This window comes from Callorhinus ursinus, unplaced genomic scaffold, assembly GCF_003265705.2.
Source record: "Callorhinus ursinus isolate GAN/ISIS: 27379988/994484 unplaced genomic scaffold, GSC_fseal_2.0 scaffold18, whole genome shotgun sequence".
NCBI lineage: Eukaryota > Metazoa > Chordata > Mammalia > Carnivora > Otariidae > Callorhinus > Callorhinus ursinus.
In genome coordinates this window covers 16,242,718-16,384,940 of record NW_027397080.1, presented here as the reverse complement: position 1 = coordinate 16,384,940, position 142,223 = coordinate 16,242,718, and the positions used below count along the sequence as shown (strand labels likewise).

At 43.9% G+C, this 142,223-nt stretch overlaps 6 protein-coding genes and 2 non-coding genes across 16 annotated transcripts in view; 6 read left to right on the top strand and 2 right to left on the bottom strand.

Moving 5' to 3' along the window:
• Positions 1-1,208, bottom strand: part of FGR (FGR proto-oncogene, Src family tyrosine kinase) — a 19,280-nt gene extending 18,072 nt beyond the window's left edge. For 2 of the 6 annotated variants that reach the window (XM_025855943.2, XM_025855948.2), the window contains exon 1: positions 489-642. The gene's annotated coding sequence lies outside the window, so the exon portion shown is untranslated. Of the gene's footprint in view, positions 1-488; positions 643-1,047 lie in introns of those variants that run through there. The other 4 variants (XM_025855949.2, XM_025855944.2, XM_025855947.2 and 1 more) reach the window with 4 other exon arrangements.
• An 18,494-nt stretch (positions 1,209-19,702) lies between these two features.
• Positions 19,703-28,558, bottom strand: IFI6 (interferon alpha inducible protein 6). Of its 2 annotated transcripts, none has more exons than XM_025856794.2 (6): positions 28,449-28,558; positions 27,387-27,482; positions 26,956-27,039; positions 26,718-26,867; positions 22,337-25,598; positions 19,703-19,937 (listed from the first exon to the last, which is right to left on the bottom strand). In XM_025856794.2, the coding sequence occupies exons 2-5, from the start codon at positions 27,454-27,456 to the stop codon at positions 25,492-25,494; spliced, it is 411 nt and encodes a 136-aa protein (XP_025712579.1). In that variant the 5' UTR covers positions 27,457-27,482; positions 28,449-28,558; the 3' UTR covers positions 19,703-19,937; positions 22,337-25,491. The 2 variants fall into 2 exon arrangements, with proteins under 2 accessions (XP_025712579.1, XP_073759215.1); XM_073903114.1 differs by having other exon boundaries at positions 19,703-19,910.
• A 19,266-nt stretch (positions 28,559-47,824) lies between these two features.
• On the top strand, positions 47,825-74,139 carry FAM76A (family with sequence similarity 76 member A). Its single transcript, XM_025856610.2, has 9 exons — positions 47,825-48,258; positions 49,485-49,549; positions 52,421-52,475; positions 53,207-53,359; positions 56,397-56,554; positions 62,895-62,981; positions 68,115-68,250; positions 71,202-71,303; positions 71,822-74,139. The coding sequence occupies exons 1-9, from the start codon at positions 48,178-48,180 to the stop codon at positions 71,906-71,908; spliced, it is 924 nt and encodes a 307-aa protein (XP_025712395.1). The 5' UTR covers positions 47,825-48,177; the 3' UTR covers positions 71,909-74,139.
• On the top strand, positions 58,775-61,096 carry LOC112812044 (G2/mitotic-specific cyclin-B2-like). The gene is given in 1 exon segment (XM_025856609.2): positions 58,775-61,096. A coding segment is annotated over 1 exon segment (1,191 nt). The 5' UTR covers positions 58,775-59,798; the 3' UTR covers positions 60,990-61,096.
• Positions 74,140-81,111: 6,972 nt separating the features above from the next.
• Positions 81,112-116,899, top strand: STX12 (syntaxin 12). Of its 3 annotated transcripts, XM_073903113.1 has the most exons (10): positions 81,196-81,336; positions 87,557-87,667; positions 96,233-96,302; positions 98,046-98,145; positions 102,835-102,972; positions 106,525-106,568; positions 108,483-108,588; positions 112,458-112,530; positions 113,505-113,587; positions 114,895-116,899. In XM_073903113.1, the coding sequence occupies exons 3-10, from the start codon at positions 96,253-96,255 to the stop codon at positions 114,985-114,987; spliced, it is 687 nt and encodes a 228-aa protein (XP_073759214.1). In that variant the 5' UTR covers positions 81,196-81,336; positions 87,557-87,667; positions 96,233-96,252; the 3' UTR covers positions 114,988-116,899. The 3 variants fall into 3 exon arrangements, with proteins under 3 accessions (XP_073759213.1, XP_025712514.1, XP_073759214.1); XM_025856729.2 differs by lacking the exon at positions 87,557-87,667 and having other exon boundaries at positions 81,113-81,336; XM_073903112.1 differs by lacking the exons at positions 87,557-87,667; positions 113,505-113,587 and having other exon boundaries at positions 81,112-81,336.
• On the top strand, positions 103,182-103,254 carry TRNAE-CUC (transfer RNA glutamic acid (anticodon CUC)). The gene has a single exon. It is a non-coding gene; the product is annotated as a tRNA-Glu (tRNA).
• A 5,768-nt stretch (positions 116,900-122,667) lies between the features above and the next one.
• Positions 122,668-141,966, top strand: PPP1R8 (protein phosphatase 1 regulatory subunit 8). Its single transcript, XM_025856389.2, has 7 exons — positions 122,668-122,813; positions 124,708-124,768; positions 130,609-130,762; positions 132,086-132,306; positions 134,312-134,456; positions 138,325-138,389; positions 140,507-141,966. The coding sequence occupies exons 1-7, from the start codon at positions 122,758-122,760 to the stop codon at positions 140,858-140,860; spliced, it is 1,056 nt and encodes a 351-aa protein (XP_025712174.1). The 5' UTR covers positions 122,668-122,757; the 3' UTR covers positions 140,861-141,966.
• On the top strand, positions 126,476-126,641 carry LOC112812450 (small Cajal body-specific RNA 1). The gene has a single exon (XR_003205300.1).
• Positions 141,967-142,223: the final 257 nt, after the last annotated feature.

The window sequence follows — 142,223 nt, the reverse complement described above, 5'->3', positions numbered from 1 at the left end:
ATGGTTCTCCTTGACCTCCTCCAGCCAACTCCCTCACCTGGTCCTCTCACCCCCCCCCCACACCTAGTTCCCCTCTTCCAGAACGCTCAGCTTCTCCCCAGACCCTCACTTTCAAGGTCCCCTCAGTTTATTCCCCAGCCCCTTTGGGAGGGTCTCTTTAGTCCCTCTTCCCTGACTCAGCCCCCTTCCCAAATTCTATTAATTTCCCTCTACAGGTTCCCTCCGTTTTTTTCCTACCAGACCTTTTTAGGGGGTCCCTTTAATCTGCTTTCCTCATATTCCTTCAGCCCCCCTCCCCAGATTTTATCCGTCTCCTTCTCCAGGTCTCCTCACTTCTCCTCTTGAGGTCCTTTTCGGGGGTGAGGTCCCTCCTCCTCCAGTTCAGCCTCCCTCCCCTCGCCCCCCGCCCCAGCCGTCCCACCGGGGCGCGGGCGGACCGGAGGCGGGGCGCCACGCGGCCGGTCCAGCCCCACTTGACGGCCGCCTACCTGGTCCCCGGGGAGGCCGCCTCGGATGGACCCCAGGCGAGCCGGCCGGGCTCCCAGCAGCCGCCGAGTGCAGACGTTGTGGGGGACCGGGGCGGGGGGCGGGGGGGAGCTGGGGAGCTGCCGGCCTCTGACCGCCGCCCGCTCTGGGCCCGGAGGAGGAAGCCGCCTCGGACTTCTCTTATTGAAGCCCTGCGGCGGCGGCGGCGGCGGGGAGAGCTCACAGTCACGCCCCAGCCCCAAGCCCGAGGCGGGGAGGGGCCCCTCAGATCCCGGGCCCGCCCGCTCCCACTTCCAGCCTCCCCCGGGTGACGGGGGGGGGGGGGTTGGGCTCTCCCAGCCCTCTCCCTGCACCCCAGCGCTTGCCCCCAGACCTGAGCCCCCAGCGCAACCTTCCCAAAGGTCCCCTCCAAAGGGGCAGGTTCCTCAACCCCAGGAGCACCTGCCGTTTTAGACTGGGTGGGTTTCAGGTTAAGAAGCAACTTTTCTCTGTCATTGAAGCGCATCCCCACCCCCTTTTCGCAGCTGGGAAAACTGAGGACCAGATGCCGGCAGGCCTTACCCAAGTTCTCCACAGCCCGTGGACTTCAGATTGCTGTCACCAGAGCCACTGCGCGGAGCCAATCACCTTGCCTTGCCTCCCTCAGGAGCCCCACAAGTGGGGGCACAGGGATGTAGGACGAAGCGGAGCAGGCCGGGGCCCTTCTCTCAGGAGATTGCTTTTCAGAGGAAGCAGGCCTCAGGCCACACTGAGGAAGGGGAAGCATGATAGCCAGCCCCCGCCACACACACACCCAAGATTTAGAGAAACTGAGTGTCATTCTCTAGCACAACCAGCCTATGTGACTAGGAGGGCTCCCTGACCGCCCCCCCCCCGACATACCTGGGGTTCAATCCTACCTCCCACCACTGTTACTTCTTCAGCTTTAAACCAAGGACCAGGAGAATCCCTCCTCCTCTGGGGAGGAGGAGATGTGTGTGTGGGAGGGCTGTTTGGTGGAGAAGTATGTGTATTGGGATATGATGGGAAGGCAGGGAGGGTGTGTGAGCACAGGTGTGTGTGTGTGTGTGTGTGTGCGCGCGCGCGTGCGTGTGATTTTAGGCAATGAAATCGATGACTGCAATTTTGTAATCAACAATTGGGACACATTTTGCAGGCACATGTGTTTCTATGTATGAGCAGGGATGTGTGTGAATGTGTGTGTGTGTGCACGCACGCGTGTGCATGCATGCTCAGGTATGTCCCAATGTGGTTGTGGGATGTAGGTAAGAATGTTTTCTCTTAGAAAGATGGAAGGAGGGACAGGGAGGAAGACGCAGGGGAGGAGGTAGAGGTGCAGGGACTTGGGAATGGTGGCCTCACCTTAGCTGGGTGACATCACAACCACCAGCAAGCACTCCTTATTGGCTACTGGTCCACAGGTTCAATGAACAAACAAATATTTATCATTGCCTGTCAGGTGCCAGGCTTAGGGGACACAGAGATTAATGAGACTGGTCCCTGTCCCTAAGGGCTCCCCCAATCTACCAGTCTCTCTCTGTCATCCTTTAAGTTCTGGCTCCTCAGGAGGCCTTCCCTGACTGCCACCCCCCCATCCCCAGCACAGTACTCAGCACCTTCTACCTGGTGACCCCTGGTTCCTGGGTTTTCCTCCAGGGCAAGGACTGACTAGGACTCTTGCCAATGCTCCCAGCACCCAGAGTACCACTAGCACAGATTCTCTGGTCATAAGAATGCATGAATCAATCAAGGAACAAAGGAACTAACGGGTGAACAAATGAAAGCCCAATGAATAAATAATTGAAGGTAAGACGTAAAGAATGAATGAAAAAAATTCAAGAATAAATGACCGAATGAACAAATGAATTGAAGAACAAAACTGCTTATGCTTTTATTTATTTTTTTAAAGAGATTTTATTTATTTATTTATTTATTTATTTATTTGAAAGAATGAGTGAGAGAGAGAGAGAGCATGCGGGGGAAGGTTAGGAAGGGGGAGCAGCTGGTTCCCTGCTGAGCAGGGAGCACGATGGGATGGGGGGGACTTGGTCCCAGGACCCTGAAATCATGGTCTGAGCCAAAGGCAGCCCGCTTAACTGACCGAGCCACCCAGGCGCCCCGCTTATGCTTTTAAAATACAAATTGGGGGGCGCCTCGGTGGCTCAGTTGTTAAGCATCTGCCTTCGGCTCCGGTCATGGTCCCAGGATCCTGGGATCGAGCCCCGCATCGGGCTCTCTGCTCAGCAGGAAGCCTGCTTCTCCCTCTCCCACTCCCCCTGCTTGTGTTCCCTCTCTCTCTGTGTCTCTCTCTCTGTCAAATAAATAAATAAATAAATCTTTAGATTTTATTTATTTATTTATTTGAGAGAGAGAGAATGAGAGAGAGAGAAAGCACATGAGATAGGGGGAGGGTCAGAGGGAGAAGCAGACTCCCTGCCGAGCAGGGAGCCCGATGGGGAGCCCGATGTGGGACTCGATCCCGGGACTCCAGCATCATGACCTGAGCCAAAGGCAGTCGCTTAACCAACTGGGCCACCCAGGCGCCCTAAATAAAAAATCTTTAAAAAACATACAAATTGGACCACATAAGTTCCTCACTTAAAATTCTCCTATGGCTTACCCTCCAGTTTGCTTGGAATAATAAACATAAAATAAAAGGCAATCAGAATAAAGAATAATAAAATTCAAGTGCCTTGTCATGGCCTCCTGGGCCTTGTGTGCCTTGTCCCTGTCTCCCCCTCTGGTCCCACTTGGGCCGTCTTCCTCCTCAGCTACACTGGAATCCTTCTCAGTTCCCAGAAAACATTGAATTTTGCCTCAGGGCCTTCACACATGCTGTTCCTTCTTCCTAGGACACACTTCTTGCTTTTCACAGTACTGGCTCCTGTGTATCTTTGACCTGAAGTGCTACGTCCTCAGAGAAGTCTTCCTTGACCACCCCATCTAAAGAGGTCCCCTCATTCTTGCTCTGGGCACCTAGTTTGTCTCCTTCATGGCAGTTGTTACAATCTAAAATGGTATATTTCTCAGCTCATTGCTCATTGTCTATGAATCTCTTGATCAGGTCAGGGCTCTGGCCTCAAGAGATGCCCGGCATCACTCAGGGCAGACAGGCAGAGTCTAGGACCCTCGCTCATCCATTCAGAATAACCTGGTGGTTAGGGACACAGACTCTGGGCCCGGACTGCCTGGTTTGTAGACCAGGTTTGGCTCTTCCTACCTCCATGACCTTGGACAAATTATTTTACCTTTCTGTGCTTCAGTATCTCTATCCGTAAACTGGAGATACTAGTAGACCCCATTTTATAGGAGTCCTGGGGAAAATCAAGGAGCTGTGAGACGAGTGCTTGGCACATAGCAAGCGCCATAGAAGTGTTTGCTATCATCCATTCAAACATTCAATCAAATCTCAGACCTTTCCTGTGACTTGCCTGTGCCAGGCTGGGGGCTGGGGTCTCAAATAGGAATCAGGCTCCAGTGCTTGCCTTCTTTGTGGCACAGGAGACTGGTGGGCACGGGACGAAGAGGCCACAGGAGGGGCCTGTTGAAATCCCCCACTATCCTTCTAGCTCCCTCACTCACATTTTCCCTCCAAACAATTCTGAAAATTCATACCAAAACCAAATACCAAAGTCCAGCAAGCCTGCTGAGCGCTGCCATCCATTTCCCATGTAAGCCATCACTCTCCTCCCGTTCTGGCTTCTGTTTTCAAGCAGCCTAGATTCTGTTGTCAGTCCTTATATCCTCCCTGGCAAAGACTGTGCACTGCTCTGCCACCCTCCCCTTCCAGAATACTTGCCTGGAAATCCCCAGGCCTACAGCAAGCCAACCACCCACCTTCTCTGGGGATGGAGGAGAAAAGCACCTACCAGGCAGACAGGGTCACAACTCCCAGCCTCAAAAGGACATGAACCAGACTCAGCAATCCTCCAGCGCATTTCCTAGTAAGCTGGCCCTATTTGTCTGCCCAGAGGACCAGTTCTTGTCCTTTCTTCTGTCTTCTGCCTTTCCTCCACCTCCCTCCCCACTGGTGCTCATAAATGCCCTCACCTTTTGAGTACTTCCCACCCTCTGAAACCCCCTCTCAAGCATCATCCATCTCTCCCTCTCCACAGAATTATCCTTGCAGCATGCAAATAGGTTCTAGAATTTCCCATTTAAAAAGAAAACAAAAAACAAAAACCTTCCCTTAGAGAATTAAGCATTTATCCTGCCTTCTTAGGAGGAACTGCAGTTCATTCCTAGTTGATGAGGGAAAGCTTTTCTTTGCAGAAAAATGCCAACCAATACACGAGAAGGAATGTGAGAACTAGAAAACCCCATTTGCAGCCCCAGTTAGATAATCAATTTAGGCAAGAATCATCAATGATGTGTGAGTGAGCTTGGGCAGCCATGACAAAATACCATAGACTGGGTGGCTCACACAACAATTTATTTCTCCCAGTTCTGGAGGCTGGAAGTCCCACATCTAGGTCTGGTGGGACTGGTTTCTGGTGAAAGCTTCCTTCCTGGCTCGTGGACAGCCACCCCCCGACGCATTCTTACATGGCAGAGAGAAGGTGAACTATTTTTTTTTTTTGTAAAGAAAAACAGTTTATTTTATTTTTTTAAAAGATTTTATTCATTTGAGAGAGAGAGAGCACGTGTGTACGAGCCTGAGGGGCAGCCGGGGAGGGAGAGGGACAAACAGACTCCACGGGCTCGATCTCATGACCCTGAGACCACGACCCTGAGCGTGGGACCTGAGCAGAAACCAAGAGTCTGTCACTCCACCGACTGGCCAGCCAGGCGCCCTGGAAGGTGGACTCTTTGGTGTCTCTTCTCAGAAGGACCCTAGTCCCATAGGATTAGAGTCCCACCCTTATTACCTCATTTAAGTTTAATTACTTCCATAAGTGCCCTATCTTCAAATGCAGTCAACACTGGGAATTAAGGCTTCAACGTATGAATTTGGCGGGAACACAATTCAGGGCACAGTAGGTGCCAAAAACCCCAGGTGAAAGGTTTTAAAGAACAGAACACAGTGCCGAAGGAGTCCCGCACAGCTGATCTGTACTTGCAAAAGGGACCTTTCCTTTTTAGTGGGGCGATCCGGTAGACACCTCGTAACTGGAGTAGGCTGGCACTATGTGCCTCCTCATGTGATGACGACTAAGTATACATCATCACTGAGAAGAAGAATTGCTACAGATGCTTAATCTAAAAGCAATCAAGGGGTCAGCAAACTAGGGGTCATATGTGACCCTCTGCCTGTTTTTGTGCATCCCCTGAGCTAAGAATGGCTTTTACATTTTTAAGTGGTTCCAAGAAATTAAAGGAAGGGGGGTGCCTGGGTGGCTCAATCGATTAAGTGTCGGACTCTTAATTTCAGCTCCGGTCATGATCTCAGGGACCTGGGATCAAGCTCCACATTGGGCTCTGTGCTCAGCTCGGAGTCGGCCGGTCCCTCTCCCTCTGCTCCTCCCCTACCCCCCACCCCGTACTCACTTGTTCTCTCTCTTTCTCAAATAAATAAATAAAATATATTATTTTTTTTTTAAGATTTTATTTGTTTATTCGACAGAGAGAGACACAGTGAGAGAGGGAACACAAGCAGGGGGAGTGGGGGAGGGAGAAGCAGGCTTCCCGCTGAGCAGGGAGCCCAATGTGGGGCTCGATCCCAGGACCCTGGGACCATGACCTGAGCCAAAGCAGATGCTTAACCGACTCAGCCACCCAGGCGCCCCTACAGTATGGAATAGTCTATGAGACAACTGGCCTGGTCACTTTAAAAAGTTGCTGTCATTAAAAAAAAAAAAAAGGGCGCCTGGGTGGCTCAGTTGGTTAAGCGACTGCCTTCGGCTCAGGTTATGGTCCTGGAGTCCCGGGATCGAGTCCCGCATCGGGCTCCCTGCTCGGCGGGGAGGCTGCTTCTCCCTCTGACCCTCTCCCCTTTCATGCTGTTTCTCTCTCTCTCTCTCTCTCAAATAAATAAATAAATAAAATCTTTAAAAAAAAAAAGGGCAGGATGGGGGTAACCATTCTAAACTAAAAGAGACCAAAGAAGCATCACCACCAAACACAGCATGTGAACCTTGGTTAGATATTTTTGGAGAAAAACCTGCTATCGCAGATAGTGGTCAATGTGTTTTTCTCTCTCTGTCTCCTAGATTTTCAGCTCCACTCAGGCAGGGGTTTTATCTCTAAGTCTACCCAGCAGCTTGCAAGGGCCTGACACCTAGTAAGTGCTTGATAGACACTGGTTGAAAACAGGAATGAAAGAAGGAATCAATTTTGCTTGAGGGACAGGGATGACCTCCCAGAGGAGAGAGCGTCTGAGTGGGTTCTGAAGGATAAACAGGAGACTGCCCACAGGGGAAACTTCTGATAGAGCCCCGCTGCTCAGTGGCCAGGGATGACATTCATTCCCGGGGGCCCCAGACAGCAAGCAGAACTCTGACTCGTGGGGGGACCTCAGGCAGGCAGAGTTTCAGCTCAAGAGCAGGAAGAACAACAGTGGTCAGAACAGCTCAGGAGCAGAATGGTTGGTCTCAGGTGGGGCCAGAATGTGAGCAAGCAGAGGAGATCCACATGTGGGCAAGGGGTGGGCCTCCATGATGATGCACACCACCACCAAGCCTTTGCACTGAGGTGCCCCCCATCTGGGGGCCTCTCTCCTCTTGTTTTGCCCAGGCTCCACGTTCTAGGCGGGTGGGATTTTCTCCCTACTCTGAACCTTGGGCACTTCCTGTCTGCACCAGCAGGGGGCGTTCTGCACGCTTGGCCTTTTATGGGCAAGCAAGTCTTCACCTGGTGAAGAGGCAGGGCCTCTCACAGGCTGTATGACCTTCAGAAAGCCTCTGCCTGTCTCTGGGCTTCTGTTTCCTGATCTGTACAAGGACAGACGTCCAATGAGGGCTCTTCAATGTCCAGGAGTCTCTGCTTGAAGCCTGTCTTGTCGTCTTGGCCTGTATGTGACCGGGGACTCCCGGAGGTCAAAGAGAGTACTGGCTGAAGCCCCTCTGCCAGACCCCCAGGAAGAGAACTGGCTCATGTCCACACAGCACAGGAGCAAGGGGGTGGGTGGGGGTGGGTGGTGCTGGGGGTGCTGGGGGTGGTGGCTGTTGGGCAGGTGCGTGCTGATGCTCTGACCTCCTTCCTTGTCAAAGGCTGCGAGTTTCATTCAGGCCCCACAAGTTACTAGCTGTGTTATGTTAGGCAAGTGACTTAACAATTCTCAGCTTTAGCTTCTGCATCAATAAAACTAGAACAGTAATAGCTATCTCCCAGGTTGAGGAATAAAAGAAATGATGACTTTAAAAGCACCTTTACCCAATGTACAAACAGTAGTCAGAAACCAGCCAGCGAGTTTGTTTGGTTTATTTATTTGTTTGTTTGTTTATTTATTTTAGAGTTTATTTATTTGAGAGAGAGACCAAGAGAGTGAGAGAGAGAGAGAGAGAACACGAGCAGGGTGAGGGGCAGAGGGAGAAGCAGACTCCCTGCTGAGCAGGGGACCCGATGCAGGGCTCCACCCTGGGCTCAGTCCTGGCGATCCTGGGACCCCGGGATCATGACCTGAGCCGAAGGCAGACACTTAACCAACTGAGCCACCCAGGCGCCCTTGATCAGGAGTTTTAGAATCTCTCCCCCAACCGCTCCTTACCCTAGTCCCTCCATCCTCATAAGCTGATTGATACAGGGAGAAATCATAAATACTTTCTATGTCTAAAGCATATCCGGCACATAGTAGGCACTAAAATATTGGTTAAATGAAAGATTCATTCCATAACCACTATCTCACTTGAGCCTTGAAGCAAACTGGGGAGGGGCAAGATAATGCTTTTCTCTGTTGCTAGGGTGAAGCCACTGCTGCTCAGAGAGGGAAAGTGGTTTGCCTAAGGTCACACAGAAGAGCTGGGTTTGGAACCTGGTTCCTTCGGCCTGCAGAACCCAGAATTGAGATCCCCTGCCATGCAGCCCCCTGGGGTCAGGCACTTGCCAGGCTCTGCCTGTATTCACCCTCACAGAAGGGCGACCCGGTGGGTGACACTTGGACAAGTCCAGGGGCTCGGCTCTGCTCCTTGATGGCCCAGAGGCTCTGCTCCTCGGACAGAGAGGCAGCTTGGCCTTGGCTTAGCTGCCCGTTTATCAACAGACCCATGGAGCCACAGGGCAGGTGTCCCAGAGCAGGACAAGGGGAAAACCGGCAGAGTACAGGGCCTGACTGAGCCTGTGGGACTGGCTCTGGCCGACTGACCCAGCCAGGGGGCTCATGACAAGTTGACCTGGCAGGTCAGGGGTATGCCCCCCCAGGGCCTAGGTGCTCCCAACCTTTCGGGACTACTACTGTGTTTCTGGTTAGTGGGGCTCTTATCCTGGGGGTTGGGGGGAGGTTTCTAGAGGAGGGCAGCGCTTGGCTGGAAGCACCATGAGGCAGGCAGTGGGATCATCTCCCAGATTTCTCCTACCAGAGGTGTTGACACTCCCCTACCCTGATGCCCAGGAGCCGTTTGAGGCTCAGGAGGACATGAGAACCAGTAGGAGCCGGATCAAGTACTTGCTGTGCCCTGGGCAGGCCTTGGAATTCCTTTTTCCCTGGGGGACAGGACAGAACATTATAGAGATGCTGGGTATCAGAGTGGGGCTGGAGTTTTCCTGAAGGGGCAGCAAGATTTTCACGGGGGGTGGAGAACTCTAATGTGAGGGAGGGCTAGAGTATTAAAGTGGGTGCAGAATATTATATGTGTTGGTATGTTTCGGGGGGATTGGGGTATGAAGGTTGGAGTGCACGTTTTAAAGTTGAGCTGGAGGGCAGTCCTCTCGGGTCCCCTCCCTCTTCAGGAGCTCTGCACTATTGCTCAGTAAACTTGCCACCCCCCCCACACACACACACAAACGTTGAGCTGGAGCCTCACAGCAGGGTCTGGAGTACATCAGAGATAACGGGGTATCGTACAGTGGGGCTTACAGAACGTCACTGAGGGCTGGGTTATTTCACAAGGTGTTAGAATATTGTGGGCAGTGAGGAAGACCGAAAGTATCTCAGAGGGAGGCTGGGATATTATAGAGAAAGCCAAAGTCTCCTGGGAGAAGCTGGATTATTTGAGGGGGTAGGAGTACTTCAGAGGGGGTGGAGTCCTTTGCGGGCGGGGGTGGGATATCTCAGAGGTGAGTGAGAGTGGTGGTGGGGATGGCGTGGGGCCCTGAGGTGCCCAGGGGGCCCCCTTAGCCCTGGGTCTGCAGTCCAAGGATTCTAGGGACATCCCTGGGAGTCCGGTCTCATGCTCTCTCCTGTCTCCTCCCAGGGCAGGTCATCGCTTCCAGTTCAGTCATAAGCAGTCCTTAGCTATGGGCCACAACGAGATGCTGGTGTCCATGGCCTTGAGAGCCAACATCCGCTGTTGCCTCCAAGTCAATGACACCAAGGAGAAGCCAGTCCCAGGGCAGAATCCTGCCTGAGCTCTGGGACTTCCAGATAAGGGTCAGGCCAACTTAACCATTCCTCAGCCTCTGGGCAAGACTCCCTTCCCCTTTTCAGCAGCCCTCTCCTAAAAGTGGGGTTCCCCGTTGAAGTAGGAGCAGTGATGGGCACAGACCCCTCTGGTTCCAGGGATCTCTTTGCAGTCTACCCACAGTCCCTTCTGCACTGATGCGGGCTGTGGGGGGGCTTGCTGATTTCCTCAGTATGGGAGCCCTGTTGGGGTGGGGGAGCCCTACTGTGTCTCAAGGCTCCAGCAGCCTGTGAGATCTGAGGCCCTTGGGTGCCAGGAGGGCTCAGTGCTGGAGAGGGCGTCTGCAGGCAGTGGGTGGAAGAGCGTGTGCCAACCCTGGGTGGCCTCCGGCCCTCGGGGGACAATTCCTGTTTGTTCTGCCATGCACGGCTTTAGCAACCTATTGGGCTGTCATTTCACCAAGTATCAGCTGGACTATGCCAACTTCTCCAACTGCTGTACACACGACACGTTCCACCTTGCAAAGGGTGAGTGGCCCCGGCTCACTTAACATAGGACAGGGCCCCAGACACCCTCCCTGCCAGAGCGTCAACATTTCTACCTTCCGTGTCCTCACCCCGGCCACACACGCTGTGCAAGGAGGTGGCACAATGCTGTGGTTTCCCACCCAGTGTCAGGCCTGGGGCTGGTATCTCCCCTCTCTGAGTGTGCTATGTCTCCATCAAACTGAAGACTCTCCTCTCATCCCCCAGCAGACTGAGGCTCCCTGGGAGGGAGAGATCCTGGGGTGGGGGTGGGGGGCTTCCTGCAGTCCTTCAGGCCTTATCAGTGTGGGAAGAAAGAACATAAATATTATCTCTGAGACAGCTAGGTCAGCCTGGCCTGGCATATGCCCAGGCCTGGAGTCCCTGCCAGAGGAAGGAAAGAAGAAAGGAAGAGGAATCACCTTTTATTGAGCACCTATTATGTAATCAGGCCGCATTCTAGACATTCTACATGCATTATCTCCCTGTGAAGTAGAGTTGCTCTTCCTTTTATAGGGATAGGGAAACCAAGGCCAGAGAGCTCTGGAGACTTGCCCAAGGTCACACAGCTAGTGAATGAATTAAAAAAAAAAAAAAAGCTGGGTTTTTGTTCAGGGTCTATCTGAACTGACAAACACTGCCCTCTCTCCATAACCCTGACGTGGGCCACTGGACAAATCCTCATTTCTCCAACTATTGGCTGAGTGACCTTGAATAAATTGCTTAAACTCCTGAAGCCTCGGTCTCCTGGTCTGTAAAATGGATATATTAATAAAAATCTATGTTACACAATGAACTAAGATGATGCATGTGAAGTGCCTGTTGTCCTGTATTAGTGTGCAGAGTAAATGTTAGGTAATGCCAACATTTGAAATGTATGGAAGAAACATAATCTTGCCCCCAGTTTCAAGAAAGAGACGAAGCTCTGCCCTGAGATCCCCTAGTCTGAAGGAGAGACAAAGCAAAATGGCAGAAATCACTCTACTTAGGAGTTTATCAGGTTCAGGGAAGGGAGAAGGCATTAAGGAATGGACCACAAATTCCCAGCCCCAATTTGCCCCCAAGTACTATACCCTCTTGCTTGGGGTTTATTTTATAAATATTGTTTCTATGTCAGCCTTGAAAGCCTGACCCAGAGCCGGCATCTCTCAGTGCTGATTATGTTGAAAACAACATGTTTTTTGAGTATTTGCAATGAACCAAGTTTTATGCTAAAGTTTTTTGTACATTTGTACATTTGCTCATTTGATTTTCACTATGACCACATGAGCTCCTTCTCTCAGAGGCCCCCTCTCCCCCAACTCTCCCCTCTCCTCTCCAACGGCCCCACACTTGACTATCGACCTGGGGGTGTGATGTGTCTCCTCCATTAGACAATGGTCCCCCTGTGCAGGAACTGTGGGGACTATGGTTCAGCCTCATTCTGGCTCCCTCCTTTCCCAGGGCTCGGCCTGTGGAGCCACCCACAGGGACCACTGTGTCATTTCCTAACTCTAGTAAGGAACTCCAGGCTTGTTCCCCGATCTGTCAGTAAGTCCCTTCTGCAGTCTAACTGAAATATTTCTTGCTACAATAAAGAATGAATTTCCTCTTAGTTCCCTAGGACCTCCGAGAGAGCCGCTGGGCAGTGCTTTCCTATATTCTTTGTTGGCCAAGTAGTCCCCATAAGAGGGGGCTACTATTCCCATTTTACAGACAGGGAGAGCGAGGTTAGAGAAGGTAAGAGGTGGGTGTCTGGCACGTAGTTGGTACTCCTTTTACTCTGACAGGCTGAATGAATGGATGGATACATGAAGAAGGGGGAGGTGGAAGCAAGGTCAAGGTCACAGGTATCAATCTCTCCCCTCATCCATCTTTATTTATTTATTTTTTAAGATTTTATTTATTTGTTTGACAGAGAGAGAGAGAGAGAGAGAGAGAGAGCAGGAACACAAGCAGGGGGAGTGGGAGAGGGAGAAGCAGGCTCCCCGCGGAGCAGGGAGCCCGACGTGGGGCTCGATCCCAGGACCCTGGGATCATGACCTGAGCAAAAGGCAGACGCGTAACGACGGAGCCACCCAGGCGCCCCTCATCCATCTTTATTAACAACCACAACTGTGCCCATCCCACCTTGTGCCTGGCCCCCAACCACCTGATGGACACGGTCCTAGAGAGCTGGCAGCTCTGTGGGGCCTGATGACATCCTTGGAGCTGAATAAAGGAGAAATCTTTCCTGCCAAGCATCTGGCCGGTGTGGCTCTGCTTGAGAACCTGACCTGGAAATTCCATGGTGAGGACCCATCTCCAAGTCTCTGACAGCCAACAAAGAATATAGGAAAGCACTGCCCAGCGGCTCTCTCGGAGGTCCTAGGGAACTAAGAGGAAATTCATTCTTTATTGTAGCAAGAAATATTTCAGTTAGACTGCAGAAGGGACTTACTGACAGATCGGGGAACAAGCCTGGAGTTCCTTACTAGAGTTAGGAAATGACACAGTGGTCCCTGTGGGTGGCTCCACAGGCCGAGCCCTGGGAAAGGAGGGAGCCAGAATGAGGCTGAACCATAGTCCCCACAGTTCCTGCACAGGGGGACCATTGTCTAATGGAGGAGACACATCACACCCCCAGGTCGATAGTCAAGTGTGGGGCCGTTGGAGAGGAGAGGGGAGAGTTGGGGGAGAGGGGGCCTCTGAGAGAAGGAGCTCATGTGGTCACATGGGAGGTACTCCTGGGGTGCGGCGTGGGTAACAAGAACGTGAAGATGTCCAAGGCAAGTGAGGGGAGTAAAAGGGAACCCTCTGCTGAATGCCAGGCCCCATGCTCAGCATTTTACATGTGGCGTGTCATTTCACCCATCCATCCAACAAATATTTATTGAATGGGCCCGGGACTAAGGCTACAGCTATGAACAAAGCCGACACAGTCCCTCCCCTCCTAAAATCTTGATTACTTAAAATATTAAAATCTTGACCCCAAGATCAAGCGTCTCACACCCCACTGACTGAGCCAGCCAGGCACCCCTTAATTTAATTTTTAAATAGATGATATATTCATATGGTTCAAAAAGAAAAATCTATTAAAAGCCCCCCAAATGCAAAGGCCCTAAAAGGAATGCAAAGGCTCTGCAAAATCGAGTTCCCCTCCATCCCCTTATTCCCTCTTGCACCAATCACACGCATTAGTTTCTTGGTTGTCCTTCTAGGATTTCTTTATACAAATGCAAGCATATATTTAATTAACATTTATATAGCACTTACTATGTGTCAGACCTTATTCTAAATTCTTTAAAAGATTAACTCATTTAATCCTCATAACTCAACGCTGTGAGGTAAATACTATTAGCCTCACTTTACAGAGGAAGAAAGTAGGGCACAGAGAGGCTGAATTATTGCCCAAGATTGCACAGCTTTCTAAGTAGCCATATTAGTTTTCTAGGGTTGTCATAACAAATTACCACAAACCGGATGTCTTCAAACAACAGACATTTGTTCTCTCATAGTTCTGGAGGCTAGAAGTCCAAAACTGAGGTGTCGACCGGGTTCATTCTTTTTTTTTGAGATTTTATTTATTTATTTGAGAGAGAGAGTGAGAGAGAGAGCACAAGCAGAGGGAGGGGCAGAGGGAGAGGGAGAAGCAGGCTCCCCGCTGAGCAGGGGCTCCATCCCAGGACCCTGGGATCATGACTTGAGCCAAAGGCAGACGCTTAACCGACTGCCATCCAGGTGCCCCAGGGTTCACTCTTCTTAGGGGCTCGAGGGAGAATTTGTCCCACGCGTCTCTCCCAGCCTCAGGTGGTTGCCGGCAATCCTTGGTGTTCCTTGGCCTGTAGATGCATCTCTCCAATCTCTGCCTCTGTCTTCATATGGCATTTTCTTTTCTTTTCTTTCTTTTTTTATATAGGGAACTCGCATCAGTACTTTTAATTTTGATTCATATGGCATTTTCTACTGCGTGTCTGTCTCTGTGTCCAAATACTCCTCTTCTTATAAGGACACCAGTCGTGTTGGATTTAGGGCCTGCCCTAATCAGGTATGACCTTAACTTGATCTACAAAGACCCTATTTCCAAACAAGGTCACTTTCATAGGTTCCAGGTGGACATGAATTTTGGTGGGACATTACTCAACCCAGTATCATTCTAGAATGTGTATTTGGAACTAAGGCAGTCAGTCTGGCTTCTGAGTTTGTGCTCTTAATCACTGGTTATGCTGTCACTCAGTAAGATTATAAATACATATAAACAAAAAATCTTCAAATCCCCTTTATCTACAAACAGTGGAATATCATATGCTTCTCTGTACCTTGCTTTTTATTATTTATCTATTTTTTTAAAGATTTTTTTTTTTTTTTTATTTGACAGAGACACAGCGAGAGAGGGAACACAAGCAGGGGGAGCGGGAGAGGGAGAAGCGGGCTTCCCGCGGAGCAGGGAGCCCGATGCAGGACTCGATCATGACCTGAGCCGAAGGCAGCCGCTTAACCATCTGAGCCACCCAGGCGCCTGAGAGATGACCCTTTGTGATCTGAGTTGCAAACATGTTCCTCTAGTTTGTCATTTGTCTTATGACTCGATTTATAGTGTTTTACTTGCAAAAGTTTTTGATTTGTACGTAGTTGACTCTAATCAAACTTTTTAAAAAGATATTTATTTATTTATTTGCGAGAGAGAGAAAGAGAGAGAGAGAGAGAGAGAGAGCGAGCGCGCACAAGCAGGGGGAGGGGGAGGGGCAGAGGCTGAGGGAGAAGCAGGCTCCCCACTGAGCAGGGAGCCCAAGGCAGGACTTGATCCCAGGTCTCTGAGATCATGACCTGAGCCGAAGGCAGACGCTTAACCGACTGAGCCAGCCAAGTGCCCTAATCAAACTTTTATTGACAGCTTTTTGGGTTTGAGTCATGGTTAGACTTTTCTCAGTCTGAGATTATAGATTCTCCGATGTCTTTCTCTAGTGTTTTATGATTTTGTTTTGATTTTTTTTAATATAAATATTTGATCCCTTTGGAGCTTATCCTCAGTGAAGTACTCGATATGATGTACAGGTCTAATTTTTTTTCCCAGTTGGCTACCTGTCTTTTTTTTTTTTTTAAAGATTTTATTTATTTATTTGACAGAGCGAGAGAGGGAACACAAGCAGGGGGAGTGGGAGAGGGAGAAGCAGGCTTCCCGCGGAGCAGGGAGCCCGATGCGGGGCTCGATCCCAGGACCCTGGGATCATGACCTGAGCCGAAGGCAGACACTTAACGACTGAGCCACCCAGGCGCCCCTTGACACTTTAAATATTATCTATAGTAGTGAAGTTAGTCTTGTCCTCTCCCCCCCCCCACTCATACAGTTTCCTGGTATTCTTTTCCATTTTTTTTTTTTTTCTGAGGGTGGTGAACCTCAGGAGATCTCGTGGGACTTATACTCTGTAAGAGAACAGACAATAAACAATAATTACATGTCACTTGGTAGTGGCAAGAAAAACAACAGAACAGATAAAAGGACAGAGGGCAGCCAGGGACGTCCCCTGGATGAGGTGGTTACACCTGAGTGAAGAGATGGAGGCCACACGGATACCTGGCGGAAGACACTCCTAGCAGGACCAAGGACAGATGCAAATGCCTGAGCCAGGAGCATGCTTGGCATGTTGAAAACAACAAGGCAGCCAATGCAGCTGGAATGGAGTGTTCAGATGGGAGAGTGGGAGGCGATGAGGTAGATCATGCCGGCCTTGCAGGTCATAGCAAGGACGCTGGCTTTTCCTTGGAGATGGGGAGCCACGGGAGGGGACAGAGCAGCATAGTAACAGGTTCTGACCTCCCTTTTTACAGGCTGCAGTGTGGAGAACAGACTGTACAGGTGAGGGCAGCAGCAGGGAGGGCCATAGGATTTGGGATGGGTGAGTGGATTGTAACTCAGTTTCCTTGTCCGTCTCCCCCACTGAACTGTGAGCTTTACAAGGACGGGCAGTGATCTATGCACAGAGTAGGCATGGATAAACATTGGTGGGAGGAGGAAGGGAGGGAGGTTAGACTGGAGGAGGCAGGGGAGGCAGAGTCCCCTGGGGAATGGCTCTGCAAAGGCCACAGACAGTGGAGGAGCAGATGTGATGAGAGCCGGCTCCCCAGCAGGGATGAAGGCTGAAAGGGGCTGAAGCTGGGGAAGCTAGTCTTCCCAACCTGGTGCCCACCCAACCCAGGATCTGTGACCCCCACGGAGGACAGGCTATGTGCAGTTGAGGCTGGAGTTTTGCTACCACAGGGATCCCGGAGAGGGGCTCTGTTCCCCAAGGACAGAGGGTTCAAGGGTGAGGTAGCTGGGAGAGAGAGCAGCTTTCCTGAATTCTGGCACTCTGAGGCCCTGGGAAGGGATAATTTGTCCTCTTTACGGATGGTAAATTGAGGCTCCAAGAAGGAATGGAACTCACCCAAGGTCACATAGCAAATAAATGGCCCAGCCCAGTCTCAGAGACTTGGTGTCTATAAGACAGCTCCGTGGCCACTGCCTAATTTTGGTCTGGGTCCCTCTGCAGTTTTGGGGAGTGACCAGGTACAGAAGGAAAAGATGACTCCTAGCATTCAGCCAGCCCTTAGCTGCTGCCCAGGCACCGCTGCTGATGCCCCAGTGGGGACAGGACCCAGCTATGGGGAATAGGAGAATGGGACCCTTCAGGACTTCATGATGCTTTGAGCAGAATGGGCCTGGGAGCAGGGCAGGTAGATAAGAGGCACCAAGCTAAGGGACAGAGGAAAGAGGTTGGGCTTTGAAGTACAGCATGGCTTTGCCACTATCTCACTGCCTGACTTTAGGTAAATAGCATCTATCCAGAAACCTCAGTTTATGCATCTGTAAAATGGGAATATCATATCTTCCTTACAGGGCTGGCATGGGGTTGAATGAGGCAACAGGAGTCCAGTGCTAGTCCAGTGGCTTTCCCCCACCTAGACTAGGGTGCTGGCATCCCTGTCCCCTGTGGTGAAAGGCTCCTAGGTGAAAGGGAACATGAGTTGTGTCTCAAGTCCCACGAGTTGTGTCTCAAGTCCCAGGCCTACAAGTGGATCCAGGCTATGGGGGATCTGGCCAGTGCTGATGCCTATTAGGGTCAGGTGAGCTGCACAAGCCCCCAGGACAGGTGGGTGGACCCTGATCTGCACCAAGTACCTCAAAGTACTTGCTCACTCTGGGCCTCAGTTCCAGGGAATCTCTTGGGCACTGGTTGGAGGTGGGCAGGAATTGGAGCCTTCTAATGGGCAGATGGAGTAGGCTGCTTCAATAGTAGTGAGCTCCCTGTCTCTGAGGTATATAAACAGAGACTGGACAAGCCCTGGGCAAGGATTCACTCAGCAGACATTAAATAGTGGCAAGAAAGAGGGTACATGATATGGGAGGGACTGGTCGAGGACTTCTAAACTGAGCTCTGAAGGACCAGTATGAGTTAAAGTAGGGAAGAGAAGAGTGTTTAGGTTTGAGAGAACAGGTGGTGCAATGCCTAGAGGCAAGAGAGAACCCTGCATTTTCAAGGAGCTGAAAGTTTAGCATGTCGGAAGAGTAGAAAGCAAAGGGCAGTGACTGAGTTGGGTGAGGTCAGAAGTCACCAGTCCTCATCTAAATTAAAGGGATCCATCCTAGGGGTCAGGATCCACCCTGTCCTGTGATGGTCGAGGATGAGGAGCGAGCCAGGTCTCTGCGAGAGGATGGGGCAGGGAGAGAACCATCTGTGCAAATACCTGGAGGACAGGAAAGAGAGTTGAGAGCAGCTCCGTCTGTCTAGAGCCTGGCTGGGAGAGAGCGGAGGGGGTGTGGCTGAGAGTAGAGACCTAGGTAGGGACTTGTGGGTCTTGCTGAGTAGCCTGAGGCCATTGGGAGTCACCAAAGGGTTTTACATGGTGGTGGAAGCGTGTGTGTGGGTGGGGGGTAGTGATCCAACCCCAGTAAAAACACTGAGGAAGGATGTCTGGGATGTCCTTTAAAGTCCCTGCAGGCCCTAAGACCGCGCAGAAACTCAGGGGAGTGCCGCTCTCTTAGGCACAACCTCATTAGAGGCATCTCAGGGAGGATGAGGAAGTTCATGGGTCAGAGGAACCTCAGAGAAGTCAAGTGACACCTGGAGGTGGGGTCTGGTCTCAGCTCATCACTGATTCAATGAGTCGGTTAAGTCTTAGCCCTCAGAACGTAGGGGCTGGAAGGACAATTCTGTCGTCAGAAGATAGGGAAGTGAGGCCCCCGACAGAGGTTAAATGAAATTGCTCCAGGCCACAGAGCAAATCAGTGGCAGGGTCAGGGTCAGGGAGCAGAAAACTAGTATCTACTGAGGACCCAGTATGTGCCAGTCCAGTATTAGGCACTTGACACATCACATCATTTAATGCAGTACGGCTCCATTCTGCAGATGAGCAGACTGAGGTGCAGATGGCGGGACTCTTGTTCCGGGTCATATAGAGATAGGGCTGGAAACCAGGTTTGCAGACTCCTTGTCCTACAGCACTTTCGGGTCTACATTTAAGGTGGGGGGTAAGGAGGCGGGGCGTGTCCAGGAGAGTGAGGGGGAGGGTGGGGCTGTGCTTCCGGGACTTTCCTCTCTGAGGTCAGAGGCCCGAAATAGTTGCGCTCCAGTGGGCGCCCCGAAGCTTCGCCACACTTTATCTGCCCTGCCCGCAGCGGGGAGCGGTCTAGACACAGCGCGCGTCCCCTCCTCTGTCCCCTCTCCCCGCAGAGCGGCGTGAAACTAGCCAAACGCTCGGCGCGCCGCGAACGTGCCCCAGGGCGCCCCGGCGCGCTGAAGCTGGCGCAGCTGCTGCAGCGGCTACGGCGACACATCGCCGCACGCTTCCGCCTCTCGCCTCCCAGCGCCGCTACCCTCCGACGGCAGCGGCGCTGAGCGTGCCTGCCGCCGCCCCGCGCCCGCCAATTAGGAAGCAGAGGCAGCCTCCGGTCACGCCTCCCTTGTGACGTCACGCGGCCGTCCAGGAAGCCCCGCCCAGTGGCCTCGCTTGGGAAAAGCCTGGTGCGGGGGGGGGGGCGGGGTGCGGGCAGTGGATTCCCATGTGAATCGCACACATACCTGCCCTGAGAAATAGAGGCAGGGTGAATAGTCTTCTAATTTTAAAATGTATTTATTCACTCAGTTGCTCTTCATCCACCTTCATCTGTCTGTCCATCCATCTGGACCATCCACTCAACCATAGCTCTTGGGCGCTGTGTGCCAGGAGCTGAGCTGGGTGCTAGCGATAAATAACAATGAACCCAGTGCTTGTGTTCAGGGAGCTCGGAGTCTAGTGAGGAAGTCTGACAGTAACAAATGCTTACACCAATCATGCTTTTATTACAATCGTGATCCATTCTAGGAACATAAGGTACAGGCTGCTGGGATAACGGAGTGTTTAATTTAGACTGGGGGCTTGGGTCTCTGAAGAAGTTATATTCGAGCTGACTCCTGAAGCAACAAAAGTGTTCCAGGCAGAGGGAAGAGCTTATGGAAAGGCATTGAGGTTGGCACACACTTGGAGGGTTCTGGAAAGGAAAAAGAGGCCAGTATGGCTGGAAAAGAGTTGGGGGAGGGGAAGCAAGTTGAGGTAAGACTCTGGAGCTTTGAAGGAGCAGATTATTTAAGACCTTGAAGACAAGAGTAAAGGAGTAGAATTTTAAGTGTGATAGGCAGCTGGGGGAGGGCTTTAAGCGGGAAGGAGGGGGTCACTTTGTTTTGCTTTATTTTAAGATCTTTGAGGCTCTGTGTGGAGAATAGACAAGAGTGGACACAGGGAGACCCATTAGGAAGACATTGTAGGTGACCTCCAGGACTGAGGGTAGTGAGCTAGATGATGAGAGGGGGCCATGTGGGTGGAGAGCCGTGAGGAGACTCAAGAAATAATTAGAAGATAGGATCTACAGGCTGGCTGGTTGCTGGATTGAGTGTGGGGGATGGGTGGGATCAAGGGAGATTAATATTAAGTACTTTTATTGGACAATTATTTATAGAGTCCTCGCGGGGTGCCAAGTACTGTTCTAGAGCACCTGTCAAGTTTCAAATCCTGGTCCTGCCACTTGCTAGTTGTTTACCTTAGAGAAGTCATTTCACCTCTCTCTGCCGTGATCTCTTCTTTTAAAAAAGCAAGGATCCTTAATAACATCCAAGAGGATTGTTGTCAGGATTAAATGAGTTAATATATGTAAAACCTTGGATCTGGAGGTCTGGGACTGGGCTCTGAGGCTTGGTACTTGGACTTGGTTACTTGGGAGTGAGTGCTTGGGCCTGCTTCTTGGAGTAACCAAGGCTCCATTTCTTGAGCCTGCCCCTAACCTGATTCCTTTCTCTGGGGCTTCATAGCACATGAGAAGGGTGTGACCCTACCTGTCTGCACTGTTTCCTCCACAGAAACCTCAGATGGAAGGGAAATAGAAGGTTGCTCTGGACTTCTCCATGGGGCCTTGCTGGGGCCCCTTTCTTTTCCCCCTAAGCCAGGCAGCCCATACTCCCTACTCTTCTGCCCCTCCCCCACAGCCATCTGCTTAAAGGAAGTGGCTCTTTAGCTCTTCACAGGAAGCCACAGGCCTCCTCTGCCTCAACTCCCTCCAGCCACTGCTGACCCAGGCCCCCTGCTGGCCCAGGCCCCCTTCAAGCCCGAATCCAGGGATACCCTGTACCTGGCATCACTCTCTGCTGCCCAGCCAGGAAGTGTAGGGGGGTGTTCGTCTCCTTTTCATTTAGATCCCTGTGGCTCTGGTTTGGAAGAACAGGCTGTAGGCCTGGGGGTGAGACCTGATTGCAGAGGGTCCTGAATGCCCTGCTGGGGAGTTTGGAGATCTCAGCATTGCAGGACTGAGGGCCGGCAATGCAAGGGAGAGGAGGGGCAGGGATCCTCAGGAGTGACCACTTCCGTGAGCTTCAGGAGCTCGTGCTGTAGAGCAGGGGCAGGGTCTGATTCATTTTGGTCTTCAGCATCCCTTGTGGTGTATGCCCCAGGGAGGGCTGGTGGTAATTGTGAAGCTGCTAAAGGATGATGCAGGCTGAGGGAGATTCAGAGCGGGATTGTACTGCCACCTGGTGGCCATAACAGCACATAGCGCCATGGGATGCTGGGAAGTCGGCCCTGAGAGGGAGTGAGCTTACTTTCAAGGGTCTTGGGGGCCAGGGAGGCCCTTAAAGAATGAAAGAAATCCCTATGTGAAGGGATTTTATTAAAGAGAAAGACACTTCTCACTTGAGTACTTGGGAAAGACATTCTAGGTCTAGATGAGGGTTCAACTCCTCCCCTCTTCCATTTCATAGACTAGGACACTGAGGTCCAGAGAGAAATGATGAGGACAGAGGACCTCAGTGTTGTTTTCCATCAAGTCAGTCACACAGATGGGATCTATTTTTGGACTTGTCTTAGGGTGTGGTCTCAGAATGAGGAACTGCCCTGCTGGTCTCTAGTCACCCTCATTTGTGACCAAACATGGCATCTCTCGGCGCCATCACCCACCTTAGTCACCAAAGTTGGCATCACAAGGTGGCTTTTGGCAGCTTCTAAAAATAAAATCCACTCTCAGAGGGCCAGGGTCAGACATGACTGAGAGGATTCCGAAGCATGTACTTCAGGCTCAGCAGTTTTAGAGCAGGGGATACCTCCGAGACCATAATATCCAAGCCCCCTTGTTTTAAAAATGAGGAAGCTACGGCTCGCAGAAGGCAGGTAACCTGCTGGAGGCACCACCCTGTTGCTGAGCCAGGACTCAGCTTTTTGTCTCTCTGAAGGCCATTGCCAAGGAGGAGGCTAAAAGTGCATTAGCATCTCCTGACTTGTTGCATAAGTGAATTCTGGTTTGTGTTCATTGTTCTGCCTCACACTTTGTAGAAGGATGATTGTGGCCCATGATGGCTCACAAGGGCCAGGATGGGTAAAGGGAGATGGGGGCAAGGAGGGGGTGACAGGGAGGGAGAAGGGGGTCATAGATACTTTGTGGGGGCTCCTAGTTTGTGCACTGTGGGCTCCAAGGAGGTGGGAACCAGGTCTCTTCCACCACGGTGTTCTCAGCAACTGGCACAGTGCCAGACACAGACTGAGTGCCCAGGAAATGCCTGCAGAATGAACACAAGGAGTTATCCTGCAGAGACCCAAGGGATCCTGTGGGAAGAAGAGTGTCTCCTCAAAGACGGGTCATTTTCAGTGTCATTCAGCCTGAGAAGTGCTGAGGCCTCAAATCTGAAATCCTGGGGGCTGAGCTGTCTGTCTGTCTCTGGCCTTGAAGCTGTTCAAGGGAATAAGATACCAAGGGAAGGGGCGCCTGGGTGGCTCACTGGGTTAAAGCGTCCAACTCATGGTTTCAGCTCAGGTCATGATCTCAGCGTCCTGGGATCAGGCCCCGAGTCGGGCTCCACGCTCAGCAAGGAGTCTGCTTAAGGATTCCCTGCCCCTCCTCTCTCTCTCTCTCTCTCTCTCTCTCTCGTGCGCGCGCTCTGATTTTATTTATTTGCGAGAGAGAGAGAGAGCACAAGCAGGGGAAGTGGAAGGCAGAGGGAGAGGGAGAAGCAGACTCCTCGATGAGCAGGGAGCCCGACTCCAGAAATGATCCTAGGACCCTGGGACCATGACCTGAGCCGAAGGCAGACACTTAACCGGCTGAGTCACCCAGGCGTTCCAAATAAATAAATCAATCTTAAAAAAAAAAAAAAATGCCAGGGCACCTGAGTGGCTCAGTTGGTTAAGTGTCTACTTTTGGCTCAGGTCATGACCAGGGGTCCTGGGATCAAGATCCGCATCCACATCCGTTCTCCCTGCTCAGCAGGGAGCCTGCTTCTCCTGCTCCTTCTGCCACTCCCTCTGCTTGTGCTCTCTCTCACTCTTGCTCTTTCTCAAATAAATAAATGAAATCTTAAAAAAAAAGACACCAAGGGAATAAGTGGGGGGTTTATGCTCCTGGGGGCAGGGTGCCCATCCTAAGGAGAAAGGAAGAACAGGGTCTGTGAGCTCCAGAAAGTAAACCCTGACTCCAAAGTCACATGATCTAGTTCCTGGTTGTTATTTGGCTTTTTTCTCTCTGCTTTATCCTTTAATCTTACAAAGGAGGAAACTGAGTCACATGAAGTGAAGGGACTTGTGTTAGGTCTATAGGACTCCAGAGGAAATTCCTAACTACTATGCTCCACTGTCTTATTGGAAAACCTCAGCCTCATCTATGCTGGAGAATGCTGAGTAAGAGGTTAAAGGCCTGTGTTTACTCAGACCAGTGTTAAAGGGGGTTCAGCTCCCCCATTCTCAGGCCTACATGGTAGTGACAGTGGGTATTACTAAGGGTCCCCGAGAGAAAGAACAAGAGATCCAGTCATTCTTCCCATGACTATTGGGGAAGGTGAAGGGGTAGATGAGAGGAGACTGACCTCAGGTTCAATTCTACCCACATATATTAGCACCTACTGTGTGCCAGGCCTGTGCCAGGCATTGGAGAGGAGAGAGAAATTAGAAACAATGCCTTCCCTGAAGGTGTTGAGGGATATACACTATGTCTCTGGGATGTCAACCCTATAGACAAACTGGGGTGCAGGCCTCAGTAGAGTGTGATGCTTGAGACTCCGCCTCCCTCTGGAGGCAGAAGTCCACTCTCTGCCCCTCTGTGGACGGCCCCAGCCAAGACAGGACTCAGCTGAGGCCCCTGTGGTGCGTATTGGCTCAGGGGACTCAGCCCAGCTTTTGCTCCTGGACACAAGCCATGAAGAGAGTGTGAGGAGCAGGTGGTGTCTCTCCCACCTATGAACCTCTTCCACGAGCAGTGTTTCTCTGGGGCCTGGGGCAAGCCAGCTGAGGCACACGATTGCCAGCCACAGAGATGGCGTGAGATCTGGGGGCAGGAGCGGGCAGGATGGGACCTCTTACCCACCCTCCCACACACATTGGTAACTGGAGAAGAATGTCTGGATTATAAGTGGGGTGGGGCAGGGGAGGCCTGAGCACAGCTGCAATGGCCCTTTTGTGACCAGCTTTTGTGGTTCACACATGACCACTTCCCAGGGATGCAGATCTCCACAGGAGGCTGGTCTGGCGTGGAGGCTGGTGTGCCCACTCAGAGACCGGAACCCTGGTGCTGGCACCAGCCCTGTCTTCACTGCCATTTGATTTCTGGGACCCCTATGCAACCCCACCCCACCTAGGTCCAGGCACCCTGGTTCACCTGGCTAGGCCTTGCTAACTTTGGATCTCCCCAAAGGTTTGGGTTGGCCTTTCCTTTCCATTCCGAAGGTGTAAAGGCTCCATACGCGAACTGTCCATTTGATTCCCCAGAGTTCTTGGAGGGAAGGAGACCTGGCCCGAGCCATGCCCTCAAAAAGCTGGTGTTACACACTTTCCCCAAGGAAAAGGTCTGGCCTTATATTCTCCATCTAAGGGAGACCACTCTGTGCTTCTTCAGAGAATGGAGATCAGGCTTCTCCATCTCTGCCTAATCAGAAAAGTAGCTGGAAGCTTCTCCCACTGAGAACAGACTGAGCTCTGCCTCCCCAGGCACCCTGTGAAATCGAGCCTGAGTGTTCACGCTGTGGCAGGAGGCTCTGCTGGGAAGGAATCCCAGAGGAGGGGATGTCTCAGCTGGGTTATGAGCTTCAGAAGGACATTTGAGGCAGAGAGAACAGCACGTGCTGAGGCCCAGAGACAAAACCACCTGGTTGTGCTCCAGGAGCTGCGGTTGGCTCCAGGAGAGAAGGGGTCGGAGGTGTGTGGAGAAGGCAAATCGGAGCCATATCTTGTTGGGCTTCTCACAGTAAGGGTGACTCACAGAAAGCAAAGCATTTTCTTTCTTTCTTTTCTCTTTTTAAGATTTTATTTATTTATTTATTTGAGAGATAGAGCAAGAGAGCACAAGCAGGGGGAGCGGCAGGCAGTGGGAGAGGGAGAAGCAGACTTCCCGTGAGCAGGGAGCCCGATGCGGGGGCTCGATCCCAGGACCCTGGGATCATGACCTGAGCCAAAGGCAGACGCTTAACCGGCTGAGCCACCCAGGTGCCCCAGGGCAAAGTGTTTTCTGATTGAATTTTATTCTGTTTTCACTTAGGTCACTGATGAGTGTGACAGAGAAAGCCCCGGGCTACAGTTGGAAGGAGTGGGTTCCCGGCTGCTGCTGGCTACTCCTCATCGTCCACCTCCTCCTTGCCGTTTCCGAGGAATTTGTGGACAGTGTAGCCTAGAAAGGCACCAACCTTGCCCATGAGGGCACTGCCACCACTGGTCCCTGTAAAGCAAATAGAGCCAGGTCACTTCGGGCCCAGGCGCCAGACCCGAGAATCCAAATGCCTGGAAACCATTAGTGAAGTCCAACTTCTTTTCCAGTTAGAGAAACAGGGGCCTTAAGAGGGGACAGGACTTTTGCAAAGTGAATCCTAGTTCCCCCTTGACTTGCCATCTCCAATCAGAGATGTGTTTCAAGATGGAAAGTACACCAATAACAGCTCATTCTCTTCACATCTGCGGTGAACACACCGTGTTATTAATAATGCTCCCAACAGCCACCTCAGTGGTGACCTCCCTGTGGGGCCTGGGGGCTTACAAGTAAGGGATTTCATCCTCCTCACAAGCGTGTGACATGCACAAGCATCTTACAGTGCAGGCCTGTTCCTAGCCTTGCCCACACCCTTCACCTCCCACTGCTGGGGTGTGGACTGATCTGTGTCTTCTCTTCTGCCCCCTCTGAGAAAGACTATATTCTTTTGGGCTGGTTCTTTGAGCTTTTGTCATCCAGAATTGAGAGCAGATGGAAGATTCAGGAAGGCAGAGAGGAGTCTGCCAGGGGCAACTTTTCTCTAGGATTTTGGAGGCCTCAGAGAGAGAGGGAGGGAAAGAAAAAGAAAGGGGTGGAAGAGAGAGAGAGAGAGAGAAGTGAATGCGTTTCTTTTAATTAAAAAAATTTAAAAAAATTTTAAGTATAATCTTTACACCCAACATGGGGCTCGAGCTCACAACCGGGAGATCAAAAGTCACATGCTTTACCAACTGAACCAGCCAGGCACCCCTCTCCACCACCTTTCTTTGCCAATCTGGTTCTCTGGGATTGAGCAGATTCATAAAATGTTATATTGAGGATGGCCATCCCTGTTAAAAGATGAGGAAACTGAGGCTTGTCGTGACCTGGCCAAAGCATCAGTGAGGCACCTGGCCTTGGTGGTTAAAAGCGAGGCATAAGACCAGGTTCGAATCCTGACCCTGGTGCTAATTAACTGGGAGAACTCGAGTAAATTACTTAGTCCCTCGGTGCCTCAGTTTCCCCACTGCAGGATGGAGATTGTAAGAACACCCGACTCATAGAGTCACCTGACCCTGGCGTCCCCGCCCGAGGGCCCGGCCGCCCACTCACCGAGGCTCTGCAGCGTGGCCACCAGCCCCCCGGCGGGCACCCCGCCCCCGTTCGCCACGGCCGACCAGCTCATCAGCGAGGCGGCCACCGAGTTGGCGGCAATGCCGGTGCTCATGAAGCCCAGCGCGGGCAGCCCGGCGGCCAGGAGCCCTGGAGGAAGAGGAGGTGATGAGCAAGCGCCCGCAGCAGGGCCCCGAGCCGCGCCCCCCTTCCCGAGCTTTGCGCTCTCCCGACGCACCTCCTCCGACCGCCATGTAGGTCAGCGCGCCCCAGAACCCGGAGCCTCCGCCTTCCGAGCCTTCTTTTCCCTCTTGTCGTTTGCCTATCGGGAGGGGACAAAGTGGAGCGGGGAGCAGGGCTCCCTACTCTGTGCCTGATGCTCAGGACCACCCCCATCCTTCCATTTCGGGGAGCCTCCCTGAAGGGAAGAGACTTCACCCAAGGCGCCGTGTCTGGCGCCTACCTGGCACAGAATACCCTTCGGTGGAACGGAGGAATTGGCAGGTGGGGAATCGAATCTGGGACCCTGGCTACAGCGACCCGGAGCTGGCCATCGTAATAGGCCTCCTCGTCTTGGAACCAGGGACCCTGAGACTCTCCGCCGGGATCCTGAAACTCTCCCACTTCTGAAAATTATCCCACAGGCCTCCCTGGTGCGGGGATCCTCACCTGCCTGCGCCCCGCGGCCGGCGAAGAGTAGCAGGTAGCACAGGAAGAGCGACACCGCCACCTGCCGCATGGTGGCGCCGCGCGCGGACTTTGTCACTGGCCCAGAGGAGAGGGAGAGGGAGAAGGTCTGCAGAGCCCTTTTGCACCCGCTCGGTGGTTTTCCCCTCCTGTTCCGGAAGGAGTCCATAAAAAAAAGCGAGGTGCTCTGAGTTGAACCCAGGACCCTCCTAAGGAGCCGCGGGCATTCAATTTCCTCGTGACAACAACACTCACACAGCAAATTGTGCAGCCTAGACACACGCTCAAGCCTGTTGGAATTCAAACCTTACGCTCTTTCCACTATAGCACAGAATAGGAAAATACATATGCCCCCAAACTCACCTCTAATGTGATCTTTGTCAGCTCAAGGAATTTTCCTTGAATTAAAAACGACAACCTCCCATATATTGAGGACTTAGCACTTTATGACACAAGGTCATTTATACCCATAACAACCCCATGGGGTAGGTACCATTGTTCTCAACCATGTGTTATAGATAAGAAAGCTGAAACGGGGAGAGGTTAAGTAATATTCCTAAGACTGCCCAGCTAGGAAGTGGCAGTCAGGATTTAAACCCACAGTCGACTGATGCTCAAACCCACACTTCCAGATCCAGATAACTTCATCTATCCTCAAAGATGAACTCACTGTCACCTTAGATCCTACATTAAAGGGGTTTCAGAAATCGTCCAGTCCTTTGGGCAAGTAAGGTAGCTTGATCTCCATTTTACAGATGACAAACTAAAGCCCAAAGACGTGAAGTGCCAGGGTTAAGGCCACATATTGCTGAGTTGGTACCTATAATCCAAGTCTCATGTCTCTTGGGGTTTGGTACCCCAAGCCCCTAAAAGCCCCCAACCCATCTCCTGGGACCAGTCCTAGTCCAGGGCACTACAAGGGACCCAGGGGTATAACCTCCCTGAGGAATGGGTATCCTGGCTCTCGGGGCATGAGGCTCACAGGCAGGCAGCCTGGCAGAGGTTAGCAGCTTGATATTCATACTTTCTAGCTTCTGGGTTTACCTTGGAGGAGGGGAGAAGAGGAATCTTCCTTTCCTTCCCGGAGCCTGATGTTAGATGGGAACAGCAGTGAGGTAACAGCTCTCCGGCTGGAGGCTGGCTTTTTGTAATCACATTTGGACAGCCTCCTCTCCCCCAGGCAACCAACCAATCCTCATCTGAGTTTCCATTTCCTGGACTCACCCTGGGTTTTCTTTCCCCTTTCCTCCAGCTCTGCTTGGCGCTGGCATCTCTGCTATATCCACTGGCAGAAACATGTAATTGAAGCCAGGGACTTTCTGAACAGCTAAGAGTATTCAAAGCAGATCATGCTAGAGTGGGATCCACGACCCTGCTGGGCTTCTTGAAGCCCAACCACCAGCTCCTCTCAGGATGCAGAGGCCTTTCACAATTCAATTCATAATAATGCCTACCATTTATCAAGCACTTTCTGCACAGCAGGACCTATGTAAAATACCCTATATACATGATCTCTTTCCTATCCCACAACAGTCCTGCAAAGTATCATCTATTGTTTATAATCCTCATTCTGCAGAGGAGGAGATTTAAGCTTGTGGAAATAAAGTCATTCGATTCCATGTTTTCTCAGGCTGGCTGCTTCTGAGTGACGGCATATGGTAAGACCAGTGAAGGCCATGTACGTGAGGCCATTAGCACACATCCTTTGCCATAAAATGGGTCCTCTGGTCCTGGTAAATGGATTGAGCATTCTTTAAACCTTTGGATAGTTATGCTTGAGAAGCACTATGGGTAAGAAACGCAACGCATGTTTGGAGTACATAAACAATTCTAGGGGCATCTGGGTGGCTTAGTTGGTTGAGCGACTGCCTTCAGGCTCAGGTCATGGTCCCAGAGTCCTGGCATCGAGTCCCACGTCGGGTTCCCAGCTCAGCGGGGAGCCTGCTTCTCCTTCTGACCCTCTCATGCTGTTTCTCACTCTCTCTCTCTCTCTCTCTCTCAAATAAATAAATAAATAAATAAATAAATAAATAAATAAATAAAATCTTTAAGGAAAAAAAAAAACAACAATTCTAGTAAGAATGAATCATTGCCTTCTCCAAAGTGGAAAGGGGCTGATATAACTGACCTGCCACCAGGTGGCTGGCGGTTCTCCCTGATACACTGCAGCCTACTGTTGGCTGCTTGGCTATTTGTTGGCGGTTGTTAGATTAACTTTGGAGAAGGAGTCCAAGTTTCGGGGTCCATTCATAGCCTCCATCTTTGCCACCATGACCATTTTTTTTTATGGATTTTTTCCCCCAAAGCGATAGAGTTGCTAAGTTCAGAGCCTGGTTGACATTCACAATATGGGACATATGACTATCTGGCTGGACAGCCTCCAGCCACGTTGTACCTTCAGGATCATGTGATCCACTGGATTTAGGTTAAACTCCATCTATCACCTGGCCTCTGTTAGTCTCCACTCTAACCAGAAATCTATGTTGGTATTTTGTGTCTCTTAGTTTCTGTGTCAGCTCAGACTCCATGTCTTTAATAATCTTTGAAAATTGTGAATATTCTTCTTTTTCCAAAGCACAGTTACCTTAGTAAATGGCAGCAGATCCCTTTGTGGAAGGATTGGAGGGACATTTACTCTATGTAACTATGTATCATTCACTGCAGAGTTGTTCCTTAATGGAGCATAACCTGTCCTGCAGTCACAGTGTTCTGGTTATATGAACTCAGATCTAGGGTCTGGATGAGGGACTGTGATTTTCCATTGTGGCAGCTAATGTCAGTCTTCCACCTATCAGCTCTTGATTTTTTTTTAAAGATTTTATTTATTTATTTGACAGAGAGAGAGAGAAAGCACAAGCAGGTGGAGTTTCAGGCAGAAGGAGAGGGAGAGGGAGAAGCAGGCTCCCCACTGAGCAGAGAGCCTGATGCAGGACTCAATCCCAGGACCCTGGGATCATGACCTAAGCCAAAGGCAGACGCTTAACCGACTGAGCCACCCAGGCACCCCTTGATTTTTTTTTTAATATAAAAGTCGAGGGGAGGGGGGTGGGGGGATGGGTTAGCCCGGTGATGGGTATTAAGGAGGGCATGTATTGAATGGAGCACTGGGTGTTATACGCAAACAATGAATCATGGAACACTACATCAAAAACTAATGATGTAATGTATGATGACTAACATAAGATAATAAAATAAAATTAAAACAAGCAACAACAACAACAACAACAAAAAGGTGAGAGGGGGCACCTAGCTGGCTCAGTCAGTAGAACGTGTGACTCTTGGTCTCGGGGTTATAAGTTCAAGCCCCATGATGGGTATAGATATTCCTTAAAAATAAAATCTTTTAAGCTATTTTTTAAAAAGATTTTGTTTATTTGAGAGAGCGTGCACTCGTGAGAGTGGGGGAGGGGCAGAGGGAGAGAATCTCAAGCAGACTCCACGCTGAGCATAGAGCCCAATATAGGGCTTGATCTCATGACCCTGAGATCATGACCTGAGCCACAACCAAGAGTCGATGCTTAACCAACTGAGCAACGCAGGTGCCCCAAAATAAAATTATTTAAATAAATAAATAAATAAATAATAAAAATTGAGGATTACCCAGTCAGCTGTCCATCCATCCCATCCCCATAGTCAACTTGCCACAGATCCCTGCAGATCAAGGCACCCTCATTGTCACTTTGGCCTTGCTGCCCATGACACTAATCATACTCACCAGGCCTTGGATGCTACCTCTGCCATTCTGGAATCCCAACATTACTATTGATATTAGGGATGCCAGTTCCATGGCCGCATCTCTTACTCTTCATCTCAGCCTACCAAAGACAGATACCACTGAGCTACTCAGAGATGCTGATATCCATTTCTCAGTGAACACCTCATTGCTTCAGTAAAGAGAGTGTCCTCTGGGCCCTCCTAGAGAACATAGTCAGGTGCTGAGTTTTTGGATTTTCCATTCCCCCCTCTTTGAACTTTTCAACCTCTTCTTAAGTACTCTACCGTGGAAGTTCTAGCATCTTGACCTCATTTATTGTAGGCCACCATCCTGCTTTAAAGAACCATCCTTGCAAAGTTTTAAGACCATATTTCAATTATTTATTGCTAACAACCCCCCCAAACTTAAAGGCTTAAAACAACCGCAATTTATTATTTCTCACAATTCTGTAATCTGGGTTAGGCTTAGTTTGTTGTGCATATGCTTCATGTGGTATTTACAGGTGTTTGTAGGAGAAGAGATGCCCAAGATGTCCTTTTCACTTACATAAATGGCACTTCAGCTGGGATGGATGGAACACCTGTGGACTGGTCAGTCATCTCCTTTTTTTTTTTTAAAGATTTTATTTATTTATTTGAGAGAGAGAATGAGAGATAGAGAGCACGAGAGGGAAGAGAGTCAGAGGGAGAAGCAGACTCCCTGCTGAGCAGGGAGCCCAATGTGGGACTCGATCCTGGGACTCCAGGATCATGACCTGAGCTGAAGGCAGTCGCTTAACCAACTGAGCCACCTAGGCACCCAGTCATCTCCTTTTTTAAAAGATTTATTTATTTGAGAGAAATAGAGAGCACATGCACAAGGGAGCAGGGGCAGAGGGAGAGGGAGAGAGAATCCCAAGCAGACTCCATGCTGAGCATGGAGCCCGATGTGGGGCTTGATCTCATGACCTGAGCTGAAATCAAGAGTTGGATGTGGATGCTTAACTGACTGTGCCATGCAGGTTCCCCAGTCATCTCTCTTAATATGGTGTTTCTGCATGGCTAACTTGTACTTCCTCACAGTGTGAGGGTCTCAGTGTGCATCTTACATGGTGGCTCGCTTCCAAGAGGGAGGAAATGGAAGCTGCCAGTCTTCGTGAAGTTTAGGTCTGGAACTGGAACAGTGTCCTTCTACCATATTCTGTTAGTTAAGGCAAATCACAAGACCAGTCTAGATTCAAGGAGAAGAGGAAAACAGTCTCCATCTCTTGATGTGAGGGGTGGCACGTATATAGAGGGAAGGAAGAAATCGATTGTGACCATCTTTGGAAACCATCTACCGGAGACAAGGTCTAGCTATCCTTTTTTTAAAAAAAAAGAAACAGGGCGCCTGGGTGGCTCAGTTGGTTAAGCGACTGCCTTCGGCTCAGGTCACGATCCTGGAGTCCCGGGATCGGGTCCCGCATCGGGCTCCCTGCTCGGCAGGGAGTCTGCTTCTCCCTCTGACCCTCTCCCCTCTCATGCTCTCTCTCTATCTCATTCTCTCTCTCAAATAAATAAATAAAAATCTTTAAAAAAAAAATAAAAAAATAAAAAAATAAACATTTTTTTTTGTTTAAAGATATTATTTATTTATTTGAGAGAGAGAGAGGGGAAGAGAGAGCACAAGTGGGCTGAGGGGCAGAGGGAGAAGCAGACTCCCCACTGAGCAAGGAGCCTGTTGTGGGACTTGATCCCAGGACTCTGGGATCATGAGCTGAGCCAAAGGCAGACGCTTAATCAACTGAGCCACCCAGGTGCCCCTGAGATCTAGCTATCTTTGCAAGAATATTGAAGACTGTGATGCCTGTCTGGCTCAGTGGGGCATGCACTCTTGAACTTGGGGTTGTGGGTTTGAGTCCCACATTGAGTATAGAGATTACTCAAAAATAAAATCTTAAAAAAAAAAAAAGAATACTGAAGCCTGAAGTATGGGACAGTGGTCCATGACGATGAGATCCCTATTAGCCAGTCTTACATTCTGCCTTGCCTGCCCCCTCACTGCCATGTCTAAAACTCCCAAGATCTCTCCCACATATATTAACTAGATTTTTTGATTCCTTTGATGTGTAGCTTATTTTTCCCAGGTCAGGACTTAAATTTCCCCACTCAGGATTTGCTGGGAACTGACCCTGTTTATTTGAGGAGGTGATGGGAGCAGGTCTTGAGGAGAATAAATGTCATCTTATGATGTGCCTGCTTCCTGTGAGATTAGTGCATAGTCTCAAGGAAAAGGGAAATTGTTCTTCCTTGGCAAGAGGTCAGGGGCTGCTCTACCCCCCAGGAAAACTCAGGAGAATTTATGAGATAAAGATTCTTAGGTTTGTCTGCCCTAATGTCCCTATACCAGGTCTCAGGGTCCTACTCTTTCCCTGTCAGGACCTTGACTCTGACATAGGAGATCTACTAAAGTTGTACAATTAGAGTCCTTTGCAACTGCCACTTATAACCTGCCTGATCCTGGATGTGGTTTTTTGTTTTTTGTTTTAGTCTTCCCTTCACCACAAGAGAAAGCTTTCATCATTGTTGCCAACTGAAGGCCAAGGTAATCACTCCACTTGCTACCAGCAATGAGATCCCTATTGCCTTCACATAAGTCAGAAGAACAACCACAGAATCATATGCTGAAGGTTTGTTTTCTGGGACCTCTTCTGGTACTAATTGTCAGCCTCTGTTCCCTAGAAAACAGAGTCCAAATCGAAGGTTGTATGCTAATGGTTTCTTGGGAGTTGCAATCCCCACAGCCAGGGGGAAAGAGAAATGAAACAGAGAAGGAAGGAAAGAAATACAAGCTAGTGCATTACTTTGCTGGCCAGTCCCACAAAAATCAAAGCCAGTTGCTCAGTCACATGGGATCTCTTCAAAGAGGTGACATAGAGCCACTATGTCTCAGAATAGTCCATAAGAAGGAAGAAGAGTGAGGAATTTATCTCTCAGCAATTTTTCACTTTCTGGTCTCCTGGTCACCAACAGGAGTTTGGAATTATGTGAATTCATTCCACTGGGCTGTTTCTGGGCAAGTGAGAGCCTTCATGGGTCCAGTTGGGTCAGACATGAGTGCCAAAGCTTCTGTGCTTTCCACTACAGCAGCCTTCATTGAGTTCATGCCAAGGACTAGCATTTGCCTCCCCACGATGCTGAGGAATCCAGTAACATTTGGTGATGAGGCAAGGATATGGACTGCTGGAAGACATCTAAAGTGAGTCTGGGACAGTGAGAATAAAGACTGGCATTTACTTAGAGAGAGGTGGGAAGCTACTGGAAGGATCTGAGCAGAGTGACATGTCTGACAAATTTTAGCAGGATGACTCTGGCTGCCCAGGAGTCGATTGCAAAAGTCCAGGTGTATCCATCAGGGTTCTATCAGAGAAGCAGAACCATCAGGAGTGATATAAAACGAGGGACTTATTATAGGTATTTAACCTGATACAATTATGAGGGCTGGTTAAACGGATGACAGAAGTTGTTGCTTGTGTATCTGGTGTTGGGCTAGAAGTCAACAAGGCAGTTCTGAGAGGATGGGTATTCTGAAAGATGGACATGAAGTGGTGGATGTCAAGGTCAAACAGGACTTCCGAAGATGAGCTGGAACCCACGAGGACAAAGTAGATCTCCCGTTGGTCTCTCCACACCTTCAAGCCTCCAGTTTTGACACCCAGCAATAGAAGCTGCCCTTCATTGACACACACACTTCAACCTGGAGTTGGAGAAGCAGAAGGCAGAGAACCAGGGGGTTGGGAGGAGCTGTGGGCCCAGTTGCTGCCTTACAAGGACAAGGGGAGCCAGCAGGTCAGGGAAAACATGCATGAGCTATGGCAGCATCTGACCCTGTATCAACCTTCCAAGAGTAGGCATGGCTACAGCCTCACTTCTGCCTCCAAATCCTGCCTAAATCTTCCTCTGTGGCAAATTCTCACCCAAAACTACACAAGATGGAATTCTGGGAAACATAGTTCTAGGTTAGCTAAATTGACAGAATACAAATTCCAGCACACCAGGTAAGAAATTAGGGTGGCTTGACCCAGAGTATTGGCAACAGGGGTGAGAGAAGTGCTTGAACTCTGGAGGTATCCTGAATATCGCTCACTATCTGAATTTGTTTGCTTTCTAAGCTTGGGTGGTGAGTTCTGATGCAAAAGTCGCATGTGTTGAGTGAAAAGCAAATGCCCACCACTCACATCTATAGAGCCTAGGACAAAGATATAAATAGAGGTGCACCTATTACATCTAAATATTTAAAAACTCCAAATGAAGACACACCTATCATTTAAAATATATTCTAGCTTAGGGTGCCTGGGTGGCTCAGTTGGTTGGGTGTTTGGGTCTTGATCTCAGGTTGTGGGTTCAAGCCCCATGTTGGGCTCCATGCTGGGCGTGACGCCTACTTAAAACTAACTAAATAAATAATAAAATAAAATATAGTCTATCTTTATACCTTAAGTTTACCTTCATAATGACAAAATAAAAAATATGTGTAGATCTATAACTTCTATGTGACTGAAATCTATCAAAATGAATGGATTTCATTATCATACTACATATCTGGGTGTTACAGTGAGGGACTGGAAATATTTGGACAAGGAATACAAAAATATATACATAATTAATAAATTATTATATATTTATTCCATATAAAAGAGAGAGAAAAAAGTGCTGGCCTGTAACTCACAACTAGACCATGTTATTGAACGTAAATGATCTCACAGAATACCAATACTCAGTTGGTTACATGTTTACTCTGAGACCATGATAAAATAAGACAAAACAAGGCCACTTTATATTTTATCTTAGCACAGATAACAAGGTCACTGTGCCTCCCTCAAAATATCAAGCTATCCTTCCCCCCTTAGCTAAAATGAGTGACTGCTATCTTTTTTTTAATTTTTTATTGTTATGTTAATCACCATATATTACATCATTAGTTTTTGATTACATCATTAGTTCTTGATGTAGTGTTCCATGATTCGTTGTTTGTGCATAACACCCAGTGCTCCACGTAGAACGTGCCCTCCTTAATACCCATCACCAGGCTAACCCATCCCCCCACCCCCTCCCCTCTAGAACCCTCAGTTTGTTTTTCAGAGTCCATCGTCTCTCATGGTTCGTCTCCCCCTCTGACTTACTCCCCTTCATTCTTCCCCTCCTGCTATCTTCTTCTTTTTCTTTTTTCCTAACATATCTTGCATTATTTGTTTCAGAAGTACAGATCTGTGATTCAACAGTCTTGCACAATTCACAGCGCTTACCATAGCACATACCCTACCCAATGTCTATCACCCAGCCACCCCATCCCTCCCACCCCCCACCACTCAGCAACACTCAGTTTGTTTCCTGAGATTAAGAATTCCTCATATCAGTGAGGTCATATGATACATGTCTTTCTCTGATTGACTTATTGAGTGACTGCTATCTTAACAATTAATTTTACCCTGTGCTAGTCTCGTCTCCCTACAGATAAGATTTATGTATTGAGATTCCCAATCATAGAAATGCCCTTGCTTTCTGACATCCAGAGAGTGAGAGCAAACCCTCCCTTACTATCTTAGACTTTCCCCCAAGTCATTCAACCCTAGTCCAGATCCTATAAAAGGCTGTAACACCCATGATTCCCGGCATGTCTACTCTCCCTCACCACAATATGTGATAAATCCAATTTGTTTATCTATAGGTATGTTTCTGGTGGTCTTTGGCTGAAGAGCATTAACACATTTAGAATATATTTTTCTTGACTTTTTTTCACCAAAATCACTAACCTTCCTTTTTTTTTTTAAGTTTGTATTTAAATTCCAGTTAGTTAACATACAGGATAGTTGCACCTTTTGTGCTCATGCTCAGCTCCTGGAAGTCCCCTTGTGGCCTCTCCTATTCTGTTAGCCCTTAGAGGTGGCTCTGAACATGTGGCTGTTAATCTTCTGGGGTGGCTCTCATGGTGTGGTCAGCATCTGCTTTGTACCTCCTCTATCATGCCTAAATAACCGCCTAACATTAGTTTCAGCTGTACAAGACAGTGATTCAACACTTCCATACAACACCTGGTGCTCATCACAAGTGCACCCTAATGTTTCCTTTTTTTAATATTTTATTTATTTGAGAGAGAGAAAGAGAGCGTGCACGAGCAGGGGGAGAGGCAGAGGGAGAAGCAGACTCCCCACTCTCCAAAATATTTAAATCATCTATTAAAAATAAAAAAGCAAACTATACACATTAATATAATGTTTAAAATGAAAATTTAAGGGGCACCTGGGGGGCTCAGTCAGCTGAGCATCTGACTTTTGATTTTGGCTCAGATCATGCTCTCAGGGTCGTGGGATCGAGCCCTGCATCCGGGTGTGCACTCAGTATGGAGTCTGCTTCTGCTTCGGATTCTCTCTCTCCCTCTGCCCCTCCCCCAACTTGTGCTCTCTCTCTCTCTCTCTCTCTCTCTCTGTCTCTCTCACTCTAAGTAAATAAATACTTAAAAAATAAAATGATAAAGTTGATGTATTTTGGTTTTGAAAATTCTATCAAATCTTACTAATTTTTAAAAATAAAACTTTCTGCCATTTTTTAAATTTAAGATTTTATTTATTTATTTGACATAGCGAGAAAGAGCACAAGCAGGAAGAGCAGCAGAGGGAGAAGCAGGCTCCCTGCTGAGCAAGGAGCCCGATGCGGGACTCGATCCCAGGACCCTGGGATCATGACCTGAGCCAAAGGCAGATGCTTAACCGACTGAGCCACCCAGGCATCCCAAACTTTCTGCCATTTTAGTGTTCAATATCCATCTAAATGCCAATAGAAAGAATTGGTACTATGCCTCACACATGTTACATCTAGACATGCATACCCAGATGAGTAATGAGATTTGTTCAATCTTATTTGTTCTGGAAGAGAAACAGGAAAATGGACACTGGGCACTACTGGAAATTGATACTTTGTTGTGCCATACTTTATTACATTCATGCTGTCAGAGACGAAAGTTTTGGCAAGGTAATGAATTTGTTGGTTCTCTTGCCTAAGCGCAATCTTTCAAGTCTTCTGCAGACTCTGAAGCAGTGTCTCTTCTCTGATGTTGGCACCTGTAAACCTTTACAGCAATCAACACAATTCACTTTTGTTTTGGGAACACAGGCCCCAAGATTTTAGAAGCATTCCCTGGGGCCTGAATTGTGCTAGTCCTAGATGTTTATGATTTCGGGTTGTGCTGTGCTGGTGTTGAACTTCAGATCCTGAGCCACGGAAGCACTCATGTGTTCTTTATCTGATGTGTTTGTGATATGCAGGGTTCTCTAAAACACAGGGCCTGGATCTAAGCATGGTAGTAGTAGTCAGGTCTCCAAAATTGAAGGATATTTCACAAATTTTGTGTCTCTATGGTTTTTGAGTTTAGATAACAGGAGTTCAACTAGTGAGGGATACCTGGTATTTCAATAATAGAACCAATCGATAGCATTACGGACAGACCGGAGGTGACATACTAGAGAAAGAGAGAAGTCAGGGGTGACACCAAGATTTTTCACCCAAACAACTGGGAAAATAGAGCTGTCGTTAACTTAAAGGGAGAGGACTGAAGAAGGAGCTGAACATTTTTTGGAGATACGAAGTTTGAGATGCTTAGTAGATGTCCAAATAGAGATGTCAAGTTCAGGGGAGAGGCCAGACTAGAGACAACTTTCAAAGTCATCGGTGGTAGAAAGCCAAGAACTACATGAGATCTCATAGGATAAGTGGAGAAAGAAAAACAGTCCAAGGACTTTTTACATTCCCTGCCAGTTGTACCTCACATGAACTAGCCACAACCAGGCCGCAGTGGAGGTACTCACTGGAAGAAATGTGGGTGCCTGGATGACAACATGGAGCACAGCCACCAGCTGACCTGGAACATTAGTCCTTAGACCATTATTGTCAGTTTCAGCTGCTGTAACAGAATACCATAGACCTGGGTGGCTTATGAACAACAGAAATGTATTTCTCACAGTTCTGTAAACTGGAGAGTCCAAGATCATTTGACAGATGACAAAGACTAGATAATCCTTACCCTGCTCCATTCCACCTGTGCTTGCGGCTCAAAAACTTCCCAGAACTTAGATGCAGCCCCTGGGGAATGTGTGGGGCAGACTCTAAATTATTCCTGTCGCTACTGTTCGCGGCCAACTTTCAACTTGTACCCTGGATCCCATCTCCATTCAACTATTCAAAGGCTTTGTTCCTTCAACTCTCTCCTGCACCGTCAGGTTTCCCCTTTGTTGTTATAGTGCCTATTGAGGAAATAAAAGGGTAAATCTTCTCTTGCCTTTCACAGCCTTTTAAAATTATCCTTTGCTGTTGTGTTCCAAATCCTCTAAATGCTTCTCTCTACGCACTGACTCCACTTCCTCACCTCCCATTCTCTCTCTCCTTTTTTTTCCTGCTCTATCTATCTTTAACCTATCTCAGTCAGGCTTTTCCTCCTGCCAACACAGTGCAACCACTCTTGTCCATCCTGCCAAAGCTCTTAGCAGCCTTTACGACAGAGGATCACTTCTTTTTTTCTTAAAGTTTACTTATTTATTCAAGCAATCTCTACACCCAACAGGGGGCTTGAACTCAAAACCCTGAGATCAAGAGTTGTGCGCTCTTCCAACTGAGCCAGCCAAGGGCCCCAGTGATCACTTCTTTCTTGAAGACCTTTCTTCACTTGGCTTCTGAGACCCAACACTCCCCCTGAAATTATATTATACATTTGTTTACTCCTATATCAGCTGTCTCCCCAGCCCCAACAATGAACATGACACCAAGGACTTGGTTATATTTGTTGCTGTACTTTTTAAAAAGTAATCTCCACACCCAACATGGGACTCAAACTCACACCCCAAGATCAAGAGTTGCATGCTCTACCAAATGAGCCAGCCAGGCACAACCTTGTTGCTGTGCTTTAAAGGCCTAATACTTAGGGCCTTTAAAGCCACTGTGCCTGATACTTACTAGATGGTCAATGCATGCTTATTGAATAAATAACATAGAAATTAAATCGTTATATGTCAATATAGCTCAATAAAGTCAGAAAAATAATTTAAGTCAGAAGAATAATCTTTAATAAGAAATTACAGTTTTTTAAAAAGTTTTATTTCTTAATTTGTGGACCAAGAACTCATACCTGTGATAGAAGCCAGTTCTAATTTTTATAAACTCCCCTTTCTCCACCCCAGACCTACACCATCTTCCTTAACATGAAGATTTTCTGGAGATGGTGAATAGGAGGTAAGCAGTGACACTCTGGCAGAGCTGACCCAGTTGAAGCGAAGCGTCCCCTCTCTGGACTTCCATGGTACCCTAAGTACAGCACAATTTATTCATCCATTATTATGTCACTAGTTATTTCCTTTTTTTCCCCTTTCCTTTTGATACTATGAACAATACTGCTAGAAAATTGTCTTCTCCTGCTCCCTCAGGGGCACATCCTGCTGCCGCCAAAGACACATGGAGGATGACTTGGTAAAGGGAGAAGGACAAGCTTTGACAGGACAGACATTCAGCAAACACAGGTATGTGTCCAGGTCAGTTCAGGAAACATCCATCATTGTCCTCACTTCAGTCTCCCAGCAGCTGATGACACTATTGACTAATGTCTCTCGCTTTTCTCTTGGCTTCTGTGAAACCACTCTCTCCTCTCTGCACTCTCTTGCTCATGGCTCCTCCGCAGATTTCTCCTCCTGACCAGGGTTCTGTGTTGGATGGACTTCCTTTTGATTCAGGAAGGGGGCACTGCTCTCCTCTCTCTATGGGCTTCCAAAGTACTATCATCCAGTTTTAACGCATTAAACACTACATATATACTGATAATGTCCCCCAAACTCTATCTTTGTCTCAGACCTCTTCTATAAGACATACACAGACTAGGGTCCAGTGCCTACATACTGTCTCCCCCTGGATCTCCCATAGGCATCTAGAACTTAATACAGGCACACCTTGGAGATATTGCCAGTTGGGTTCCAGACCTCCACAAGAAAGTGAATATCACAATAAAGTGACTCAAATGAACTTCTTGGTTTCCCAGTTCATATGAAAGTTATGTTTATACTATGCTCAGTCTATTAAGTATGCAATGGCATTATATCTAAACATTCAATGTACATTTCTTTTTTTTAAGATTTTATTTATTTATTTGAGAGAGAGAATGAGAGAGAGAGAGCACATGAGAGGGGGGAGGGTCAGAGGGAGAAGCAGACTCCCTGCTGAGCAGGGAGCCCAATGCGGGACTCGATCCCGGGACTCCAGGATCATGACCTGAGCCGAAGGCAATCGCTTAACCAACTGAGCCACCCAGGCGCCTTCAATGTACATTTCTTAATAAAAATATTTTGTTGCTAAAAAATGCTAACCATTGTCTGATGTTTCTGTGTGATGTAATCTTTTTGCTGGTGGAGGGTCTTGCCTTGATTTTTTAGTCTCTTATAATTTATTAAATTTTCCCTGTTTCAATAGTTATTTACCCCTTCTCCATTTCCTTTTTTTTTTTTTAAGTGAAGTATAGTTGACATACAATGTTATATTAGTTTCAGGTGTCCAATATAGTGATTTGACAATTCTATACATTATGTTATGCTCACCACAATAAATGTAGTTACCATCTGTCGCCATATTATTGTAATATTATATTATATATAATTACAATATTATTGAGTATATTCTCTATGCTGTACCTTTCATCCCCAACTTATTTATTTATTTTATTTTATTTTTTTTAAGATTTTATTTATTTATTCATGAGAGACAGAGACAGAGACAGAGAGGCAGAGGGAGAAGCAGGCTCCCAAGGAGCAGGGAGCCCGATGCGGAACTCGATCCCAGGACCCTGGGATCATGACCTGAGCCGAAGGCAGACGCTTAACCATCGGAGCCACCCAGGCGCCCTATTTATTTTATTTTTTTAGATTTTATTTATTTATTTGAGAGAGAGAGAATGAGAGACAGATGGCACGAGAGGGAAGAGGGTCAGAGGGAGAAGCAGACTCCCTGCTGAGCAGGGAGCCCGATGTGGTACTTGATCCCGGGACTCCAGGATCATGACCTGAGCCGAAGGCAGTCGCTTAACCAACAGCCACCCAGGCGCCCTCCATGACTTATTTATAACTGGAAGTTTGTACCTCTTAATCCCCTTCACCTAGGTTGCCCATTCCCCCAACCCCTCCCCTCTGGCAACCACCAGTTTGTTCTCTGTATTTGTGATTCTGTTTCTGTTTGTTCATTTGTTTTGTTTTTCAGATTCCACATATCCGCGAAATCATATGGCATTTGTCTTTCTCTAACTTATTTTCCTCAGCACGATACACTCTAAGTCCCTCTTGGTAGTCACAAATGGTCTTGCCTTGATGTTAATAGCTGCTGACAGATCAGGATGGTGGGTGCTAAAGGTCGGGGTGGCTGCGGCAATTTCTAAAACAATGAAGTTTGCCACATCAATTGCCTCTTCCTTTCACAGACAATTTCTCTGGAACACGTGATGATGCTATTTGATAGCATTTTACTCATAGTAGAACTTCTTTCAAAATTGGAGTCATTTCTCTCAAACCTTGTTGCTGTTTTATCAACTCAGTTTATGTACTATTCTAAATCCTTTGTGTATTTCAACAGTCTTCACAGCAGGAGTAAATTCCATCTCAAGAGACCACTTTCTCTGGTCATCCATTAGAAGCAACTCTTTCTCTCTTCAAGTTGTAATATAAGACTGTGGCCATTCAGTCCCATCTTTAGGCTCGACTTCTCATTCTAGCTCTCTTGCTGTTAACTCCAAATCTGCAGCTACTTCCCCCACTGAAGTCTTGAACCCCTCACAGTCATCCACGAGGGTGGGAAATAACTTTTTCTTCCTTTTTTTTTTAAGATTTTATTTATTTATTTGAGAGAGAGAGAGAGAGAGAATAAGCAGTGGGGAGAGGGGAAGCTGGCTCCCCACTGAGCAGAGAGCCTGACGAGGGACTCCATCCCAGGACCCTGGGATCATGACCCGAGCTGAAGGCAGACGCTTAACTGACTGAGCCACCCAGGAGCCCCAAGGGAATCAACTTTTTCTAAACTCCTATCAAAGTTGATATTTTGACTTCTTCCCATGAATCACGAATGTTCTTAATGGCATGTAGAGAGGTGAACCCCTTCCTGAAGGTTTTCAATTTACTTTTCCCAGATCCACCAGAGGAATCACTCTCTATGGTGGCTATACCCTTAGGAAATGTATTTCTTAAAAAATAACGCCTGGAAGTTGAAATTACTCCTTGATCTATGAGCTGCAGCATACGGATGATATGTTAGCAGGCATGAAAACAACATTAATCTTGATGTACATCTCCATCAGAGTTCGTGGGTGACCAGGTGCATTGTTAACGAGCAGGAATATTTTGAAAGGAATCTTTTTCTGAGCAGTAGGTCTCAACAGTGCGCTTAAAATATTCAGTAAACCACATTATAAACTGGCACATTTTCATCCAGGCTTTGTTTTTCCATTAATAGAGCATAGGCAGAGTAGATTTGGCATTGTTTTTAAGGATTTTTGGAATGGAAATGAGCATTGGCTTTAACTTAAAATCACCAGCTGCATTGCCCCTACCAAGAGAGTCAGTCTGTCCTTTGAAGCTTTGGAGCCAGGCACTGACTTCTCCTCTCCAGCTATGAAAGTCCTGGATGGCATCTTCTTCTAGTAGAAAGCTGCTTCATCTACATTGAAAATTTGTTGCTTAGTGTAGCCACCTTCATCACTGATCTGAGTCAGATCTTCTGGAGAACTTGCTATAGCTTCTACATCAGCATTTGTTTCTTCAGCTTCACCTTGCACTTGTATTTTATGGAGATGGCTTCTTTCCTTAAACCTCACGAACCAACATCTGCTAGCTTCAGACTTTTCTTCTGCAGCTTCCCCGCCCGCCCCCCCCCCCCCCCCCCCCCCCCCCCCCCGCCTTCACAGAATTAAAGAGAGAGTTAGGGCCTTGCTCTGGATTAGGCTTTGGCTTAAAGGAATGTTGTGGTGGGTTTGATCTTTTATCCTGACCACTTGAACTTTAATATCAGCAATAAGACTGTTTTGCTTTCTTATTATTCATGTGTTCACTGGAGTAGCACTATTAATTTCCTTCAAGAACTGAACCTTTCCTTTACATTTACAACTTGGCTATCTGGCACAAGAGGCCTAACTTTCAGTCTATTTCAGCTTTTGACATGCCTTTCTCAATCAGTTCAATCATTTCTAGCTCTTGATTTAAAGTGAGAGACATTTGGCTCTTCCTTTCACTTGAACACTTAGAGGCCATTGTAGGGTTAGTAATTGGACTAATTCCAATATTGTTCCCTGTGTCTCAGGGAACAGCCTGTTTATAGAGCAGTCAGAACACACACATTTATTGGGGTCCCTCAGTGGCTCAGTTGGTCAGTTGTCTGACTCTTGATCTAAGCTCAAGTCTTGATCTCAGGGTCACAAGTTGAAGCCCCGAATTGGGCTCCACACTGGGTGTGGAGCCTACTTAAAAAAAAAAAACAACACATGGGACACCTGGGTGGCTCAGTCAGTTAAGCGTCTGCCTTCAGCTCAGGTCATGATCCCAGGGTCCTGGGATCGAGTCCTACATCGGGCTCCCTGCTCAGCGGGGAGCCTGCTTCTCCCTCTGCCTGCTGCTCCCCCTTGTGCTCTCTCTCTCTGACAAATAAAAATCTTAAAACACACACATACACGCACACACACGCACGCACGCATTTATTAATCAATTTCACCCTCTTATATAGGGGTGGTTTGTGTTGCCCAAAACAATTACAATAATAACATCAAAGATCACTGATCACAGACCACTGTAACAAATATAATAATGAAAAGATTTGAAGTATTGTGAGAATTACCAAAATGTGACACAGAGACAAGAAGTAAACAAATGTTGGTGGGAAAACGGTGCATACAGACTTGCTTGATACAGTGTTGCCATAAACTTTCAATTTGTAAAAATGCAATATCTGCAAAGGACAATAAAGCCAAGCTCAATAAAATGATGCATGCCTGTATGTCAAAAATAAAACGCTTGGTTTTGTCTCTGAAACCTTTCCTCCTTATCTTCCCTTTTGCTGGAAATGACACCACCATCCACATAACTGGGTACATTGATCATAATTTCTTCCTTTCCCTTACCACCACCTAAATCCAATCCATTCCTAAATCCTGTTGACTCTCCAAAATATATCTTGAATCTGTCCACTTCTTTCACTGCAACATTTTAATCATCATCTCTCACCTGGATGAGTGCAATAGCTTCCTCACCAGTCTCTGTGCCTTTATGCTGGCCGCCTATAGTCTATTTTCCTTGTAGCAGCCAGACAAAGCTTAAAAATACAAATCTGTCACTTGTCTGCTTAAAAACTACCAATGGGTTCTTCCCCGTTATACTACATACATTGTACTTTGAAAAAAAATCCACGTCCGTATCAGGGTCATCTGGCCCCAGACAATCCCTGCTGACCTCTCTCCTCGTCTCTGTCCTGCTAAGCTCCGGCTATAGTGGCTTCTTCATTCTTGTACATGCCTAGCTGTATTCTACCTCAAGATCTTCACCTTTCCCTCTGCCCAGAACTTTCTTGGCTAAGTCGTATGGCTAAGTTCTTCTTGACCTTCACGTCTTGGCACCTCCTCAGAAAATTATTCCCTGATCTTCTCTACCCAGGTGACTCCCCTTAGCTTCTCTCCCCTAACCTAACATTGTTCTCTATCCTTGTGGTACGTCTCATCGTGTGTAGTCCTTGCTGTTCGACTGAATACTGAATAAAGATCTGTTGAAAGAATGGATTAATTCACCCTGCACTGGGTAAAGAGGATACAGAAATGACTTAGATATGGTCCTTATATTCCATAATGCCATAGTCTGATGTATGAAAAATGTGTAAATAGGCAATTAGAAAGCTGGTAAGTAATACATTGGAGATCAGAACTGGAACACAGAGAGACTCATACCCCAGTGTGGGGTTATGGATGTGAGTAGAAGGGATGCTGTATTTACATCCAAGGCAGCAGCATCTCCCTAATAAGAAACACAGTTGGGGCACCTGGATGGCACAGTTGGTTGAGCATCTGCCTTCAACTCAGGGTCCTGGGATGAAGCCCCACATCGGGCTCCCTGCTCAGCAGAGAGTCTGCTTCTCCCTCTCCCTCTGCCCCCACCCCCACTCGTGCTCCCTCTCTCGCTCGCTTGCTCTACTCTCTCTCAAATAAATAAATAAATAAATAAATAAATAAAATATTAAAAAAAGAAAGTTTTTTTTCTTCTGATAATGAACATTTACCTAGCGTACCAAATTCCATATACTGTTTTTACTGTTTCTTGTTTATTTTGTTTGTGTTTAATATGCCCAAAGTAATACAGCTTCTAAGTGATTGAGCTGGGATTCAAAGCCACACAGTCTAGCTCCCAAACCTAAATCCTTTTTTTTAAAATGATTTGAGGTGAAATTCACATAATATAAAATCTACCATTTTGAAGTGAACAATTCAGTGGCAGTTAGTACAGTCACAATGTTATGCAACCACTACCTCTGTCTAGTACCAAAATATTTCCATCATTCCAAAGTAAAACCCCTTACTTATTAAGTAGTTTCCCCCCATTACCCTCCATGTACTGTTTTTGATCCTCATAATGATCCAGTTGTACAACTGAGGAAGGTGAGGCTCTGAGTTCGGTGATAAATCCAAGGTCACACAGCTAGTAAATGTGGAACAGTAAATTTGAACCTTAGTTTTCTGACCCCAGAGCCTAAACCTTTGATTAACACACATCTTTGGGCAAACCCCCAAGAAGGGGGCTGGATTTGGGTTTCGGAGGTAAATTTTGTTGGGGCAGGGATGTAGAAACCATAAGTGCATCCTCAATTGTAAAAAATGCACATTGAAGTAAAACTGCAATTAGTACTGTATAGGTGGTTGGCAGAACAAAAAATAATCTAAGGCCAAGAGCAGCTATAGGGCAGGGACTTGGAAAGGTCAGCACTGCAGGAAATTTGCCAAAGTCTAAGAACGAGAAGTTCACAATTCCTTGGGCGGCCGCTATGTGCCAAGCTGAGAGCCGAAGAGAGGCAGAGTATTCAGGAGGATGTGGCTTGCCTGGGGGTGAGGGTGGGGGCAGGGTCAGCCAGGAAACCTCAGGTGGTTGTTTGTAAGAAAAGCTGGGGGTGCAACTGGGGAACACAAAGTAGGAAATAGGCCTCAGGCCAAATGTATGCCACCTTGCGGGAGGCCATCAGACCAGGACACTGAGGGCTGGAGGGCCTCGCGTTAGTATTGTTCTACATCGTCCTGGAGGGGCTGTCATCAGTCTAAGCCCTCTTCCTCAACATATGGGTCCCTCTCTGGGGCTTCCCCCTTCCTCTCTGGAGGTCAACAATCCTCGAGTTTCCCCTCTTTGTAGGGATCTCTGACAGAGGGCGCCCCTCTTAGGTTGTCTCTCATGGTTTCCTCTTCTCCCTCCCTGTGATGGTGGTGTTCTCTCACAAGCCCCCCACCTTTTTCAGGTTCGGGATCTTGCCCGAGTTGTAGTTTAACAACGCGCAGCTCTCCGCCCAACCGCGCCCCTCCGGCTCCCAGAGGGCAGCTCCATGGAAACCAAAACATCACAACTCCGCGGAGGTATCGCGAGAGGTGCGGTTGCGACCGCGGCCGAGGAGAGGCGGAGCGAGGGCGGGAACAAAGAGCGAAGTGGGAGGGGTCTGGGCGCTTCCGAGGTCCCGGGCGGGAGAAGGTACCTCCTAGTGGCGCCCCCGCGTGACTGCGCTTTACATAATCGAGGCCGCGCGCGTCATAAGTGGCGTATTCCAGTCCAAATCGAATCAGAGTTGTCATAAGCCCTGTGTTCCGCCCCTTAGTACTTGATGGACGTCAAAATGAACCAGTGAACGGGCGACAAGCGCCGCCGCGCCCGCCCTGATCCGCCCGCACTCGCCGGCCCGCCCGCCGGCCGCAGCCCGCAGCCTGCTGCCGCCGCCGCCGCCGCCAGCTTGTCCCTCAGACTGTCAGATAAAGCGGCGGGCCGGGCCGGCTGGGCGGTGAGCACGGCCCCGGCCGGACATGGCGGCGCTCTACGCCTGCACCAAGTGCCACCAGCGCTTCCCCTTCGAGGCGCTGTCTCAGGGGCAGCAGCTGTGCAAGGTGCGCGGGCTGGGGCGGCGGCCGGGAACTGGGACGCTAGAGGTGCGGCCCGGAGCCCCCTGTACTGCGGGGCCGCTCGGCGGGGTCCCCCGGGCAGGGCGTGGCAGGCCCGCCCAGCTGAGGCGCCTCACCAGCTCCGCTGGGGGCCGGCGGGGCACGTGGGGGAGTCCCGGGCTCCGTCCAGGGCCCCGCGGCCGGCGTGTCCCGGTGCTTAGCAACCGCGAGGGATTGTTCTCGGACCCCTTGAGGTCAGGGAGGGAACAGTGGGTCCCCTGCTTGCCCCCGACCAGACGCACCGAGATCCCTCCTAGGCTGGCTCCCCCGTCGTTAGTTGCAGACTGAGGGACCCCCTACCCCGCCTGGTACTGAACTCCAGAGTTGGGTGCTGCCTGGGAGGAGAGACTCCCAACTCGGGCGCCTCGCGGGCACTTTCCAGCCAGTCTCAGAGTCGGATGTGGCGCGGCTTTGTAGAAAAGCCCCACAATTAAGCGCACGAAGCAGAAGGATTTTTCAGCATCCAGTTGGTGACCTTCGGTTCTGGCCCTAATCCTGAAGGTCCAAGTTCTTTTTTTCGTTTGAGTTGCTTCATCTTGCTTTGCCTATTTGAGTTAATAGAAGTGCTGTGAGGTGACAGTTAAAAATCACCAAGCTGGATTTTGAGATATTCCCAGATAATCCAGAGTTTGTACCTCTGATATGGGTAACTCATAACTGTATGTCACCGTTGCCTCAAATGGCCATGACTTTGTCACTTTGTTTACCCTGTAGGAGAGAGCTCAGATGTTTGAGTGCTTTTTTTAGGCTTTATATAAATACATATATATATTTGAAATATATATATTGCTTTTAAGGAAGTTTCATATAGGTAAGCAATAATGATTTTAATTTAGCATTTTCATTTCACAATTGCTCAAAAATCAAACAATGGAAGTGGCAGAACTGAAACTAGAATCCAGGGCTTCTGATTTCCAGTCTGACACTTATTCATTCATACTTTTGTTTTACAATTTATGACTGGTTCCGTATAAGTTCTTTCTTAATTCCCACATCAATGCAGGCCGGTGATGCCAATATTACAGAAGAGAAAAATAAGGCCCAGAAAGTTCAAGTGACTCACTCAAGCACAGTGGCTATGCTGGGAATAGTACCCAGGTCTTCTGCCTCCTACTGAAGGCTGTTTCCATTTCTGACTGCCTTTTAAAAATTATATCCTCATTTCATTTCAGGAATGTCGGATTGCACACCCTGTTGTGAAGTGCACCTACTGTAGAACGGAGTACCAGCAGGAGAGGTACAGTTTTTGTTGACCATGGAAGATGTTAATAGGCTTTTTCCTCTTAAAATCGACAATTAGTTGTTTTTTACGGTACAGATCTGTAATTGAGTGCGTTATACACAGATTCTGCAGTTTTATTATAACACATTGACGAATACAAAACACACTTATCGTTCCCAAAGTTATCCATTGATTGCTTTAATTTTTAAAGTTACTTTTTTTAAGATCCTTGATCGTTTTATATTGTGTTTATAATCTTTATGACACAAAGAAACCACAGCAGTAAAACAATGAGCCTGTGTTTCAGTATGTTTATATTCAGAGCTTCAAGAATTTATAATCAAAAGGAAGATAGATACTTTTAGAAATGTGACCATTCTGATAAGGGTTTGTTATTTTTTTTTTTTAATCTCATTTTTAAAAATGTGAAAAACATTTAGGTGTGAGTAAACACACATTTTGGGGAGACTTTCAATAGCAGCAAAGTAGTTTATTGGTGTAGTAAGTTCTGTGGGACTGCAACTGTAATAGTTCCTTAAAGCAGGGTGGGGTCTATTTGCCAGCTACACATAGACCTAGAAACCTAATTTTAATCAGACTTATTTCAGTTGTAGGAACATTTTCCCAAACATTTTATTATGGATATTTTCACACCAGAAGTGGTTGAAAGAATTGGACAATAAACACTCATATACCCACCACTTAGATTCTACAGTTTATGTTTACTGTATTTGCATTTATCCATTAGTGTATTAATCCACCTTATTTGTAATGCATTTTAAAGTTGTGGACATCAGTATACTTGATGCAAAACAGTTAAGCATGCATATCATTAACAAAATTCAACATTTATTTACGATCCTTTATTTTTTTAGAGATAAAATTTGTGCACAGTGAAATGCTCAAATCTTAAGTACATCATTCGATGAGTTTTGCAAACCATGTACATCTGTGTAACCCCAAACCCTTTCTAAATAATAGAACATTATCATCACCTCAGAGAGTCCTCTCATGCCTCATTCCAGTCAATCCCTACCCTTCTTGCCTTCCTCACACAACTACTGTTCTGATTTTCCTTTCCACCATAGATCAGTTTTACCATTTCATAGAAATGGAAACATATAAAACATCCTCTAGAAGAATTATGTTTTAGCTTTTACATTTGGGTCTATGATCCATCTTGAATTAATTTTTGGGTGTGGGGAGAAATGAAGTTTGACCCTGAATTTGCACCATACATAAGAATTTATTGAAGATGGGGGTGCCTGGCTGACTTAGTCGGTGGAGCATGTGACTTTTGATCTCGGGGTTGTAGATTTGAGCCCCATGTTGGGTGTAGAGTTTACTTTAAAAAAATTAAATCTTAAAAAAAAAGTTGATTCAAGGGTACCTGGGTGGCTCAGTTGGTGTAGTGTCTGCCTTTGGCTTCGGTCATGATCCCCGAGTCTAGGGATTGAGATCTGCGTTGGACTTCCAGCTTAGCGGGGAGTCTGCTTCTCCCTCTGCCTCTCACCCCCCTCGTGCTTTCTCTCTCTCAAATAAATAAATAAAATCTTTAAAAAAATTGATTCAAGATGGATCATAGAAATAGTTTTTCTTTGTATGTTTTCTGAGATGTCAGGAGCATTTGTATATATATATGTCCCACTTCTTCAGTAATAAATCTAAGCATAAACTCAGATGTTCGACATCACAGAATTGCTGATGTGAATCCTCTTTCTAAAAGAGTTTCCTTTAAATGCACCTCACTTCTCATATGGTCTCTTTAAAATGGCAGAAAATTGCCCTGGAAAATATTTTGTTTGAATATTTCTTTTAATTTAAATGTTTTCTACTTTGACGTTTTTCTTTGTTTTAACTTTATAGTCACTTTTATAGGACTTTATGGGAAAATAATCACAAAATAGCTCATAGGCTGGAGTTTTATGTGATTTTATTTTCAGCCCCAGAATATTGTTTATTCTTGCACATCAAGCATTTGTTTGTACCTCCCTTTGTGAAGAATTAAACTTTATTTGAAGATGATTTTTTTCCCCAAGGTAGTTTATCAGTTCAGATATTTAAGTAATATTATCACCTTGGGACCTTCACAAGACAGAAGATGTTTTCAGGGGCACCTGGGTGGCTCAGTCGTTAAGCATCTGCCTCCGGCTCAGGTCATGATCCCAGGGTCTTGGGATTGAGCCCTGCATCGGGCTCCCTGCTCTGTGGGAAGCCTGCTTCTCCCTCTCCCACTCCCCTTGCTTGTGTTCCCTCTCTCGCTGTGTCTCTTGCTGCCAAATAAATAAAATCTTCAAAAAAAAAAAGTTTTTATTTTTATCAGTGCTTAGTTGTTAGAGAAATTGGAAATATTGATAAAATAGTTGGTCATAGCATCTATTTCCTCACATCTGGGATTTTCATATGCTTTTACTTACAGAGGAGTGTGTAGACAGAGTAAAGTCAACATGGATAGAATCTCTGAAGTTTGTATTCGAAACACATATACTTTATTTCTCACCTCGGGTTTCTCAGCTGTTTATCCAAATTGAGGAGAATTACTTCTAGTCCATTTCAGTCTAACATAATCTTTTGAGGGTTCTGTCCATATTTGATAATTTTGTTTAGTGATACTTGGAGATGTGATAATCAGAAATAACTCATTCTCCATTTTAACTAAAGTCTCATTTTATCTGAGCTAATAAAATTAGTAGCCACCAAAGAATTAATAGAAGAATTATTGGCCAGATACTCAACCTTCAGTTAACCAGGTATCCAGACCACATATCACCTTGGCACTTAGCAATGAGCAAATTCTGTGGGCTTAAGGAGGAATCAGTTTTCAGATGTTGTAAGTAAGACAGGTTTTTTCTTATAAAAACCTTGTGTCTCTTTTTTCCTTAACAGTAAAACCAATACAATATGCAAGAAATGTGCTCAGAATGTGCAGTTATATGGAACAGTAAGTAGGGTTTCTCTGTACCTAACAGTGAGTACTCAGGTCTCTTGGAACCTTATATTCTGTGGATTATTGATGTAATTACCATATTTTTATTAGAACTAGTTACATGTCAATACATCCTCAGTGAAGTTGATCTAGTGTTTGAGCTTTCAAGCTTAGTTAATACTTAATATTGAGAAGGTTTGTGTTTATGGTCATGATGGCAGGATTGTCATTATAATTTTCCTTGAGACCTTCAGTAACCAGTATGAAAAGAGGAGGGGAAAGATAGATCCTACAATGTGACTTCTTTGTTTGGTAGCAGTTGACTGTTCATTTTGATGAACGGATTTTTGTCTCTCAGTGTTAGGGTTCTGGATACTGTGTCCTTGCAGGGAATCTCCCAACTTGTGATATGGTGATAATGGCAAAGAGGCCTTTTGAGAAATTTCAAAGCCCTTGCTGGTTTCTCCAAAGAACTGGTTCTGTTGAATTTCTCACAGAAGTCCCAGCATTTATACATGAATGGGGTTTTATTATTTGCTCATTTATTTGTTTTTAAGTCGGTAGTACTGTGCAGAAGAACACCTTACGCGTAGTGTTAGGAATTGGGCTTCATTTGATCGATGTAGAAGGAAATTTGTCAAGTCAGGAATACATTTTTACAATGAACTGTGTAATAGGAATGATTGCTTTAAAAAAAGTACTGGTATTTCATAATATACTCAGTTGACCCTTTTTCTCTCCTTAAGCCCAAACCTTGTCAGTACTGCAACATAATTGCAGCGTTTATCGGCAACAAGTGCCAGCGCTGCACGAATTCGGAGAAGAAGTATGGGCCGCCATATTCGTGTGAGCAGTGTAAGCAGCAGTGTGCATTTGACAGGAAAGATGACAGAAAGAAGGTAAATCTCGGTGTTCTTGTTGACTTTCTTTTTCTTTCAGAGAAATTAAGGTGGGTCACTTGTGTCAAAAAGACATTAACAGGGGGTGCCTGCTGGGCTTGGTGGGTGGAGCATACAACTGTGGATCTTGGGGTTGTGGGTTTGAGCCCCAAGTTGGGTGTAGAGACTACTTAAAATCTTTAAAAAAAAAAAAAAAAGAGGGGTGCCTGGGTGGCTCAGTCTTTTAAGCGTCTGACTCTTAATCTCAGCTCAGGTCTTGATCTCAGGGTGGTGAGTTCAAGCCCTGACTTGGGCTTGGTGCTGGGCATGGAGCCTACTTAAAGCCTACATTTTTTTCTTTTTAAGATTTTATTTATTTATTTGACAGAGACATAGCGAGAGAGGGAACACAAGCAGGGGGAGTGGGAGAGGGAGAAGCAGGCTTCCTGCTGAGCAGAGAACCTGATGTGGGGCTCCATCTCAGGACCATGGGATCATGACCCGAGCCGAAGGCAGACGCTTAACGACTGAGCCCCCCAGGCACCCTAAGCCTACTTAAAAAAAAAAAGGACATATGATAGAAAAGAATTCTCAGTTCCTTTTCTAGTTGCTATTGACCTTGAAGATTTTTAGCCTTTGTTTTCTTCATCTACTAAATGTGGACCATTTTATTCTTTTTTTTTTAAAGTATATATATATTCTTTAAGTTTGTTATGTATGTATGTATGTATGTAATCTCTACACCCAAGGTGGGGCCCGAACTCATGACCCTGAGATCAACAGTCGCATGTTCTTTTGACTGAGCCAGCTAGGCACCCCTGGACCATTATAGTCTGATATCTCACAAGTTAGTATTTCATGAGAATCTGAATTACAGTGATCATATCCCATATAAGTGAAGTGATGATTGGCAAAATTCTGTTGAATTCTGTAAAGGAGAGATTGTGACTTAAGCAAGATACGTGACCAATTTCACTATCTTACTCTAATTATTTCTCTCTGTTGAAATTAAAAGTCATGGGATGACATGGAGGAGAGCCCTATGTGGAGCGATGGGGCATTGATAGAATAAAAGTGGTTTAGATTTGTTCTGTTTAAAACTCGGTGACTTCTGGCTGCACTTAGAATAAAACCCAAACCCCTTGCCTGGCCTGCATGGCCCATACTTGCCTCTCAGTCTCATCTGACCTCACACCTCCCATCCCTCCCTCACCTTGTTTCAGCCACATTGGCTGCCTTTCAGCCCTTCAAACATGCCCGTGTCATTCCCACCTTTGTGCTAGCTGTCGTTTTGCCTGATACATCCTTCTCCAAAGCGTCTTAACTGGTTCCTCATGCTCAGATGCCACTTCTTCACAGAGACCCTTTACTAACTCACTCACTCTCACCCCTTATCGTATTACCCTGTTTTATTGTCTTCACAGCATGTAACATTGTGAGAAATTAATCTTGCTTTTTGGCTTGTTTGTCCACCTCCACTAGAACATGAGCTCTATCCATCTTGGTCTTTTTTTTTTTTTTTTTTAATATCCGTCTTGTTCTTTGCCACATTTCCAGTGGCCTGGCACATAGTAAGTGCCCCCCCATATATATTTATATATATATATATTTAGACTGATAAAAGTTATAGTTTATTGAGAACTATTTCCTCTCCCTTTCAATTGTTTTACCACAAATGGCCAAAATATTAATCTGAAATATATCTCCAGCTTGCTGTTATTTATTGAGAAAAAGTGTGCTTCTCATTTTCTACTTTTTAAAAAGTGATTATATATCTTTTTAAATTGAGGTATAATCAACATACCTTATATTAGTTTCATATGTACAGCATAATGATATTTGTGTATATTGGAAAGTGCAGTTAACATCCATCATTATACATAGTTACAGAATTCTTTTTCTTGTTTTTTTTTTTTTAAGATTTTATTTATTTATTTGACAGAGAGAGATAATAACAGCAGGAACACAAGCAGGGGGAGTGGGAGAGGGAGAAGCAGGCTTCCCGCTGAGCAGGGAGCCCGATGCGGGGCTCGATCACAGGACCCTGGGATCATGACCTGAGCCGAAGGCAGACACTTAACGACTGAGCCACCCAGGCGCCCCGAATTCTTTTTCTTGTGATGAGAACTTTTTTTTTTAAAGATTTTATTTATTTATTTGAGAGAGAGAATGAGATAGAGAGAGAGCACGAGAGGGAAGAGGGTCAGAGGGAGAAGCAGACTCCCTGCTGAGCAGGGAGCCCAATGCGGGACTCAATCCTGGGACTCCAGGTTCATGACCTGAGCCGAAGGCAGTCGCTTAACCAACTGAGCCACCCAGGCACCCGTGATGAGAACTTTTAAGATCTACTCTCTTAACAATTTTCAAATATGCAATATAGTATTATTAACTGTAGTCATCATACTGTACATTATATCCCCGTGACTTATTTATCTTATAACTACAAATTTATACTTTTTGACTACTTTCACCCATTTCACCTACCCCCCACTCCCCACCTCTGGCAACTATCAATTTGTTCTCTTCAATAAATGTTCTTTTAATGAAAGAATACAGTACAGAAACTTTTTCAGTGTCCAGAGCTACTTTTTGGAGATGCTTAGGCTTACAAGAGCTAACTCTTGCTAACCAAATTCATTACTTTAAAATGGGAGGATGTAACTCTCCAGTGACCAGATTACTCCTGCTTGCCAACCAGAGCACATCTTCTCTGAATCAAGATACTGGAGAAGCTGACTTAGGAATCAGGAGGTAGCATATAATAATAGTTGGAGTATAAGCTTTGCAGTCCTGTAGACCTGGGTTCACTGAATGATCCTGGGCAAGTTACTTAATCTTATTATGCATCAGTTTCATCATCTTTCCTGTGGGAAATAACAGTAGCTGCTTCACAGGACATAGGGAGATTTAACTGAGGTAGAAGACTTGCCTAAGTTCACACACCTCATAAGTGGCAGAACTGGAACGTAACCCAGAGGTTCTCGCTGCCAGTACCTATATCCTGTAGTACCCATGTACCACATTCTCTTTTCTTTATCTTTGTCTCCTTGTGTTTCAGGTAGATGGGAAATTGCTGTGCTGGCTGTGTACACTTTCATACAAACGGGTCCTTCAAAAGACCAAAGAGCAGAGGAAACATCTGAGCAGCTCTTCCCGTGCCAGCCACCAGGAGAAGGAACAGTATAGTCGACTGAGTGGTGGCAGCCATTATAACAGGTAACCCCAAGATGCATAACAATAGGACTGGAAGTACTGGTTGGTCAGGCAAAATACGCAGTTAGCCATGGAAGATACCATTTGGTATACATTTTCCTAGTCTTTTCTCTCTAGTTACTATCCTTAGGAGGAATCTCCTTTACCATATTTTACAGTTCATATGTCTTCCAAGTGCCAGAGAGATTTCCATAAGGTATCAGGATTTCCTGACTTAGTTTGTATTGTGTCTGAAAAGTTTGTGGAACTTGTTCTACTTTCCCTGTAATGTTCTTCTCACCTTTGGAGTGGGTTATCTCCTTAAAAGTTTGGACGTTTCACTTTCTGAGGCATGCAGCTTTTTTAATGCATATTTGGCCAGGAGGTTGATAGATGTTCTAGGTTTGTCCTGGTGGGATCTAGTCAAAAAGGTGTCCTTTCATTGTAGCCTTAGCTTCCTTTCAGAGTATCTGAGGTGTTTAAGAGTTCTGGCTCTGGATTGAATCCCAGCTCTGCCAGGTTCTCTGTGTGGGATCTTTTTTTTTTTTTTTTAAGATTTTATTTATTTATTTGAGAGAGAGAATGAGAGAGAGAGAGAGCATGAGAGGAGGGAGGGTCAGAGGGAGAAGCAGACTCCCCGCTGAGCAGGGAGCCTGATGTGGGACTCGATCCCAGGACTCCAGGATCGTGACCTGAACCGAAGGCAGTCGCTTAACCAACTGAGCCACCCAGGCGCCCCTCTGTGTGGGATCTTGGGCAAGCTTTTTCATCTTTAAAATAGGGAAATAATAGTATTACCTCATGGAATTGTTGTGAAGATAAATTATATAGTGAATGCATAGTGATCAGTTTTATAACTGGCATATAGGAAGCATTCAATATATTTTAGTTACTGTTTGTTATTGTTACCATTATGATTTTGTTTGTTCATTTAGCAAACATTATTAAGTACTCTCATGGGCCAGCGACTCTGCTAGGAAGGCAGAGATGAATGAAAGCATCATGCTGCTCACCAAGAGTATGTAGTCTGGTAGGGAAGACAGACCTGTAATCAAATCATTGCAATATAATTCGATGAGCATGAGAAGCATCAAGATACAGGCGTGAGAGGCAGTAGTAATTAACTGCCTTGGGAAGTCAGGCAAGTGAGGCTCAGAGAAGAGCTGGTGTTGGAGCTGGATTTTAGGATGAGTTGGAATCATCACAGAGGGAATGGGCAGAGGCATCCTAGGCTGAGGAAATAGCATTTGTAGAGACATGGAAGGCGTGAGACCACATGAAATCCTGGGGAATTGCAGGTCCTTTTATGTTGCTGGACCTTACGTTTGAGAGCCAGGGAATGGGAGAAAAGGGGATTCTGCAGACATGTTAAGGAGCATGAACCTAATCCTGGGGTCTGTAAAAAAATTAACCCTGACTATTGTGGAGAATACATTGGAAGAAAAAGAGACTGGGGGCTAGTTAAGCTTTTTTATGAGTCCAGGGTAAGAGATGTTAATATTAGAACCTCAACTGAGGCCATGGCACCAGAGATCAAAGAAGCAGATTCAGGAAGATAGTTTAGAGGGAGAATTATGAGAAATTTAGATAATTGATGAACAGGTGGAAGGGTAAGAGCTGGGTGAGTGAAGGATAATTCTCAGGTTTCTTACTTAGGTGAATAGGTAGATTCTTAACTGAGAAAGAATATAGGAAGAAGAGAAGTTCAGTTTTTATTTTTATTTTATTTATTTATTTATTTATTAATATTTTATTTATTTATTTGACACAGAGAGAGACACAGCGAGAGAGGGAACACAAGCAAGGGGAGTGGGAGAGGGAGAAGCAGGCTTCCCGCCGAGCAGGGGGCCTGATGTGGGATCATGACCCGAGCCGAAGGCAGACGCTTAACAACTGAGCCATCCAGGCGCCCCGAGAAGTTCAGTTTTTAAAAGTTGAGTTTGTGGGGCGCCTGGGTGCCTCAGTCGGTTAAGCATCAGCCTTTGGCTCAGGTCCTGACTCAGGTCCTGGGATTGAGCCCCGCGTCAGGCACCCTGCTCGGCAGGGTGTCTGCTTCTCCCTCTCCCTCTGCTTCTCCCCCTCCCTCTGCTTCTCCCCCTGCTTGTGCTCTCTCTTTCTCTCTAATAAATAAATAAAATCTTTTTAAAAAATTAAAAAAAACAAAATGTTGAGTTTGGAGAGTCAAGAAGAATTATTTTTTGGGAGCTTAGCCTAGAACTCAGAAGAAAGGTTCAGATGTGGCCCATTGGTAGCACATAAGAGTCAGTGGGAATAAAAGTTGTTATCAAGTGTGTATTCCTGCTGCTCCACCTCAGACTTTAATTCAATAGGATGTAGGATAGAGTCTGTGAATCTGCATTTGGGGAATACCATTTCCAACCCATATGATAAGTAGTTGTTAAAACCATGCTCTTGGATGATATAATTCAAGTTGGAGGCTGAGAACAGAACTCTAGAAGCACTCAAGAAGGATGGAGTGAGTATTTGTAAACCATGTATCTGATAAGGGGTTAATATAAAAAAATATGAAGAATTCATACAATTCAATACTAAAAAAAAAAAAATCCAATTTAAAAGTGGGCAAAGGACCTGAATAGGCATTTTTCCAAAGAAGACATACAAATGGCCAGTAGATACACGCAAAGGTGCTAAACATCACTAATTGTCAAGGAAATGCACATCAAAACCACAATGAGATATTACCTCACATCTTTTAGATGGCTATTATCAAAAGACAAGAGGGGTACCTGGCTGGCTCAGTCAGTGGAGCATGTGACTCTTGATCTCAGGGCTGTGCGTTCGAGCTCTACTTTGGGTGTAGAGATTACTTTAAAAAAAGAGAGGAAAAGACAACAAATGTTGGTGCGGTTATGGAGAAAAGGGAACCCTATACGCCATTAGTGGGAATGTAAATTGGTATAGCCATTGTGCAAAACAGTATGGTGGTTCCTCAAAAAATTAAAAACAGAACTACCATATGATCCAGTGGTCATTCCTGGGTATATATCCAAAGGAAATGAAATCGGTATCTTGAAGAGATTATCTGCACCCCCATGTGCATTGCAGCTTTATTCATAATGGCCAAGAGATGGAAACAATGTAAACGATTTGCAATGAATGAATGGATAAAGAAAATGTGATATAGGCAGGTCTTTAAGCGGTGCGGGCCGGAGTGCGGAGCTAACAGCGCCGTGGAAGTTTGTGTCCTCCCTCTCCAGTCCGCGTCCCTCCCTGGGCCGGGCTGGCATTCTTGCCTGCCCCTTCCCACATGGCGCTGCTCCGATGCCCGATGGTGTCCACTGATTTGGAGAATGCTGACACTGGAGTTAATTCTAAAGCTAAGAGTCATGTGACAATCAGACGGGCAGTTTTAGAAGAAATTGGAAATAGAGTTACAACCAGAGCTACACAGGTAGCTAAGAAAGCTCAGAACACCAAAATACCTGTTCAGCCCACCAAAACAAACGTCAACAAACAACTGAAACCTACTGCTTCTGTGAAACCAGTACAGATGGAAATGTTGGCTCCAAAGGGTCCTTCCCCCCGACAGGAGGATATCTCCATGAAGGAAGAGAATCTCTGCCAAGCTTTCTCTGATGCCTTGCTCTGCAAAATCGAGGACATTGATCATGAGGACTGGGAGAACCCTCAGCTCTGCAGCCACTACGTTAAGGATATCTACCAGTATCTACGGCAGCTTGAGGTTCTGCAATCCATAAATCCACACTTCTTAGATGGAAGAGAGATAAACGGACGCATGCGCGCCATCCTGGTGGACTGGCTGGTGCAAGTCCTCTCCAAGTTTAGGCTGCTTCAGGAGACTCTGTACATGTGCGTCGCCATCATGGACCGATTTTTACGGGTTCAGCGGGTTTCTCGTAAGAAGCTTCAGCTGGTTGGGATTACAGCTCTGCTCTTGGCTTCCAAATATGAGGAGATGTTTTCTCCAAATATTGAAGACTTCGTTTACATCACAGACAATGCTTATACCAGTTCCCAAATCCGAGAGATGGAAAAACTGATTTTGAAAGAACTGAAATTTGAGTTGGGTCGACCTTTGCCACTACATTTCTTAAGGTGGGCATCAAAAGCCGGGGAGGTCGATGTGGAACAGCACACTTTAGCCAAATATCTGATGGAGCTGACTCTCATTGACTATGACATGGTGCATTATCACCCTTCAAAGGTGGCAGTGGCTACATCCTGCCTGTCTCAGAAGGTTCTGGGCCAAGGAAAATGGAACTTAAAAGTGTAGTATTATACTGGATACACAGAAGATGAAGTATTGGAAGTCATGCAGCACATGGCCAAAAATGTAGTGAAAGTTAACAAAAACTTAACAAAATTCATCGCCATCAAGAATAAGTATGCAAGCAGCAAACTCCTGAAGATCACACTTCCTCAGCTGAACTCAAAAGCTGTCCAAGAGCTTGCCTCCCCTCTGATGGGACGGTCCTAGGCTGCTGTGGCCCTCGGGGAAGAGTGCTCCAACTGTGCACTTGGTCTCGCTGATCTGGAGCTCTTCACTTTGTATATAGTCCTCTGGTCTATCTCATGAAACCTTTCCTTAGGCCTACTTTCTAAAATGTATATTGAGGAAAAATAAAGCTATTAATTAAAAAAAAAAAAGAAAATGTGATATATACACATATACACACAAACATACTCTGTGGTATCACTTCTATGTGGAACCTTTTTAAAAAGCCAATTTCAGGGGCGCCTGGGTGGCTCATTCGTTAAGCGTCTGCCTTTGGCTCAGGTCATGATCCCGGGGTCCTGGGATCGAGTCCCGCATTGGGCTCTCTGCTCGGTGGGAAGCCTGCTTCTCCCTCTCCTGCTCCCCCTGCTTGTGTTCCCTCTCTCTCTGTGTCTTTCTGTCAAATAAATAAAATCTTAAAAAAAATAAGCCAATTTCATAGAAACAGAGATTGGAATCATGGTTGCCAGGGGCTGGGAAAGGGGGAAATGGGGAGATTTAGGTCAAAGAGTATATAAACTTTCAGTTCTAAGGAGAAAAAGTTTGGAGGATCTAATGTATAGCAGAGTGACTATTCTTAATATGGTATTATATACTTGAAAATTGCTGAGAGTAGATTGTAAGCATTCTTGCTGTTAAAAAAAGTTAACTATGTGACGTGATAGATGTGTTAATTATCTTAATCTTGGTAATCATTCCATAATGTGTATATCAAACTGTCACGTTGTATACCTTACATGTATACAGTTTGTCAGTTACTCCTCAGTAAAGTTGGAAGGGGGGAAGGATGGCATGGTCAGTGGTATCAAATATTTTTTTTTTTTAAAAGATTTTATTTATTTATTCATGAGAGACAGAGAGAGAGAGAGAGAGAGAGAGAAGCAGAGGGAGAAGCAGGCTCCCTGCCGAGCAGGGAGCCCGATGCGGGGCTCGATCCCAGGGCCCTGGGATCATGACCTGAGCCGAAGGCAGACGCTTAACCATCTGAGCCACCCAGGCGCCCCAGTGGTATCAAATATTGAAGACATCAAGTAAGAAGGGGTCTTTCTTGAGGGTGAACTCATTGGGGCTAAAACTGATTTTTAGTGGTGTTGTGGGACTCAGATAGTAGATTCATAGAACTGTACTGAAGAAGAACTGGACAAAGAGTTCAACCTGGTATCCAGTCCCAGCTTCACTATTGACAAGCTATATATCCTTGGGTAGGTCAGTTAACTTCAGTGAGCCTCAGTTTCTGCACAGTAGAAATAGTGTCTGGCTGGCTCAGTTGGTGGAGCATGCGACCCTTGATCTCAGGGTCATGAGGTCGAGTCCCACATTGGGGATGGAGCCTACTTAAAATTTAAAAAATTAAAAAGATTTTTAGAAAAGTACTTTTTAAACTATAAGATAGATTATACTTATTAAAATTTTATTGACTCTATTCCTGTAGTTATTAATAAAGCAGGTAATATTTAATTAAAGCTAAGAATTTTGGGGCCCTATGGAAGAGAGCTACCCATGCATCCAGGACCTACGAAATCAACACCTTGGTGGATTTTTATAATCAAGAATAGGGGCACCTGGGTGGCTTAGTTGGTTGAATGTCTGCTTTTAGCTCAAGTCTTGATCCCAGGGTCCTGGGATCGAGCCCCACATCAGGCTCCTTGCCCAGCAGGAGGCCTGCTTCTCCCTCTCCCTGCTGCTCCCCCTGCTGTGCTCTCTCTCTGTCTCTCTGTGTCAAGTGAATAAGTGAAATTAAAAAAAAAAAAATAATAATCAAGAATAATTAGCTCTTGTATGGAAGAGCTGTGATATCATGTTGGTCCCATTTAACAACCTTTTATTGTGATGTTTTATAAATCTTTTATTTCTCATGTCTGTCTCTCTCTCTTTTTGCATTAAAAGCCAGAAAACACTTTCTACATCTTCAATTCAAAATGAAATCCCGAAGAAAAAATCCAAGTTTGAGTCAATCACAACCAATGGAGACAGGTAAGCCAGTTGGTGTGTGTGCATGCTTCCGTTTGAGCTTCTGCATGTACAATTCCTGAAACAGGAGTATATTCCAGGGTATGCCTTGGACCTAGTCTAGGGTTGTTATTGAGTCTCTGAGGGTCATTACATTAGCCACTTGATATCTTATGAATAAGCAGTGCCAATATTTGTTTATAACTAATCCTGTCGGTAAAAGATAAGCACGTATAACTGGATTTAATAGCAGCTGAATCCTGTAGTCCACAAATAACTCCCCCACACTAATTCTAAGAAGTCAGGAGCTGTATGCTTTTCACTATGATCTGTGCCTGTGGCCTCCTCCAGGCAGGGCAGGAGTTGGTCTTGAGAGGTGGGGAGCAGAGACCAGTTGAAGTTAAGACAGTATTGCTCAGCCTGTGAGGGGTAATCAGTGCTTCCTTAGCATGCAGAAAGCCCAGTGCAGATACTCAATCAGCAGAGAACGAGATGCATTTAAATATTTTTACTTCTTTTTAAACCTGTCTAAATACATATCTTTATTTGCTTTCCCTTCTGAGTGCTGCTTCCTTTGCAAGCTGCTTTGTCCTAATGTCTAGAGGGCCCCATTCGTGTTGGTGCAGTGTTGCTTCCCAACCAAGTCTTGGGGCCACCCACTTTCCTGTTTCTGCAGGCCTAGGCATCCTGAAGTGAGACAGTGACATACTCTTCCCCAAAATCCCTGGAATCATTTCCATTCTGAAAACGCCCACTATAGGTTCTCCTTCCCAGCCAGTGGTGGATATGGGAGTAGACTAGCACGTAGGCTTACCAGGGCTGAATTTCAATTAAGGAGCACAAAGCATCTGTGAAATGTAGTCTTTCCTGTTACCTTTTTTTATTAACTTGATTTCAGATTCTACAAGGTGTCTTTTTTTTTTTTAAGATTTATTGATTTATTTGAGAGAGAGAGAGAGTGCGAGGTGGGGAAGGGCAGAGGGAGAGAATCTCCAAGCAGACTCCCCACTGAGCACAGAGCCCAGCACAGCACTCGATCCCACAACCCGTGAGATCATGACCTGAGCCGAAACCAAGAGTCAGACACCCAACTGACTGAGCCACCCAGTCACCCCTCACTTTGAAAACATTCTGACAACCCTTTTTTTTGACGGTCCTTTTGTAATGTCATGCAAACCCCCAGTTTTTTTACTGAGTATCTATCTTGAATTCAGTTCTGTACCAGATGTTGACAGTCTCGCTTCTGAGCTGTCTGTTGTAGCTGCCTCCCCATTTTCAGTTGATCGTAGACTACTTTCTTGGCCCCACTTTCAAAATATCCATATATGCTCTTGTCCTTTCATTGTTATCCTCTCTTGTCTTCTGAAGGCTGCTCTCTAACAACTTTCCATTCATCTTGGTGTTCTACCACATTCTCCTCTCTTAGTTTTTAAGTTTTGAGGCATATTTGATTTTTTTTCTCCTTTTTTTCCTTTTCCATTAGCCTTCTTTATCATACAGAGAGAACACATCATGTTAGGTTTTGGTTTGTTTTTGTTTTTAAGATTTTATTTATTTATTTAAGCGAGAGAGGGTGTGCTCGAGCAGGGAGAGGGGCAGAGGGAGAGGGAGAGAGACACGTAGACTCCCCAGTGAGCATGGAGCCTGACATGGGCTCCATCCCAGGACCCTGAGATCATGACCTGAACCGAAGTCAGATGCTCAACCAACTGAGCCACCCAGGCACCCCTAGGTTTTTTATAAAACCTTTTCTCAAATAATTTTATTTTCTTATTTTTTTATAGATATTTATTTATTTGGTGGGGGGAGGAGCAGAGGAAGAGGGAGAGAGAGTCTTAAGCAGACTCTGCACTGAGTGCAGAGCCTGACATGGGGCTTGATCTCATGACCCTGAGATCACAACCTGAGCTGAAACGAAGAGTCAGACGCTCAACCAACTGTGCCACCCGGGTGCCCCCTCAAATAATTTTATACTTCTAAAATGCCTTTGTCTTTTTTTTAGTATCCTGTAGAATTCACAGCTTCCCTCTGATATTTTCTAGTTTGTTGAAATTGTAGCAAAAACTTTTCAATTTAAGGAAAATCTGAGTTCATGTCTAGCTTTTCTTCCCAGAGAAAATGTACCAGCTACTTTTTTATCATATTTGTTTGTTGTTCTGTTGGTGATAAAAAAGCACTCTCAACATTGGGTGATGCCCAGGCACACCTTGTGGTTTATTGTTCTAAAGGACATTCTTTTCCTTTCCTCATAGGTTTTTTTTTTTTTTAAAGATTTTTTTTTTTTAAAGTCTAACTTTTTTTTTTTTCTGAAAGATTTTATTTATTTATCTGATAGAGAGAGACCCAGCAGGAGAGGGAACACAAGCAAGGGGAGTGGGAGAGGGAGAAGCAGGCTTCCCACCGAGCAGGGAGACTGATGTGGGGCTTGATCCCAGGACCCTGGGATCATGACCTGAGCCGAAGGCAGACGCTTAACAACTGAGCCACCCAGGCGCCCCTTTTTTAAGATTTTATTTTTAAGTTGTCTCTACACCCAGCACAGGGCTTGAACTTACAACCTTGCGATCAAGAGTCACACACTCCACTGACTGAGCCATCCAGGCGCCCCTCCTCATAGTTTTATTTCATTCTCCATTTGAAATATGCCTGAAAGAGTAGACTTACTTTGTGTGGCCTTTGAGGACAGACCCAGGGCCAAAGGATAGGAATGGCAGGGGGGCAGGTTTTGGCTTACCCTGAGGAGGATTGCTCTTATATTAAAAGATTTAGAAAAAGGGTGCACCTGGGTGACTCAGTCGTTAAGCGTCTGCCTTCAGCTCAGGTCATGGTCCCAGGGTCCTGGGATCGAGCCCTGCATCGGGCTCCCTGCTCAGCAGAAAGCCTGCTTCTCCCTTTCCCACTCCGCCTGCTTGTGTTCCCTCTCTGCTGTCTCTCTCCCTCTGTCAAATAAATAAATAAAATCTTAAAAAAAAAAAAAAAGGTTTAGAAAAGACAAGACGCTTCCTAGAGAAGTAGTGAGTTCCCTGTCATTGGAGATATTTGAAAAGAGACTGGATCTAATTTTCTGCCTTGCTAACCTAGCCATCTGTTTTCATTTGATTTCTAGCAGTTCTTATTAATCAGAAGTTAGAGAGTTAGAAAGGTCAGGCCCTAACACAGGATAGACACAACTGGTTTTGTCAACAATGTATTGGTATGGGAAGAATCCTCTCTTAAGAAGCAGGTAGAGGAGAACATTAGGAGCTTTTGGGACCACAAGATTTATATTAGCCCATTACTCTGTTTCATTTGTCATTCTAGTTACGGACTTAAGTAAATTCTCCTGGATTGAGGGAAGACAGTCCCTTGGCAGGTATTGAAAGTGGAGGAGACTTTGATGGGTTCTTTCAGTATTTTCTCTTGTATGCCTTGTTTTATTATATGGCATTTACTTTTTTGTTACCCAGTAATTCTGCATATTCATCAGTTATAAAAGCAACGGGTCCATTCTTCTGACATTCTTCTCACATGCTTCATGTGGACCAAGAGAGAATATTCTTATCAATGGACTGTGTCTTCTAGCCATAGAATGTTTGACTTGGTAACTCTGAGGATGTCCAGTGATTCCACTTGCTATTTGGAGTTTCTACCTGTGTAGAGAAATGCTGGTTATTAGATGTAGTTCAAGACGGAGGAATGAACCAACAGCAAGGGGGACCTAGAGTCATTGCTATATTGATGTAGGGAGCTGGGAATCAATATTCCAGTGTCTGCTTAGGAAGAACAGGTTTGTGTTTTACTTTAAAGGTTGCCTTGGGAAGAGTAAGAGCTTTCTTTGGGAAATCTCTAGAGAAGGGCAGGATTTGACTCTCATGGCAGTGATTCCTTAACTTGTTTTGGGTGTAAGACATCTCTGACCAACCAGGGAAAGCTATGGATCCTCATCTTAGAAACCACCCATTGTATGTATACACCGAATTATACATACAATTTCAGGGGGTTACAGATTCCCTGGAGCTGGGCCTGGTTAGAGGACTCTGCTAAGAGGACAGAGTTCACCTGGCACTTCGAAAAAATGAAGTGCTCAGGTGCTGTTGAGAAGAATCTGTTGAAAACCCAGGTTGTGGTGTGACTCTGGAATTTGCCACCTCTCTGTTCCTTTTCTAACTAAATATCATTGAATTGTTGATATTGGAAGTAGTGGTCAACAGGCCAGTTGCAGTGTAGGGGAAGTTGGCTTCCTTCCTATTAATTTCATCTTTTGGGGGCACCTGGGTGTCTCAGTCAGTTAAGGTCTGCCTTTGGCTCAGGTCATGATCCTGGAGTGCCAGGATTGAACCCCACGTTGGGCTCCCTGCTCAGTGGGGCTTGAAGTCTGCTTCTCTCTCTGCCTTTCGCTCCCCCTGCTTGTGTGTGCTCTCTCTTGCTCACTCTCAAATAAATAAAATCTTTAGAAGAAAATTTCATCTTTTTATAATTTTTAGAAGGGACTGACTGCTCCTGAGATGGAATGCAACAGCCTCTTTCTTTCTTTCTTTCTTTTAAGATTTTATTTATTTATTTGAGAGAGAGAATGAGTGGGGGAAGGGACAGAGGGAGAGGAAGAAGCAGACTCCCCACTGAGCGGCGGCCCAACGTCAGATGCTAAACCACCTGAGCCACCCAGGCACCCCGAGGCAGCAGCGTCTTAGCAGCTGCACCACATCACGGTGCTTTGGGGCAGAAAATAACCAAAAGATGAGCTCTCTGGGGAGTTTTAAAAGAAAAATATGTGAGCTAACAATTGGTAATTTATCCAGATTCTAGGGAAATGAGTTAGTCACAAAAAATTGACTGTTTCACCCATAAATAATTGGGAATCTTCAATGCACCAGAAACGAAATGTCCTTGACTCTTGGGGAATGCATTTGTCTTTATCTTGAATGTGAGAGGAGATGCTGCAGAAATGCTCTGGGTTGTGGTTTGGTTGGTATAGTTATCTCATGATCACCTTGCCTGTGCAATTTAGCAAATGCTATTGAGTCTGGCATGTGTGGAGCATTGTGCTTACTGCTGGGAATTCAAATAGTTGTTCTTACCCTTGAGCTTGTAGTCAAGCGGCCTCTGGTGTGTCCTCAAGTAGAAAAAGGTTTATCCCTCCAAGTTATGATTTTTTTCCCCCTCCATGTTTCTGCCCAGCTTTTCCCCAGACCTGGCTCTGGACTCACCGGGCACTGACCACTTTGTCATCATTGCCCAACTGAAGGAAGAAGTGGCCACTCTGAAGAAGATGCTGCATCAAAAAGATCAAATGATTTTAGAGAAAGAGAAGAAGGTACAGTTTTGTTAATGCCTCTCAGGCTAGAATGATGCAAGGGTAAGCATGTGGTACCATAGGGCATGGTACTAACTCTTGTTTAACTGGTTTTTATTTGGTACTGGCCGCTGATGCTTTGAGAGATCCAGTGGCAAGGTTGGGCTATCCTGGGAGAGGCTTACTGTCTGCCAAGATGACTCATGAGCTGGTATTACCATGGTGAATCTACCTCGGTCAGGTGCATTTAGCAAGTTGATTTTTCTCAGCATTTGGAGGGAGCTTCCACTTCTCAGGGAGGACTCGTGTTAACCAGGCTTACAGAGATGATGTGTAAAACTACAGTGCTCCTCTTAATTCACAGTGGGGCATAACTGACTCCTGCTCTTCTCAGCATGAGCTGCTTTGGAAGGTTGTAATCAGAAGGTGCCAAATGAGCATGGAGTTAGGACAAGAGGAGGTAGTTATGTAATTGGAATTCTTAATGCTCTCAAGCTAAGAGAACCTGATGTCTCCATCTGTATTATTGGTATGGCCATGTCTGTGGGATAGTAATACTCAAAATATGTGGGCCAGGTCTCCCTCCTTACTGGACTATGTTCAGGTAGGCCTTCCTGCATGACTGGTAGGTCACTTTGCTTCTATTACTGACAACTCTCTTCCTGAGTGACCCACTCTTTAAACACATTAACATCTTCAGTAAAGTCTTACTCTGGTCTAACAGTCCCTCCTCTTTAAGGGAACCTTTTACATCCTTCTTCTGATTCAGGTCTATATATCTTATTTTTAGATTCTTAAAGAATATCTCATTTTTGTCTTAATATATTAATAACAATAATAGCTAACTTTTATTGGATACTTAACTATGTGCCTGACTATTCTGCGTGCTTTCTATGTATTAACTCATTTATCTTCATAAAAGCCCTTTGAGAGAGGAATCACTGTTATCATCATGTCACAGATGAAGAGAGCCTCCAATATTTTTCCTTTTAGGCTTTCCTTCCCTTCTTCTAGTTGTGTTTTTTTCCCTGAGGCTGTATGTTTTTTTGTGCCAAGTTTGGAGTGCTAGGTTTCATTGTGAATGGCTAACAAAGGCATTTATAACATTAAAATATTTATATGCATTCTTTCCATCTAATTTTGACCTCATTTTACAGATGAGGAAACGGACCCAAAGATGTTAAACGATGTACCAAATCACACAACTAGTAAATGGCAGAACAAAGTAATTAACTCAAGTCTTTCTGATTGTGCCGTTCTTTCTCCTAGCCTGTGCTTTCTTCTGCCAGTAAGGTGGAGATTCATGGGGAGAGATCAGTATTTTTTCCACTTTACTACATGACTACTGGATGAAAGCAGACATAAGTATATCTTCTTCATGGACTAGATTAGAATGGCACATCAAAGGATTTTGCAAAATAGAGATAAAATGAACACTTGTTTCTACTGCTTTGCAAAGTTTGGGTTTTAGAAGGAGCAAAAACAAATAGTAGATTGTTTCTCATTGCTTTCAGAATCAAGGTCACACTCCTTGGCTTGGAACACAGGCCCTTCTACATCATGCCTGCCTATCTGTAGCATCATCTCCTGCCATTCTCCATGCTCCTCTCTCGTTCGAACAAGCTGTCAGTTACCTCATACTGTCTGGGCTTTGCCCGCCCCTACAGTTTTCTTTGCTCGGATGCCCTCTCCCTACCTTGTGTGCCAGCTGTAGCTCATGTACCTCAAAACTCAGCTCACAGATCACTTCCCTGACATAGATTTCTCTTCTCTTCTTGAATAGCATAGTCAATAGAAGAAGTCCTGGGGTTTGAATTCTAGCTCTGCCACTGGCTAACCTGTATGATCTTGGCCATGTTACTTAGCCCTTTCTAAGGCTTGGTTTTCCCATCTATAAAATGGGAAGAATATTGCCCCCCCAAGGTTTATCATAGGATTGAATGAAAAAATAGAATTAAACAGTTTGGGTCACCTGGCTGGCTCAGTTGGAGGAGCATACAGTTCTTGATCTTGGAGTTCTGAGTTCAAGCTCCATGCTGGGTATAGAGATTACCAAACCAAACCAAACAAAAACAAAAACAACCATGTACACACACACACACACACACACACACACGGACATGCACACACATAGAGATTACTAAAAAACAAAACAACTTGTTCAAACACTTTGCCTGGAACAGGGTTAAAAATTCAATAAATGGCAATAGCTGTTATGCTCCTGGCTTCTCTCAAACCGTCAGTCATATTGTATTATAATCACTGAGTTATTTGGAGGATTATTGGCATGTATTAAATACATAAAATCTTTATTTTTTTTAAGATTTACTTATTTATTTGACACAGAGAGAGAGTGCACAAGCAGGCAGAGCGGAAGGCAAAGGGAGAGGGAGAAGCAGGCTTCCTGCTGAGCAGAGAGCGCAACGCAGGGCTCATGACCTGAGCCGAAGGCAGATGCTTGACCAACTGAGCCACCCAGGCACCCCAATATATAAAATCTTTAAAACCTGCCAGTGAAAGGGGCGCCTGGGTGGCTCGGTCGTTAAGCGTCTGCCTTCGGCTCAGGTCATGATCCCAGAGTCCTGGGATCGAGCCCCACATCGGGCTCCCTGCTCCGCAGGAAGCCTGCTTCTCCTTCTCGCACTCCCGCTGCTTCTGTTCCATTTCTCGCTGTGTCTTTCTCTGTCAAGTAAATAAATAAAATCTTTAAAAAATAAAAATAAAAAAAATTAAAAAAAAATAAAACCTGCCAGTAATGATGTGTCAGAAATGATATGTCAGGGTTTTGTGTAATTTTCAGGATATCTTTAGAAAAAACAGGATACAGAGTCCCCTGGCTTTGATATAGTTATGGATCTTCAGGAGAGCCCTGGATTTCATTCATTTGGGAAACCATTTAGTTCTTTGGTACCAGAACATTTTTTGTTGCACAGAGATTTCTTCTGGTCACTCTGCCTTTTTTCCCCCCTCAGATCACAGAGTTGAAGGCTGATTTTCAATACCAAGAATCTCAGATGAGAGCCAAAATGAACCAGATGGAGAAAACCCACAAGGAAGTCACAGAGCAATTGCAGGTGAGTCTGCTTATTTTATATGATAACCCTGGTGTATTTAGCTGATTGTATTTTCAAGTGATTATCTCTTAGATTTCTTTGTTCTCAGGGTATTGACAAATTCACATTAATCAACCTTATAGCTGTCTTTTATTGTTTCACTATTGGGTGTGTTCTGATCTTTTTCCCTCAAAAACAGTGGCAGTAATAAATGTGTGTTTTGATTTTTGGATAAGCCAGATGTGATTCCAGATGTCTGGATTATGAATTCTGTTTATCCAGCACATTAAGGCACTCCACGGTTTGTTTGTGTTGCACAAAGCACCCTTTTGTAACTGGATCCCAGGAGATTGAAGTGTGCTGATTAACCTCCAGCAAACACTATCTTCCCCTGAACCAAGCCCTAGAGCTTTCTGTTGTTTTCTGCCTCTAGAACTTGTTCTCTTCCTGACCCTCTACATTGTATGCCTTAGCATCTGCATGAAAAACATGTTCTGTCCTGTTAAAACATCCTTCTTGCACTGAATTTTTTTGTTTAGGCCAAAAACCGAGAGCTCCTGAAGCAGGCAGCTGCCTTGTCCAAGAGCAAGAAGTCGGAGAAATCAGGAGCTATAACCTCTCCATGAGAGACCATAAGGAGGCTCCCAGTCAACAGCACAGGGGTTCCTGGGTTAGGATTGGTGACCTGGCTGTTCTCTGGGAATTGCAAGCTTTCTTAAGAAATCTCTATTTTATTACAGTTATCCTTCTTTGTGGGATCGCAGGGGGCTGAATGGAAACACCTGGTTTGTGCTGTGTCACGACTGCATGCTCGGATGTTTGGGGTTCCAAGCTCTTTGTCTCACACTTTCACTCTTCTTTCCCTCCCTTCTCCCCCCCCCCCCCGCCCGACTACTCTCTGTCTGTCCCTTTGGTACTACTCTGTGTGTGTGTGTGTGTGTGTGTGGTGGTCACTGCTCAGTGTTATGTGCAGAATGATTTTTGTTTGTTTGTTTGTCCATCATTGCATCCTGCCATACCCATGAGCAAATAGTTTGGCATTAATCACATATCACTGCCACCCTCTGAACTTTGAAAACTGCCACCTTAAGACTTGGTACAATGGAAGAGGCTTTCTCTCTCCAGTAAACCTTTTACTTCAGGGTATACTCTTGGGTTTTTTTCCAGGTATATTATGTATGAACTTTGTACTATGTATAGCCAGAGTTTTATTTATTTTTTAAAAAAAGAAACCTTTTCTTGATAAAGGAATAATGGTAGCCTAGCTTGTTCTTGTAAAAGTGATGTCTCTTTAAAAAAAAAAAGTTCTACTCTACCTTTTAGTAAAGGAAGAAGACCTTTTCTTGTTACCTTGGAGTCTTAAAAACTGATTGCTGAGGTGAAACAATTCAATGCATCAGTATGGAGTTAAGTGCCTTTTGGAGGATTTCTTGGAAGAGCATTTAAGAAGAAGCTACTTAAGGGAGGTAGCAAAGATTTGAACAGTCTGTCTTTTTAAGTAAGGGCAGAAAGAAAGGTTGTCCAGGTTTTACTGGACATTTCCTTCCCCTACCCCTTTCTTGATTGTTTTATGTGACTGATTTTAAATTCTCACACTGCCAGTTCTTTTTTAAAAAAACATAAAAACCTTTTACTTATATCATTTGTTATATTGGGCCTTTGTCAGAGAACATTTTTTTTAAAAAATGAGCAGATTCAAAATGGGATAATGTTTGAACTACAGAGCATTTTGAGAGTCAGTATGAGCTGCTCAAGTATGGACTCTGAATCTGATTTTGAGAAATGGTATCACTGTACCTTCTCCTCACTCCTCCTCATTCACCCCAGCTTGCACACTCCTTGCTTTGAATGGAAATGTATTGAAAACAGGTGCTTGTCAGAAGCAGCTTGGCCTCAGCCAGAATTGTTTGTGTCCCATTTTCCCTTCTTGACCCAATAGGCACATGGATTTACTTTTCCAGGAGAGGAGGTAGATTTGCACTTCCAGTCAGTCTCTTGGGTCCTCTATGGGATGTTTGTGAAAGAAATGAGAGATGTGTAATGTCCCATGAAACACAGTAAAATCAACTACCTTGGAATCATTAATGGAGAGGGAGGGGTACCGCGGCTAGAGGTAACCATAAGGGCAGATGACCTTTGTACCTCAGTGTACCAAAATTGTAAGCAGTCAGTTTAACTTGCTGGGCATTTCCTAAGGCAAATGCTTATAATTTGTGATAACATTCTCACAAGTGGAGCCACGCACAGAATTGGACGGAGATGTGGAAATGGGTGGCTTCTTTCCGAGAAGAGAAACAATGGACCATGTTGCTTCTATCTCACTCTAGTAGGGGAGGTCATTTTCCCTTCCACGCAGGGGAAACGGCAGTGCTAAATAGTTTTGTAACTTTTTGAATGAGAAACTTTTAGGTAAAGATAAACTGTCAGATAATATTTTTCAGATGCATTTACGTTTGACTATGGGGAAAAGATTGTGAAAAACGTTACAGTCATGGTTTTTTGTTTTTTTTTTAATTTGGAAGACTTGAGAAATTCTGTTTCATGAAGTGATAATATAAAAACGCATACTTAGTTTTATACTAAATCTTTTTTTAGGGTTTTGGCATTTAATATAAAGCAGATTCACACATTTTCTAACTTTCCACAAGTTCCGAAAAGTGAAGGAAGAAACCTCAGTCTTGAAATTTTGGTTTTTAAAAATCATGACACTGTTTTACCATGAAATTGAGTAGCTAACTTTTGGTAACACCTTTTGTTCATTTGTATGTTTGTATAATGGACATTTTGAAACACGGGAATGTTTTGGTTTGTACAAACTTTGAAAAATGTGTGTTAATAAAAATTCAAATTGACTCAAGTATAATTGTTGGGTGATTGATTGACTGATTGATTGCTGGTTTACCACCAATGGACATATCCCATGATGCCCTTCAGCCTAGAAAACATTTTGTCTTGCTTGTAGACTTAAACAATTAAAAGCCTAACTGTGGTAATAGGGAGTTTCATATCCATCAGAGAATAAACTCATTCTCTTTTTTTCTCCTATGACTTTATTTTCCAATTTAAGTGCTTGCTTTGTTATGAACACTGTGCCAGGCAGTGAGGATACAGAAGTGGAGAAGATTGACAAAGTTACTGTCCTCTGGGCTTCCATTTAGTGAAATATTGGAGACCACCATTGTTTCTTGATTTTGTATTTACCATTATTTTTCAAAATAGAATACAGGATGAATCTTTATAGGGTAATGAGTGAAAGGATTTTGAGATACCATCTCAAGAAGGAGAGGAATGTATTAGTTTGAAACTTTGGTACTGGTAGGTTTTAAAATTAATAACAGGTGCCTCTCAGACATTGTCACTGTCACATCCTGGTCATTCTATTCCATAGACTCAATGACAACTTACTTTCTCTAAATTGAAGACAGTTTTATTTTGTAGGTACCATGGTCTGAATGTTTGTGCCCCCCCCCCAATTGATATGTTGAAATCTTAAGCCCAAAGATGATAGTGTTAGAAGGTGGGACCTTCCTTTGGAAGGTGTTTAGGCTCTGCCTTCATGAATGGAATTAGAGATACCTTGCCTCTACCACTATATGAGGACACAGCCAGAAGGCAAGGACTGTAGACCAGAAGAAGGCCATCACTAGAACATAACCATGCTGGCACCTTGATCTTGAACTTCTCAGCCTCCAGAACTCTTGAGAAATAAATTTCTGTTGTTTATAAGCAATGCAGTCTGCAATATTTTGTTACAGCAGCCCGGAAAAACTAAGACAGTAAGCTATGTCTATGACCATCTTTATTGTGTGAATTAATTTATCCATTTACTCAGCCTTAAAAACCACTGTAAGGGAAGTATATAGTATAAACAATTCTTCAAGAAGGTCTTCAGCCACTCGAAATAACCCTCAAAATTTAGAACTTTGGTTCCATCCTTTGCAGTTTAAGATCATATGTTACCTGCTATAGCTGTCTTCAACTGATGGCCGGCTCAAGGGTCTGGGAGGAGCGGTCATTTTCGGGAAGGCCAAAACTGTCAGGAGTTGCAGGGTATCCTGGTTATTATTCCTACATAAGAAACTATCCCCAAATTTAAATATGCCCACGGACCCTATTGATCAAGAATTTGGACAGGGCACTGTGGGGATGACTGATTTGTTCTACAATGTTTGGGTCCTCAGTTGGGAAGATTCAAAAGCCGAGGAATGCTTTCTGGGGCTGGAATCATCTCTAAAGGCTGTTTACTTGTATATCTAGCTGGGATGACTGGAAGTCCAGTAATGCTGACTGGAGCACCTTACATGGGACCCCTCCATATATAACTTGGACTTCCCCAGCATGGTGGGTCAAGATAATCAGACTTCTTCCATGGTGGCTCTAGACTCCAGGCACAAGTGATCCGGTGAACAAAGCTGAAGATGAATACATCTTCCAACCTGTCCTCAGAAGTCACATTACCTTACTTGTGCAGTACTTTATTGGTTGAGCAGTCAGAAGCCCATCCAGGCTTGAGGGCAGGGGACATAGATCCGTTCTCTTTATGAGAGGATGACAAAGTAGAAGAGCATGTTGGATGGAAGCTATTGTGGCTAACTTAAAAAATAGAATCTGCCACATAGGGACTAGATTCTGGAACCAAACCAAATCCAAGAGAGCAAGGCAGAAGCTGCAATGGTCTACCTTCAGATGTGGCTCTCCATCATTTCTGCAATACCTTACTGGTTACAGAGGTCAAATTACTGACACTATTCGAGGTGGAATGGTGCCTCCCACGTGGGTACATACCAGGAAGTAAGGATCACTGGGGTCTGTCTTGCAGGCCGGCTACCGCATTGCCCTTTGGCCTATAGGACTGAGTAAAAACGATGTGAACCTCTAGATTTGGAAGCCAGAAATGAAAGCTGTCAGTTTGGGGAAAGTAGTTCATATTCCTCAGCTCTTCCTGGTATCAGTGACTACTTTCCCTACCAGTGTTTGCCAGGTTGTCACTGCAACAGATTACCAACTCTACATGAAAAGTGATACTGGTGTCATGCCGCGGTTAACTCTGAAGTCAGACTGCCTGGGCTTGAGTTCTGTCTCTCCTTAGTTTACGGTTGTTGTGAAGATTAAGTCATATCTGTAGAAGTCGTTAGAACAGTGCTTGGCACATAGTACGCACTAGGTTTTGTAAGCAATTTTTATGCGTGACTTCTACAGAATCTACATTTTCTATTTCCTGAGAGGGAAAGTAATAGAGTCATAAATTAGAATAACCGTGGATGTTCACTTGTTTTTGGCTTCCATTGTTACCTTATCCGAAGATCACATTTAGGCCCTCAGAACATTCATGCAACCCACAACTGGTAAATCCTTTTTTTGACTCCAAACCACCCACCTCGTGCATGCCACTTCATCACACTGGTTCTTAGAGTGTCATTTTCTTTAAGTTTAATAAGATATTGTTTGCATACAGCAAAATTTACCCATCTTCATATATAGATCAAAGAGTTTTGATGGATGTATACCGTTGTGTAATCACCACAATCAAGATATAAAACATTTCTATCAACCTCAAAACTTCCCTTATGCCCCTTGGTAGTTAATCCCCTCCCCCCAACTCCAGCCCCTGACAACCGTTAATTTGATTTCTAGCCCAGTAGCTTTGCCTTTTCCAGAATGTCTCATAAATGGAATCATACAATATGCAGGCTTTTGTGTCTGACTTCTTTCATTTAGCACATGCTTTCGAGATTTGTCCATGTATTTGCATGTCTCGGTAACTCATTCCATGTTTCAGTAGTCTGTTCCTTTATTTTATAGCTGAATAGTTTTCCATCGTATGAATATACGGCAATTTGTTTATTCGGTAACTGATGGATATTTGAGTTATTTCCAGCTTTTGATTACGAATAAAGCTGCCTTACACATTTATGTACAAATCTTTATAGAAACATGTGTTTTCATTTCTCTTGGGTAAAACACCTAGGGGTGGAATTGCTGGATTGTATGGCAAACTCGTTCAATTCTCTAAGGAACTACCAAACTGTTTTCCAAAGTGGCTATATGATTTTGCATTCCCATGAGCAATACATCCAGAGTGCTCATTTGAATGCATTCTTCATTGAAACTTAAGTGAATATCTCCATTGACCCTTCCCTACCATTCCCAAGAAAAACTTGCCATATTGGTAATAAAATGATACTTTATTTTTTTAAAATATGAAACTTATTTACTGACGTATAGCATACTTCAGAAGAGGACACATCACATGTATATGACTTGATGAATTTTCACAAAGTAAACACACCTATGTAATCACCATCCGAATCAAGAGGACTGCCACCAGCACCCCAGAAGTTCACCTCATGTGCCCATTCCCAGTTACTACCTCTCTCAAATTAACTACATACTATCCTTACTTTAAATAATTTTGCTGGTTATGAATCTAATAAAAATGGATTAATACAGAATGTACTCAATTTTTTCTGACTTCTTTTGCTAGGCATTATGTTTGTTACTTTTTTTTTTAAGTAGGCTCCATGCCCAACATGGGACTTGAACTCACGATCTTAAGATCAAGGGTCAAGTGTCACATACTCCACTGACTGAGCGAGGCAGGCACCCACAATGCATTATGTTTGGATAAGTTCACCTGCATTGCTTACATAGCAGTAGAACATTTATTTTTGTGTTCTATAATACTACTACAATTTATCCATCCTATTGTTGATGGACATTCAGGTTGTTTCCACTTTGGAATTAGTAAAAAGAAATGCTGCTCTGGCCTTCATTGTAATAGCCTCAAACTGGAAACAATTCAAATGTCCATCAATAAGAGAATAGATAATCAAATTATAGTATTTTCATATGATAAAATACTACTCAGCAATAAAAAAGACCAAACCACTGATACATGTGACATAATGGATAAATCTCAAAAATATTATGCTAATTGAAATAAGCCAAGCACTAAACAATACGTAAAATATAATTCCATCTCTATGAAGTCTAAGAATAGGCAAAACAAATCTGTAGTGATAAAAATTAGAAAGTGATTTCTGGGGATGAAAGAAATTGATTAGAAAGGAGCACAGCTTGATAGAGCAACGTGTACAAACCTGCAGTTCGTTGGTGTTTTTGTACAACCTTGACCCATTTGCTACATTCCTTTTTTTTTTCCCTATAAAATATGTGATAGAAAGGAGAACAGCACAAGGAAACTTCCCTGGATGATGATGAAAAGGTCTATATCTTGATATGGGTGGTAGTTCCATGGATGTATACAAGTGTCAAAATTCATTGAATTGAACACCTAACATCCCTACATGACATTGTATTGTAAGTCAATTATAACTCAATAAAAATAATACAGAAAATGCTGCTTAGTCCTAAAAAATGCTATTATGAACATTCCTATACTTGGTTTTTGGAACACATAAGTATTCATATCAGTTGAATATTTAGTTAGGGGTAGAATCGCTGGGTCATAGAATATGTATGAATCACAGCTCTGCAACTTAATAGTTGTCATAGCGCTGGGCAAGTACCCAGGACCTCTAGAGAACACCAGATTCCTTATCTGTTACCAAGGAGCTAATCTCACATTGATGGGTGCAAACCATGAAAACTGTTTTTGTCAATTAACAAAAGGACACAACGCTGAGAAAAATCACAGATTTTCAGAATATTTGCTATTCGAAATATCAATAAGAATGGAATATTCCACTCCTGCCTGGAGGATTTGAGTTACTTTGACACAGAGGAGCAGCCTCAATTTCCCACCCAGGTGCAAAGCTTCAGATAAGGGGTTTCCAGATACAACGTTCCACATTTATCTTCACGTTGTAGTTTCCAAGGAAACAAGATCCTGAGTCCTCTTGTTAGCTCAGGCCTGATGATAATCCCCTTACATGTAGCCTAGCATGCTTTGAGGCTATCAAAACACTGCTTTTTTTAAAATTTTACCTACACTCCATCTTTTCCCCAAATCCTAGGATAATTCTATCTTCTCCTGTGCTTGGTGAGATGCCCCATGATACCTCTGGTGTGCAGTCTCCCTTGCAGCATTACTTAATAAACTTAATTTTGTCAGACCACAGGTGGTTTTTATCAGATAGGCTTTATCTTGGGGGGTACCCATAAGGTTTGTAAAAGGTGTTCACACACTGGATCGGCATTTAAGAAATGGTAGTTTTTTTTTATCATTCATGTATAAATATAATAAATGTTCATCTGACATCTGGTATTTGCAAGACACAAATGTATACCTATGACAGCACAAAATAGCACAAGGCACAGATGGAAAACCACTTTTTATTCTAGATGGAGAAAGAAAACAATAATAACAAAACCCCATGTCTTCAACTCCTAGGAGAAAAATACCTTTACTGAACTTTGCTCTAAATAGAGTCAAGTGTAAATGAAAAAAGACTATTTTATAGGTAAAGTACAATTTACATGATTAGCTATAAGATTTGACATAAAACTATAGATTCTAAGAAATGGTAGCATTTTAATAACCAGAATGAGAGCCCTCAAATGTCATCTATCCCTTTCTATAGAGAAAGAAATGCTCTTAAAAAAAAATGCCACAACGAAAATAGAAATAGCTTTGCTTACAAAATCTCTAAGGCTCATTCACTCATTTGGGGTCTCCTCCCAAACAGGCAAACTGCTTCCTCTCTTGCCATTCCCCAGAGATCGCAGAGTAGGCTGGGGTGGGGCTGGGTGGAGAACACAGGAAACAAACACTGCTAGTTTCCCCTTCACTTCTTATCTAGATCTCTTCCCAAACCCAAATCCTACCCATGTCTGTCCATTTACGATAAGCTCACCAAATGCAGTCTTCTATGGGAACATTGAGGTCATACACTCCAAATTACTTGAGGAATGATTTCCCCCCCACCCTCTAGGGAATGACTTTTTCCCCCACCCTCAAGGGAATGACTTTTGACATTTGAGAGACTAGTTCTCCAAAAAAAAATCCTGGTTTGGGATATACAGTAAATGAAGAGGCTATTTGGGAAGGATTTAGATGGAAAATGAGTTTGGTAACATGAGAATGAGTTTTAGGGAAGTAGGGAGATGAGGATGGAGTTAGCTTAATGTTTGGGTTTTGCAGTCAAATCTCAGAAAAGCAAATTAACCACCGTGGTCTTAATTTTCTCAGTTTTGTAAAAGGGAAAATAACTCTTGCTTTGTCGAGTTACTTCGCTTCAACATTTAAAAAACCGATTGTCCATTATCTATTCTGAACGTAAAAATATAGTTGGAACATTGTCCCTTGCTATGATAGAGCTTATGAACAAATGAATTGCAGTGAAGATTCATACATAGTATGTGCTCAATAAATATTATCATCGCTTTATTGTTTAGATTAGAAGAGGGGTGGAGGAGAAATGAAAGCGGTCTGTAAACCATGAAAGTGCTCCGCAATTACTATCAAAGCCCTTCAGGATGGAAGTAGAGAGGAATTTCAGGAGATGGTTACCTATCTGACTTTCAGGGTTGTCGAATTCTCCCATATTTGGGCCTGAATTCTCAGAATAGAACAGAATAGGATGTTAGGGCTGAGATCATCTGGTACAATTTTATGCTAATAGAAAATTCTTGCCTCCTGTCACCGCGCTCCGCGAGAAACAACACTACCACACCAGCTCCTCCAATCCAAGCCCCAACCGTGTGATGTCAGCGCCCCGCCCCGTTTCCCCAAGGCCGATGCGTCGGGTCTCTAAGCTACTGTCCCCGGCACCGGTTCCAGCGGCGCCTGCGCACTGTGGGGCGGGGCGGGACGGACGCGTGCGCGCGGCGTGGGGGCAGGGCCAGTGCGCACGCAGCCCTAGCCCCTTCCCCCGCCCTTTCTCTTCTCGGTTTCTCCGTCAGGCTGCGGGTGCAGTCTGGTTGCTGCTTCCGGTAGGAGCGCGGTGCACGGCGAGTTGGTCTCAGTTCCTCGTCATGTCCTACGGTCCCTTAGACATGTATCGGAACCCGGGGTCCTCTGGGCCCCAGCTCCGGGACTTCAACAGCATCATACAGACGTGCAGTGGCAACATCCAGCGGATCAGCCAAGCCAGTGAGCTGGGGACAGGGCTGGGGGGCAAAGGCCATTCCGGGGACAGGCCTGGGTGAGGTTGCCGGGATGCGGAGCCCAGCCGAGGCTACGGCCAAAGCCACACCTGAGGCCGTCTCGGGCTCTCCACTGTGGGGGCGGCGGCTGCCATCCTCGAGTCTGTCAGGCCCAGGCTCCCCGAGGGTCCCGAGCCCCAGCTGAAGCTTGAGTTTCTTCTCAGGTGTACTGCCCTCATGGTATGGGGGCCAAAGCAGCAGTCCTGACAGCCCTAGGGTGGAGGGGTGTGTGTGTCATCTCGGGAGCAGTGAGTGAGTTCACTTGGCGCTGTGGTCAGCCGAGTTTTTCCTGTCATCTGCCTTACCCCCACCCACCTCTCTTTCCTCTTTGGCCAGTTTGGATCGGGAGTTGTTTACCGATCTAGACTTTAAGTTACATTCTGCTCAGCTTTTTGCTCCTTGGAAATCAGCTTTCAATTAAGGGAAGTGGAGACTGCATGTGTTTGGGTGACTTAATACCCAGCTCTTCCTGTAATGAATTTGGAAATCAGATACAATGACATGTATTTGAGGGGTGAGATGACTTCTGTTTTAATAAAGAGAGTTCACCGAAAACATTCCCATTTACATGGTTTTGTCTTTTGTAGCAAAAGATTTGCACATATTTTTGGGTTTCAAGCTGATGAAGCTTCTGCATTCCTTACCTATTTAGCAGCTTTTTTGAACAAATCTCATACACAGAGAAGCCCAGGGACTTGGCCACAATCACATAGCAAGTAAGACATGTTAGAGTTGGTGGTGGATTTCAGAATGTCATTGCTTGTCTTAGAACTAGCCCCCCCCCCCATTAGGGTCTGAGTAAGACTGACTGAGCTGATTGAGTCAAATACAGGCAGTTTCTTGTGCCTGAAAATCATCACAGAGCCTTATAAACAGGTCAGTGGCACAACTTTACTTGGAAAGAATGATAATCAGCATCCTTGTTTATTATTGTGTTTTTGTGAGCTTGGATATACTTTGAATAGGTAGAACTCAGTTGGTCTTGAATTATAATTATGTTCTATATAAAGAAGGGGAAAATTTCTAATGAAGAGTGTGAGACTGGGTGAATTGGAAGTGGAAGGAAGACTATGTGGCCTGTTATGTATAAAAATTTAAAAAAATTAATGTGACCACTGGTTGGAAAGTATAGTACTTTGTGTTCCAATTTCTCCTCTTGTGAGGGAACTGTAGTACCAGTTAGGTCAGAAGATTCTGGTTCAAGGCTGAGAGTTTATCGTTGAGGCTAAATCTAACCTTAGTGTCTGTTTGTGAAATATTCATTCTACATATATTTGTTTGAGTATTAGGCATACTCATATACTGAGTATAGGAACCGGCATGGCATGGATTCTTTCAACAGGGAGTCCGTGGCATACATATCGACTGAAATATAAAGTTGAAAGGGTTCAGTACTACAGAAGAGATAAAGCAACATCGAGTAGGTATTTGGGGGAGAAAGATATCATTTTCACTTGGGAATGATCTAGAAAGGCATTGTGGCATTTGAGCTAGGTCTGAAAAATAGTGGAAAGGATTTGAACTTTTGACAGTAAAGAAGGGAAGAGGAGGGAATAAAATGAACAAGACGTGGTAGTGGGAAAGCATGGAGTATATATGGAAAAGTAGAATGATTTAATTTGGCTAGAGGGGTGGACTCTAGAAAGTAGTGGAAAATTGGGTTGGAAAGGTAAGTTGGGGCCCAAACATGAAGGACTTTAAGTGCTAAACTAAGGGGGCTGGATTTAGTTTTTTTTTTTTTTTTAAGATTTTATTTATTTGAGAGAGAGAAGAGGGAATGAGTGGGGTGGGGGAAGGGGTAGAAGGAGAAGCAGGGTCCCCCCTGAGCAGGGAGCCTGATGTGGTGCTATATCCCAGGACCCTGAGATCATGACCTGAGCTGGAGGCAGCTGCTTAACTGACTGAGCCACCCAGATAGCCCTTGGATTTAGTTCTTTAGAAATGTATAAATTGCATTGGAAGGGAGAGACTGGATTTAGAGACACCAGTTAGGAACTGTGAAAATGAAAAGGAAGGAAAGGATAGGCTTCTTTGGTGACACAATTGAATAGGATTTACCTGTTGGTTGGGTATCGGGCTCAAAGGATCATTGGAATCAACCATTAATAACACTAATAGCTAACATTTGAGTACATACTGTGTGCCAGGCAATGCAAAAAGTGCTTTATATGCATTATCTTACTTAATTTTTTAACAACTCTGTTAAGGAATTACCAATATTATTTCTTTTTATGGGTTAGGAAACAGACTGAGAAAGTTTAAATAATTACTGAGCAAACTGGTACCTGGTTGGCTCAGTCGGTTAAGTGTCTGCCTTCAGCTCAGGTCATGATCCCAGGGTCCTGGGATCGAGCCCTGAGTCAGACTTTCTGCTCAGGGGACAAGTCCGCTTCCCCCTTTCTGTCTCCCTCTGCCGTTCCCCCTGCTTGTGCTCTCGCACTCTCTCTCTCTCTCAAATAAATAAATAAAATCTTTAAAAAAAGTTACCAAGCAAACAAATAGCAATGCCAGATTTTGAAACCAGGTCTGTCTCTTATGACCAGTAATTAGCCTTTTTTATAATTTTTAATATTACAATATTGTAGCAGCTGGCAGTTCAAGTTAGAAGTGACTTGTTCTTTTTTTTACTTGCCATAGGAAACTGGGAAATACATGAAGCTGTAGAACTTTCTCTTGTGGTGTGGCTAACCTCCGCTGCTAGTTAGTTCCTTTGAAGAAGCATGGGACATGACTTACTCATCTTCATATTTCTAGTAGTAACAAGTGCTGTGAAGAAAATGGCAGGGTAAGGGGATGGAGGTGAGAGAGAGAGGGCGGGTGTGCTATTATATTTTAGATCAGATGGTTAAGGAAGGGTTCTGTGAGGAGGTGACATTTGAGTAGAGACCTGAGTGAAGTGAGGGAGAGAGCCATGTGAATAGCTGGGGGAAGGCATTGTAGGCAGAGGGAATAGTAAGAGCAAAGATCTTAGTGTGTTCTTTTTTTTTCTTTTTAAGTAGGCTCAATACCCAGTGTGGAGCCCAATGCAGGGCTTGAACTCACGACCCTGAGATTAAGATCTGAGCTGAGATCAAGAGTCAGATGCTTAATCAACAACTGAGCCACCCAGGCGCCCCTAAAGATTTTATTTTTAAGTAATCTGTACACCCAATATGGGGCTCGAACTCACAACCCTGAGATCAAGAGCTGCATGCTCCCCCAAGTGAGCCAGCCAGGTGCCCCCCTAGGATGTTCAAAGAATAACAAGAAAGCTAGTGTGGCAGTTAAAGAAAGGGAGCATAGTAAGAAAAGAAGTCAGGGAGGTAGCCAGGGATCATTATCACTTAGGGTCTTGATGCTTACTAAATAGTAGATTTGAATGAGTGAAGTTTTTCTACCGTCTTTGAAGTCTTCCTCCCTCATTCTTCCTGTAGGAAGGGATACCTACCACATCTTATGACCCTAGGTAGTGTCAGTTGGAATTCTTCCCTTAGGGTTGTTTGGTGAGGAATTGAGAATTTGAAATTGGCAGGGTAACACTGTTTCTACCCTGTTAGTCAGGTTAATGACGTTCCCCAAATCTCTCCAAGACATGGTGGTTATACTAAGTATACACTCTGAATGTGAACTCACAGACATATACCCAAGTCCATATAGCCCTGCAGGAACTCTACCCATTTGAAAATTTGAGAGAATAGCTATTCTTTTTTCTCAGCTGTTCAGCCACAGATGTGGGTTTGGAATTGCCGAGCATATCAGCTGAAATAGGGCAGCCCACCACGTGGGTTGTTATAGATACAGCTAGGGTTGACTGCCTGGTACAGAAAGGGTTGTTATCAATATGTGTGGGGTACAGAAGAAATGTACTTGGCTCTGCCTATTATGGAGTGGAGGGTCTGGGCAAGTACTGCTGTGTCAGATAAAGGAAAAAAACCTAGTAGCCTCCAAGTTATCTCTGAAGAGATTAAAGAACAACGTTTCTCTTCTTCAATGTTGCTTATTTATTGCTATGGTTTTTTTTTTTTTAAACTAAAAACATGAAAGGCAGTTGAATTTTTTTTTTAAAGATTTATTTATTTATTTTGAGAGAGTGAGAATGAGAGAGAGAGAGAGCACATGAGAGGGGGGAGGGCCAGAGGGAGAAGCAGGTTCCTCGCTGAGCAGGGAGCCTGATGCGGGACTCGATCCTGGGACACCAGGATCATGACCTGAGCCGAAGGCAGTCGCTTAACCAGCTGAGCCACCCAGGCGCCCAGGCAGTTGAATTTTTAAAACCAATTATCATGAAATCCCATGGGTGGTTCTTTCAAAGTTATTTTCACATTTGCCATTTGCTTTTATTTCATTGCCATCTCTTAAATCTTCATGATCTCAACATCTGTATTACAGCAACATACTCTCATCATCTCTCTTTCCATTCTTACTCATCCTGATAATGCTATCAGTAGTATGTCTAAAATCCTGTTTGGATTATACCACTCACCTTCTCAAGAGCCCGCAGTGGCTCTCTCATGTCTGCTGCATCAGATTTTAACTTCCTACCTTGTTTTCATTCTCTGTCATCTTTTTTTTTTAAATATTTTAATTTTAAGCAATCTCTTTGCCCAGTGTTGGGCCCAGACCTACAACCCTGAGATCAAAAGTCACACACTCTCCCACCTGAGCCAGCCAGGCGCCCCTCACTCTCTGTTATCTTAACTGAGATTAGGCATATTGTCTACTTCTCTTCACCCTTTGCCATAGGCAGGGCTGTTTTTCTTAACATCCTTAAACACTTGTTTTTGCTCCAAGTTTTTGTTCATTCTGTTCCTCCTTTCTTTAATATCTTTCCCTAACTTGCTAGCTATCTAAATTATACAAATCCTCTGAGTTGTGCTTAAATCCTGCCCCTTGTAACTAAGCCTACCTTTGATTTTGAAAGAAAGTGAAGTCAGAAAGAGCATGGGCTTTAGGGTCAGCAGTTCTGTGACTGAGTCCTTGCCCCTCTATGCACTGTTAACTCTATGCACTATTTCCCCTTTTTGTCTGTAGCCCTCTCTGTAAAAATAGGTAGAATTTTTTTTTAGATTTATTTATGTATCTGAGAGAGAGAGAGCGAGCAGAGGAAGGGCAGAGGGAGAGGGAGAGAGAATCCCAAGTAGACTCCCCGCTGAGCGTGGAGCCCAAAGTGGGACTTGATGCCAGGACCCTGAGATCATGACCTGAGCCAAAATCAAGGGTTTGCCACTTAACTGACTGAGCCACCCAGGCACCCCATGAATAGAATTATTAAAATAGTGTGTTTTTTTTTAAGATTTTATTTATTCATTTGAGACACAGAGACAGAGAGAGCATGAGCAGGGGGAGAGGCAGAGGGAGAGGGAGAAGCAGACTCCCTGCTGAGCCAGGAGCCCAATGTGGGGTTCGATCCCAGGACCCCAGGATCATGACCTGAGCTGAAGGCAGATACTTAACCATCTGAGCCACCCAGGCGCCCCTAGAATGGGGTGTTTAAAAGTAGAGTGACTGGCACATAGTAGACATTCAGTAAATGGTGATATTATTGGTTGAGTCTCTTGCCCTACTATGGTTTAGTAATTAGGTGAGCAGGCTGAGGAGTCAGACTACCTGGGTTTGAATCCTAATCTGCTTCTTACTACCTGTGTAAACATACTGCTTTATCTCTCTTGTTTCTTAATTTCCTCATCTATAAAGTAGGGTTAAAAATAATATCTACTTCATAGGGTTGTGAGAATTAAATGATGTAATTATGTAAAGTGCTTAAAACAGTGCGTGCAACATAGTAAATGTTTAAGAAGTGTTGGTTATCCTTTTGTTGTTGTTTCTTTGAATTTGCAAGCCCTTTTCATTCACAGTTTTTAGCACTTTTATTCGGTATTCTTTAATTAATTATTTTTGACCTTGTCATTCTAACTAGAGAGATTGCTTTCAGTTTTCTGGGTATAGAAACAGTTCTCTTTAGCTCCAGTGCCTGGCACAGCAAAGGGTATGTAGTTGGCGTTCAATATGTACTTAATTGATGTTATCATTGCTAAGTATATTGTTCTTTGTCTTGAGTTTGATAATTATAGCTATCCTTAATTGAGTTCTTTTATGTGCCAGACACTGTTCTAAATTTAGCTCCATATTATCTCATTTTATCTGCTCAAAAACTGTATGAGAGTTCTCTTGTTATTCCCATTTTTTAGGTGAGGAAACTGAGGCACAGAGGAGTGAAGCCTTTTGCTCAAGATCATAAAGCTAAGCTGGATGCCTGGCTGGCTCAGTCAGTGGAGCATGCGACTCTTGATCTTGACATTGTGAGTTCAAGTCCCACATTGGGTATAGAGCTTACTAAAAAAAAAAAGATCATAAAGCTCAGAAGTGGTAGAACCAGGAATAACACATAGCCAGTCTTAATTCAGAGTATTCTCTTAACCATTACATATTCTGTCATTGGCACAGTAAATGGAAGATTATGTCTTTGATATTTAGTGCTCAGGTTTAGTTTAGTTTAGAGCCTTAATATTGTAATATAGTGGCTACATTTTTCAAGTCAGGTCATTTTCATTGTAGCTAATGAAAACAATATAAACCTGATTTTTAGAGTAAGACACTGATAGGACTTCATTGTCATAACCACTACATAGGCTATCATTTTCCCATTTGGTATAAATATTGTTTTTTTTTTCTTTGAAAAAGAAACACTATGATGGTAGTTACTTTGATATGACTAGACTTTGATTTGGATTAAGGTTCATTTGGAGATTCAGGGGTGCCTGGGTTGCTCAGTTGGTTAAGCATCCAACTCTTGATTTTGGCTCAGGTCATGGTCTCAGGGTCATGATCTTAGGGTCGTGAGATTGAGCCCTGGGTCAGGCTCCATGTTCACTGCAGAGTCCACTTGAGATTCTCTCCCTCTGCACCCCCCAAATAAATAGATAAATAAAATCTTAAAAAAAAAAAGTTTATGTGGAGATTCAGATTCTACTTAAAGCTGATATCAGCTAAAAGCACATAAAGAGTGTTCAATTTAGAGTAATTCATAGTGTGAATATCAGCTGTAATGTACAATAAATTGATTTGTTTTGTAGTCTTCATAAAAGTTTTAGCCAGGACATGCTTTTAAAAATAAGAGGTCAATGATAGAAATTGAGGTCTAGTTTTAAAAAATAACAAAATTGCTTACATGGAACTTAAGGACTTGTCTTTATATTTGGCCTAGTCATCTGGTTTCTAGGATTATGTAGCATTTCACAGACTATTATTTTCACCCAAAGTGTTGTAACAAGTCAACCTAAGATAAAACTTTTATTTACTAGAATGCTTAGAAAAGGAGTTTTCTTATTAACCAAGTTGACCGGAAAACCCTTTTAGATTCAACCTATTTTTATAAAAATCTTTCCGGAAAGTATCACTTTACTTCACTGTTAAGTACACTCCAGTGAAAATAACTGTGTATGGGAACATTCTGTTCCTTTCTGGGCTTTAGGTTTATTTATTTTTTTATTTTTTATTTTTTCCTTTGGGCTTTAGGTTTATTAAGGGACAAAATTCTTGGATATAAAATAGATGGGTCATTGAGTCACTATTTTTGAATAAATCCCTGATGTTGGTGGTTATGGAGGGCAGTATACAAAAAATTCTGCTTTGGATTCCGTAAAGTAAGACACTTCTGTCCTTATGATTTGAGTTTTGGTGTATCTGATACCTGAGTCTTGCTGGAAACATTTAGGAAAATATCTTAATATTCAGAAGTTTAGAAAGAGTTGACAGAGGCTTGGATTAATTCTGGTGCTTAGCTAGGAAATAACCCTTAGATCCCCCTTCCCCGAACTTCTGTAACCCCCCCCCCAACAAATTCAGGTAACCTCAACAAACAAAAGAAATCAGAAAAGTCTAGATGAAAAAAGTTCTCAGCTGAGAATACACAGAGAATAGCTGATTTTTTTTTTTTTAAGATTTTATTTATTTATTTGACAGAGACACAGCGAGAGAGGGAACACAAGCAGGGGGGAGTGGCAGAGGGAGAAGCAGGCTTCCCGCTGAGCAGGGAGCCTGATGTGGGGCTCTATCCCAGGACCCTGAGATCACGACCTGAGCCGAAGGCAGATGCTTAACAACTGAGCCACCCAGGTGCCCCGAGAATAGCTGATTTTTAATAGATTTTTTCCCATGTCCTTTAAAATCCCCGTTGCTCTCTAGGGTATTTAATAAAAAATTTTTTTAAGTTTATTTTTTAGTAATCTCTGCACCCAACGTGGGGCCCGAACTCACAACCCTGAGATCAAGAGTCACATGCTTGGGGGGTGCCTGGGTGGCTCAGTGGTTAAGCGGCTGCTTTTGGCTCAGGTCATGATCCCAGAGTCCTGGGATCGAGCCCCGCATCCAGCTCCCTGCTCAGCAGGAAGCCTGCTTCTCCCTCTCTCACTCCCTCTGCTTGTGTTCTCTCTCTCGCTGTCTCTCTCGGTCATATAAATAAATAAAATCTTAAAAAAAAAGTCCCATGCTCCGAGTGCCTGGCTGGCTCAGTTGGTTAAGGGTCTGTCTTCGGCTCAGGTGATGATCCCAGAGTCCTGGGATCGAGTCCAACATCGGGCTCCCTGCTCAGCAGGGGAGTCTGCTTCTCCCTCTCCCTCTGCCACTCCCCCAGCTTGTGCTCTCTCTTGCTCACTCTCTCTCTCAAATAAATAAAATCTTGAAAAAGAAAAAAGAAAGAGTCGCATGCTCTTCCAGCTGAGCCAGCCACGTGCCCTGAGTATTTAATAAGTTTTGATTAGATGATTAATACCTTGATACTTTGACGTATTCTAGAGTTTCTAAGGAGGGTACTCTATAAAGACAGTCAATAAGATGAGATCTGTTTCCTTAAACTTTTTATAAGATCTATCTTAATGTGTCTTCATATATTCAACCAACTATTTTTGGAGGGGTGTGTGTGTGTGTGTTGTTATGCAAATTCAAAAATGAGTAGAATGTGGTCCCTGCCCTCCTGAGGCACATACTCCGTCCAATCCCATTTGTACACAGGTGGAACCTCTCTATGCCAAACTCTGGCTTGCAAAAAACACTCCTTGATTGCATAGCATCATTCTGGGACTAGAGCTTATTTATTATTGTTGAATTTCAGCACTGAGCAGTGATAGGAGGACTTAGAGAACATTTATTCTTCACATACTTGTAAAGATTTAATGAGGAAAAAATAGTACAAATATAAGTATTATAATAATAGTAAGTACTCAGTATATGTTAGTTAAACCTGAATATCACATACAATTGGTGAAAAGAGACTCGGCAACATGAAATGACTTGCTTGGTGCCATGTATCTAGTTAGTGGTTAAGTGTGGCTTAGAGGTCAGGTCTTATTATTCCCAGCTTATGTTCATTCATATATTCTGCCTTAAAGAAAGTGTCATGATATAAAAGGAGGTTAACTCAACCAACAATGACTTATGTATCCACTGGGTGCCTGGTGCTCTGCTGCACTCTGGAGAGTACACAGGAATGTTCCCAAAAGTGGGAGGGAGTTGGGGAAGAGAGCAGGTTAGAGCAAGGACATCGGCCTACCTGGGGTAGAGAGCTATTAAGTTAGGAGGTATCAGATAAGCAGGGTGGGGCTAAGTGGAACACTGGAATTGAGGCCTGCCCTGTGTCACTCCATTCTATTTCCTTTAAGCCTCAGCCTTTTGAGAAAACATAACATGGCACAAAGAATACAGCCATTGGAATTTGCCGTGGGTTTGAGTTCCGGTCATTATGATATTCTGTGTCTTCCCATTTCATTCCAATTTGAAGTCCTTGTTCTAGTTTAGAAGGCCCTATACGATCTGGCCTCTACATCCTTGGTCACTTTCCTGACTCCTCTCCCGCTTGCTCTCTTGTAGCCGCAGTGGCCTCCTCACTGTTCCTCATTTACAAGAAGCGCTCTTGCCTTGGGACTTTGACTTCATACTCTGTTAGAAAGCTTCTTCCCCTGTATTTGTATGGCTTGATCTTTCACTTCCTTTAGATCTCTTCTCTGTGTCACCTTCTCAGAGAGGTTATCTCTAGCCACACTATGTAAGCTAGTACCCTCTCCCTGCCCTGTCTTTCCAGCCCTTACTTGAATTTTTCTTTTCTTTTCTTTCTTTCCTTTTTTTTGGTAAGATTTTATTCATTTGTTTGACAGAGAGCACAAGCAGGGGGAATGGAAGGCAGAGGGAGAAGGAGAAGCAGGCTCCCCACTGAGCAGGGAGCCCGATGTGGGGCTCCATCCCAGGACCCTGGGATCATGACCTGAGCCGAAGGCAGATACTTAACCAACTAAGCCACCCAGGCACCGCTATTTTTCTTTATAGTACTTAATCACCACCAGAGATCTATGTTTATTGCCTGTCTCTTTTCTTTAAAATGTTAGCCTCTTAAGAGCAGTCGTCGGGCCGCCTGGGTGGCTCAGTCGTTGAGTGTCTGCCTTCAGCTCAGGTCATGATCCCAGGGTCCTGGGATCAAGTCCCGCATCGGGCTCCCAGCTCAGTGGGGAGCCTGCTTCTCCCTCTCCCACTCCCCTGCTTGTGTTCCCTCCCTCGCTGTGTCAAAAAAAAAAAAAAAAAAAGAGTAGTTGTCTTCTAGAGCATAGGACAGTATAGAGTAGGTACTCTGAATGAATGAATGAATGAACGAATGAATTCTGTCACATTCATGAGCCTCAGTGTGCCCATCTATAATATTGAGATAATAATGCTTATTTAAAGGGTTGTTGGGATTAAATAAAATAATGCTTATCAAGTGTAAAGGAAAAATACTCCTGTTTTTCCTCTACTTTCAATACTTCTGACATCAGATGTGTGGGTTTTCCACACACCAAATATTTCTGAGATTCTCCAAACACCAGTTGGATCTCCTACAATTTAACCCAATTCTGATACGTCTGCCTAGAATTAATTATCAGATGCCACACGTTAAGGGCTGAGTCCCACATGACTATTCCCCTTCAGACACCAGTTGCAAGTTTTGGTTATCACGTGTGCTTCTGACCAGTGGGCTATAAATCCAAGGTTCCCAGGAACCCCTCCTTGGGTTCGATTAATTTGCTAGAGCAGCTCACACAATTCAGGAAAACATTTTACTTAATACATACATAATTCAGGAACAGCCAGAAGGAAGAGATGCCCAGGGCAAGGTATGTAGGAAGCTCGTACACCCTCCAACACCCGCCCTGTATCTTCACCTGTTGACCAACCCAGAAGCTCATCAAATGGAGTTCAAGAGTTTTCATAACGCTTAATCTTAATGGGCAGTGCCTATCATCCCTGCCCCCCACCGCCGTTTCCCTAAAGTCAGTGGGTGGGGCTGAAAGTTCCAACATAATCACTTGGTAGTTCTGGTGACTAGCCCCACCCAGCCCAAGGCTATCTAGCTCTAACTCACCCTAGTAGCATAAACTCAGTGTATTCAGAGGGGCTCTTTATGGGGCAACTGGGTGGCTCAGTCCATTAAGCAGCTGACTCTTGATGTTGATCTCAGGGTCCTGGGATCCGAGCCCTCCATAGGGCTCTGCACTAGGCCCGGAGTCTACTCAAGGATTCGCCTCTCTCTCCCTCTGCCCCTCTCCCTGTGCTGTGTGTGCACGCGTACGCACTTTCTCTCTCTCTCAAATAAATCTCAAAAAAAAAGGGGGGGGATCCTTATGAATAACAAACGACACTCCTGTTGTGCACAAAATTCCGAGGGTTTAGGTGCTTTATGCCAGGAACCGGGGACAATGACCAAATGTATTATTTATTATATCACATCAAGTACCTAGCCCAGTGTCTGGCACATAATAAATGCTCAATTAATGCTGATGTCTGCCCTCTTATAAATTATTTGTATGGCTAGCCAGTTGATAGCTCTAGTGGTATCCTGATTCCAATTTGACTGAGATAAGAGGCGAAATTCCACATGTTAGTGATGAAAAACTGTTACTTATCTTATAGAATGCTGTCTTAGCAAAATGCACTCATTATGGTGCTTACATTTTCCTGTGGAACCATTAAGCTAAAAGTAACCTCACTTAATAGAATAATTGATGTATTTTAGGAATGTTGGTCAAAAGGCAAAATTTTAATCACTTGAACACTGTATTTCCATTATAAAATTGGACTTACATTTTTGCTAAACAAAACAAAAACATGGTCTCAAAATAAGATAAAATCATAATTTGTTTTTTTTAAAGATTTTATTTATTTGAGAGAGCGAGAATGAGAGAGAGAGAGAGAGAGCACATGAGAGGGGGGAGGGTCAGAGGGAGAAGCAGACTCCCTGCTGAGCAGGGAGCCTGATGCGGGACTCAATCCCGGGACTCCAGGATCATGACCTGAGCCGAAGGCAGTCGCTCAACCAACTGAGCCACCCAGGCGCCCAGATAAAATCATAATTTGAAGTACTACAAGTTTATTCTTTTTTTTTTTTTTTAAGATTTTATTTATTTATTTGACAGAGACACAGCGAGAGAGGGAACACAGCAGGGGGAGTGGGAGAGGGAGAAGCAGGCTTCCCGCGGAGCAGGGAGCCCGATGCGGGGCTCGATCACAGGACCCTGGGATCATGATCTGAGCCGAAGGCAGACGCTTAATGACTGAGCCACCCAGGCGCCTCAAGTTTATATATTCTTGACTTTGGGATTTTTTTTGCTTTTTAACACCCATGATGTAGTGATTTTGTCTAGATAGAAATAACTCGTACATATTTCTAAGGACTAGGTTGTTCAATTGCTACTTAGGAGTAGAGTCACCAGCAATCAATTAGATTTTGCTTAATCATTGTTTCTTATCAGACGTAGAGGCTATTAACTCATCAGTGTTTTTGTAAGGTAACTTGGTATTTCATAAACTTCAGCTTGCTTTTTTACTATTCTCTCTCTCCCTTTTTTTAAGATTTGTGTGTTTTAGAGAGAGAGCATGGAGGGGCGGGGCAGAGGGAGAGGGAGATAAAAGCAGACTTCTCGCTGAGCTCAGAGCCAGTCGGCGATCCCGGGACCCTAAGATCATGACCTGAGCCAAAATCAAGAGTTGAACTCTTAACTGACTGAGCCACGCAGGCACCCACCTTTTTATTACTCTTGGTGACCAGATTAAGAGCAAGATTATGATTGAACCTTAAATTTTGTTATTTTAAGGAACACCCTATTCTAAGTTCTGGTAAGTGAAGGTTTTTTCTTACTTCATATGGAAGCACTGTATGTACATTGTCCCTATAATATATACAAATGGTGTAATATACAGTGGTTTCCTCCTCATCTTCCACTAAAGCCAGTCATCTAGCAGTCTGGTATCTCACGAGTGAAACTTTGGCATTAATGCTGAGAGAATAGGAAAGGCCCTCACAAAGGAGACAGCGTTTTGGCTGGAAGGGTCATATACCTATTGTGTTATGTTATCTCTTGAAGTTCTGGTGAAATTTGAAGATAATCGTGTTTCCTCTGGGCAAGGAGTACTCTATTATGTCTGTACTCCAGCAACTTGGAATAGAAATTAGTGAATGCTCTTCAGAAGCAAGCAAGCAGGGGTGCCTGGGTAGTGCAGTCAGTTGAGCATCTCTGACTTGGTTTGGGCTCAGGTCGTGATCTCAGGGTCGTGAGATCGAGCTCAGCATCAAGCCCCATGTCAGGCTCTGGGCTCTGCATTCATCAGAGTCTGCCTGGAGTTCTCTCATCCCCTCCTCTGCGCCCCTCCGCCCCCAACATGCACACATGCTCTCTCTCTTTCAAATAAATAAATAAGCAAGCAAGCAAGCAGACAACAACAAAGAAATACAAGAAAATTCCAACCTCTACAAATGAATGAATTAATGAGTCTAACTCCTTCATCCTCCCAGACAACCAGAAAAAGAACAGAACGCAGGACACAAAAGAAATCAAAAGGTCAACTACACTTCAAAAAAGCCCACAAAAAAACCCAAAAATATTTAGAATAAGGAAAAAAAAAAAAGATAACGCTCTATTTCTGATGCACAAATCAGCGAGGTACAGGGCTATTCACATTCCCAGGCAAGCTGGTGTTAGAGTGTTTCTCCTTATTGGTAGATGATCAGTTCCTCTGGACCTCTGCTTTCTTAGTCCAGGGCTAGAGGCCTAAACATCTAGAATTCAAACATGAACTTTTCTAGTCTTAGCAAAATATCTAGGAAAAGATAGAGAACGTTATCTGAACAAAACCTGCAACTGTAAACAACATAGTTAAAAGAACATAGGCCTTGGAGTTCAATGTATTTGGGATTGAATTTTTTGCTCTGTTACTTAATAATTGTGTACCCTTATATAATTAACTTATGTAAATGTAACTTATATAGCTTATCTAAATATACTTCTTCATCGGCAAAATGAAGATATACCTACTTCAGACTGTTGCTGTGAAAATTAATAAAATAATGTATACAGAGCTCCTAATATAAAAGCTCCTGGCACATAGAGGTGCTCAGTCAATGGTAATTTATTATTATTATTTTTAATGGTAATTTATTATTAATAACAAATGTATATTGTCTTTCCAAAAATGTTTGCTATAGAAAAATTATTGTGTATTATGAATTTAAGTTTTAATTGTTGCGAGTTGATATTTGGCCCTTTCAGAGGTGTTGAAATTTTAAACTAGCGCCATGGGAAATCTGGAAAATTTTGAAAGTTCTTTGGGAATGATGAACAAAACTGCTACCCTTTACTTGGTGACATAGTTATCTATAGGAGAAAGGTGAACCTCGTAATTAGTTTTAGAAGGGAATGTATATGCTAGTTTTGATCATAACATGTTTTCTGTTAGTTGCATGAACTTTTTCAGGTTGTGGAGAGAGACTAGTGATTTGAGAAGTAGGTTGCTCATGATGAATGTATTTTTCTTTTAAATAAATCTTTTCCCCCCCCTCTCCCCAGCTGCTCAGATAAAGAATTTGATGAGCCAACTAGGAACTAAGCAGGACTCAAGCAAACTACAGGAAAATCTGTGAGTAGCTTCCTAATGTGTGGGGTTCTGTGAGGGCCCTTTGAGGACACACCCACTGTCCTTGCTGCGTGGCAGCTTAGGTTTCCAGCCTGTGGACTCGGAATGACAGGCAGTGGGACATGAAGTAATAGCTGGATTTAGAAGAGGGGCAACAAAATATATTCATGGGTTGTGATCTCTGCTGCCTTTCAAAATCCTTGAATTCAGATTCTTTCTTCCCCGTGGGCTGGTTAGGAGAACACTTTGAGGAAGTAGGGAAGGGAACTTTTACCACTGTTAAACTGTATTCTGCCTAAATGAGCCTCCTTGTTGGCACAGGACTCCTGATGATCTGCAGAGCTCCTCTAGTCTGTTGGGATTTCCAACTGTAAATATTAGAAAAATGTATTCACAATGATCTGAGGGGCGTCTGAGGGAGAGGAGAATGGACTGGTGGTAGGGACTCATGATTCTTTTATTACATCCTTCTTGACCCCATTTCTGCTTTTAGAAGTTCTATTCTTCATCTTTAAAATATACTGAATGATATTCTTTGTTTCCTGTCCTAGACAGTGTGAAGTGAGAGAATGACTTACTACTTTGAACTTTTTCCAGGGAGATGTGAAAAATCTTTGGATGTGTTAGTAACGTCTGGGAGGTACAGGCTCCTGTTTGACTCCCTCTTGTTTTTGACTCCCTCGTTTTTTCTCTTGGAGGCCCCTTTGCAGTGAAAAAATAGTAATGATTAAGTAGTATAGTTTCTCTGTCCTCCCTCAAAACCTTTGTAGAAATAGCCGCAGAGTGGGGGAAACCATGACTAAAAGGGGCTCTTTTTATGTTTCCACTACTTTCCAATCCCACTTAATAGAATACATATTCTTCCCTCTTTACTGTTCTTCCCCTATACTCCTTATATGTTTTTATGCAGTACAGGGCTTCTTTGTTTTGGAGGGAAGAGCCAGAAAGTCGAGCATGAAGGACGATAGGGAGCCAAGAATAAAGCTGAAAAAGTGCCAGCTTTAAGCAAGAATGTGGGAGTAGATCTTTGGAAGTTGTTCCCTAGGGTAGAAGCTGTGCTTTTAATGCACATTTCATCCAACCCCCAGTGTCTGGATTCCGTCTCTAGTCAGTGGCCTGTGACAGACAGCACCTAGGCAGAACTGCTAGGCAGTGGATGGGAGAGTTTTGTGAGACCTTGGTGTGTTCAAACTATTAGGTTTAGATGTGGGGGGGCACTTGCTCTTATATTTCTTTCTTTCTTTTTTTTAAAGATTTTATTTATTTATTTGAGAGAGAGAGAATGAGAGACAGCATGAGAGGGGAGGAGAGTCAGAGGGAGAAGCAGACTCCCCGCTGAGCAGGGAGCCCGATGCGGGACTCGATCCCGGGACTCCAGGATCATGACCTGAGCCGAAGGCAGTCGCTTAACCAACTGAGCCACCCAGGCGCCCTGCTCTTATATTTCTATCAGAACTGCTGATAGGCATTTCCTTTCTCCCCAAAGAGTTAAAATACCTGATCAGCAGGTTTCACTGAGGTAGGTTCTTTCTACTGAGTAACATGAAGATACCTTGCGGTGGGTTTGACTTGAATCGTATTTCTGGATTTTTGTGTGTGTGTGTGTGTGAACCTGGGCCTTTGGGAACCCATTCCTTCAAGTACCCCTTTCATTCTCTGCACTGGGGCACTCTGAGAACTAACTGTACTAACTGTAACAGCTCTCAAGGAGTGGGAATATCCTGAAACGTGTCTTTTCTCCCTTAGGCAACAGTTACAGCACTCTACAAATCAGCTCGCCAAGGAAACAAATGAACTACTGAAGGAATTAGGGTCCTTGCCTCTTCCCTTATCTGCTTCAGAACAGGTTGGTATTTTCTGGTGTGTGTGTTTGTTTAATAGGAAAGGACTTTGTTTTAATGGGAAGGAAGTGTGTGAAACAAAAATAATTTGGCCTTTGGTGCTAGGTAGACCTTCTCTGACCCTCAGTTTCCTTATCTGTAAAATGGGGTTATGTGACTGTTGTGACAGTAGAAAGAATGTATGCACCGGGTCTTGCAAAGTGCTCAGCATTTAGTAGTAATCAGTATCTGCTGCTATTATTAATAATAACATACTAACATATTGATAAAATGAGCTTAACTGGTAAACATTCTCAGTGTTTGCATCTCTGGGTTTTGGCCAGCAGCTTTATGTTTGCAGGCTTGGTCCTAGTTTGTTTTGTAGTCAGTTTCTATAAATTTCAATCAAATGTTTTTGCTTTCTATTTTGTAGTCACTTTCATGTCCCATCATGAGTTATTCATAGGTTTCAGGTTGAAGAAATGCCCAGGGGAAAGGATTTCTCTTTTCAAGTTATTTTATTCAGTGGTCATTGAGATCCTTTAAAAACACACAATTTTTAACTGGAGTTCATTGTTCCCTTGATGTGCTGGGCCTTTTCTTCACGCATTCCTGCAGTCAGTGTGCCTCCTCCTTTATTGTGGCTTGACCTGTTTTACTTATCATTCATGGTCTACCTCAAATCCTCTCTCTTCCAGGAAAAAAAAAAAAGCCTTCTCCAACTACCTTAGCCTACTGTGATTCTGTTTTTCTTTTAGCTTCTCTACCATTCCTGGGAGCACTTGACTTATTTTGCTTTTTATTATTGAATTTTTTTCTGATGATGTCCTATTCTCTGATGGCTGTAAAGACAAAGCCGACACCTTCCCTATTCTGGGTTGTGTTTCATTCTGTGAGTTGTGCCTAGTTGTAACATGAAATAATTTTAGTGTGCTGTAATCATCATTAAAAAATAAGTGTAGGAATATCAGAATGTATACCATGTAATAAAGGGAACTATTATTACAGGAAGCTTTCATTTCCTGCATATGTGTATATATGGTACTAGGTCAAGATGTCACATTATTTCTGCATGTCTCCATCAAAAAAGTTTGAAAATGTTAGTTTAACCCATGCCTGGCAAAGCTGTTTAATGAAGCAGATTTTAGTCTTTAGAGTTTTGGCGCCCCCTTGCACAAAAGAGAGGAACCAAGACTAGATGCTTTGTCATTGTGCTACAAAGCAGCTCTGATAAAAAGTAATCTTAATGTAATCCCCTTTGATCGTCCATAGGTGTGCTGTTGTTATTCGTGCTGATATTTCACTTAGAGACCAGTTCCCCTTGCCATCCAGTATCTCCAATAAAAATCACCCCTTCCCTCCTCCCAGCTGGGCACTTAGGGAATACACGCTTGTGGATGGTTTTAGTTAGTAATAAAAAGAGTCTAAGGATCTTGATGAAAACAGAGTGTTGAAAGTACTTAAGAGTTAATAGCCTAAGCAAATGAAATAGAAAGTTAAATCTGCTACCAAAAGAGAGAGAGAGAGAGAGAAGGATTTAATGTATTCCAAAATCAAATAGAAGTTATTTTTGGATCATCCATGCTATTGTTCCCTTCCATTACACTGGATCATTAAGAACACGAACTAGATCTTCACACAATTCCTTGATTCCTTCCCCTGTTGTGCGGAATACCATTTGCCCTTTCGATTCTTTATTCATCTAATCAATCTTAGCTTACCACCATCTGTTTGCTCCTGTCCTGTATATCAGACCGTATATCCTCCTTTGAGTCTTTTTTCATATTCACATGCTATCATCAGTGATCTTCTCATTGCCAAGTCTAGTGGGCTTTTTTGAGCACTTTTCTGTCTCATTTGAAACAGCCCATCCCGTCTCTACTGAAACGATCTTCTTCTTTCCACGATCCCCTTTCAGTGTGTCTCCCGACTCTGTTATCTTTTGCTGGCCTCTTTTCTCTTTCCCCAGGTGGAGTTTCAGCCTCCTTCTCTGACTCTCTGTGTTCCTAGAAGTAGGCATGTCCCAAGGCTCTGCCACTGACCTCTCATTTTCTTAGTCTCTGCTTTCTCCCTCAGGAGGCTCATCTATTTTTATGAGTTCCCTGTCACCTTTATGAACAGGACCCCCAGATCTTTTCCTGGCTCTAGCCCTTAACCTCTAAGGACTAGGCCCATATTGCCAATCCCTACTCTAATATCTCCTCTTGAATATATTGCCTTCATCTAAAATTTAATGTGTTGTCTTATACTGAATTCGTCCCATTTCACCCAAATCCCTTAACTAAGCTGATTGATAATACTGATTGTCATAAAAAAAGTTTGTGCCTTTTGACCTAATATTCCCACTCATGCAAATTTGTCGTAAGGCAAAAAGGTTGGTAGAAAAAAAAAACTGTAGTCTGGAAGTGGATTTCCTGTATTTAAATTCTACCCCTTCCGGGGTGCCTGAGTAACTCAGTCGTTAGGCAGCTGCCTGCGGCTCAGGTCACAATCCCAGAGTCCTGGCATCGAGCCCCGCATCGGGCTCCCTGCTCCGTGGGAAGCCTGCTTCTCCCTCTCCCACTCCCCCTGCTTGTGTTCCCTCTCTTGCTGTGTCTCTGTCTGTCAAGTAAATAAATAAAATCTTAAAAAAAAAAAAAATTCTATCCCTTCCACTTACTGACTGTGTGATCCTAGGCAGATTACTTAATTTCTTTACGCCTTGGTTTTCTGATCTGTAAAATAGGGACTATAATAGTAGCTACTTATAGGTTGTTGTATAGATTAAAGTATTATGTTAAAGTACTTATAACCGTACTGGTACATAGTAAGAACTGTATTAATATTAGCAATTACAGTGGGGCTCACATTAGCTTTATTTATAATAGTTAAAACCTGGGAAGAATCTAGAAGGAATGTTTACATAAATTTTACCAGATCAACTTGATAGACTATTATGTAACAAAGGTCAATAATTATGAAGAGTATGATAACATGGAAAATGTTTATGATATACTTAAAGATACTATTTTTGTGGGGCACCTCTCTGGCTTAGTTGGTGGAGCATACAACTCTTGATCTCAAGGTTGTGAGTTCAAGCCCCACATTGAGCATGGAGCTACTCAAAAAAAAAAAAAAAGAAGATAGTGTTTTTGGTTTGTGAGATTAGAGAATGATGGTTTTTCCCTCTTATTGTTATAATGTTTGTGTGAAAATAAAAAATCCCAGAAAAAGGGAAAAAAATTTCTCATCTAAATTTGCTTTCAGGGTGCCTGGGTGGCTCAGTTGGTTAAGCATCTGCCTTTGGCTCAGGTCATGATCCCAGGGCCCTGGGATCAAGTCTCACATTGGGCTCCCTGCTCAGTGGGCAGCCTGCTTGTCCCTCTCCCTCTGCCCCTCCCCCCTGCTCACGTGCTCACTCTCTCTCTCTCTCAAATAAAATCTTTTAAAAAAAATAAAATAAGTTTGCTTTCAGTATTACCATAATTCTCCCAGGTGTGGTATTTGAGTCATTCTTGACTTTAGCTCCCTTGTAGCTCCATAGTCAGTCACTAAGTCATAATGTTTCTTAAATTCATGTCTTTTGTGTTCCCTTTACGGATACAATGTCCTCCTACCCTTTATCCTAGAATGTTGCAATAGTCTTTTTGACATGTTTCTTTTTTCCATCCTATCCTGTGTACCATCACAGACTACTTTTTCTAAATTATCATTTTGTACCTATCATGTTTCCTGCTCAGAAATCTTTGTTGCTCTTTGTTCTTTAGGATTGAATCCCAAACTCATTAGCTTGGCATTTAAAACTTGCTCTGGTCAGCCCCTTCTCTGTCTTTCCAGGTCTGTCTTTTAGCTATTCTCATGAAAAAAAACTTAGGTTCCAGTCAAACTATCTCCTTATAGATCCTCTTCAAATTTTTACTGCCATGCCTTTGATCACACTGTTTTCTTACTTGGAATTGCCTTACTTCCTCCATCTGCTTATTCAGACCTTTCTCTTCCTTCAGTATCCACTTTCTCTTGGCCTTTTTGGCCACTTGCGTTCTTAGTGATTATACCTGCCTCCAAACTCCTGTAGTACTAATGGGATATAGCAGTTATTTATATTGATTTGTAACTTGTGTGTCTATATCCCTTATCTATAAGTAGTTGGTAAGCTGTTTGAGGTCAGGGATGAGTTTTTACTTCTGTGTTCTCAGCACATAGGTTCTCTCAGTATGTGTTTTTTTGAGACATAGAATCAATAAGCTTAGTAAAGATAGCCTGTAATAGTTTTCAGGTTCTGAAAGATTTTAAACTTCACTACAGTATGAAGGAAAATGATTCTGTAGTTTTCAGGGAAGCTCTGAACTCAGTGTAGATGAATATTTTTAACATTTTAACAGAGAACAATCTCTTTTGGGGTTCAGTCTGAGCCTAAAGTTATTTATTCTGCTTTTAGATTCTCCAGGGAACCAAAATTCTCAATTGCATTTCCCTCTGAGATTACCTTACAAGGTAAATGACACACAGTCCCCAGGTTTGTCAGAATGAAAGAAGGAGAATTCAGACTTGGTCTGTGGCATTAATGAGGGATTTGAGTTAGCAAAGAACAAATTTATTAATTTAAGGAAGAGCCTGTTTTATAGTAATTTTCCTGGTTGGAAATCTTTAGAAGGAATAATTTTGCTTTTAATGGGAATTAAAACCAGATTATTTAGGGTTAATATGAAATTTCAACTCCTTGTTTATTTCCTTAGCGCCAGCAAAAACTTCAGAAAGAACGTCTCATGAATGACTTCTCTGCAGCCTTAAACAACTTCCAGGCTGTTCAGAGAAGGGTATCTGAAAAGGAAAAGGAGAGCATTGCCAGAGCAAGAGCTGGATCTCGTCTCTCGGTGAGTTTATTCCCAAAAGAAGACCCTTGCGATTGCAGGATGTTCTTTCCCACATTGTTGGGGGTTTTTTTCCCCCTCCTAACTCTGGCCATTTTGACCATTAGCTTTTGTTTGTTACCTGCCCCCCCTCAGTAATAATAAACATTGACATTAGCCATTGTGAAAATGCCAGATTGGTACAATCTATATAAAAAATACGTATGCAGGGCACCTGGCTGGCTCAGTTGGTAGAGCATGTGATTCTCACTCTCAGGGTCGTGAGTTCAAGCCCCATGTTGGGTGAGCAGCCTACTTAAAAAAAAATTTTTTTTTAATAAAAGTAAATTAAAAAAACATGTATGCCTATGGTCTAAGACTAGAAAGGAATATGCATAAAGATTTGAAAAAGTGACAGAATTGTGTGTGATTTCTTTTTTTTTAATTTTATTTGTCTTACATTAGAAACTTAAGAAAAGAAACAATGAATCTATTTCCTAGAATATAGCAGGCTAGGTTATTTTCACTAGACCTCTCTGTGAAACAAATTAACAAATACTAAATTTTAACAACCCAACTTCTCAAAAGTATCAAATGGCCATGAAAATATTAAGGTCAAAATCTAAGAGAAGATGAGAACCCATAGAGAGGTAAGCTGAGCACTGAAACTGCTTTTGCATGGAATACATTTACTGAGGGCAAACTTGAACTTTAGATTTGATGTCCATGTGGCATGAGAGGGAAGAAAAACCCAGAGTCCAGACAAGGTGGAAAATCTAAAAGAAGGTGCTCCTCCAATTAAACTGGACCCCAAAAGGCTATATCCTTCAGGTATGGGTAAACCAGAAGTAAGCCCTTCTTTCCTACAAAAAGATTGCATTAGCACTGAACTGAGCAAGCGTTGGAGGACAACAGGAGAGAGGGGAAATCCAGACAATAACTTGTACCACAAAGGAACCTTGAGGCAAATTTACTGCCCAAATTCATACTACATGAATGATCCGAAAGCCTCAAGCTTCAAGTAGTTCTGGACTGGTAGAGTACCTAGGTACCAGGCAGAAGCAAATACAAATCCTCTCTGGTTAGACACCTTTATCCTAGCCCTGAAAGAATAACCTCAAACAATTTTTGAAGTGTCATGAGCAGCACAGGGTTAAAAATACCCAAGTACAGTGATTAACATAACAAGAAAAATACCCAAGTACACAAAGAAACAAATAACTCTAAACAAGAACTAATAGAAACAACAATGAGGTAAAATGGACCTACAGAGACTTCGTGTATTAGAATTATATGACAACTGTCCTTATTGTATTTAAAGAAAATCTTGAAAACATCTGCAGGAAGCAGGAAACTACAAAAAACTTTGGAAAAGGGTCAAAATACTTTCTAGAATTGAAAAATATAATATGGAAACTAAAAACTTAATGGATAGATGATTTAACTAGAAAACAGAAGATATTATCTATCTCATGATATTATGTATCAGCATGTAGGACAGGGGTTAAGAAATTAAATAGGAAGAAAGACCATGAGAAATGGAGAATAAAGAGAAAGGATGTGACCTAGTTTTAATTGGAGTTTCAGAATAAGAGTGGAGCAAACATAGAACAGAGGTGATATTTGAAGAGATAATGGCTGGTAATGTTTTAGAACTTATGAGAGACACTAATCTGCAGTTTCAAGAAGCCCAACAAATCCCAAAAAGAATAAATAAGACTCTCATCTGAATACATCAGAGAGAAACTTCAGAACACCAAAGACAAAGAGAAAATCATAAAAGTAGCCAGGGAAACAATGGAATACCTTCAGAGAGGCAGTAGTTGGATTGGCAGTTGACTTCTCAACAGCAACAGTGGAAGCCAGTTGAGAGCTATCTTTAATGTTCTAAAGGACAATAACTGCCTACCTAGGAATCTAAACCCAGTGAAGGAAGATATACAGAATGAGAATTAAAGACATTTTCAGTCAAAAGTGAGTGTGCTCTCAGCACACCTTACTTAAGAATATTCTAGAAAATGAACTTCAGGCAGAAGGAAGGTGCTCCCACATGGGAAGTCTGAAAAGCAGAACAGAATGAAGAGCAAAGAAAGTGGTAAATACGTGAAAAGACAGACTACAAACAGGGAGAAGATACTGCTATATGTATAATTGACAAGGGACTAGTAACCAGAATATATATAGAACATATAAAGAATTCCCATAGGGGCGCCTGGGTGGCTCAGTCATTAAGCGTCTGCCTTCGGCTCAGGTCATGATCCCAGGGTCCTGGGATCGAGCCCCGCATCGGGCTCCCTGCTCTGTGGGAAGCCTGCTTCTCCCTCTCCCACTCCCCCTGCTTGTGTTCCCTCTCTCTCGCTGTGTCTCTCTCTGTCAAATAAATAAATAAAATCTTAAAAAAAAAAAAATTCCCATGAGTCAGTATGAAAAAGATACAACCCAATAGAACAGTAGTTTCTCAGACTTTCTGATCTCAGGACCCTATTAACACTTAAAAATTATTAGGGACCCCAATGAGCTTTTATTTGTATGAATGGCATCTATTGATATATATTAGAAAAAACTGTAAATGTTTATGTTAGGATGTATGTATAAGAATGTTTATAGTAGCATTATTTGTAGTAGTCAAAAGTTGGACATCTGAATGCCCATCAGTAGTAGAATAAGTAAATGCATTATGGTATATTCACATACTATAGTATCATACAGCGAAGAAAATAAATGAACCACAGTTACATTCAGCCTCAGGGATGGATCTGGCACAATGTGGCGTGATCCAATCAAAGCATGAAAGAATACAAACAGTATAATTCCATTCATGTGAAGTTCAGAAGCATGTAAAATGATATTAAATAAGGATACATATCACTGTATTGAAAATACAAGAAAATGATCATTGTAAAGTCAGGATAGTAGTTACTTTAAGGGCGAGGGAGGGGGCATTGTAATTGGAGAAGGGCATAGGACACTAGCAGTGTTTTGTTTCTTGATTTGGGGAAAAAGTAAAACAAAAACAAAAACAAAAAACCTCACAGTGTTCCTCTGGGTGGGTAGAATTTTGAAATTTTCTTCATTTTCCTTGTTCTTTTAATTACTGCTATTATAAAAAGGGAAAGACTTTTTTAATGGGAATAGATTGCTCTTTTAACATTTTTTCTTAATTTTTTTTAATACACGCATTAGACTGATTTTTGAAATGAGTCTGCCACTTTAGTGCCTGATATGCCATAAATGTCCATTTTTTTTTAAATCTTTACGTGTTCTGAAAATTTGTTTCCCTGCAAGTTTCAACTCTTTCCCTTATTCTACCTCCCTGTTGTTTATTCCTCTCTCCAACCTGTGTTCCCTCCATCCTATTTAGTAAGGTTACCATTCTGAGCCCAGATTTGCTTTCAACTACTTCACAGCCATTTTCTGGTTGAGACAGATTGCCAGAGCCCTGTGTCATCTTACAGATCCTGTTGGAGCCAAGGGATGTTGCTTCTTTATACTGTAGCGAAAGGAAGCCATTGTTTTGTGTGTCTGTCTGTGACATGTTTCTGGATTACAACAGCAATAATGCCATCTGCTTTCTAGGCGGAGGAGAGGCAAAGAGAGGAGCAGCTCGTCTCATTTGATGGGTAAGGAATTATCCATACAACCTGCTGGCTAGTTGAGGTGGATTCTATACTTTCCACCTGCTTCTAATTTTTTTTTTTAAGATTTTATTTATTTGTCAGCGAGAGAGTACAAGCAGGGGAAGCAGAAGGCAGAGGGAGAAGCAGGCTCCCCACTGAGCAGGGAGCCCGATGCAGGGCTTGATCCCAGGACCCTGAGATCATGACCTGAGCTGAAGGCAGACGCTTAACCGACTGAGCCACCCAGGCGTCCTCTGCTTCTAATTTTAAAAATCAGTGCGGAGAAGAAGGAAAAATGAAGGAAGACCTGGGGTGGGTGACTTATAATCCACCAAATAAAATAAAAAAGTCAAAACCTTGGGCTTTTCCAAGATCTTTGAATTAGAGAAGAAACAATTTGAAGGTGAATAAAAAAGCCAGAGAAATCTCTGATGTCTTTGTGTTGGGGAGAGAGCCTGGCTTGCTAGGAATAAGTATGAACCCATGAATCTACAAATTAGGATGTTACCTCTAATTCAGATGTAAGTTTTTCAAAGTTCTTGGGTCTCCGTTTACCCATCTGTAAAATGGAGGCAACTCATTCTTTTAGGAGTAGTACAAGAAAAAGCAAACAGTTTGCATCTGAAAGACATCTTCTTTCTTAATTTCTCCAGACTGAATTAACTAATTCCATAGAAATGTGTTGGTGGGGTGCCTGGGTGGCTCAGTCATTAGGCGTCTGCCTTCGGCTCAGGTCACGATCCCAGGGTCCTGGGATAGAGCCCCGCATCAGGCTCCCTGCTCTGCAGGAAGCCTGCTTCTCCATCCCCCACTCCCCCTACTTGTGTTCCCTCTCTCGCTGTGTCTCTCTTTGTCAAATAAATAAATAAAAATTTAAAAAAAAATGCGTTGGTGTTATTAATTCGGAACTTAAAATGCTCTTTCACAGGTATGAATCTCTCTTCCCACTACACTGTGAGCGCCTTGGAGGGGTGCCTCGTGGGCTCTGTCTTACTCCTTTTTGTATCTCCAGTGTGGGGAAGAAACTAAATACTGTGGAGATGATGTCTGATTTATGCATACTGTTGGAATTTTTGAAGTATTTTATGTCTAGCATCATATGTAGTATGCCTTTCTTCTAAATATGGTACCTGAAAAGAAGAGTTATAACATTTCACTAGCTTTTTATTTTACTTTTCTCTTAAGGGGCATTTAACCCACTGGCTCCTGGGTGGCTCAGGCAGTTAGGTATCTGTCTTTGGCTCGGGTCATGATCCCTGGGATTGAGCCCCATGTTGGGCTTCCTGCTCAGTGGGAAGTCTGCTTCTCCCTCTCCCTCTAACCCACCCCCTTCTCGTGCTCTCGCTTTCTCTCTCAAATGAATAAATAAAAAACCTTAAAAAATATTTTTTTAAAAAAAGAGGCATTTAACCCAAAGTATAATCTCAAGGAATGTTCTGAAAACCAGAAGATGTGATTCTGTTAGACTAATTGGAGAAGCATCGACAGGTCACTTAGCCTGCTCTCCTCCACCCATTTAGTACCCAAGAGACCAACACAGCTTACACTCTGAGAGTGCTCTAGAAGAGGATGGGCCAGGGTGCTTCATTGACTTTGAGTCTCTTTCTGCTTTCCTTGTCTAGCAAGCCCTAGCAAGATTGTAGGTGTACCCCTAACTGGAAAACAGCAAGGAGTCCCATCCCTCATAATCGTGCTTCATCTCAGTTTTGCCCAGGGAAGCTGAGACTTTGTTTTCTTGGTAATATCAGCTCTTTGCCTCCAGATATGTAGAATGTGGCCCTCAAGGACTTTGTATTGATACCAGAGGCATTGGAGCCCGGTCATGTCCTTGGATAGGCTCTGCTGGTAGTAATGTTGTGGGTGTCTCATGCACGCCTTAGAGAGGAGGAATCAACTAGTGTGCTTGTTGCCTTGCAGCCATGAGGATTGGAACCAGATGCAGAGCCAGGAGGATGAGGTGGCCATCACCGAACAGGATCTGGAACTTATTAAAGAGAGAGAAACAGCAATTCGGCAGCTGGAGGTAAGAGCCACGTCATGTTTTTTGTTTGACTCCATGTATCTGCACTCTAATCCACCTGGATTTTCTCTCAGCAATTATGAAAAAGCATGAAATGAGTCCTAATGTGATTTGCGTATTATGTCTCAATGTAATCATGGTGAATTTGAACTACTCTTATGGTGGTACTGGTCATGGTGCCCAAGAAGACTCAAATACCATATCTTACATGGTCTGTGGGAGAATATGCATGAAGAACAGAGCAAGGCAAACAAATATTTTATTGCTCATTAAGACTTTGCCACCAGGGTACCTGGGTGGCTCAGGCGGTTAAGCATCTGGCTTTGGCTCAGGTCATGACCCCAGGGTCCTGGGATTGAGCCCGCATCGAGCCTGCTTCTCCCTTGCGCTCATGCTCTCTCTCTCTCCTGCTCTTGCTCTCTCAGATAAATAAATAAAATCTAAAAAAAAAAAAAAAGACTTTGCCCCCAGACCTCTTTGGAGAGAGCCCTTTTGGGGCACCTGGGTGGCTTAGTTGGTTAAATGTCTGCCTTCAGATCAGGTAATGATCCTGGGGTCCTTGGATCGAGCCCTGTGTCAGGCTCCCTGGTCAGCGGGGAGTCTGCTTCTTCCTCTGCCCTCTGTCCCCATCCCACCCCCCTTTTCGTGCTCTCACTCTCTTTCAAATAAATAAAATCTTGAGAGAGAGAGAGAGCCCCTTTGTTTAGTCTGAATAGCTCAGAATAAAGGCAGGCCAAAAAGTTTGCTTAATTTTTGTGCATCCCATAGTCCAATCCCAAGTTGTAGATATGACTTCACTGCAAAGAAACAGGAACAGGTTTGGTTTTTTTTTTAATTAAAAAAAATTTTTTTTGTTATGTTAATCACCATACATTACATCATTCGTTTTTGATGTAGTGTTCCATGATTCATTGTACAGGAACAGTTTTTAAGGTGGGGATTGAGGGAAAGGTCTTGAGGCCTTTCTTACCTGATTTTCCAACTTTAACTTTACATAATGACAAGTATATTCTTAAACCTGAGTAATTTTCTCCTCCATGCAGCTAGAGGACTGCCATCCCTGGGGGCGGGTGCAGTGAGGAGGAGGGGGTTTGTAGAGAGGAGAAACTTGGAGCTCCTTCATGACCTTCATCTGTGGCAGTGGCTCTGAACTCTGACTGTACCTTAGAGTCACTTGGAGACTTTTCCCCCCAAATGCCCAGCTGTTCTCCCTCCCACGCCAACTATTAGTTTTGACTATGTGAAATTCCCATTGTTTTTTAGGCTAAAAATGGGCAAATATTCACAAGATTTTTTTTTTCAAACTTCCCAGGTGATTATAATGTGCATTCAGGGTGGAGACCCACTGCCCTAGAGACCATCAGTGTCACAGTTCATCCTCAAGTTTGATAATTTTATTGCCTTCAAAGATGTCCTATCTTTTCTCTTTTTACCTACTGCAACTAACCATCGACTTGGTTCTCTAACATTAGAAATACTGTTATAGCAGAGTCGAGTGAAACACAGAGCTAAGGAAAGGAATGTAAGGTAGAGGACGTCAGGAACATAATAGGTGCTTCACAAATTCGGCATTCAGCATTAAGTCCGAGTGCCTTAGCGGGGACTGGATTTTTATATCCAGTCATTTCCTACATCTAATATACATCTAATATTCTATTCTAATGGAGTAGAGGTTGTGTCTCCTCGACTGTCACATTGTGCATCTGACATTTCTAGCTACCAAATGTGTGGGCTTTTTCCACATCAAGCAATCTTTCGACACCAGCTAGGTGTTTTACAATTTAACCCAATGCTCACACTGTCTACCTGGAGTTAGCATCAGATCCCACAGCTTAAGGGCTCAGTCCCACAACCCTCCCCCCAACTTGGGAAGCCAACTAAGTCTAGGTTGTTACCTATGCTTCTTACTGACAGGCTATCAGTTGGAGGTTCCTGTGACCCCCTCATTGGGTTTGATTAATTTGCTAGAGCAGCCCAGAACTTAGGAAAACAATTTATTTACTAGGCTACTGGTGTATTATAAAAGTTACAACCCAGGAACGGCCAGATGGAAGAGATATGCAGGGCAAGATATGTAGGAAGGGGTGCGGAGCTTCTGTGACCTCTCCACCTGCACCACTCTCCTAGCCCTCCATGTTCACCAACCCAGAAGCACTCTTAGTCCTGCCATTTAGGGTTTTTATGGAGGTTTCATTATGTAGGCATGATTGATTAAATCATTGGCTCTTGGTGGTTGATTCAGCCTCCAGCCCTCTGATAACACAGTTGGTTCCCCTGGCAACCAGCCCCCATCCTGAGGGGCTTGTTCTTTAAGCTCAGGTGTGGTTGAAAGGGATGTTTTATAAGTAACAAAAGCTAATTTTCTCTCTTTTACCACTTAGGAAATTTCAAGGGTTTTAGGAGCTCTGATCCAGGAATGGGATGAAGACTAAATATATATTTCTTATTATAAATCACAGTTTCACACCCATGTTATAACCAAGCTGGGCTATTTGCTCTTTAACTCAATTAACTTTTTGTTTATATGGCTTCTCTTTTGCTTTAAGGTGCAACTCAAGGGGCGCCTGGGTAGCTCAGTCGTTAAGTGTCTGCCTTTGGCTCAGGCATGATCCCAGGGTCCTGGGATTGAGCCCCGCATTGGGCTCCCCGCTCAGCGGGAAGCCTGCTTCTCTCTCTGCCTCTCCCTCTGCTTGTGTTTCCTCTCTCGCTGTGTGTCTCTCTGTCAAATAAATAAATAAAATCTTTAAAAAAATAATAAAGCTTTAAAAAAAAGGGTACAACTCAAGTCCTGCTGCTTCTACAAGCCTTCCTCTATACACCTTCCTATAACCACTTACTAGTCACTTCCTATATAATGACTTTTCTTATTTATCTTATTGTGTGCTCATCCCATCCTCCACCTCCGTTAGCGAGTAAGCCTTTTTGTATCCACAGCAACTAGCAGACTGTCCCTACTACAGTAGACTCTTAGCAAATAATTAAGGTTTTGATGTTCTGGTAAGAACTAGTCTTGCCAAGTTATGATTCGGAAGTCGTGGCTTTCAAGCATTGTTTTTTATTGTAGCGTTCTGAGAGGCAGTGTATTGCAATCGAAAGAGCATGGGCTTTAGAGATATTCTGGCTGCAATGCCTAGTTTCCTTACTGACCAGCTTTGTGACTAGACAGTTATATAACCTCTCTGAGCCTTATTATCCTCAAAGATACTTGACTTCATAGAATGACTGAATGATTAATGTAAATATCAAAGAGGCATAGTAACATAATGAAAACATCATGAACTTTTAATTCTCAGCTCTGCCTCTTGCTAGCTTTGAGACCTTGGGACAAGTCATCAAACCTTTCTTGAGCCCCACTTTTCTCTTCTGTACAATGGGGATAGTACATGTCTCATTGTGTTGTCATGAGGACCAACTAAGTAATGATTAATCATAGCTGACACTTACAAAGTGCGTATTGCACAATTCCAAGAACTTTAAATATATCAGCTTATTTAGTGCTTCTGCACTTTAATATGAGATGGGTACAGTCAGTGTCCACATTTTAGAAGGGACAGCCCAGAGAGGTTCTTAACCTAAGATGGTACCACAAGACTGTGGAGGATTAACTTCACACAGCAAGAGTGGGTTCTCTCTAGCTGTCAGTCAGGCTTCAAGAGTCTGTGCTTTAATTACCTACCTGGTATAGTTCTTGGCACATAGTAGGCATTTAGTAGATATTAATTAACTTTATTTTCATTTTCAGTTTATGGAGAAAGCATGATTTATAAGCCTTAGAAACACATGTGTTATGTTTACACCAAAATTTTGGCTAGGTAGAGGAATTGAATTGTCTAACATGTTGCTTGATGTTAATTATTCTTTGTGTTCCCTAGGCTGACATTTTGGATGTCAATCAAATATTTAAAGATTTGGCCATGATGATCCATGATCAAGGTGATCTAATTGGTATGTATCATTGATACCTTTAACCTCAAGGTGAGTTGATAGTAGTACTTGTGTGTGAAGAAGTCAGTAAGACATGCCTTAGGAAATTAAGAATGTCATTTAAAAATTATTAAATTCTTTTTTTGGCCCCCTTTTTATATTGTCAGATGTAGAAACTAAAGGGAGACCTCCGTGATTACTCAGCTCACTTGCCATTGCCTCTTGTTTAGTCTTTGGCTGTTTAGGGAAATAGCTCTTGGCTTCCCAGCTTTTTTTTTTTTTTTTTTTTAAAATCTTTTTTTTCTCTACTTTTTTTTAAGATTTTTTATTTATTTATTTGAGAGAGAGAATGAGAGAGAGAGAGAGAGAGCACACAAGATGGGGGAGGGTCCGAGGGAGAAGCAGACTCCCCGCCGAGCAGGGAGCCCGATGCGGGACTCGATCCCGGGACTCCAGGATCATGACCTGAGCTGAAGGCAGTCGCTGAACCAACTGAGCCACCCAGGCGCCCGGCTTCCCAGCTTTTATCTCCAGAAACGTACACAATTTTGGGATTAGTAACCTTTTTTTTTTAAGTTTTTTATTTGGAAATGATTTCAAGTTTAGAAAAGTTGCAAAAATAAAAAGACTATAAGGAATTCCTTTATAACCTTTACCCAGATTTGCCTCTTGTTAACATTCTACCCCCATTTGCTTTAGACTTGCTCTCTTTCTCTCTAAATATACATATGTATACATAGTTTTTTCTGAACCATTCGTGGGTAAGTTGCATACTTCACAACCCTTTGCCGCTAAAATGGTTCAGTGTTTATTTCCAAAGAATAGAGCTACCGTCTTACCCAGTGGTAACTTTTGATTCCATGGCTGGATAGTTGGAATGGTGGAATGGTGAAACCAGGAGCCAGAACATCAAGAGTGTGTTTAATTTGCAATCTTGAAACATCTGATTGTGGTAAAAAGGTAAAAACATCCACTGCCCTTCTGTCTATTTGCAGACAGCATAGAAGCCAATGTGGAAAGCTCAGAGGTACATGTAGAGAGAGCCGCTGATCAGTTACAGCGGGCTGCCTACTATCAGGTAAGAGCGCATACCAGGGACAGCCGCTATGCTGAGACTTCAGGAGCTGCCACAGCCTGCTGACGCCCTGAGAGCAGCCGCAGGCTTCGGCCTAGGCTTCAGCCGGAGGGGCCGTTGGTCGTAACTGCATCCGCGGTCCGCTCTTAATACTTTCCTCTGCGGAGAAATCGACAAAAAGACATCAGTCCTTGAATAAACTGACACAGAAGCCTCTTAGCTACAAAGCTAATCCCAGAAGCTGGCATGATACCTAAATCTGGTATAAGGCTAATTTTGTATTCTGAACAGCTAAAATTTGTTCCAGTTAGTATAGTAATATGTACAAAGTAGGACTTGGTGGATACTTTATGTTGACTGCAGCCACAGAGGATGGACAGAAAATCAATGCCAACTGCTATTTGTGAATAAGTAGGGGGTTACCATTTTTCTATGAATAAATGGGAGTTAATCGTTCTACTTTGTATGAAGTGATATTTTTTTTTACATATTAGCTGAAACTGGTTTTGTGACTTTTACCTGGGTCTTTATCTCAAGTGTGCAGGTACTGTGATTGAGGTCCTCTTCATTTCCTCTCCGTTTGGTGCTGTATGGCTTTTTAATAAACAGCATTTCAGTCATTTTCCATGTTCCTAAGATAGTTGTATTTTACCTGGAAATGTTCTTAAGGAAATTTGTATTTAATAGTTGTGTTTCCCTTTAAAAACTGAGTGATGATGTTAGTGTTAGACAGTACAGGACTTACGAAGTAAATTATATACATCCACTCAATATTATGTGGGAGTTAAAAGAGATGTTTATGAAGAGTTTATAATAACATTTTTGTGCTAAAATGTTAAGTGAGAAAGACATCAAACATCATACAGTATGATCCCAATTCTGTCAAATAACAATATGCATAGATAAAAGATCATGAGAAAGTACAATCAGAGTGTCAGTGGTTTTATCTGTAGATGATTATTTTCTTTCTGCTTGTCTGTATTTTTTACAGAAAAAACACAAAATTTTATAATAGTTATAAAACCTTTATTAAAATGCACAAATAACTTATTTTATTACAAATAATGCCTGGCAGCATAAGTATAAACAGTCCCTTTGCAGAAATGTATTAGGGGATCTGGAATTAGAATTTGCACTACTGCCTTGCGCTGATAACTGTTGAGATTTTGGGAAGGTCTCTGCATATCTGTGCACAGATAGAGTTAATGCTGGATTACAAGGAGGCAGATTTATGAAACACTCTTGGAGTCTTAGATATGAAAATTTTTACTTGTCTCATGAGTGTCTTCTTTATATATTTTTCTCCTCAGAAAAAATCTCGCAAGAAGATCTGTATCCTGGTGCTTGTCCTGTCTGTGATTATTGTCATCTTGGTACTTATTATCTGGCAAATTTATAAATGAAGTGATTGCCTCAGAGCCGCCTTCCGCTGAGCTGTTTTCAAGGGCACCTGCTTACTGGAGTCTTTCCAGAACAAACTGATCACAAGAAGAGAGCATACACCAGAATGTCCTGTAATAATTTAGTTAGAAAATAACTACTAACTAGTCCTTTGGAATTAGTGACCTATGGAGACAGTATTTATCAATTTATGTATACATTCTATTGATTTCTCAAATTAGGAATTAATTTATGTGGATTTTGCATTCTCTTATATTCTGATTGCTCTTCATCTCCAAGTGTTTACTGAAAATTCCATTCTAGATATTCTTGTTTTGACAGGTGACACTACAGTCTTGTAATATTGTTATTTTATGTGTATACTAGATTCACCTTTTTACTAGCAACTGAGGTAGAATTACTTTCTGACAGCCAGCACATTTGTCAGAAGCTATATAATAAGCTGGTACTTTTTATTATTTAACATTTTAATTTGAATTTCCAAGAAGCCTATTCTCTATCTGCTTTGAAAGATTTTGGCAATATATTTAACTGGAAAGTAAAAATTGCACATTTGATCCCGATTAAAAGTATCTATTTGAGCTGGCCAGTTGTCAAAGGACCTGTTAACGGGGTCTAACGTTTACTTTATTATCTGCTAGTGTCATCCATGGCAGTTCATCTGCACACACACTAAACCATCTTGTTCACATTTTTAAGAGATTAATTTAATTAACATTATTATGCTCTCTGGGGTCTCTCTCCCCCTGTCTGTATAGAAAGGGAGAATTAGACAAAGCATGCTTTTGGAAAGCAAATAGGAATTGTTTGGAATGATTTAAACTTTTTGTTGTTGTTCACTTGTGGTTCTACATTCCTGGTGAATGATGAATATTGCTGTCAGAAGGCTGCCCCTTCCCCCATAAGGGCTGCTGGGCATTTGATGGCAGGAAGATTTTAAAAGCTAGACTGAAGTTGGTTTAAAATTTAGTTCTGTGAACCTGGTGATAAAGCAAAGAAAAGGTTCATTTTTGTAAATACTGCTGGTTTGGAATAGTGATGTTAGACTTATCCTAATTTATGAACAAGAGATTAATCTCCATGCATAGTTTTAGACAAAAAAAAATGTTTCAATAAAAGATTGCTGTCTTGTAATAGAAATGTTGTCCACTTCCCTTTTTCACACAGGTCTAGAGCAGTTAAAGGGAATATAATTTCTGGAGGCTCTCACTTATATAAGTGTGAATTGGGCCAACAATTTCAGTTCATCCTTTAGTGAATTAGAGGACTGGGCTACCCTGGATATATTTATATTCATTTCTTCCACTTCCTTTAATGTTACTTAATCTCCTTTTTTACCAAACTAATGTGAATAGTAGGGAAACAAGGGCCCAAATGCCTAAGTTTCTTTGTACTCTTGCACCATTCCACTCCTTAATACAAATAAACATTTTAAAAAAGCTTTTGTAATAAGTTTTTATGAGTTAACATGTGGTAGCTATTAGGTAAAGTGCTGTCCTGAGAAAAATTGAGACTGGCAAGAAGACTGGAGGTCAGGTGAGGATTGGTTTGGGGATGGAATAAGGGCCAATGCTGCCCTTTCCTTGAAAAACAGGATGGAGCTCCTGGGGTGTGACAGGTGGCCCAAGCAGCAGCTTCAGGGCTCGTTCCTTGGTCCTACAATCAGCTGGACTTGGGTACATCATTTGTAACATTTAAGGCAAAAAAATTCCTGATTGTGAAAAACAATTTCAGTTTGGGTTAAATGAAGCTATCATAGATAGGTGTGTTCTATAATACTGTGTAATCCAGTGGTGGTGATAATAGTGGTCGTGGGTAGCCAATTTGACCTTGGCTTAGAATTTGAAGGGCCTGGAGTTTATGGTAGTTGCCAAGAGGTTCTGCTAGATGATCTTAATAAACCTGTTCACAGAATCCTCCTTATCTCTGCTTTGTTTGTCTTTGGGGGGAAGAGGGCACCATGGCCTAGGACAGTGGTTCTTAACCATGGCTTCACATTAGAAACTAAAAAAATATACCTCAGTGCCCCTGCCACAAGATTCTAATTCAGTTAGTTTGAAGTACAGCCTGGGCATTTAAAAGCTCTAGGTAATTCTCATGTGTAACCATGGTTGAGAACCATTAGTTTGGAGGTCAAAAACTAGACTGGAGCACAGAAGGCTGAAGAATCTTGGCTCTGCCATTAACTTGCCATAGGTTATTAGGAGAAGTCATTTAACCTATAGGCCCCAAGTTTTCTCAGTAGCTCTCTTCTAGCTCTAACATTTTCTGATTATAAGGATCACAGGGGTTTGGTCTGAACATAAACATTCTGTTTGCCTCGGTATTCCTTTCCTTTCCTCTTCCCCTTTTTCCTTCCTTTATGGAATGTTCTAGAAGTAATAAGCAGATCTACCATTCTTTGAAGTGAATTAAAACTATAGTACTATACAGGGTAAAGTAGAAATGTCATTCTGGGCCCTTCCTCTGGGAATGTTCCAGGACAAAAACTTGTAGCTGCTAGACTGATGCTCCCAGGGCAGGTTTTGTCCTGTCTCATCTGCCAAGGAGTGGGGATACACACTGTTTTATACCATTGGGCAACAATATCAGATTGGAATTACCATTGCCATCAGTGCAAAGTAAAACACCCTAACCCACCTCCATTCGTTTTTTTAATTGAAGTATAATTGACTACAATATTCTATAGTTTAGGTATATAACATAGTGGTTTGATATCTATATACAGTGTGAAATGGTCACCACGAAAGTCTTGTTACCGTCTGTCACCAAAGTTTTTACATTATTGATGATATTACCTATGCTGTATTGTATCCCCATCAGTTATTTTATAACTGGAAGTTTGTACCTCTTTATCTTCACCTATTTTGCCTGCCCCCCACCCCCCCCCCCCCCCCGATTCTGGCAACCAGCAGTTTGTCTCCTGTGTCTATGAGTCTGTTTCTGTCTTGTTTTCTTTGTTCATTTGTCTTGTTTTCTAGATTCCATATAAGTGAAATCATATGGTATTTGTCTTTCTCTGACCTATTTTAGCTAGCATAATACCCTCTAGGTCTGTCTATGTTGTCGCAAATAGCAAGATTTTGTTCTTTTTTATGGCTGAGAAATATTCCATTATATATGTATATATATAATCCCATTTTCTTTATCCGTCCATCTATTGATGGACACTTGGGTTACTTCCATGCCTTGGCTATTGTAAATAATGCAAAGGACATAGGGGTGCATGTGTCGTTTTGAATTAGTGTTTCCATTTTCTTCAGATAAATACCCAGAAGTGGAATTGCTGGATCATGTGCTAGTTCTATTTTTTTCTATTTTTAATTTTTCGAGGAACCTCCATACTATTTTCCATAGAGGCTATACCAATTTACATTCCACCAACAGTGTACAAGATTTCTCTTTTCTACACATTCTTGCCAACACTTGTTATTGCTTGTCTTTTTGATACTAGCCATTCTGACAGGTGAGAGGTGATATCTCATTGTGGTTTTGCTTTGTATTTCCCTGATGATGAGTATCTTTTCATGTGTCTATTGACCATCTGTATGTCTTCTTGGAAGAATGTCTACTCAGGTCCTATGCCAATTTTTTTTTATATTGAGTTGCATGAGTTCTTTATATATTTTGGATGTTAACCCCTTAATGGATATATCATTAGCAAATATCTTCTCTCATTCAGTAGGTTACCTTTTCATTTTATTGATGGTTTCCTTCACTGAACAAAAGCTTTTTAGTTTGATATAGTGCCATTTGTTTATTTTTGCTTTTGTTGTCCTTGCCTGAGGAGACAGATCCAAAAAACTATTGCTAAGGTCAATGTCAAAAAGCTTACTGCCTATCAGGTCTTATATTTAAGTCTTTAATCACTTTGAGTTAGTATATAATTTAAAAGAGTGGTTCAGTTTCATTCTTTGGCATGCAGCTGTCCAGTTGTGCCTACACCATTTATTGAAGAGACTGTCTTTTCCCCTATTACATATTCTTGTCTCTTTTGTCAGATTAATTGACCATATGAAAGTTAGTTTATCTTTGGGCTCTCTATTCTGTTACATTGATCCATGTGTCTATTTTTGTGCCAGTAACATACCATTTTGATTACTATAGCTTTGTAATATAGTTGGAAATCCAGGAGTATGATATTTTCAGCTTTGTTCTTGTTGTTCTTCTTAATACTCCATTCTTTTTTAGGGGTGCCTGACTGGCTCAGTCGGTGGAGTGTGACCTTTTTTTTTTTAAGATTTTATTGATTTATTTGACAAAGAGACACAGCAAGAGAGGGTACACAAGCAGGGGGAGTGGTAGAGGGAGAAGCAGGCTTCCCGCTGAGCGGGGAGCCCGACGCGGGGCTCGATCCCAGGACCCCGAAGGCAGACGCTTAACAACTGAGCCACCCAGGCGCCCCAGAGTGTGTGATTCTTGATCTCAGGATCATGAGTTCAAGCCCCATGTTGGGTGTAGAGATTACTTAAAATCTTTTAAAAAACCCAAACAACTCCATTCTTCCCCCCCCCTCCTTCCTATTGAGAGGTTATCCTTAGTCACGGGAATGAAGATTTTGCTTTTGATTTTAGTGTGAGTGAGTGAGAGAACACAAGTAGGGGGAAGCTGCAGGGGGAGAGGGAGAAGCAGGCTCCTTGTTGAGCAGGGAGCCCAATGCAGGGCTTGATCCCTGGACTCCAGGATCATGACCTGAGCCGAAGGCAGACCCTTAGCCAACTGAGCTACCCAGGCGCCCCTACAGTGGGCTTTTTAAAGTACCATCTTTAAGTGTGAGATAATGACCTTCCAACTTTTTAAAAACGATATTTCAAGACTATAAAAATGAATAGGTGGTGATATCATTGGGAAGTCTTCATTTTTAAATCTCTTTAGTTGACCAAATAAAAGTTGACATCCCTATATTACTTTTTCCCGCCCCCCCCGGGTCCACAACATCTCTGTCTGTGAGACACTTGTCTAGACTAGCCCCATCACTTTACAATGGAAGAAGCTGAGGCCAGGAATGGCAGTCTAATACAGGAATTTAAAGCTAGAGGAAGTGCTCTACATGTGCATAGTCATTTGTGGGATGACATTTGAACCCATATTACCAGTAATTTACTATGCTAACTGTAAAATTTTTTGTATATTTCTTGTCTCCTTTTTACAGATTAGGAAACTGAAGCATAGTATGCAGCCTGCCCATAGGCACACAGTTTAGGAATGATGGAGCCAGAATTTGATCTCAAGCACTCAGACTTAAAACCACACCTGGAGACACTCTACACTGTGTTTTTGCTCACCTCCTCTTTCATGAAGCATTCTCTAAAAATCTGGAGTAGTGGCAATTTCTTTTTTTTTTTTTTAAGATTTTATTTATTGAGAGAGTGAGAATGAGAGACAGAGAGCACATGAGAGGGGGGAGGGTCAGAGGGAGAAGCAGACTCCCCGCCGAGCAGGGAGCCCGATGCAGGACTCGATCCCGGGACTCCAGGATCATGACCTGAGCCAAAGGCAGTCGCCTAACCAACAGCCACCCAGGCACCCTGGAGTAGTGGCAATTTCTGCCCATCTTTTCTTTGGTCACGACCTTGTGAACTTTTCATTCACCACCCTGCTAAATGAAGCCTCTGGTTTGTAGTATGTATTCACAAACACACATTTTTTTGTGTCTCCATTTGATTACTCAGAAATCAAAGAGGTTTTAAGAAAGTTTTCTGACATCAATATGCTCCTAATGTCTTTGGGTTCCATTCTAAGGGGGTCTCAAAGTCTAAGAAATTAATCTTAGTTGAGATACCAGAATCCCAAGGCAGTTGGCCCATCAGTCTTTCCATTTCAGGGACTGCTGCCCTTCAGTTTGCTGATCTATACTGACATCATTGGCGCCCAAACAAAGAGCATTTTGCTTTGTAAGGCCTAGGTAAATGTAAGGTGCCATTACATCAGAAGCCAGTGTGAATATCAGCTGTGCTGGAAACAAGAAATATGGCCAAGGAGTAAAGAATTATAAGGGTAAGAATATAGCGTTAGGTTTCTTGGGTGTGTAGTCAGCACTAGAAGGGATCAAATAATGGACCACACACAGAAGCTGAGAAATTGAGAGGCAAAGTTGATATTTGTTATGTCACTGTTAGCTAGAAATGGCTTCAACACCACCTTATGCCTGAAAAGGTCATGGAACCTTGAAGGCCTGGACAATCTCTGTAGATAAAAGTACCTTGTTCTTTTCTGTCACACTCAAAACACTTGAGAATAATTCCTTCTCAGGAATCATGTACTCATGCTCAAAGGAGGAGCCATAGCCTGTTTTCTTGAAACGAAGTTTAGAATTTGTATTTTTCCTATCAGCCTGGTCTTTGGAATCCCACGACTGGAAAGGAGGATATTAACAGGTAATTTGATAAGTGTTCCAATCAGCATCTTTGCCGGATAAGTTTACTGTGCTTTTGAAAGTCAGAGGAAAAGGTGATTTTCCTGCCTGCCTACGAGTTGACAATTTAAAAATCCAAGTTAATATTATGCTGCAGTTAAATTCTGATGCCCTGGAGAGGTCAAAAGGGCAAACACCAGGCTGATGTTTGATTTAAAAATCTAAAGGACCAGTAGCAGGGAATCAAGAAAAGAAATAACTCTACCATAGAGATAACTTGCTGTGCAGTGCCTGTTTTCGGGTGAACAATAACTTTGCAATTGGTTTCTTTAAAAACGGCCAATTAATCCTCTCCTGTTTTCTACAAAAATGAAAAAGTGTTGGAAATCAGTTGTGTGCTAATAATAAATGTAATTGACCAACATCTAAGTATGAGAGACTGGTGATTTAAGAGCACGGCCTTTGGCATCATACCGATTTATGTTCAAATCCCACTCACTTGTTCTGGGTTGAGGCTAGGTAACTCAATCTCTCCGAGCCTCCCCTCAGGAATCCTACCTAGCTCACTGGTGTTGTGAGGATTAAATGAGATGATCCATATAAAACATACTTGCACAGATAAGTAAGCATTCAATAAAGCCTTTACAATCAGAGGCTCTGCTACTTATTGGTCTCTTTCGGGCTACCGTAGGCCTAGGACAGGCCTGAATCCTAATGCTTCCTTGCACTATTTAATTACCATGACCAAAATTTTAAAATCCAAAGGGGCCACAGCTTAACTATTTCATTCATACACACTTAAGATTTGGAAGCCTGCCTTCGAATTGGATCCGCCCTTTGCTGCAGTTTGTCCAGTTTTCATAAACTAGATGATCCCCTAATGCAGCCTCCCAGATAATCTACAGAAATCCTCAGACCCAGATTTGGATTAGGAAGGGGATGTAAGTAGCATGCATGCAGCTCTGCGAAGAGCCGTTAGAAGAGAAACTGACCACTCCACTCTCTGAGTTCTGCCTTCTAGCTTCTCTCCAGATTGGGGTGGAAAGGCTGATGGTGCAAGCGCAGGACAAGGACAGGGTCCCAAGACTTTAGAGCCCAGGGGCGTGTCTGGAGAACACAGGGGAGACCGATACCCCTCCTTACAAGCCCCTTTCCTCAGACACTTCCCGGCCAAGGAAAGCCCTACCCTCCCGAGACTTTTCCAGAGAAGCCCAGCTGTCTCAAAACACCGGAAAATAACTTAAAAATCAGATTCCAGTCTTCACGGCCACTAGACACGTCCCATGCGTGCGTAAGTAGACGTGCGCGCGCGCGCGCGAGTGCGTACGCACAGACTGCTGGGATGCCGCCTCTCCCCTCGGGTCTTCCAGTTTCCCGGCGTGCTTAGGGCCCGCCAAATGGGAGGGGGAGACGCAAGATGGCGGCAGCCGCGAACTCCGGCTCCAGCCTCCCGCTGTTCGACTGCCCGACCTGGTGAGTGGCGGGGTGGCCAAGGCTGGAGTGGCCTGGCCCGGTCTGGCTTGGCCCGGACTGGCAGGGCAGCTCATTTCTCGCAGCAAGCCGAACGGCTCAGAGACCCTGGAACTGATTGAGGGAGAACTGTCCGTCGGGCCGGGCGGCGTGTGGAGGAACCAGGAGCCTGGAGCCCGGGCCCAGAAACTGAGGAAACCCAGACTGGGGGGCTCTGGGGTGCTCGCTTAGGCAGTCCCTTGGGCGATCAGCCGGTTGCCGGGGCCCTTCGGGGCCTTGGCCCCGAACTTACCCCAACTCCTGACTGAGTGCCTGGTGCTCTTGTGGAGCACCGTACCTGCCCCCCTGCTCTCCGTCCCGAGCGCGCACGAGTCCGCTTCCCGGCCCCAGCCCAAGCTCAGTGCCCCGCATCCCTCTGTTGTTGCTGCATCTCCCGTGCGGTACTTGTCTGTCTCCCGCAGACTGGAAGCTCCCTGAGGGCAGGGACGGCTTGACCCATCTCGAAGCCGGGCACAAGTGGACATCAGTAATTGCTGAGATGAACCCCTTTCAACCCTTCTCAAGCTCTTGGGAATAATGGAATAATTTAATTTAGTCTTTGAGCAGGGTACAAGATGAATACATATGAATTGGCTTGCAAGGAGACCCATCCGAGTTAGAGCTGTTTCTGCTGTAGCTCATCACAGTTTATGCATTATTCCTTTTTCTTTCCCGTTATATTGAGCTCCTCAAGGGCAAGGGCTGTCTGATTCATATTCGTGTCCCCAGCTCCTAGGCCTAAGCCAGGCACATAGTAGGAGTTCAGAAGGCATGTTGTGGATGTAACATTTAACTTTCCTTTCCCTGTTTACTGTACAAAATGGGCTTTTGTCCAATGCACTGTCCTTTCAACAACTGCCGTATAGAGGAGTTGGGACAGGATTGTGAGATGACTATGTTGCATCTTCAGTTAGATGGATGAGGATGCAGTGTGTGTGTGTGTGTGTGTATGCAAATGTAGGGGCTCTGGCAAGATTGTTCTTTCTTCAAACTTAAAAGGAGCAAAGACCGGAAGCAAGTGAAAGTGTGGCTGTTTTCTGGGTCCCTCTGCATTTTTGTAGCACCCAGTTGTTTCAGTCTACAAGTTGTATGCCTATTTTGGTCCCTTGCTGCATTGATTTCAGAAGTTGGACCAGGACTGTAAACTTACAGTTAGAAGAGACTATTTGAGATCACCTACCATTTCCTCAGAGTCTGGTATGTACCAGGCACTGTTTGGTGCTCTGATGTATATGTATCCCTCATGAATGGTGTTATAAGAAGTATAGAGAACAGTTTCCTGAAACATACCATTGAAGGAAGACCTGTTCAAGAGTAACAAACATCTCTTGTATTTATTGGTACCTGGTTTTATGGGCATGCTTTTGGATTGCCCTAGCTCTCTAATTATGCACCTGTGATTTGGTCTCAGAGCTCAGGACAGTACCCTCTGTTTATTCTGTGATGAGACTAATCTTGATCAGCCCCAAACACCAACTGATTTATTCTACCTTTATAGGGGATTAGTGGTAGTGATAAATCTTAGATTCAAACTCCAAGTAACCAGACTACAGCAGCTATAGTACTTGGACTCTCTCTGCTGCTTTTTCTCTGAGGTTGATATCCAGTGTTAAAATATAGGTTTCTTTGGTGCTGCTCTAAATACAGATCCAGTAAAGTCTGTTTTAGAGCAATTGAATCACTGGGGAAGTGTCAAATGTAGAAAGGAGCTGTAATAACAGTGAAGTAGATGACATTTCTGCTTGAACATGAACTAATTATAGGCTGGTAGAAGAGCTGCATTGTTGAATGGGACAGTGATTGTAAATGGCATTTACAAACTCATCCTGAAAATGCTTTTCTCACTCTTATTTTTCAGGGCAGGTAAACCCCCACCTGGTTTACATCTGGATGTAGTCAAAGGAGACAAGCTAATTGAGGTATGGAAATACATGTCTTCCCTTTTTTTTCTCGTCACACTAAACATTTTTGCCAGTGACTCATTTTTCCACCCCCTCTCCTGTGCTTTGTTTTCCAGCAATGCTACTTTTGTTCATCCTGATTTTTTTTCTATTAAAAGCACATGGTGATATAACACATTCAAACCTAGTATCTCCCACAGATGCTCAGTTTTTTGTGACTTCTCTCACCTTCCAAATGAAGGGTTTTAATTGATCATAGGCTTATGAGTCCCCATCAAACTGGACTTGGTGAATTCTATCTCTCTGAGGACATGGAGTTGTGTGGAAGTTACAAGATACACAGTAACTAAAGAAGAAAGTGAATGATGTAGATTGCGTTTCACTTTTGGGTTGCATTTATGCAATTCAGGCCCAAGCCCTTCAAAGAAGTATAGTAAGCTAAGATGCTTGCTCAAAAAAGAGAACGGCATGGTGATGAAACTCATTCATTCATTCAAAACACTTATTGAATGCTTATTGTGTGCCAGTCATTGTGCTCAGCAGAGGGACTACAACAGTGAACAAAACAGCATGGTTCCTGTCCTCAGATTATCTGGTAGGAAACACAATCACACAAAAATTACATGATTATAATTTAAATAAGTACTATACAGGAAAAGTTTAGCTGAATTCCAGCTTTGCTTTTTTTTTAAGATTTTATTTATTTATTTAAGAGAGAATGAGAGAGAGCACGAGAGGGAAGAGGGTCAGAGGGAGAAGCAGACTCCCTGCTGAGCAGGGAGCCCGATGTGGGACTCCATCCCGGGACTCCAGGATCATGACCTGAGCCGAAGGCAGTCGCTTAACCAACTGAGCCACCCAGGCGCCCCAGAATTCCAGCTTTTATACAAGTCTTTAGAATGAACACCACATGGAACTTCATGAGAACATGAATTTTGATTAGATATTAGGTTGTATAAGTTTTTTTAATCCTTACGGTGCCATTTACTTACCAAGAAATGGAGATTATGCCCACTATGACCATGGAGTTGTGAGTTTCCATGTCTTAAGGCAATTTTATGTTTGCTCACTCAGGTAGAATTTTAGGTTCAAGGCCCCATTATTGAATGCAGTTGGTTTTCTTTGGCGTGTATAGTAAAGATCAAGATGGTTGAAAGGCATCTGTGAGATCTCCTGAAGGAGACCCAGGTGTTTTGCAAAGTATTAAGGCATGAATTGTGATGAATTCTGTTAATTCATCATGCCCTTAGCCCGTCACTTATAGAGGCCTTTTGTGTTGAGTTCTTCTATCTTAAAGGTTGCAAAACATCCAGATTATTCAAGGAAATAATTTAGCTAGAATGTCTGTAAAGCCTTTTTTACTATAGACTGTTCCACAGATGTAAAATATCGTCGCTAAATAGCATGAAGCTTTGAAGACATAGAGGAATTTATTTTGGTACTAGAATTTAGTAAATCTCTAGTTTGTAGTAGAAAGAAATAGTGAGGCATAGCCTTAATGCTAATACCACATCCCTTTGTGAGATAATTTATATTTCCAAAGCACTCTGATTTGTCAAACATCCCTCTGATTACTGGTTTCCATTAACTGATCATGTTTTCTGTCTTTCAGTGCTCTTAGGTATGCTGAGTTGCCACACGATTGTCAAGTTACAATCCTTAGACATCACTGTATTGTTTTGGAAAGGAATGGACCTAAGAGATGCTTATTTTTAAGGATTTAGGCAGCACTTGATACTAACCGAGCTATCTATATCCTAGCCTTGTGTCAAAGGCTTGTGATGTGTTGTGATAGCTGGGTTTAAGAAGTGCAATATTAAAACAAAAGCCATGAGTCGTTTAAGCCCAGTGTGTAAAGACACACTCTGAGTTATAACTCAGAGGCACAACTGAATAGTGGTTATTAGCCATAGCTAGTCAAGAAATTATGCTGTTAGTTACTGTTGAAAAACGAATAAATTATTTCGTTCACTTGACGTTGTCCAAGAATTAACACATTTCCTTAATTCTAAGACATACTGTTACCCCCATATATTTGAACATTTCTGTAATTCAGATGCCTTTAAAAATATATATATATATTTGACAGAGAGAGAGGGAGAAAGCACAAGCAGGGGGAATGGCAGGCAGAGGGAGAGGGAGAAGCAGGTTTCACCACTGAGCAGGGAGCCCGATGTGGGGTTCAATCCCTGGGCCCTGGGATCATGACCTGAGCCAAAGGCAGTTGCTTAACTGACTGAGCCACCCAGGTGCCCCTTGAGATGCCTTTAATAATGAAGGTATATCTTTAATTTGGAAACCGTTTCTCTTTCCCACCCCCCTGAACACCTAAATCTCTGATATGTCTTTGGCACCTTAGCATTAGAGAAATTTGGCCAGTGTTATATTAGAACCCAGGAGTGGGTGATCTTATGTATTGCTTCCTTGAGACCAGCTTATGAGCACTGTAGTTAGCAAATTTAAGTTTGTGCATACATCATCTGTGTGCATATAAATATAACTGAAAAATGCTGTGAGATTCAGCCTGCATAGACAGTACCCGGAAGGAACAAGATGTTGAAATTTCAGGGCTCTCTTAATTCTAAATCAGTGTCTGATTTTTAACCCAAATGTTAAAACTTGGGGATGACATGGGGATGGTTGATTGAGCTGTCAGGCTGCTGTTAAATCTTGGGGCTCCATAGTGGTACAGGCCTGGCATAAGCTCTGCCAGCAGCAGATGGGCACTGCTGGACAGAGTTTCCCATAGGTGACCCACATACGTCGACTAGCTTGAACCAGTTGGGTCTTAAGGCTAAGCCTCAAAGAGGCTGGGTAAGTGATAGTTAAAAGAAAAATTAAGAATGTGACCCATAGCACTTGTTCACTTCTTAAAAAGACTGAGTAACTGATAGTTAAAAGAAAAATTAAGGACATAACCCATAGTACTTGTTCACTTCTTAAAATGTTCCTTGCCTTATGGTGCATTTTTTCAATGTAGGTAGAGTGAAGAAAATACATAATGTAGTGGTTAATAGAGCTTGGACTCTGAAGTAAGACGGACCTGAATTTCTTTTTCTTTATTTTAAAGATTTTTATTTATTGAGAGAGAGAGAGAGAGAGCATGAGAGGGAGGAAGGTCAGAGGGAGAAGCAGACTCCCTGCTGAGCAGGGAGCCCGATGCGGGACTCGATCCTGGGACTCCAGGATCATGACCTGAGCTGAAGGCAGTCGCTTAACCAGCTGAGCCACCCAAGCACCCCGGACCTGAATTTCCAGTTACAAATACAGTAGTAACCCCCTTAACTGCGGTACCGTTTCAGTTACTGGCACAGCTGATCCTTCTGACATGTTGTCAGAGGTCAGTTGTGGTCTAATGCTGTGTCACAGTGTCTGCGTCGTTCCCCTCACTTCATCTTATCACGTAGGCATTCTGTCATCTCACATCATCACAGGAAGAGTGAGTATAGTACAATAAAATATTTTGAGAGAGATACCACATTCGCATTAACTTTTATTGCAGTATATTGTTATAATTGTTCTCTTTTATTATTGTTGTTAATCTCTTACTGTGTAATTTATATATTAAAGTTTATCATAGGTATGTATGTATAGGAAAAGACACAGTATATAAAGTTTGGTATTATACGAGGTTTCAGGCATCCACTGGGGGTCTTGGAATATATCTCCCACAGATAAGGGGGTAACTACTGTGTTTAGCTGTGTGAACTTGAATATGTTAATTACTGTCTTTGAGTCTCAATTTTGTCATCATAAAAATAAGAATAAAAGTACCTGCCCACCGCACAGAGTGGTTGTGGAGACGAAATGACATAGCAGGAAACCTAGCACAGTATATGGCACCTAAGTGCTCAGCAGTATCAGTGGGAGGTATAATTCTGGATTCATAAGGGGAACACCAAAGCACAGGGGAGAATAGTGGCCCAGTGTGAGTTTAGTGACAGCCAGGAATGAAATCTAAGCCTCTTGAGTCCTACCTGGTACTATACTAACTTGACTATTTCTCTCCTCAGCTTTGTGCTATCTTCTCTTGGGGATTTCAGGAGGAGTGTAGTGTGAAATGTGAGCTAGAGCTTAAGGAGACCTGTGTGTAAAGGAAAAATATAACATTCTTGAGCAGTCAAGTTGTAGACTTCTAGAACTGGGAAAGTGTTAGCAGTAATTCATCTAGAGTCCTTCATCTACAACAACCCAGTCTACAACCAACCAGCAAAGGCTTTACTGATTCAGGTTTAAAAGAAAGATAAGAATTGGGAGCCTGACTGGCTCGGTCGGTGGAGTGTGTGACTGTTGATCTCGGGGTCATGAGTTCAAGCCCCACATTGGGTGTAGAGATTACTTAAATAAAAATTTAAAAAAAAAATTAAAAGAAAAATAAGGACATTGTTGTGAGTGTTCCATAAAGCTAAAATGAGCTCAAAGAATGTCCTTTATCCTTATCCTTCCTACTTATTTGGTGTTGAAATGACCTTTCTTTTATAAAATGATTATGATGCTACTAATTGGTGAGAATTTTTTTTAATGTCCTTCTTTGACAAAATCAAAAGTTAACAATTCTACATCAGCTCCTTCTCCCCTCATATTTTTTTTTTTATAATAGTTTCCTAGTCTGTGAAATCCCCTTTTCTGATGTTATACTGGGACATTCTATAGTTTTGGGTCCTTTTTAGTCCCGTAGCAGTGTCTAGAAACATTTTAGAGCTCTTCTCTTAGAATTGTTTCACACAGTGGCACATTGTTTACAATATTGGTATTGCAGGTCATTCACACCTGAGTTCAAATCCCAGCTCTGCTACTTAACCGGCTGGGCCACCTTGGATGAGTGACTTCATCTCTCTCCATCTGTTTTCTTGTCTTTAACAATAGAGGTGATACTTGTTTCACAGAGTTGTTTTGAGAATTAGATGAGATTATGCTTAAAATGCCTAGCGGTAAATAGTCTGTCAATAAATCTTAATCCCCATACCCTTCTTCCCTAAACCTAGAAAATCTTTGCCCCATGTAGTAGTTCTATGTTTGGACACAGCAAATACTCATTTAGAGTTAACTTAGAGTAATATTTTTTTGTGGCCAATGAAGTTAGATTTAGGTACATACAGTGATATCTAATGTAATTGTACTTCCTAAAGAGGGTTCCAAAAATACTTGGGGCTATGGCAGCATGATTAGAATACACATAGGTGTTTACACCCCTTTCCTTTCCTCACCGATTGTTAATATTCATTCGAATGTAGATTTTCTGAACAGCAGCCTTACTACTTTGTAGACATGCTTTGTATTTCTTGTTTCCTGGTTGGCCTAAAATTAAGATCCAGTGAAATCTTAAATTTCCCATGGATGGAAGACAGCCACTCCCACAGGCTACATCATCTAATAGAATTAAGAAAAGTTCTTTTCATACCAACACAAGACATTTAACCGCTGCATTTGGGGAGATTAATTGCATCTCCCCTCCAAAATGCTAGTAAATTATTCTGAGCTTTTTTTTTTTAATTTTTTTTTAAAGATTTTATTTATTTACTTGAGAGAGAGAATGAGAGAGAGAGAGAGAGAGAGCATGAGAGGGGGGAGGGTCAGAGGGAGAAGCAGACTCCCCGCTGAGCAGGGAGTCCGATGTGGGACTCGATCCCAGGACTCCAGGATCATGACCTGAGCCGAACGCAGTCGCTTAACCAACTGAGCCACCCAGGCGCCCTATTCTGAGCTTTTTATCTTGAAGAATAGTGGGAAATAATTTTGTTTTCACCTTGGCAAGGAATTTTATTTACTCAAGATTCTCTACTTACTAGATTGGAAGAATTTTTGCTAAACCCTACTGAAACAAGATTTAAGTAATATTTAATTTAATATTTATTTAGAAACTGATTATTGATGAGAAGAAGTATTACTTATTTGGGAGAAACCCTGATTTGTGTGACTTTACCATTGACCACCAGTCTTGCTCTCGGGTCCACGCTGCCTTGGTCTACCACAAGCATCTGAAGAGAGTTTTCCTAATAGATCTCAACAGTAGTAAGTAACTCACATCCCATCCCGTTCGTTTCACACATTCCCTTTGGGGCAATGTGAAAATGCTCTTTGGGTTCTTCAGTTTTGAAATCATGTTTTATTGCTCATCGAGGAAGAAGTTTGTTTGGTTTTTAAATCAGCTCCTCTTTCTGTGATATCTCCTATTTTCCTGAAATAATTGATGACTAGAGAGAGAAGAGGGTTTTGGGAAGTCATGTCCTGGAAAAGGCAATAGGTATATACAGAGAACAAAAAAAAGGGTACCCAGGAACCAGGGGCTCTGGGTATTCAGGTGTTTATGGGACCGTGATAAAATTGTGGTCTGGTTTAAGCAGAAGCCATGGAAAACTCCATTAATGTATTAGAGTAGTGTTGCAGGACATTAAAAAATACTTGCTTTGAGCAAAGTTTAATTTTTTATAATGGGTTCTTTATTCCAGCTACATTTTGCTTTGACTACTAATAATACCAATTTTAATTCCATGAGCACACTCCAAGTAAGATTTTCATCTTTGCCAAAGATAATCCCAGAAATGCACTTGAGACAACTGCATGGGGCTCTGAAGTTTATTCATTTTGCCCATGTATCTGTATAGTGTAAAATGTAAAGCCTCCTGCTCCTGGGCTGATCATGTGCTACTCCTTCTCCCCTCCTCTAGCGCGCGCGCACGCACGCACGCACACACACACACACACACACACATAATCTGCTTATATAATGACTTTGGAGGGGCTTGTGTCACAAGTACTTACTTGCAAATTTATCTCATCTTTTCTTTCCATTTTATAACATGCAGAATGCTGACATGGAGAAATATTGAGACTCTCTAGTAGAATTTTGGTTTGCCTTGGCATTCATAATGCACCTGTTTCAGCCAACATCCTTTATTGTCCTGGGGAAAACCCAAACATAACTGCCACCAGGCCAGAAGTTCTTATGTTCCTTACACTTGGGGCTGGAGAGGTCAGACCACAGCAATGCCTGTCTTCTGCCTTGCGGGGCATGGCTGTCGCTGGGTTGGAGCCATTCCTGCTAGACCCAGAATGAAGCCACACCTGTCCAGCGGAGAGTGAGCAATGGTCTTTGTTCGATGGGGTAGCGACGGGTCTGGAGATATGTAAGAAATGCACTGAAGAGATTCAAGACTCAGTGAACAGTTTCCTTTTCATGGGGACCCATGACAAGGGATGCAAAGCGGACCCAGTGCTATTTTCATTTTAAAAAGCAAAACTGATGTGCTGGGAGGAACTGCTTGCCCTCCTACAACTCAGGTTGGATTTTGTTTCTGTGTTTCTCTCTTACATTTCTGATTTGGTTATTCCCAGCACACGGCACTTTCTTGGGTCACATTCGGTTGGAACCTCACAAGCCTCAGCAGATTCCCATCGATTCCACAGTCTCATTTGGCGCATCCACAAGAGCCTACACTCTACGTGAGAAGCCTCAGACGCTGCCGTCAGCTGTGAAGGGAGATGAGAAGATGGGTGGAGAGGACGATGAGCTCAAGGGCTTGCTGGGGCTTCCAGAGGAGGAGACCGAGCTTGATGTAATTCCATATCCATCTACGGTGTTATTTTGTCTTTTGGGACTCTGGGTTTTGCAGTATGTAGCTGTTCTGTGTAGCTTGAAATGCCAGTGACTTAGCATCACGAGGTTTGCCGCTTTGCCAGTATAGTGTGTCCAGATGTGAGGCACCTGGGACAGCTGCGCCATGTGGGCTTGGTTATGTCCAGCCAGGCCTCGCGAGGAGTTCCTGTCAGACCTTCATGGTCGTCTGTATACCTTCATTGGATGTTAGAAGCCAGGGCTGGGAGTTAAACTTTCCTGGAGCTGCCCTGTCCAATGTGGTAGCTACTAACCACATTTCTGGTACTCAGTAGTCACATGTGGCTAATGACTACCATATTGAATGACAAGGATATAGAACATTTCCATCACCCAGAAAGTTTCGTCAGACAGGTCAGGCTTAGAGAGACTGAAGCTTTCGTTCATTTACATTGCTTTTTTTGTTTGTTTGTTTTTTAAGATTTTATTTATTTGACAGAGAGAGAGACAGCGAGAGAGGGAACACAAATGGAGTGGGAGAGGGAGAAGCAGGCTTCCCGCCGAGCAGGGAGCCCGATGTGGGGCTCAATCCCAGGACCCTGGGATCATGACCCTAGCCGAAGGCAGATACCTAACGATTGAGCCACCCAGGCGCCCCAACATTACCTTTTTTTAATATGGCTCAAATAGCCTAAGAATCTCTGAGTAGAACTAGACTGCTTTTGGTCTTATGGGCCTAGCTGCCCTGAAGGCCATGAATTTTACAAGATGTAATTTTAAAGTGCTAAAGTTGTCCTTTTCTAGGGGCTAGCCCCAGTGGCTTGTGATGCATCTGTTGTCTTTAACATGTCCATCGCTGCACTGGTGTGACTGGTCTATTCAGGTAGACAAATGCCAGCATGCCCTTACCCACCCTCATACGTTTACCTCTTGTTCATCAAGGCAGTTTCTCAGCCCTTAGGAGAAAAAGCACAACAGAAATCTTATCATTTACAAGTTACTTTGTTCTGGGCGCCTGGGTGGCTCAGTTGGTTGGGCGACTGCCTTCGGCTCAGGTCATGATCCTGGAGTCCCTGGATCGAGTCCTGCATCGGGCTCCCTGCTCAGCGGGGAGTCTGCTTCTCCCTCTGACCCTCCCCCCATCTCATGTGCTTTCTCTCTCATTCTGTCTCTCAAATAAATAAATAAAATCTTTAAAAAAAAAAACAAAACAAAAAAAACAAGTTACTTTGTTCTAAAGAAGTAGCCTCATAGCCAGGCACCTTGCTGACAGTCACCGTTCCCCATCTCACCTCCAGGGTGCTTCCCTGCTTCCCTGTCTTTTAAGTTCAGTTTGTTAGGTCCTCCCTGGGTCTTCATTCTCAAGACATTTAGAGTGTCTCAGACTGCAGTGCAGATTGGAATAGGTCCAGAGGATTGGGAAGAGGCAGGCAGCAGTGCCGAGGCCAAGTAAATCATTGAAATAGATGGGTGGTTATGAATAGAAATGGGGCCATACACAGGGACGGGGAGTGACAAACCATTAATGCCAAATATTAAGTGCACTGGCCCTGTCCTTCTGAGCTCTAGTCGGGAGGGCTGCTGGGAAAGAAGCTGTCAGTTGCCCTCTCATCTCTGTTTCGTTACTTTAAGGCAGTTCATGGAGTTCCTCCCAGTCACATTCTTTAATTCTCAGCATGAAGACATGATAGTCTTTCCCCCAGAAACATAGAGAACCTCACCTCAGGGATATTTACATAGATGACCTGTTCTCAACTCAAGGTTCTTCACCTCCTTGTGACCATCATTGCCCCACTAGTCAGTGAGGATGTTCCATATTTTGTAAAAAGAGGCTTGTTAATAGTAGCAGTCTAAGGGCAGTAATGAATCTTTTCTGAATACAAGAGGATCTTGTTTGCCTGGGGAGGTTAACATTCGCTCCTAAAGCCTTGCCCCTTGTTTAGCTCTGTGGTCTTCAGATTCCCTGTGTACTGACTCCTGTCTGTCTTGTGTGAACCCTGGCCTAGAACCTGACAGAGTTCAACACTGCCCACAACAAGCGGATTTCCACCCTGACCATTGAGGAGGGGAATCTCGACATTCAGAGACCAAAGAGGAAGAGGAAGAACTCTCGGGTGACTTTCAGTGAGGATGATGAGATCATCAACCCAGGTGAAATGTCTTCCTAGTTTCTTCCAGTGAAAAAGCTGTGATCTCAGAGAGTAGTGTGCACAATGTGTAGGTTGGTTATAATGTTTCTCAACAAGGTGTAGGATAACCAGTGCTATATTAAGGAAAGAGAATTCTTACCGATCATCAGTGGAGTACCCTCAAACGCTCAAGTATTATCCAGTTGCAGTGTGAAAAAAACAGACAAAGAAAGGGCCTGCGTAATGCAGTATACAGAGCCAGGCTGTAATTCCCACCTGCTGGTCCAGCAAGTCTGTGTCCTAGTGGAGGCTGAAGTAGAGTTGTTTGTTGTCTTTTACCTCAGAGTAGAGCATTACTGTCTTTGTGGAATTCTGAGTGTGAGTGGTAACTCTAAGATTGGAGAGCCTTGTGCTGCCACCATTAACTGCACTAAAGACTTGCCTCTCTGTAAGGAAGTAATGTATAGAGAGTTTGTATGGAAGCGTCAGCAAAGTGAGAGCATCTGTTTATGGGAAGGCCACCAAATTCACCAATTTGTTCCATCATTCAACATCCATTTATTGGGCTCACATATATATCAAGTACTCTGGTAGGTAGATGACATTGAGCGAGGAGGTATCATTTGTATGATGAGGATGGAATTGAGATTCTGAAAACCCTGTTAGAAATCAGTCTCAATGGATAGAAATGAAGATCCCAAACTAACAAGTTGCTTTTACTTCCCAAATGAAATACAGTGAGAATAACCTTCAGGTCCTGCATATAGGTTCAAAATATCAATTATTTAAATGGAGAGGATCCATTCCAGTGACAGCTCATTAAAAAAAAAAAAATCTAGGGAGTTTAGTTAATTGAATGAGTCATCAGGGGGATGTGGAAACTAATCAAGTGCAGTTTAAAATTGCATTAATAGAAGAGTAGGGGATAGTAACCCCACTCACCTGTGTTCTGAGCAGAACTCACCCAAACAGGTTACCAAATGCAAGCACAGCCTCAGCCACTGAATGTGTTATGTAGTCCTGAGGGAGGAGGAGACTCACAGCTATGGAACACTGTCCTCCAAATGCTGGGAATGTAGGGGAACCATGCTTGAGGAGGCATGGCCTCTGTGGGTGGATATTTGCAGGGCTGACCTTAGGGAGGAAAGAGTAGGGAAAGCCAGAGCCAGTGAGTAGCAAGTATTTGGCTCAGGATAAAAAACAACAACAAAATCCTTATATTTAGAAGAAGAATCAGAAAGATCCAGGCGTTTGTTTGGTGTGTGAAGTAGAGAGGATTACTATCCAAGCAGTGAATGGCCAATGGAAGTGTTCAGGCAGGGGCTGAGTGACCAGTTGGGGAAACTTATTTCTGGACCCCAGAACCTACTGAATAAGAATTCCTAGGGGTTGGACCTAGAAATTTTATAGTTTTAAACAAGCTCTTTTTTGTACTGATGAACAGCCAGCAACTTAGGAATCACTGGACTAGTCAATCTTTTAAATCTCTTTTAGAACTCAGGTTCTGGTCTGTTGTTTTTCTCCTTGAAAATTATTGCCCTGGGGGGCACCTGGGTGGCTCAGTCAGTTAAGCATCCCACTCTTGGATTTGGCTCAGGTCGTGTTCTCAGGATTGTGGGATCAAGCCCCTTGCTGGGCGCTGTGCTGAGTGTGGAGTCTGCTAGAGTTTCTTTCTCTCTCTCCGTCTGGCCCTCCCCTTCATGTGCTTATGCTGTCTCTCCCTCTTCCTCTCTCTCTCAAATAAGTAAATAAATCTTTTTTAAAAAATTAAAAAGAAAAAGAAAATCATTGACCTGGCGCAAAATGTGTATTCAGACAGAGCCTCACATAGCGGTTAAGAAGACCTGGGTTTGAAATGAGCCTCTTCACTTAGTAGCTCTGTGACCTTGACCAAGTGACTTAACAGATATTGGCCTCACAGGACTGGTGGGGAGGCTAAATGATTAATATATGTACAGATACTTTATTTTTTTATTTCTTTAAAGATTTTATTTATTTATTTGACAGAGACACAGCGAGAGAGGGAGCACAAGCAGGGGGAGTGGGAGAGGGAGAAGCAGGCTTCCCGCCGAGCAGGGAGCCTGATGTGGGGCTCGATCCCAGGACCCTGGGATCATGACCTGAGCCGAAGGCAGATGCCTAACGACTGAGCCACCCAGGTGCCGCCTGTACAGATACTTTAGATCAGTGCTCAGCACTCAGTGAGCCCTTGACAAATGTTAGCCATTATCCTCAGTGTCATCAAACCATCACTTTTGCATTTTGTCCATGCAGCCGTTCCTATACCAGAAGTAGACTTACTAGCAAGGAACTTGGTGGTAGATCTTCGAGGAGCAGAGATCTCGTGGGATGGGTTTATCCTCTTTCTTGGAGAGGAATGGCTAGAGATGAGGAGAGGGTGAGAGGCCCGAGCACCGTTCAGCCAGCATGGCATAGGACAGGGTCCCCCAGAGAGTTATCCTCCCCCTCCACAGGCCTTTTGCGCACGTGGGGTGCGTCCCCCCTGAGCCACCCCTCTTGGGCTCCGTTGCTCTTTTGCTTCATTTAGCTTGCCTTGCTGAGGGGACGTTTGGAACAGGGCTCCTATGGGGTGAGAAAAAAGGTAAGAATGCCTTTTATAGAAACCTCGTCCCTTTCCTAATGAGCCTGGATATCTTTTCTTCTTTCTTCTATATATTGTTCATTCACTGAGCAAAGACTGATTGTGAATGTAATGCCAGGGTGTATTCTTTGGAGGCATCTTAATATGTGAAAAACCAGACGTATTAAATAAACAAGGGATTAATTACTCAAATAGTGAATCTCTGTTTTCCAAAGGGATTCATAGGGGTGTTTCTTTGAATAGTAGGCACCCTCTATGCATTTAAAGTCAGATATACAGCCCTTAATAGGGAAACAGTTCCTTTCCCACCACTATATTAAGACAAAGGGGGCTTGTAGTAGTTTTTTTAGTAATGATAGTAAGTCTGCCTGCCTGTTTTCCAGACCTTCAGCCTTCATCGAGAAAGGTCCCATTCATCCCAGGTGACCCAGCCCAGTCGTCCCTTCTGTGCTCCAGGAACACTGTCTTGCACCCCTCCATTGTGTTGTAGCCTGTCCGGCTTTTCAGCCGTGAACTCCTTAAAGGCGGGACAGTATCTTGCTCTTTATTTTGATGCTTGATGTCCAATAAATGAGGCATGAGAGAGTTACTGCAAGCACGTCCCTTCCTTGGTCTTAGCACTTTCTTCCTGCAGTGAATGAGGCTAGAACCAGTAATGTGTGTGTGTGTAACCTGTGAAACGGGGGCTGCTCTCCACCCTGCCTGGACGGGGGCTTCAGCTCCTTTAGTAAGTCTTGATTGTATACCGTTGTTAGGTCAGAAGGCCAGGTTAACTTGGAAGCCCTGGGCCTGAATCCTAATTTCTGGTATTTGCTAATGAGCGGGCATTGGCAAGGTATGTGGTGTGTGACCGCTTCCCATGTGTCATTGTTTTATCACTAGCTTGGGCTTGATGAAATCTCTTTGATTTCCCCCTTCAAAGAGGGACTGATCATATGGAATGGGAAAGAACTTGGGAAAGGCAGTACAGCACAGTGGTCCAGAGCCAAGGCCTATTTCTGGCTGCTTGGACTCAAACCCTGGTCCCTCCACTCCCCAGCAGGGTGACTGGACCAGGCACCTCACCCCTCCAGGCCTGAGCATGTCTGTTAGATGCTGATTGTATTCGTACTCGCCTCGTGGAGTTGTGAGGATTTAACACAGTGCCAGCACTCAGTAAGCACTTGAAGTGTTAAGTTGTATTTTACTGTTTTAATATGAGTTGTGATTACTTTGTTTGCAGTGGGCCCTATTCCCTTAATCATCCCAGCAGAGTATCAAACTAACCCATCTCTCATGTCTTCTGCAGAGGATGTGGATCCCTCAGTTGGTCGCTTCCGGAACATGGTGCAGACTGCAGTGGTCCCAGTCAAGGTAGGAAGCACCTTGTAACAGTATTTGAAATGCCGTACAGTCTGGTTTAGAAACCCATGCTTTTATGTGTAGGTAAGTGTTAATTGTGTGCTTAATTTTAAAACACAGTTTTTGCTCTTCTCCTATTTTTCATCATGTGGAAATACTTTCATTCCACCTGAATCTGCAGGATCCTGGACTGCCATAGAGAGACTGCAGGTGACCAGCCAGCTTGATGCTGCGCGTAAATTAGGGTACGCTGGGAGTCTGTAAAGTTACCTCCCAGCAGGGCGCAGAGAGACCCACTTTCCTTTAGCCTTGCCTTTCTGACTCCAAGTAAGCTGTTAGGCGAGGAAGAGGCATTGTTGCATTTCTGCAGGGCCCCTCCAGCTATGGCCGTGCCTTTGTTGTGTGATTGGGAATGGCACAGATAGGAAAGGCAGGCCAGATTGGATTGGGCTGAAAGATCAGGTATGCTGAAGAGCCAGGAGGTGAAATTACAGAGACATTCTGGTTGCTCAGCATGTGGAGGAACTATGTGACCACTTGGACTGTCCACAGGGAGCAGATGGCCCCTTGAAGTAGTGAGATCCCTGTGAATTAGAGATCTTTAAGAAGTGATTGGAAAATGCTGGTCAGAGGTGCTGTAGAAAGTTTTATTAAAAAAAAAAAGTCTTTAGGGGCTCCTGGGTGACTCAGTCGGTTAAGCGTCTGCCTTCGGCTCAGGTCATGATCCCAGGGTCCTGGGATCGAGCCCCACATCGGGTTCCCTGCTCAGCGGGGAGCCTGCTTCTCCCTCTGCGGCCCCCCCCACGCTTGTGCTTGCACTTTCTCTCTCTTGTTCTCTCTCAGATAAATAAATAAAATCTTAAAAAAAAAAAATCTTTAGGGGCACCTGGGTGGCTCAGTCGATGAAGTGTCCAACTCTTGATCTCAGCTCAGGTCTTGATCTCAGGGTCAAGCCCTGCGTTGGGCTCCATGCTGGGTGTGGAGCCTACTTAAAAAACAAAACAAACAAACAAAACTTTGGACTATATTAGACTAGATTGATTACCTATGTCAAGTTTTTGGTTAGTCTTTTTTAATCCAAAAGGGGTAGAGGGTTGAGGGGGATCTTTCATGAACATTCATAAGCCAGTGTGAAAAAGTACAAGACGGAATATTTCTCTGCATCTCCATAGCGTTTGTGTCACATTTCTCCTAGAGCTCTTTTCTCTCTTTTTGCTTCTTCCTCTGGAATGTTCTATTGTCATTAAAGTATAAAACCAGGGGCCCGTGGGTAGCTTATTCAGTTAAGTGTCCGACTCTTGATTTCGGCTCGGGTCATGATCTTAGGGTCATGGGATTGAGCCCTGCATCAGGCTCCATGCAGGCGTGGAGGCTGCTTAAGATTCCCTCTCTCCCTCTCCTTTCACCACCCCCCCCAAAACAAAGTATAAAACCAGCAGATATTTTTACTTCTTTGTCAGTTTTATTATGATATAATTATTTACATACAGTAAAATACATTTTAAGTGTATAGTTTGGGTTTTGACCAATGTATACACATGGGTAACCACCACTATTATTAATATATAGATTTCCATCACCCCAGAAAGTTCCCTTATGTCCCTTTGCTGTCAGGTCCCCCCACTCCCAGCCCCAAGCACCCAGTAGACTACTTACTATCACACAGATTTGTTTGCTCTCAGATTAATGTTCACAGAGCAGGCGATCAATATGAAGATACTAACTTTTTACTTAAATACTACTACCTATTAACACCTCTGCTTTCCTAAAAGGGTATTTTAACATCAGAAGACAAGGGAGGCTGTGACTACAGGATAAGGAGTAGTCACTTAAACTGGATAGGTTTTACTTTATGAAAAGTTGACCCATGATCCTCATTTTTCTCAGTGTGACGGAGGATTGTGAACCCTTTGTGGGGAGCAGTGTTTGGGAGCCCTCATGTTAGACAGTGACTGTTTGGTCTCTTCAGACCCTGAGACTTCAGGACAGTGAAATAGGTTGTCTGGGAAACAAAACAAGCTAGAGGGTTGGGGGCCTTTCTCCAAGCTTTCTAGGGCTGGAATAGAAAAGGCTAACTAATACCCTCTTGTGCCTCACCTCTTGCTTCCTCTGTTCCTTGCGAACCACAGAAGAAGCGGGTAGAAGGCCCTGGCTCCCTGGGCCTGGAGGAATCGGGGAGCAGGCGCATGCAGAACTTTGCATTCAGTGGAGGACTCTACGGGGGCCTGCCTCCCACGCACAGTGAGGCCGGCTCCCAGCCGCACGGCATCCACGGGACAGCACTCATCGGTGGCTTGCCCATGCCATACCCGAACCTCGCCCCTGACGTGGACTTGACTCCCGTCGTGCCGTCAGCAGTGAACATGAACCCTGCACCAAACCCTGCAGTCTATAACCCCGAAGCCGTCAATGAACCCAAGAAGAAGAAATATGCAAAAGAGGCTTGGCCGGGCAAGAAGCCCACACCTTCCTTACTGATTTGATATTTTTGGTCATGGAGAAGGGTGGGATTGGGTGGGAATTGGGTGGAAGGGTGAGGGAGGAGCTAATGAACTAGGGAGAAAAACTTTCCGTGTGTGCGGTCTCGTCTTTCAGAATGTCTCCTGGGGCCCTAACCGTGTACCATTAAAGCTGGGGAATATCCCATAAAGACCTGTCTTCAGAACACTTTGAGTGTAGAGCAGTGTTTCATATTTCCTGACAACTAAGCTGCCCTGGCTCTTTCCCAGGCCTTCCATCACCTCCTTTTTCTTTTCTCCCTCGTTCTAGGGGCATTTTGATTTAAAGGCGCGTTCCCTGGGAGGAGACTCCAGGCCCTCAGGTGGGATCTAGAGCCGTGGCGGTGGCAACAGCATCACCAGCCTGTGGGGCCAGCAGCCTGATTTCTGTTGACTGTCCCTGTAAGTCCCAGATAGCAAAGGGGTTGCCGTGGACCCCAGGGCGATCAGAAGAGGGTTTAGAATTCTTCAGTTAAGCTAAGGTTTCAACTCAGAGATGTTTGCCTAGGTCCCTGGTTTTGAGGTCCAATAGTTAGGCTTTTTTCTCTTTTGTCCTTTCTGTTGGAATGAGAACATTTTGATTTTCCTTCATCTGTGACCAGTGCCATAGACACGGATGGGTAGTTGGAAACTTACAGTATTGTTGGAACTTTACCTGTTTCTCTTGCCACATCTGAGTACCCTACTTGCCGGAGTTTCTCGTTTGATTCCAGAGTACTGTCCTCTACTCTCTAAAGTCTTGCTTTCCTTTTCAAGTGTGTTGTGAAGGCAATTTTTTAAGGATATGACCAGTTAGAGCAGCAATTCCAGTTAAAAAGGAAAAGATTTTACTTTGCAAGTACCTGATGTCTTTAAGAGGACATTTTTAAATGTTGGTTCAGAGGCTCTCCCCTCCTTTACTGAGAGCTCTCATAACCCAGAGCTCCAGGACTGGGCCCAGCTAACAAACATAGGAGACGAAGGTAGCAAACAGTGATAGGAGCTTTGTACAGAGATTTGTACATTTGTGTAATAGGCCTTTTCACGCTTTATGTGTAGCTTTTTACCTGTAACCTTTATTACATTGTAAATTAAACGTAACTTTTGTCATTCGTGCCGTCTGTGATTTGGTCGCCGTCCCGGATTCCCGCCGCCGTCAGGGCATGTTTGTCAGAGGTACAGCCGATGGACTTGGGAGGCGATGCTCTGGCCCCATTTTATTACCACAAATAAAGATGCCCCCTGCCGAATGTGGAAATTCTAATTAGAGATTCCAGTCCCCAGACTGAAGCCTCACTGAGCAAAGTGGGTTAAGAGGTGCCTGCTGCCCTTCATCGGGAGGCAGAACCGCACAACGGACGCGGGGCGC

Coding starts and splice junctions, on each gene's coding strand:
- STX12 (XM_025856729.2), top strand. CDS start 81,219: ATGTCCTACGGTCCCTTAGACATGTATCGGAACCCGGGGTCCTCTGGG. Junction 106,569..108,482: donor CAGCTCGTCTCATTTGATGG/GTAAGGAATTAT, acceptor GTTGCCTTGCAG/CCATGAGGATTGGAACCAGA. Junction 108,589..112,457: donor CAGCAATTCGGCAGCTGGAG/GTAAGAGCCACG, acceptor TGTGTTCCCTAG/GCTGACATTTTGGATGTCAA.
- FAM76A (XM_025856610.2), top strand. CDS start 48,178: ATGGCGGCGCTCTACGCCTGCACCAAGTGCCACCAGCGCTTCCCCTTC. Junction 48,259..49,484: donor AGGGGCAGCAGCTGTGCAAG/GTGCGCGGGCTG, acceptor ATTTCATTTCAG/GAATGTCGGATTGCACACCC. Junction 68,251..71,201: donor TTTTAGAGAAAGAGAAGAAG/GTACAGTTTTGT, acceptor TTCCCCCCTCAG/ATCACAGAGTTGAAGGCTGA.
- PPP1R8 (XM_025856389.2), top strand. CDS start 122,758: ATGGCGGCAGCCGCGAACTCCGGCTCCAGCCTCCCGCTGTTCGACTGC. Junction 122,814..124,707: donor CTGTTCGACTGCCCGACCTG/GTGAGTGGCGGG, acceptor CTTATTTTTCAG/GGCAGGTAAACCCCCACCTG. Junction 124,769..130,608: donor AAGGAGACAAGCTAATTGAG/GTATGGAAATAC, acceptor ATATTTATTTAG/AAACTGATTATTGATGAGAA.
- IFI6 (XM_025856794.2), bottom strand. CDS start 27,456: ATGCGGCAGGTGGCGGTGTCGCTCTTCCTGTGCTACCTGCTACTCTTC. Junction 26,868..26,955: donor CTACATGGCGGTCGGAGGAG/GTGCGTCGGGAG, acceptor CTCTTCCTCCAG/GGCTCCTGGCCGCCGGGCTG. Junction 25,599..26,717: donor GGCCACGCTGCAGAGCCTCG/GTGAGTGGGCGG, acceptor TTTGCTTTACAG/GGACCAGTGGTGGCAGTGCC.